Genomic DNA, 144179 nt, shown 5'->3' on the forward strand with positions numbered 1-144179 from the left:
GATGACTGTACTACGACTATAACAGTTGCATCCTTGGAGCTCTCCTCCGAGGTGTTCTTCTAGGAGTCAGGAGAGGGGGCTGCCTGGGATGGGCCGGCTCCGTTGGTTGGAGCACTTGCAGGAGAATGGACATGTGGTCAGTGTGAGGGATGATCAGTTAGTGAGACAATCACTACTCATGTTTGACAGGTCCCCCGCCGGGGGTGGAGCCTGGCGGTTCCTCACCCCTGCGGCATCCGCCAGCCTCCGCGTAGGGTGACTACCCTGTCTTCAGCCACCCCAGTCACCTCCAGGGCCCACTCCTCGAAGGAGGTGCAAATTCTCAAGTTGGGCACCCCACCGCCAGTCTGGGCCCTCTCCCACAGATTACGGGAAAGCTTTTCCTGAGGAGACACAGAAGACATCGTTAGCCACATACGTGGTTCACAGCTGTGGGGGGCGGGGGGCGCGGTGGTGAAAGGAGGGTTGGGGTAGATGGAGGATTGAAGTGGTGGGTAAAGGGAGGGCTGAAGGGGGAGGGAGATGGATGGAGTGTTAGGGTCGCCTGGGAGGATGCTCCCTTGAGGGTGGGGGTTGGGAGGGGGGCATATTGGTGTCTACTCACTCATGCTTCCCGGTATAGGTCATTGACCTCCTTCCAGCACTGGAGGTCAGGCCTCCTGGTCAAATTTCCTCTAGCTGACTGCTGCCGCCAACACGTCCCAGGCAGCACTTGTCACCTTGTGGCTCACTGTCCTGGACACCCGGGTGAACAGGACATCCTTCCTGGTCTCCACCGCGCCCAGGAGCCGAACTAAATCAGCATCTCTGAATCTTGGGGCCGGTTTCCTTGACGCCATTGTTGCAAGCTGGCTGGAGTCGGCTGAGCAAGTGCAGCCTAAGTGCTGCTCGACATTGTTACCGGGGGGCTGGTGAGAGCGGTTCCAGCGAATCAGCTGGTGAGCTGACATTTGGGGCGTGAAGCCCGTGTGAACTCGTTAACTGGACCAATTAACGTTGAATATCGTTGCCAGCTTCACTGGGCTGAACGCCGGGAAAGTCGTGGCAATTCCCGTTCACTAGAACACTTTGACATTTTTCAGGAGAATCGCGCTCTTTAAAATCTTCCTCAAGGCTACCCTTGCCAATTTGATTATTGAAATCAATATGTATGTTAAAATCACCCATAGTTACCATTGTGCCCTTCACATAAGCCCCCATTACTTCTTCCTTTATACTATGCCCCACTTTGGAAGTATTGCTCGGGGGCCTATAAATTACTCCCAGCAAAGAGATTTTTCCTTGTTTTCTATTTCCACCCAGATCAATTCAACATTCTGGCCCTTGATGCCAGATTAATAATTTCTTCATACAGCCTTGATGTCATCGATAACCAATAAAGCAACTCCACTTCCTGTTCCATCCTGCCTATCCTTTTGGAATACTGAGTAGCCTTGGACATTCAACTCCCAGTCCTAGTCCACCTGCAACCACGTTTCAGAAATCCCCACCAAATCATACCCATTTGTACAGTCAACTCATTGACCTTATTCTGAAGATTGCATGCTTTTAGGTAGAAGTTTTTAAAAATATGTTCTACTGATTTTTACCTGGAACCTTGCATTTGCTTCGTTCAGACAGCCTGAGTGTGTGATTATGGTGGTGTTGTAGTCTTTCTCAGGCTGGTGACCTCCGTGTGGACAGCCTGTGGTGTTCTGTCTGTGTCCTTGGTGAATGCAGGGCTTGCTCGTGGCCTCTGGAGAAGTCTGCATGATGACAGTTTAGGGGGCCTGTGTTGTCGGCCGGATAACTGGAAAGCTGCGGTATCTGTTGATGTTGGTTCGGATACCTGGAGGAGGTGAAGATGGTCGCGTACATAGACATAGACATAGACATAGAACAGTACAGCACAGAACAGGCCCTTCGGCCCTCGATGTTGTGCCGAGCCATGATCACCCTACTCAAACCCACGTATCCACCCTATGCCCGTAACCCAACAACACCCCCTTTAACCTTACTTTTTAGGGCACTACAGGCAATTTAGCATGGCCAATCCACCTAACCCGCACATCTTTGGACTGTGGGAGGAAACCGGAGCACCCGGAGGAAATCCACGCACACACGGGGAGGACGTGCAGACTCTGCACAGACAGTGACCCAGCCGGGAATCGAACCTGGGACCCTGGAGCTGTGAAGCATTTATGCTAACCACCATGCTACCGTGCTGCCCATATTGGGCACCATCTGAGACTACCACTTAACTGTTCGGTTGCAGGGAATGACTGTGTACGATTGTCAACTTGTCATAGCCACGTGCGGTCTGAATGATGACCATTTGACCAGGTTTTAGAGGGCGAATTTGTGGGCCTCTCGATCATAGTGTACTTTGCTCTCAATCTGCGCTGCGTGAGGACATCATTCACGTTGGATTCCAGTTTGTGCTGCCACAGAGCCTTAGCACCTTTATCAACGTGATGTCTATGTCTTTCTCACAATCGGCTTGCTCAGTGGGTAGGAAGGCTCCGGTGAGGACATTGGCCATATTCAGCTCCTTACCATGTTTGTAGACAATGCTGTGATTGTAACATTACAACTTTAACATCATGCGTTGCAACCATGCAGAGACAGTGTGAAGGGACTTTTTTAAGATAGTAATGAATGGCTGGTGATCAGTTTCAACAGTTGCAGGGCGATTAAATACAAAGTTATGAATGCTAATGGCTGTTTGTAATGTTAAATCTTTCTCCAGCAGCAGCTGCTTGCATTCTAGATCACTGAGAACCCTGCAGACAATTCGATCCCTCATTAGCTCATCAGTGAGGGTTATAAATGTACATTTCTTTGCAAAGATTTTCAAGTTGTTGTATAAGATTGTATGTTTCATCTGCTCTTTGGTTTAATTAAACCCATGCCTGTTGAGGATTATATTTTTCACCGGAAGATAAATATTCTCAAACTTTTTTAGAATTATATCAGGATCCTCTTTCTCCTTCCACATTTAGAAAACAAATGACTCAAATTTCCCGATAGCCTTGGGCCCACAGTTTAGTCAGGTGTCAGCTTGTATCTTTTTGACTTGTCGAATAATGCAGTGTAACATTCCAGGTGCGCGACCACATGGAAGCAATGACTGTTTTATTTACCTACTAAAATACACTCCAACGCCCCGAAGGGTCTCCCGCACTCGGCCCACACCTGGGCCAGGGTATTTATGTCCCAGAGAACCCTTGCTGAATGGTGTAGCTCCACCCCCTTATCTGGGGAGATCATACTCAGGTGAGGCCACAGGGACTCTGATGTTGCAGACCCCATGGCCTCCAGTCAGGTTATATTACCCATCCGCCCATCACTCCCCAAATCCGACACATCATATATCCCGGCGGCAGGAGGGGGAAGATCCTTCTCCCGCTTTTCTCGGGGCTGCCTCTAATGTCTGCTGCGCCATGCCCGGAGGGGTGTAATGAACTGGGGTGTGACATTTGCAGGCCAAGCGCCTGGGCGGTTCCACTGTGCCAGGCCCGGCAGCCCCCACTGGATCCGTTTCGACCACCGTTGGAAAAGTTTCCATGTCCAATTCGGGGTCAGACGAGTCGACCTCTCACATTTACAGATGTTGAGTCTCATCCGCCTCACTGGGTATCAAAAGTGTTTGCCCAGGATGAAGGGACACCACAGGATGAAGGGACACCACCGGTTGTAGGGGCTTTGATTTGCCCTCGGGAACTTGTAGGGCTTCGCTGCAGAAGTGGTCCACGTGCCAATTAAATTCTCTTCCCTGCACTTGTATGGAATACGAGACCGGCCCCGATCTCCTCACCACTGTCCCTGGAATCCACAATGCCCCATTGGCGGATTGCCAGATGAGGACCATGTCGCCCGTGGAAAATTCCCTGACAAGCCCGAGTCATTGTGCTTCAGAGTGTTCCCTGCTTGTGACGGAGCTTTCCCCCAATGTCTAGCAGGAAGAGGTTCAATTGAGTATGCAGCTGATGACCCATTAACTCGAGGGCGCCACCCCGGTTGTGGCATGTGGCGTGGTTCGTTAATAGAAGAGGAAATGGGCCAGGTGGGTCTCTGGGTAACAGGAGGTCTGTTTTCACATTCCCAGCTTTAAAGTCTGTACTACCTGTTCAGCGAATCCGTTAGAGGATAGTGGTAAGGTATGGTCTATACATGATGGAGTCCGTTTAGCGTCAGGAAATTGGCGAATTCCACACTTTGAAAGCTGTGCCGTTGTCTGACACTAACACCTCGGGAGGCTCGTGGGTATTGAAAGTTTGTCGGAGCTTCTCAGTAGTGGCTCATGATGTCATCGTGGACATGTGATGGACATCCCTCCACTTAGAATCTGTGTCCACGAAAAGTGAATATATGCCCCTTTGGAAAGGTCCCACGAACTCCACGTAGAGTCGGGACCACGATTGGCCCGGCCACACCCATGGGTGGAGTGGAGCTTCAGGGGAGAGCTTCTGGTGCTCCTGACACCATGTACATTTGTTTCGCCAAAGTTTCAATGTCCATGCCTATTCCGGGCCACTATACATAACCCTGGGCCAACATTTTCATCTTCGAGACCCCAGGTGATCCGCTGTTGGGGTCTTGTAGGATTGCCCTGTGGTCTCGTTCGGGCACAACCACTTGGGAGCCCCACACTGAGTTCAGCCACCTTTGTGGTCAATGCGCGCAGATCCTCCAGGAGAGCACGTTGTTGAGTCCTGTACAATGCTCTGTGGCAGACCCTGGCCAACATTGGGTCTGTCTGTGCCCATGTCTTCACCTGGACCACCGTAACCGGCAAGGAGTCCAAGCGTGCAAAGCTGCACTCACCACAACTGAGGTGGTGGGTGTCAGCCTGCTTGTGGACAATGGGAGTCAGCTGAAGGCATCCATGTACGGAATCTTCGGTCCTGGAAGATGTTCCAACACATATTCATACGCGGCTAGGAGCAGCACCCAGCGTTGTTTGCGGGTGGACGCCTTGGGAGTAATTGCCTTATCCTCCTTAAAAAAATCCCAAAATGGGCATTTGGTCTATATAAGCCATAAATGTATGTCCGTATGTGTACTGGCGGAATCGCTTCACCCCGAAAACCAACGCCAAATCTTCCTTTTCAATTTGCGTGTAATTCCACTCCAAGATGCATGAAGCAAACGTAATGGGCCATTCCGTTCCGTCATCTGTTTGGTGCAGCAGAGCAGCCCCAATGCCATAATATGAAGTGTCACACATGAACAAGGGGATGGGCTTTGATGGCTCAAAATGAATCAACAGACGCGAGGTGGAAAGCCGCTGCTTTACCTCATCAAACACCATCTGTTGCGGCGGGTCCCAAAAGCATCGCTGGCCCTTTTTTAGCCACAGACGCAGTGGGGCCAAAAGAGTCGCCAAATTGCGAATGCCATAATTGTTGATCAAGCCCAGGAAGGAGCGGAACTGCAGGGGAGAGAAGTGCTGCAGAAGGAGACTCTGGTGCTCCTGACACTGGGCATTGTTTTGCCAAAGTTTCAATGTCCATGGCGATCCATTGGGGTCTGCCGGATTGCTTGCACCTTTTCGTCCACCGGGTTCAAGCCATTCCGGTCCACCCTGTAACCCAAGTAGACAACTTCATTTGCGAGAAATACACACTTTTCCCGCCATAAGCGGGTCCTGACTAATTCGAACCAATGAAACACACCCTCCAGATTCTTCACATGGTCCCGGTCGGATGAACGAGTGATCAATACTTCATTGAGGTAAACCGTAATCCGGAGAATGTTCTCAATCACTCGCTAAAAAATGGCACGTGCGGAACAGAATCCGAAACGCAATCTGGTGGACTCATAAAGACGCCCGTGTGTATTGATGGTCACGTACGTCCACGAGCAGGGTCCAAAACTAACTGCAAATAAGCATGACTCATGTCGAGCTTGGTGAAAGTACACCCTCCACTGAGCCGAGCGTACAGGTCTTCAATCCTGGAAACGAGTAACAGTCCAAACGTAACGCCTGATTTATTGTCATCTTATAACTCTCACAGAGACAAACGGAGCCATCAAACCTCATGACTGGCACAACCAGTAGCTGGGCGTCGGGTCACAAAAATTGTGGCAGAGACCCCTCAGATGTTACCCAATCTGTCTTGAAAAACGCCCAGGAGACATTCAGGCAACGCGTTCGGCCCATCGGAGTACATGAGGCACACCTGCTGCCAATCCAGCCAGAGGCACTTCAGCCAATCCCTCCCCAGGAAGCTGGGGCCCAAACCTTTCACTACCACCATTGGCAGGTTTGCTGACTGTGCCCCGTACTCCATGAGGACTTCAGTGGCCCCCGCAATCTCCCTGTATACGTCACCAGCCTTGCGTTGGAATCCTGCAATACCAAGCTGCGGATACCCAAGCGGAATTGGTTGTACGTCCGGCAGCTGACTAAGCTCCAAACCATTGACCCGGTGCATCAACTGAATGGGGGTCACCCATGGCACCAAGATACAATAACAGTGGTGATGCCTCTCTACCTGGTCCTCCACAAAATTTGCTCGTCCCGGGGATGATCATCAGGGGTGTAACAATGGGTGGATGGATTCCCCGCTAGCACCTGTCCCATCGGTTTCTCCTGGCACTGGTGTGTCCATCCCGCAGGTCAGGTGTCTCCAGCTTGGGGGAGCATCAGTGTTTTTCAGCGGGAAAACACTGACACTGATCCAGGACTCAAGGAATGCATCCCCAATGGTGGGAGTCCCGAACTACGGCTCATCGGGGGGGTTGCTCCATGACCAGCTGGGAGCCCTAGGCTGAGGACGGCCATGCGACAAAGTTCCTGGATACCGTGCTCTGCACCTTCCCGGGTCCAAGCTATGTCTTCTGTAAATCAAGAGGCATTTCCCCCAGCAAGCATCCTCAGGTCGCCACATCCTGGATGCCACAGATCAACAGGTCTCTGAGCGACTCGGACAAGGTTGGACTGAACTCGCAAAACCAGCGAGTTTTTGTAAACGGGCCAAGAAGTTGGCCCTCTCCCTGGTGCTGGGTGGTCATGTGAAAACAAAACAACGGACCATCAGTGGCAGTTTTGGATTGAAATGGTTGCTTCCCAAGGAAACCAACTCTGCAAACTGGCAAGAATCTGGCGAATCCGGGTAAGTTATGCTGTAGGTGTCCTCTCTGCAGACGATGAAAAGGGTCACCGTTTGTCTTTCATCACCGATTATGGCGTTGAGTCACCCGTCTCAACCGCGAACACCTCCAATTTCCCGATTAGTAACATGCCTGCAGCCTGGAGGCCTCCTGTGGCCTTGTTGAGGTTAGCCAGGTCTGGAGGAAATAGCTTCTCCTGCAGCTCCACACTCATTCTTGTCGCCTGTGTAAGGTTCCAAGTGAGCGACCACACGGAAGCGATGACTGTTAGAAAAACTCAATATTTATTTGCTTACTAGAATACAACTCCTATTCCCTGATGATACTCCGGCATCCAGCCCACATTTGGGCTGGGGTACTCATGTCCCATGGGGTCCTTGGTTTATGAGTGTCGCTCAGCCCCCTCATCTGGGGAGATCGTACTCAGGTGAGGCCACAGGGACACTGATATTGCAGACCACGTGGCCTCTGGTCAGGTTATAACATGCAGCACCACAATAAATGTGCCACTCTGACTCAAACAATTCCCAACTGTCAACAAAGATGAGTGGGTCAATGCAGTGAAGTCTTTGTGTCATACTGTCAATCTCTGATACTATGTAAATGTGTCAGGCTCCCGAAACACTGACAACAAAGACTTGTAACAAATAATACTTCATTCACAAGTTGAGCAGCTTCCACTCTGCCTGCCCGCACACATGGGGAGAACTCCTGCACTCCTGACACGTCACCCTTTTTGTAACCATGTTATCTCTTGACCACTTGGTCAACACTTGCCTTTACCTAGCTGAAGCTAAGTACCCTGGAGGGGAAAACTGTCTCACATGATATTTTGACAGAAGGCCTTTCAGGACAGTTTCCAAAATCATCAATGTCTGCTGGATGCTCCACAGCTTTACTGTAAAAAATAAATGATGAATCATTAAGCGAACTTGGAGGCCAACCCAGAATCAAAGTGGCAGTGACAGTGACCAAGAGGATTATACAAATACTAATGCAGCCACAAAAGCTGGTGGGCGAGGCACTAATCTAAGAGACATTCAGTTAATAACCTGAACTGTTCTTTAATGGGACCATGCAGTTTAATGTGAACAGCACCAATAAAGCTTTTAAAAGCAGCTTTCAAAACAATATCTCCTCTAACTTCCAGATCCATGGGTTCGCGTCACAGTCCAGAGATTTGAGTATATACTTGATGCTTACACTTCAGAGCTGCAGGGACTGAGGCACTGCTGCACTGCCAGGAGTGCCTTCTCCAAAAAGAGATTTTAAACTAAGGTCCCTTCTGCGTTCCGAAATGAATGTAATCTAATAGAATCATGATTAATCTGATAGTAACCTGAAATTTGCATCCTGCCTACTCCTGATAACATATCACCCCTTGTTTACCAAGAATCTATCCACCACTGCCTTAAAATATACAAAGACCCTGCTTCCACCACCTCTTTCTTTTCAGAAAGAGAGTTCCGAAAACTCACGACCATATGGGAGAATTCTTTTTGCCTTATCTCCATTTTTAATGAGCGGCCCCTTATTTATTTATTTTTTTAAAAAAAATAAATTTAGATTACCCAATTATTTTTTCCAATTAAGGGGCAATTTAGCGTGGCCAATCCACCTACTCTGCAAATTTTTGGGTTGTGGGGGTGAAACCCACGCAGACACGGGGAGAATGTGCAAACTCCACACGGACAGTGACCCAGAGCAGGGATTGAACCTGGGACCTCAGCGCCGTGAGGCAGTTGTGCTAACCACTAGGCCACCGTGCTGCCCGGGCCCCTTATTTTTAAACATGACATCAAGTTCTACATTCTCCCACAAGAGGAAACTGTTTTGTTATGCGCTTGACGTAGCATAAGCTGCTTCCTCGATGTGCACTCTGACAAAGGAAGGTTCTTATTTAGAGATAGCTTGAACACATTTCTTGAACTGTTAACAATTTTCCTACTTGGATTCGACTCTCCTGTTAATCCTGCTGTAGCTACTCAGATTGACGAACCAGTCTGCTACAATCCACGTGGTGTGTGTGATGTGTTTCAAATCACCCCTGTGTACTCACTGAGAGTCTCCACTGGAAAGAGGAAGATCATGTGTGCTGTGTCCTTTTATATGGGTTGGTGTAATGCCCTCCTGTGGTAGTGTGACCTCTGTGTATATCGCGAATGTCCATTGGTCGTGTCCTACCTTACTGACCTATTGGTTGAATGTCTGTGTGCCATGTCTCTGGTGCTCCCTCTAGTGTCTAACTAGTCTACGTGTATTTACATTAACCCCTTGTGTATGTACAGTGATGCATATCACCACAGAAACAATCTCTCCACACCCACCCAGTGAAGACCCCTCAGGATCTTATATGCCTTAATCAAGTTGCTTCACACTCTTCTAAACTCCAGCGGTACAAGCTAAGCCTGTAAAAGCGTTCCTCGGAACATAACTCACTCATTCCAGGTATTAAGGCCATAAGACATAGGAGCAGAATTAGGCCACTCGGCCCATCGAGTCCACTCCGCCACTCAATCATGGCTGGTATTTTTTCATCTCTATTCTCCTGCCTTCTCCCCATAACCCCTGATCCCCTTATTAATCAAGAACCTATCTATCTATCTCTTAAAGACACTCAGTGTTTCGGCTTCCATAGCCTTCTGCGCCAAAGAGTTCCACAGATTCACCACCCTCTGGCTGAAGAAATTCCTCCTCATCTCTGTTTTAAAGGGTCATCCCTTTAGTCTGAGATTGTGTCCTCTGCTTCCAGTTTTTCCTACGTGGAAACATCCTCTCCACATCCACTCGATCCAGGCCTCACAGTATCCTGTAAGTTTCAATGAGATCCCCCCTCATCCAACGAGTGCAGACCCAGAGTCCTCAACCGTTTCTCATACGACAAGTTCTTAATTCCTGGGATCATTCTTGTGAACCTCCTCTGGACCCTTTCCAAGGCCAGCACAACCTTTCTTAGATACGGGTCCAAAATTGCTCATAATACTCCAAATGAGGTTGGACCCGAGCGTTATACAGCCTCAGAAGTACACGCCTGTTCTTGTATTCTAGCCCTCTTGACATGAATGCTAACATTGCATTTGCCTTCTTAACTGCCAACTGAACCTGTATGTTCATGACCTTAAGAGAATCGTGAACAAGAACTCCCAAGTCCCTTTGTGCTTCTGATTTCCTATGCATTTCCCCATTTAGAAAATAGTCTATGCCTAAATTCCTCCTTCCAAAGTGCATACCCTCACACTTTTCCACATTGAATTTCATTTCCCACTTCATTGCCCACTCTCCTAGCTTGTCCAAATCCTTCTGCAGCCCCGCTGCTTCCTCTATACTACCTGTCCCTCTACAGATCTTTGTATCATCTGCAAACTTAGCAACAGTGCCTTCAGTTCCTTCTTCCAGATTATTTATGTATACTGTAAAAAGTTGTGGTTGCAGCACAGCCCCCTGAGGCACACCACCAGTCACTGGCTGCCATTCTGAAAAAGACCCCTTCATCCCCACTCTCTGCCTTCTGCCAGTCAGCAAACCCTCTATCCATGCCAGGATATTATCCTTAACACATTGGGCTTTTAACTGATTTAACAGTCTCCTATGCGGCACCTTGTCAAAGGCCTTCTGGAAATCTCAATCAATCACGTCCACTGGTTCTCCTTTGTCTAACTTCCTTGTTACCTCCCCAAAGAACTTTGACAGATTTGTCAGACATGACCTCCCTTTAACAAAGCCGTGCTGACTCAGTCCTATTTTACCATGCACTTCCAAGTACTTTGCGATCTCATCTTTCATAACAGACTCTAAAATCTTACCAATGACCAAAGTCAGGCTAACCGGCCTATAATTTCTCGTCTTCTGCCTCCCTCCCTTCTTAAACATCGTTGTTACATTAGCCACTTTTCAATCCTCTGGGATCCTTCCTGCATCCAGTGATTCCTGAAAGATCACCACCAATGCCTCCACAATTTCCTCAGCTATCCCGTTTTGGACCCTGGGGTAGACCATCCGGTCCAGGTGATTTATCCACCTTCAGACCTTTCAATTTTCCCAGAACCTTCTCCTTAGTGATGGCCACTGCACTCACCTCTGACCCCTGATTCTCCTGGAGCTCTGGCATCCTACTGTTGTCTTCCACCGTAAAGACTGATGCAACGTAACAATTCAGTTCATCTGCCATTTCTTTGTTTCCTATTATTACTTCTCCAGCCACGTTTTCCAGTAGTCCAATTTCTATTTTTGCCTCTTTCTGACCTTTTATATATTGAAAGAAACTCTTACTATCTTCTTTTATATTACTAGCTAATTTGCACTCAGATTTCATCTTCTCTCCCCTTATTGCATTTTTAGTTGTCCTCTGCTCACTTTTAAATAATTCCTTTTAAATAATTCCCAATCCTCTGGCTTCCCACTAATCTTTGCCACTTTGTATGCTTTTCCTTTTGCTTTTATGCTGTCCTTGACTTCCCTCGTTAGCCATGGATGCCATGTCCTGCCCTTAGCATGTTTCCTCCTCCTTGGGATGAATGTCTGCTGTGCCTCCTGAATAACCCCCAAAAACTGAAAATTGCTTATTGTCACGAGTAGGCTTCAATTAAGTTACTGTGAAAAGCCCCTAGTCGCCACATTCCGCACCTGTTCGGGAAGGCTGTTATGGGAATCATAGAACATAGAACAGTACAGCACAGAACAGGCCCTTCGGCCCTCGATGTTGTGCCGAGCAATGATCACCCTACTTAAACCCACATACCCGTAACCCAACAATCCCCCCATTAACCTTACACTACGGGCAATTTAGCATGGCCAATCCACCTAACCCGCACATCTTTGGACTGTGGGAGGAAACCGGAGCACCCGGAGGAAACCCACGCACACACGGGGAGGACGTGCAGACTCCACACAGACAGTGACCCAGCCAGGAATCGAACCTGGGACCCTGGAGCTGTGAAGCATTGATGCTAACCACCATGCTACCGTGAGGCCCCTATCGAACCGTGCTGCTGGCCTGCCTTGGTCTGCTTTCAAAGCCAACGATTTAGCCCAGTGTGCTAAACAGCCCCTTAAACTCCTGCCATTGCTGTTCCATTGTCTTCCCTGCTAGTCTCCTTTTCCAATCAACTCTGGCCAGCTCCACTCTCATGTCTTTGTAGGTATATCCTTATTTAAATGTAACTTAAATGACTCTAGCTTCTCCCTTTCAAACTGCAGGGTAAATTCTATCATATTCTGGTCACTGCTCCCTCAGGGTTCCTTCACCTTAAGATCCCTAATCAAATCTGTATCATTACACATCACCAAATCCAGAATTGCCTGTTCCCTAGTGGGCTCTACCACAAGCTGCTCAAAGAAAACATCTCTTAAACATTCCACCAATTCCTTTTCTTTGGATCCACGACCAATCTGATTTTCCCAGTCATCTGGTAAAGCTTCTCTGAACTGCTTCCAATGAATTTACATCCTTTCTTCAAAAGGTGGCAAATACTGTACACATTATTCCAGATGTGGTCACATGTGTGCCCTTGTCTTCTTCTTCTTGGGCAATCCCTCAGCATTGCGGGTGACTTGCTTCCATTCTGGGGAGGTGGGCTCTGGGGTGGTTGAATCGTCCAATCCTGGATCCACAGACTCTGCCACAGGTTTATCTGGCGGTGTTTGATGAGGTGGGTGAGACACTCCGGATTCTACGCTCTCCTTCCACTGTTTATGCTTGTACTCTGCATGCTCCACCCTATGATGCTCAAGGTCATTGGCGCCCTTGTGGATGCTTTTTCTCCAGTTTGCGTTTTCTAAGGTAAGCGATTCCCACATTACGATGGGGATGTTGCATTTATTTAGGGAGGATTTCAAAGTGTCCTGGTAGCGCTTCCTCTGCCCTCCCAGTGATTGTTTGCCCTTACCATTGTATCACCTCCTGATCTACCTGACCACATCTCAGCCTCCCACTTGATCCCCTTCAGAAAACCTGAGGATTGCTGCCAGTGATACAGCATTCCAAAATCCAATGGAAATTTGCATGTGACCTGCCTGGTGATACCTCTGACATCTGCCTGTAACTAACCAGTCTCCAGGAATTAGTTGAGGGATTGTATCTTCACCTCGTTCAATCTGACCGTCTGGAACAAAACGATAGTCTAGAATATTACCTATAGATTTATTTCATTGCTTATTATGGGACCAGGCTGAATGAATGTTGTCTGACACCTTTTGTTACATTATAACAGTTGTTACACTTCACTTGGCCAGGGAACCATATACCATCCCGCTTGTCTTCAAACAGTGGCAGGATGTGTTTAGAATAAACACCGAGGGAGTGCATTTTGAGTGGAGAAAAAAAGAACTGCGGGTTGGTGAATTCAAAAGCAACTCATTGGTGGTGAAATGCATTGGAACTTCCTGAGGGCATGAAAAGTGATTTATAAATAGAAGCTATTTTCTTTCTTTACTATCAATGGCCAGCTTTTACATTGCTTCTCCTCTGCGGTGTCCCAAACAAGCAAAAACTAACTTTTTGGACAGATTTCCAATGTAGTACAATCGGTTCATTCACCTAATTGTGCCGTGAAAGATTTTTCTTTGGCCAATGTGCTCCCCTTTAATGCTGTTGTGATTTTGCCAAAGTGATTCATCCATGTAAAGTTCTGGCTTGCTTCTGGATTTCATTGGAAAACAACTGGAATTCAATTGACTCTACCTTTTTAGGCTATTCTGCGATTTAGCCTCTGGCCTGCTAAGTCAACCATTGCAAGAGCTGACTAGTCCAGCCTGTTTTCTGATTCTTCATTTTAAGATGAATGCAAGTGTCCAGCATTTATTGTCCAGCATTAGTTGCTCTTGAGGCAGTCATGGGTGGGCATTCTACTTGAATCACTGCAGTGGTGAAGGTGCTCCCACAGTGCTATTTGATGCGTTGTTCTCAGATTCTGATGCAGTGTTGATGAAGGGATAATGATATATATTCAAGTCAGGATGGTGTGGGACATAAACATAATAATGCTGCCAAGCACCTATTATCATTGTTCTAGGTGGTGAATTTAGGAGATGCTGCCAAAGATGTTTGATTACTTACTGCCGTGCATCTTGTGGAAGGTACCCATTAGAGCAATGGTTGATAGTCTAAGGATCTATAAATTGATGTATGAGGAGCTGATCAAGCAGTTGTTTTGTCCTGGATGCTACTAAGATTTGTTGTGCGCAACTATAGTCATCAAGGCAGGTGAACAGTATCCCATCATATTCATAACTTATGTCCTTTAGTCATGGAATGGCTTTGGATGTTCAGGAGGTAAGTAACTTTTCACAGGCTATGCATCTTATTTTTAAATTGCAAGTACCCAATTCATTTATTTTCCAAATTAAGGGGCAATTTAGCTTGGCCAATCCACCTACCCTGCACATTTTTGGGTGTGGGAGTGAGACCTATGCAGACACGGGGAGAATGTGCAAACTCCATATCGACAGTGACCCGAGGCCAGGATCGAACCCGGGTCCTCAGTGCCGTGGGGCAGCAGTGCTAACCACTGCGCCGCCATGCCGCCCTGGCTGTGCATCTTCTGATGTGTCCTATCATCATACCATTTATATGACAGTTTGCATTTCTGGTCAAAGGTGACATCAGAATGTTGATGCTGGAGATCACAATGATGATGAGACTAATGAGTTTCCATGGGGTTTGACGATACTCTCTCTTGAAAAAAATATGAAAATCGCTTATTGTCACGAGTAGGCTTCAATTAAGTTACTGTGAAAAGCCCCTAGTCACCACATTCCGGCACCTGTCCGGGGAGGCTGGTACGGGAATCGAACCATGCTGCTGGCCTGCTCGGTTTGCTTTAAAAGCCAGTAGTTTAACCCAGTGAGCTAAACCAGCCCTGGTTTATCTCCTTATAGGAGATGTTCAGTGCTTGGCACTCATAAGGTGCAAATGTTGCCAGCCAGTTATCAACCCCAGTCTGACTATTGTTCAGATGTTGCTGGACCTGGGAATGGACTGCTTCATTATCTGACGAATTATCAATAAAATCAATAAATGTACAATCGGTAAATTAACAGTGTAATTTCTGACGTTATGATGAGTGGAAGGTCATGAATTAAGGAGCTGAAGATAGCTGGGCTTAGAAAAATGCCCTGAAAAACTTTTGCAGTGATGCCCCGGGCCTGAGAGAACTCGCTCTCAACTGGTGATCCAGAGACCCAGGGTAATACCCGGGTTCAAATTCCGCCATGGAAGATGCTGGAAATTGAATCCAATAAATAACTGGATTGAAAAGTCTAACGGTGACCATATAACCATTGTCGATGTTGTAAAAAACCCAGCTGTTTCACTGATGTCCTTCAGGGAAGGAAATCTGCCATCTTCACCTGGTCTGGCCTACATGTGACTCCAGATCCACAGCAATGTGGTTGACTCATAACTGCCCTTTGAAATGGCCTAGCAACTACTCAGATGTATCAAACCATTACAATGTCAATAAAAAGGAAAGAAACTGGATGGCCCACTCGGCATCGGTCTCAGCACTGGAAGCGACAACGGCAAACAAGCACTGTTGACCCAGCTAACATGTGGGGGAGAGCTGTCTCACAGACTAGTCGAGCAACAGCCTGACATAGTCATACTGACAGAATCATACATTACAGATAACATTCCAGACACCACTATCACCATCCCTCGGTATGTTTTGCCCCACCAGAAGGACAGATCCAGCAGATCCAGGTGGCACAGTGGTATACGGTCGGGAGGGTGTGGCCTTGGGAGTCTTCAACATCGACTCTGGATCCCATGAAGTCTCATGGCCTCAGGTCAAATATGGGCAAGGAAACCTCCTGCTGATTATCACATACCGTGTGCCCTCAGCTAATGAATCAGTACTCCTCCATGTTGAACACCACTTGGAGGAAGCTTTGAGGGTTACAAAAATGCAGAATATGCTCTGGGTGGGGTACTTCAATGTCGATCACCAAGAGTCTCTTGTTGCATCACCACTAGCTGAGCTGGCCCAGTCCGAAAGGACATAACTGCTAGACTGGGACAGCAGCAGGTGGTGAGGGAACCAACAAAAGTGAAAAACGTACTTGACCACATCCTCACTAACTTTCCTGCCGCAGATGCACCTGTCCATGACAGTATTGGTAGGAATGACCACCACACAGTCCGTGTGGAGATGAAGTTCCGTCTTCACATTGAGGATACCCTTCATCATGTTGTGAGGCACTACTACCATGCTAAATGGAATAGGTTCAGAACAGATCTAGCAATTCAAGAGGTGCCGTGGGCTATCAGCAGCAGCAGAATTATATTTAACCACAATCTGCAAGTTCATGGCCTGGCATGTTCCCCACTCTACCATTACCACAGAGTCGGGGAACCAATCCTGGTTCAATAAAGAGTGCAGGAGAGCATGTCAGGAGCAACATCAGGCATACCGAAAAATTAGGTATCGACCTGGTGAAGCCACAACACAGGACTACTTGAGTGCCAAACAGCATAAGCAGCAAGTGAGAGACAAGAGCTATGTGATTCCATAACAAACACATCAGATCTAAGCTTAGTAGTCCTGCCACATCCAGTCATGAATGGTGGTGGACAACTCACTGAAGGAGGAGGCTCCTCAATGATGTAGGAGCCCAGCACATATGTGCCAAAGACAAGGCTGAGGCATTTGCAGTAATCTTTTACCAGAAGTGCTGAGTCGATGATCCATCTCGGTCTCCTCCAGAGGTCCCCAGCATCACAGACGTCAGTCTTCAGCCAATTCGGTTCACGTGATATCAAAAAATGGCTGAAGGCACCGGATACTGCAAAGGCTATGGGACCTGACAATATTCTGGCAATAATGCTGAAGCTTTTTGCTCCGGAACTTGCTGCACCCCTGACCAAGCTATTTCATGTACAGCTAAAACACTGGCATCTACTCGGCAATGTGGAAAATTGCCCAGGCGTACCTCTACACAAAAAGCAGGAAAAATCCAACCCAGCCAATTACCGCCTTGGCAGTCCACTCTCAATTATCAGGAAAGTGATGGAAGGGGTCATGAACAGTGCTTTCAAGCGGCACTTACTCGGCAATAACCTGCTCAATGACGCTCAGTTTGGATTCCACCAGGGCTCTCAGTTCCTGACTTCATTACAGCCTTGGTTCAAACATGGATGTAATGATATGTATATATGTAGATACCTAAAAGGTCAGCTATAACATCTAACTGTAACACTACCATTAGAGGGCACCACTAGCTCCCACTATAACCATCAGTTCCCAGAGGATCTTGGTCTCTTTCCACCCAGGAGTGACTAGACAGCAGTAGTGTATGAGAGATAGATTACAGCATAGTTAGCAAGTGTAGTTTTGAATCAATTAATACATTAATATTTAATTACTTGATTATTAGTGATAGTTCTGTAGAGTGTCAAACTCAATTATAATTAATCATTACTTAATAAATTAGTTTGCTTTAAGTTGAAGACTCGTGGTTTCTTCAGGATCACACCATCAGACTTTTCTGAATAAACTAGTAACGAAATATATTCCTAAACCAGTAATATAACAATGTACAAAAGAGCTGAACTCCAGAGGTGAGGGGAGAGTGACTGCCCTTGACATTAAGGCAGCATTTGACTGGAGTCAATGGGAATCAGCGTGAAAACTCTTCATTGGTTGGGGTCATGCCTGCCACAAAGGAAGATGGTTCTGGTGGTTGAACATCAGTCATCTCAGTCCTGGTACATCACTGCAGGAGTTCCTCAGGTTAGTGGCCTCAGCCCAACCATCTTCAGCTGCTTCATCAATGACCTTCCTTCCAACATAAGGTCAGATGTGGGGCTGTTTGCTGGAGCACAATGTTCAGCACCATTCGCGCCTCCTCAGTCCATGTGCAAATGCAGAAAGACTTGAACAATATTCAAGCTTGGGTTGACAAGTGGCAAGTTACATTCATGCCACACAAGTGCCAAGCAATGCCCCTCTCCAATAAGCGAGGATCTAACCATTGCCCCTTTACATTCAATGGCATTACCATCACTGAATCCCCCACTATCAACATCCTGGGGTTACCACTAATCACAAGCTGAACTAAAATAGCCATATCAATACTGTGGCTACCAGAGCAGGTCAAAGGCTAGGAATCCTATGGCGAGTAACTCACTTCCCGAATCCCCAAAGCCTGTCCACCATCTACAAGGCTCAAGTCAGGAGTGTGATGGAACACTTGCCACTTGCCTGGATGAGTGCAGCTCCAACAGCATTCAAGAAGCTCGACACCATCAGGACAAAGCAGCCAGTTTGATTCCACAAGTATTCATTCCCTCCAACACCAACGCACAGTAGCAGCAGTAGGTACCATCTCCAAGAGGCACTGCAGTAATTCACCAAGACTTCTTTAGCAGCACCTTTCAAACCCACAGCCATTACCATCTACCATTGCGGGGCTGGTTTAGCACACTGGGCTAAATAGCTGGCTTTTAAAGCAGACCAAGGCAGGCTAGTAGCATGGGTTCAATTCCTGTACCAGCCTCCCCGAACAGGCACCGGAATGTGGCGATGAGGGTCTTTTCACAGTAACTTCATTTGAAGCCTACTTATGACAATAAGCGATTTTAATTTCATTTCATCTAGGACAAGGGTAACAGATACCTGGGAACCCCACCACCTGGAGGTCACATACCATTCTGACTTGGAACTCCCTCCCTGACAGTAAGTGTACCAACATCACATGGACTGCAGCGATTCAGGAAGGCAGCTTACCACCACCTTCTTAAGAGCAATTAGGGATGGGCAATAAATGTTGGCCTAGCTAGTCAATCACACATCCCGTAAATAATGAATTTGATAAAATCACACTGACCTTCCTTTGTGCCAGGTATAAATCTACCTGGAGGAGTGATTCCCCTAATCTCCATTGATTTCTGTTTTACCAGGAATGTTTGGTGTTAATGTTGGTCAAATGCTGCCTTGATATCTGGGGTAACTATTCCCATCTGGGTGTAGGACTTACTGCAACAGAGAACAGATATTGGAAATACTCAGCAGGTTACACTGTCACTGTACAGAGAAACAGAGTTGACACTTCAGGTTGTGATGACCCTCTATCAGTAGAGAATTGGGAGGCTTCAATCATCAACAGTGGCTTGCTAGCACCGTTACTTAACTAAGCTGGTCAAATCCTGAAGGACATGTCTGCCAGATCTGGCATCCAGCAGGTAAGAGCACCAACAAAAGGGTAAGACCTACTTGCCCTCATCAATCTACCCATCACAGATGCATCTGCCCCTGAAAGTATTGATAATTGGAGGTAATTAACGTGATTGGATAATCACGGTGGTGATTGGTGGTGGCACAGTAGCATTATCATTGGGAATCAATATGGAAATGGTCGGGGAAGGAGGAGTACAACCTCGTGATCTTCCTCCTGGCAATGGCCAAACTTGCCATCAATAGGTCCAAGCAGTTAGCGACTAAGGGGCCGTTGAACCTGACTGTTTGGCCCTCTACCGTGGCTACATTCACGCCTGGGTGTCTCTAGACAGAGGGCACGCAGTGTCTACTGGCGAGTCCTTCCGAGCCCGGTGGACATTGCAGGGACTGGGGTGCCTTATCGACCCTTTCAATCATGTTTTGGTTTTAATGGTTTAAATTTCATTCGTGAGTTGCTTTTTGGTTCAGATATTATCCTTTTAAGGGGCTGCCCCTTTAATTTTTCCCTCAGTTTGTTTGACTTATTCTATTTAGTTTAATTGGTTTTACCCCAAAATAGGGTACTGTCACTGGAATAGTGATCCAAAGACTCAGAACAATGTTCTGGGGACAGTAAGAAGTTTTACAACACCAAGTTAAAGTCCAAGATGTTTGTTTCAAACACTAGCTTTCGGAGCACTGCTCCTTCCTCAGGTGAATCGGGGGGCAGAGAATTAAAAACCAGCGCCGCTTCCGGTTTTGGCGCCAAAACGGATTCTCCGCCCGTCTCAATTTCGGCGTTGGGGAGCATTGGGACCACTTCTGGGGGAGGTGGACCAATACAAACTGGGTGGGTTATACCTAGGAAGGACCAGGACTCCTAGGGTGAATGTTTGCTAGTGTGGTTGGGGAGGATTTAAACTAAAATGACAGGGGAGGGGGTAGGAACCTCAGCAGGATGCCAAGGGAAAGAGAAACGAGGACAGTAATAAAAGAACAGTAAAATGCAAAAAATGGCAGACAGGGAAATTGAAGGTGAGAGGCAAATAGGGCCACAGTACAAAGAAAAGCTTGGATGATTGAAAATGGCAAAAAGTATCTCAATGTATAAACCATTCAGAATAAGGCAGACAAACTGATGATGCAAATCGAGGTAAATGGATATGATCTCATAGCCGTTACGCAGAAATATTTACAAGGAGATCAAAACTGGGAACTTAACATTCATGGAAATTTACCTTTCGGAAGGACAAGAGGGAAGTAAAGGTGGTGGAGTAGCACTGTTAATAAGAAATGAAATTAGAACAGAAGGAGTGTTGGAAAAACTAATGGGGCTACAGACAAAGAAGTTCCCTGGCCTTGATGGAGTTGCTTATTTGAAAGGGAGAGTAAAAGGTTCCCGTACCAGCCTCCCCGGACAGGCGCCGGAATGTGGCGACTAGGGGCTTTTCACAGTAACTTAATTGAAGCCTACTCATGACAATAAGCGATTTTCATTTTCATAAAAGAACAGAGTATTATTTAAATGGAGAAAAACTTCAGAAAGCTGCAACAAAAAGGAACTTGTGCCCGAAACACAGAAAGCTAGCACACAGGTGCAGCAGGTAATCAGGAATGCTAATGAAATATTGGCCCTTATTTCAAAGGGGTTGGTGTATTAGAGTAGGGAAGTCTTGCTGCAGTTGTGCAAGACACTGGTGCGACCACATCTGGAGTACAGTGAACAGTTTCCATAGAATCACTAGAGCGCAGAGGTAGGCCATTCAGCCCATCGAGTCTGCACCGACCCACTTAAAGAGCACCCCACCTTGGCCCATGTCCCACCCTATCTCTGTAACCCAGTAACTTAACTTTTTGGACACTAAGGAGTAATTTAGCATGGCCAATCTACCTTTCCTGCTTATCTTTGGACTGTGGGAGGAAACTAGAGCACCCAAAGGTAACCCACACAGACACAGGGAGAACGTGCAGACTCCGCATAGACTGTCACTCGAGGCCGGATTTTGAACCCGGGTCCCTCGAGCTGTGAGGCAGCAGTGCTAACCACTGTGCTGCCGTTTTGGGCCCCTTATTTATCAAAGATAGAACATAGAACATAGAACAGTACAGCACAGAACAGGCCCTTCGGCCCTCAATGTTGTGCCGAGCAATGATCACCCTACTCAAACCCATGTATCCACCCTAGACCCGTAACCCAACAACCCCCCCCCCCCCCCTTAACCTTACTTTTATTTTAGGACACTACGGGCAATTTAGCATGGCCAATCCACCTAACCCGCATATCTTTGGACTGTGGGAGGAAACCGGAGCACCCGGAGGAAACCCACGCACACACGGGGAGGACGTGCAGACTCCACACAGACAGTGACCCAGCCGGGAACCGAACCTGGGATCCTGGAGCTGTGAAGCATTTATATAAGCAATTAAATAAGATATTATTTAATTGGAGGAGGTTCAGAGAAGGTACAGTAGGATGATCCCTGGTATTGAGAGATTGTCTTATGGGCAAAGATTAATCAGGTTGGGACTCTATTCATTGGAATTAAGAATGAGAGGTGATCTCATTGAAACATGTAGGATTCTTTAGGGGCTTGACAGGGTAAATACTGAGAGGATGTTTTCCCTCATGGGACAGTCTAGGACCAGAAGTCCAAGTCTCAGAATAAAGGAGTGCCAATTAAGACTAAGATGAGGAGTTGTCGCTTCCCTTAGAGGGTTGTGAGTCTTTGGAACTCCTTGCCACAGAGAGTTGTGGGGGCAGAGACCCTGTGTATGTTTAAGGCTGAGATTCTTGATAGATTCTTGATCAGTAAAGTGTGGCATGGTGGCACAGGGTACTGCTGCCTCACAACGCCATGGACCCGGGTTCAATTGTGGCCCTGGGTGACTGTCTGTCTGGAGTTTGTCCATTCTCCACATGTCTGTGTGGGTTTCCTCTGGGTGCTCCGGTTTCCTCTCAAAGATTTGCAGGCTAGGTGGGGATGAGGCAGGGGACTGGGCCTAGATGGATGCTCTATGGGAGGGTTGTTGCAAAGCTGATGGGCTGAATGGTATCCTTCTGCACTGTAGTCAAGGGTTATGGGGAAAAGGCAGAAAAGTGGGCATGAGGAATGTCGGATCAGTCATGACCCTATTGAGTGGCAGAGTACGGTTGAGGGGCCGAATGGCCAATTCATGTTACTATTTCTTATGGTCTGTTTTATTTCCTTATACCATGAGAACAGTGGGACAGAGAGTGAGGCCTCACCTCAGGAAACAGTGAGAGTAGTGGGACAGTGAGTGAGAGATCACCTCAGGAAATAGTGAGAGCAGCGGGAGAGTGAATGAGAGTTCACCTCACGAAATAGTGAGAGTAGCGGGACAGTGAGAGAGAGTCCACCTCAGGAAACTGTGAACAGCGGGACAGTGAGAGAGAGTCCACCTCAGGAAACAGTGTGAAGAGCCGGACAGAGGGTGAGAGTTCACCTCAGGAAATAGTGAGAACAGCAGGAGAGTGAGAGAGAGATCATCTCAGGAAACAGTGTGAACAGCTGGACAGAGAGTGAGAGTCCATCTCAGGAAAGAGTGAGAGGAGCGATGTGCTGAAGGGCCTCTTCTGCACTGTGATTGAACAGCAGGACTTGCTGGTGCAGCTAGTTTCCAGTCAGAAATGTCTTTCTAAAAGACATCGTAAAAAAGTAGTTAGGTGAGTGAATTTGACCATTTACCTTTCAAAACTCATAATTTATTAGTTATTGTAAGGTTTTATCAGTCGTAGCAACGTTGACTAACAGGAGCAAAATCTTTGGATTATTACTTGAGCCACAAGCAATTTGACATCGGGTAAATAGGATCAGAGAGTGAAATGTGTTCTTCAATATTGATTTGGGAGAAATGGGTTTTGATTTATGGGACATTGGCACCAGTACAGGGGAAAGTGGGAGCTGTACCATTGGAACAGTCTTCACCTGAACTGTGATGCGATCAGTGCTTTGGTGAGTCGAGTAACTCGGGCAGTCGAGAGGGCTTGAAACTAAAAGAGATAAGGGATCCAGGAAAATATGATAAATTAAAGACAGAGGACAAAGGAAGAGAGCAAGGTAGCAATAAGGGAAATGATTATCAGAGTGTGGCAGGAAAGGACTGAGCATACAAACTGAAGAGTGAGCCAGCAGATAAGGTAGCAAAAACAGTAAAACGATGAAACTAAAGGATCTGTATATAAGTGCACAAAGCGCTCGAAACAGAACTGATGAATTCACAACTCCAACAGAAGTATGTATGTATAACGTTAGAGCCATTAAAAAAACAAGGCACCAGAATGACAAAGGCTGGGACCTGAATATGCAAGAGTACATGATATGTCAAAAGGACAGGAACCTAATAAAAGGTGATTGTGCGATTCAGTGGACAAATGTTAAAGTCTGCTTTTGGGTGCATTTGACCGGGTGTTTCGTGTCGGCCATGTTGGTGAGATCACTATCTGTATTCAACAGCACTTACTGCAGAAAATGAGCCCCCACGGAAACTCACCATTCATGGCTCCCTCGCCATCTGATTACTCGACTAGTAACTCAGCTGCTCGCCGCTAACAAGGGGGTACTGCTTTTAAATGCTCCATCACCATTCACTCCCAGTCAACACATAAGCATGGTAGCGTGCACACCTGCTTTGGCGAAGCAGACCTGATCAGGCTTCTCGATGCCATGATGAGAGGCGGAGCACCCTGTTCCCCAAGGGGGTAGGAGAACCAGCAGGGTCAGCAATGCCACCTGGGAGGCATCTGCTGTCAGTACGGGCAGCATGACCAGGAGGACTGCTGTCCAAAGTAGAAAGAAGATGAAATATCTCCAAGAGTTGCAAGGATAAGTTGCCACCTCTCTCTCCTGGCATCATCTCTGCCTGAGATCCATCAAATTTCCATACCCCCTTCCCCCCTAATCCACTGGCTGACACCTCGCACCCTCACAACATCCAATCTTCAAGCTTGTTCTGCAGAACCCATTGGCACCCACCAGCAGAACCCCTTCATGTCTAGCTGTGGTGCCCACACATGCCACCTGCATATAGACTCAATGATCCATCAAGCATGCAGCTCACAATGCCCTCTCTTTGTTCCTTCAAGAGAAGATAGCCCATAATAAAAGGATAGGGCGAAGAAAGGAGATGTATCCCAGAGATTTGAGTCCTCACTCTCTATGAACAACGGCCCAGAAGATCGAAGGGTTGCCCAAGGAGAAAGCAGTGACTGGCAGTGAGGTTGGCCTGCACCAGATATGTGAGGATCCCTTTCACCCAGGTGATCTGTCTCAAGTTGTTGAGGTCCCACAAATTGTCATTCCCTCTTACTGACCACATGTCTATTGTCTTATAGCATCTCCATTTGATAAGGCCGGGCCATCTAGCGATGTGCCCTCCCTGCCAATCAAGAGACCAACTTGGAGGAGAGCTCCAAGGAGACTATCGAGGCATCACAGCTATCACCCCACCTTCCATCAGGTGGAGGTAGGAACATCGAAGGGAGACAGAAGTCAGAAGGCTGCTGGATCCCAGGACACAGATGGGTCCCAGCCTGATGTCGAGTTTCTGGACAAGGTTTTCCGTGAGCTGATGCAGATGATAAGACAGAGCCGAGAGATTCAGGAAGGGGTGTCAACCACATTCCAGAAAAAGCAAGGCCTATTGGAGGAATCCCAAAGTTTTTAGGTGCAGGTGGCACCGCAATGGAAAACCTGGAGCACGACGTCCGTACCTTGAGTGGTGGTGTCCAAGGCATGAGGCATGAATCAGTCTGTGACAACGATAGCCGAGGCCTCAACATCATGTCCCAGTCGATGAGATATGTTTCCCAGAAGCAGGTGGACATTGCCAAGTCACGACAGAGCATGGTCCAGTCACTGAGGAGCATCGCTGAGGACGTCAACATATGGTGCAGACAATGTGGAGCATCCAGGACTGGCAGACGCAAATAACTCAGAGGCTTCTGGAGCCCACTGCAGCTACCCCTCCATCCCATGGAGCCCCTCAGTACCCTGTGGGCACCCTAGAGGGAGTAGGAATTACTAGAAGCTACCCCGGGTCTTGCCACGGCAGTCTCCAGATCTTCTGAATTCCCCCTTCTGACACCAGCGCATCTCAAGGGGTGTGGGCAGAACAGAATGGCAAGGTGACGTCTTTGAAGCCAGTAAATCGGCCAGGGCCCTCCGGCTCCAGGAACCCCAGAGGATGTCTGTTAAGGGCATCAAAGGCTATAGGGCACAGAAAACAACAGGCTGCCTCCAACTCTGGTGTGAATCGTAGGGGCACATTTGACATAGCGCTAGACCACAAAAGTTCATGAAGATTGAAGAGCACTGAGTGGCCAATGGTCAGATCACTACCCGTAGCTAGGGAGAATGGAATTCTGTATTAAATTGTTCATCATTAAAAAATTTCATGAGGTGGCATGGTGGCGCAGTGGTTAAAATTGCTGCCTCACAGCGCTGAGGTCCCAGGTTCAAACCTGGCTCTGGGTCACTGTCTGTGCGGAGTTTGCACAAGCTCCCCATGTTTGCGTGGGTTTCGCCCCCACAACTCAAAGATGTACAGGATAGGTGGATTGGCCATGCTAAATTGCCCCTTAATTGGAAAAAATAAATTGGGTACTCTAAATTTAAAAATTTGTTTTTAAAAATTCACATCTGATACATGTGAAGCCTCTTTCACGTTAATCTTCACTGCAGTATAATTACCCGCTGACAGTTCCAAAATAGGCCCATCACCCTTGGGCCTTGGACCTGCCTGCAACCCCCCTCCCCCCCCTCCAAACTACCCCCCCTCCACCCCCCATGTCCTCTGCCCCATGGGCACAGTGATCCAAGATCAAGCCCCTGTTGCAGATCCCGTTTGGTGGATGGGTGTGGGACTGCTGTCAACAGAAAGACAGTAAGCAGACTTTGTCAAATCCTGAGCAGCTTCAGAGCTTTTCTCACGTCACTCTCCTGACTTGTATATTAACCCGCTGACAATGCCGACACAGGCACATCACCCTGAAGTTATGTTTCACAGACCCTTGAGAGGGGAACAAGATGGTTGGGGAGGGGGTGGTGTTATGGGGGGAGGGGGGGTTCAGTTGGGAGGGAAGGGAAATGGGGAGGGAGGAGGGGATTAATGGGGGGTGGGCAAAGGGGAGAAATGGAGGATTTGAGCTGACGGACACAGCCCCACCCAAGGAGAATCTGGATTTGATGAGGATCTCCCTGGTCCTCCTCCCATATCGGCCATTCACCACAGCCTGTCCTCCATCCTCCGGCTCAAACAGCAGGATGGCACAGTGGCTAGCACTGCTGCCTCAAGCGCCAGGAACCCGGGTTCAATCCTAACTTCTGGTGTCAGGCTGTGTGCAGTTTGCGTGAGTTTCCTCCAGGTGCTCCGGTTTCCTCCCACAGTCCAATAATTTTCAGGTAAGGTGGATTAGACATGCTAAATTGCCCCTTAGGGTGGGGTTGCAGGAATAGAGCCGGGATGAGGGTTAGGTAGGGTGGTCTTTGAAGGATCGGTACGGACTCGATGGGTTGAATGGCCTTCATCTGCACTGTACATAATCTCAGTCCTCCTCAGGCTCGTCCTCCAGCCCTTCCTAGTCTGCCTCTTCCCCTCCTCAGACGAGGCCACATGTCTTTCTGCCTCCTCCTCCTCCTCCAGGATGTCGCCCCGCTGCTGTACCAGACTGTGGAGGGCACAGCAGACCACCACAAAGCGGGAGACCTCTGTGGGGTGTACTGCAGTGCACTGCCAAAGCAGTCCGGATATCAGAACTTCATCTTGAGCAGCCCGTGCATCGATCAATGGTAGCACGGTGGCAACATGGGCTTCATTATTTGAGGTCTCTGCCTCAATCTCAGGCCTCCACACTCGCATCATCAGCCCTGTCCTCAGCAGGTACCTCTTACACCCCACCACCCAACTTGTCATCCTCAGGTGGTCCTCGAAGACGCCAGGAATCTCCGGGTGCCCCTGGATGTGCTGTCATGCACAATCTCCGAGTAGTGGGCAGATACGTGCATGATTCTGAGGTGGTGGTTGCACATAATCCAAACATTCAGCGAGTGGAACCACGTCATGTTAATATAGGAAACTCCCTGATGCACCAGTGCTTGCAGGGTGACAGACATGCCATTGATCGACTCCTGGACATGTGTATCTTGGATAATGATAACAAGTCCTGTACCCTGGGAACCTTGCTGGCCTTCCCTTCTGGCTCCCTCTTCAGCCTGATGGGTGATTGGGTCTTCAGGGTGTGCAACGGCCCCCTCCACATGTGGTGTTGCCTCCAGCCTCTGTTAGCTTTGCTGCCTTCTACAGCATTTGCCCACATCGGCAGCCACAAGCACAGTAAGGGCTGCCTCCACAGGATCTTCACCAGCAAACACTGCTTGACTGGAAGGAATTGGAGGAGACCGCCAATCAGTTAGGGCTTTGATCCCCAGACCTTCAAATCCCCCAAGCCTCCCCGATCCTTACCATAACTGTCCTGCCTTCTCTTAGAGTGCCATCCAGCAAGCCAGTTGTGCTCAAAAACTTTGCTCTATACAATCACCCCCAGCCACATCAGGAGTCCTTAGTCTGTAGACCACAGACCTCTGCCAGGAACATTAGACTGTGTTCAGCTGCCCCTCCGCCCATCCAGACACTTACCCTTTGGCCATGAGAGGATTCCCAGTGCTGAATGTTTATTGTTTGATTTTTGGCAGCTGCCTCTATGGTGCTGACATTCCTAGAGTTCAGGCATCAAAGGTTGCTGGACATGCAGTGCTCTAAACATCCTCTGAACGTGGAACTTGTGCCATCGAGGAGGACTTGAGAGTTCAGGAGCGTGAAGTGCTCTCACAGTTATCAAGGATAATTCCTCCTTTGAAATAGTCTGGAGCTGTGAAGCTAGAGACTGCTCAGAGTCAAAGTAAAATTGACTTTCAGGAGATAAGCTGCAGCAGGGCTCTGTCCTGGGTGAGTTTAGTAGGACAGGTAGGCTGCAGCTGTGGTTGCCCTGGTAATGTGTCTCCACAATATTTAATGGTGGCTTGAAGGCCTCACAGATGCAAAGTCCCTCAATCCCCTCGCCCAGGGGCGACCCCCAACCTGGAACACTCTATCACCCTGAACAAGCCTAACCACCCTGAAGGTCCCCCCAATCCCTCCATAAGCAGTAGGGCAGCAGCTCCGGTCCCCTTGAGCTGCATGCTGGTAAATGGAAATGGCTACTCACCTCCTGACTTCTCAATAGCCATTGTGCCAGCTTCACATTTTTGAAGAGTAGTACTAAACAATACCCACGTGCCTTCCCGCTGGGAGACGGAAAATACCCGGGAGGCCACTGCATTAGACTTCAATCTTGTTAATGTGATTGAAATTAATGCAAATTAGGTTTAATGTCGGTTTTGCCATTTTTGGGCGAGATCCAGAACTCACCATCAGGAGCAGGTTGGATGAATCGCAAAATGGTTTGCATCTGCCACGTATCTCGATTTTGCCCTCTCCCACTTTTCACCCAGTGCTCCCAGATCCATGCCGGGTGCAACACGAGCGCTGAATCCCGCCGTCATTAGATAGAAATTAGAGAGAAATTCTCTCCCGGGAATCTTGATCTTTAGTTCTAAATATCAAGAGGTAGAATCAGTTTGGGTAGAGATAAGAAATGGTAGAGGTAAGAAGTCACTCGTGGAAGACGTTTATAGGCCCCTTTATATTAACCTCACTGTACAATGGGTTGTAGAGGAATTTTGGTAATTTTAATCTACATATATATTGGACGATTAGATTAGTAAAGGTAGCTTGGAAGAGGAGTATTTTGGGACAGTTCTTTCAGAGCAGCACATTCTATAGCTAATCAGACAGCAGACTTTTCTAAAATCTGATTATGTGCAATGAGACAGGATGAATCAATGACCTCATGGTAAAGAAACCCCGAGGTAGCAGTGATCATAGCATGATTGATTTTCATATTCAGTTTGAGGGAGAAAAGAGTGGGTCTAAGACCAGTGTTTTAAACTTAAATAAGGGCAACTCTGAGGCTATGAAGATATGAAGGCTATGAGGTCTGGCAGCAACTGTGGAGAAGGATACATTTAACGTTTCAAGTTCCTACCTTTCATCAAAACAGGGAATGCATAAGACCACATGCATTAGAAGCAGGAGTAGGCCATTCGACCCATTGAACCTGCTCTGCCATTTGATCAGATCATGGCTGATCTGAATATGGCCTGAACTCCACTTTCCTGTCTGACCCCCTCGAACCCTTGACTCCATTGTTGATTAAAAATCTATCTAATTAAGCTTTGGATTTTTAATGACCTAACTTGCCCAGTTCTCGGAGGAAGAGAATCCCCCAGATGACCCTCTGATCAAAAAAAATAAATCCTCATCTCCACCTTAAATGGGAGGCTGTTAACTGTAAACTTTGCCCCCGAATTCTGGACTCCCTTCCAAAGGGAAACATCCTCTCAACATCCAGCCCAGTCTTCGCCATCTTCTATGTTTCCGGAGGGTCACCTCTCATTCTTGTAAACTCCAAAGGCCCAGTCTCAAGCTGAACTCACGGCAACATGGTGTAGCTGAGACAAACTCGGAGGGGCCTGGTGTGGAGTACAGTAAGGGCCTGGGTGCAAAGGGCTGCCTTTGTAAATTCTATGCAGAATCCATTCTCAGAGTTTTTCCAGCGCAGATCTATTTGAATGTACTTTATCCACAGCAGCTTCAGCAGCGTTCACTTTGCATGAGGAGGTGCCATTTGAGTTCCAGCAGCCTGAGCTGCCATTGGCTCCGGCCTCCCTGTTTGTTTACAGTTGCCATGGTTAACGCGGCGATTGCTCCTCTGTGCACGGAGGGGGTTTCCGAGCAACCGTCTGTTGTTCCAAGAGAAGGATATTTGTAAAGAGTGGCGGCGGCTGCTGCTGCTGGTTTCTGGAGATGGAGCAGGTGGTGTGCGACGAGTCTGTTGCAGGCAGGTTAACTGTTGGGAAAGATGGAGTCGGCCCCCAGAGGGAGGGAGAGGAGGCAGGGAGGGGGATTGCAGGCACCGCTGGCTGCTCTGAGGTAGCCAGGCCACCAGGCAGGGACCAGGACGGATGTCCAACGCTAAGTGAAGCGCAAGCTGCAAGAGAGATGCCCAGCCGGGAATGTAAGGAGGATGGCAATGTGCAGCTTCCAGAGGAAGCCGGGGACGGTGAAGCACAGGAAGACAATGCCAATCGCATTAAGAATAAGTGTCTAATCGGGAATTGGCTGGAACAGGTACTGATCCTTAAAGCAAATGACTTGGTGTGTAACTCCCCAAATCACTGTTTTTCAGTCACTATACACATCACAAAATTCAGCACCACTGGTACCATTAGCTATCATGCCTGAAGAGGGCATTGGCAACCATGGATTTCCATTAATTGGTCCATGATTATGCTTGGCAAAGTACCATTGTGGTTTGTCATTGCTCTCTGCAGTGTGGTGTTCAAGAAACTCTCCTGTTCTTAATGCCTGCCATCAGGTGCAGTGAAAGAATTTACAGGCTGATAGTCAACTTATTTGCCCACTTTCTAAATGCACTTTCCATGGCCATCAAGTTGTGGATTGGGTCTTGAACCTGGAGCTTTTGACCCAGAGGTAGGGATGCTACCCATTGCGCCACAAGGTCACCAACTCTGCAAAATCTCCAAACTTGTGGCAGGAATGGTTTCGGTGTCACACTTATGCACCTGGTACCATTCCCCCACCTTCTCCGCATAGCCCTGCCCTTTCTCCCATGTCAGGTAAGAGCCTAATTCTCTTTTGAATACTTCAGTGGATCCTGCTTCCACCACATTCTCAGACCCTAATCACTCTCTGCAGAACTTTTCCCCCTCAAGTCGCTTTTGCTTCTATTGCCAATTACTTTAAATCTGTGCCCTCTGGTTCACCATTCTTTCACATGTGGGAACAGTTTCTTCCTAACTACTCTGTCTAGACCCCTCATGATTTTGAATACCTCTATAAAATCCCCTCTCAATCTTCTTTTCTCCAAGGAAAACAGCCCCAAATTTTCCAATCTATCTTCATAACTGAACTTCCTCATCCCTGGGACCATTCCCATCAATCTTTTCTGCACTCGCTCCAGTGCCTTGCACAATCTTTCCTGAAGTGCAGTATCCAGAACTGGACACGGAACTCTAGCTGCGGCTGAATTAATGTTTTATACAAGTTCAACATAACCTTCTTGCTCTTATACACTATGTTCCTGTTAGTAAAGTTTAAGATAGTACATGCCTTATTAACCATACTCTCTACCTGCCCTGCCATCTTCAATGCTCTTTTAACATAAAAACCCATATCCCTCTGCTTATGCACACCCTTTGAGTTGTACCCGTAATTTTATATTGCTCGTCTTGCCAAAATTAATCCCTTCATATTTCTCCGTGATGTGGAGATGCCGGTGTTGGACTGGGATGGGCGCAGTAAGAAGTCTTACAATACCAGGTTAAAGTCCAACAGGTTTGTTTCAAATCACTAGCTTTCGGAGTGCAGCTCCTTCATCAGGTGAGTGAAGAGGTGGGTTCCACAACCAAATTGACAAAGTCAATGATGCAAGATGATACTTTGAATGCAAGTCATGCAGGTTATTAATTCTTTACAGGTCCAGATGGAGCGACTGGAGAAAGGGATAATCACAGGTTAAAGAGGTGTGAATTGTCTCAAGCCAGGACAGTTGATAGGATTTTGCAAGCCCAGGCCAGACGGTGCACCCCAACCATCTATATCAAAGTATCATCTTGCATCATTGACTTTATATATATATGTGTGTGGTTGTGGAAGCCACCTCTTTACTCACCTGATAAAGGAGCTGTGCTCCAAAAGTGAGTGATCCAAACATACCTGTTGGACTTTAACCTGGTGTTGTAAGACTGCTTACTGTGTTCATATTTCTCCGCATTGAACTTCACCTGCCATTTGTCTGCTCATTCTGCCAACTTGTGCATGTCCTTTTAAAGTTCTATATTATCCTCCTCACAGTTCACAATGCTTCAAAGTTTTGTGTCATTTTCAAATTTTAAAAATATCCCCTGTGCCGAGGTTTAGGTCCTTAAGATATTTCAGGAAGAGCAGTGACCCCCTTCCTCCAACCCAAAAAACATTCATTAACCACCACTCTCGATTTCCTGTCACTCAGCCAATTTTGCTTCCATGTTGCTACTGTCTCTTTTTTTCAATTACTTTGCTCACAAGTCTATTGTGAGGCACCATATCAAATGTCTTTTATAAGGCCATGTACATCACATTAACCCTCATTGACCCTCTGTTACGTCTTCAAAAAATGATGATTGACCTGCATTTGATGGGGTTAACTTTGCACATTTTTTGAACAAGGCTGTAACATTTGTAATTCTCCAGTTCTGTTTCCACATTACAATCAAAACTGAACTATTTATCCTTTTACATTCCCTTTGTCCTTATCGTGCAGGTGTTTTTGCCAGTCCTATTGTTCCTATGCAGTGCCACCTCTAGCTGCAGTCTTGCTGGTAGAAGGCTGCTAACTTTCACAAGGGGGATAAATTATGCAGTGGCACCTCAGTAGCTGCAATCTTGCTGGTAGAAGGCTGCTAACTTTCACAAGGGGGATAAATACAGGTGGCCTTGCAGGAAGACGGTGGATAAGCAATGGCAAACATTCAAAGATCGCATGGGTGAACTGCAACAATTGTTCATTCCTGCCTGGCACAAATATAAAATGGGAAAGGTGGACAAATGATGACTAACAAGGGAAGTTAGAGATAATATTAGATCCAAGGAAGAGGCGTACAAATTGGTCAGGAAAAATAGCAGAACAGAGGATTGGGAACCGTTTAGAATTCAGCAAAGGAGGACAATGGGATTGATTAAGATGGGAAAAATAGAGCAAGTGGAACATAAAAACTGACTGCAAAGATTTCTGTAGGTACATGAAGAGGAAAAGATTGGTGAAGACCCTTGCTGTCTGAAAAAGGTGGATTTATAATGGGGAACAAAGAAATGGATGGTCAACTAAATACATACTTTGGTTCTGTCTTCACAAAGGAGGACACAAATAACGTACCAGAAATGTTGGGGAACACAGGATTTAATGAGAGGGAGGAACTGAAGGAAATCAGTATTAGTAGGGAAATTGATGGGATTGATGGCCACAAAATCCCCATGCCCTGATAATCTACATCCTGAGTACCGAAGGAAATGGTGCTAGAAATAATGGATGATTTGGTAATCATCTTCCAGGATTCTTTAGACTCTGGAACAATTCCGACAGATTGTAGGGTAACTAATGTAACCCCACTATTTAAAAAGGGAAGTAGAGAGAAAATGGACTTATAGACAGCCTTACATCGGTAGTGGGGAAAATGCTAGAGTCCATTGAAAACATTTTAATAGCAGAGCACTTAGAAAACAGTGGCAGTACTAGACAGAGGAAGACAGAGTTCTTGCTATAGAGGGAGTGCAGCGAATGTTTACCAGACTGATTCATGGGAAATGGGACTGACATATGAGGAAGAGATTGAGTTGGTTGGAAATGTATTCACCGGAGTATAGAAGAATGTGGGCGGGAATCTCATAGAAACCTAAAATTTTTTAACAGGACCAGACAGGATAGATGCAGGAAAGATGTCCCCATGACGGGGAGCCCAGAACAGTCTAAGGATGTGGGGTAAACCATTTAGGACTGACATGAGGTGAAATTTCTTCACCCAGAGAGTGGTGAGCCTGTGGAATTCTCTACCGCAGAAAGCAGTTGAGGCTAAAACATGTATGTTTGAAGAAGGAGTTAGCTCTTGAGTCTAAAGGGATCAAAGGTTATGGGGGAAAGTGGGAACAGGTTACTGAGTTGGATGTTCAGCCATAAGCATAATGAATGGTGGAGCAGGCCCGAAGGGCGAAATGGCCTATTCCTGCTCCTATTTTCTATATTTCTATGACCTCAGCAGTGTTGGACCTTGTGGGCCCTGCTTTGGTCTGCACCAAATGATACAAGTGACTGTAGTCTGGACTGGCTGACAGACAAAGTAAGGAAATTGGTAGAATGACAGCACTGGAGCAGAAATATTGTCACCCTGAGAGAGCACAGTTGGTTCATGTTGAATGGTGTCATTGGCATTACAATCCTAGTAATCTGTTGAACTTCTGTAAAACCTGCAAGCGTCTTTAAACACATATATCTTTGGCTATGTTGATAGCAGTCTCAGCCTGCATGACAATAAGCGTGGCTCTCATGACCACTGTCTGAGCTTTCACTGCAGAACTGAGATGTCAACTGACTTCTGCCTGTGTTGCAATGGAAGCTGAGATATTGACCAGTAGATGTTGCATCATGGGTGCATCTGTAAGTGTTGGCCACCAACTCCATGCTGCAAACGATAGGTTGCAAGCCCTGCATGAAGCCCTATGCCAAGTTGGAATCAGACTCATCCATGCCCCTTCATATTGAGAACAGATTGTTTTGCTTGAATAACCATCCTGTACGCTGCCTATTGAAGTCCACATCTGAGTCTTCTGCAGCAGAGCTCATGAGCACCATGTGGTTCACCACATGCAGATACAACCCTCATTAAGCAGTGTTACCATCTGATCTGGTGCCATGAGTGTCAGATCAGGTAAATGCTTCTTCATCAGACATCAGATTAGCTGTCACCCTTCCTCATGAGGCTCCAATGGATCAACATGCAACACTTTAACAGTTCTTGGGTGTCTGAAAGAAGAAGGGGAGGGGCGAGGGAAGGCATGAGTAGAAAGCAAGAGGCAATACCCTCTCCAGCCTATGCTACATACAAGATCGCAAGATGACAGTGAGGTATATTTGAGAAGGACCAAAAGGCAGGAATATACCGCCATCACAAAAGTTCTCAGTGATGCCAGATGCAACAGCCTCTGTGACAATCATGCACTGCACTAGAGGTTAGGCATGCTCGGCCTCTATTGCTTTTGCTGCCCCCCCTCCCCCTCCTGTTATGGCCCCCTTGTCCTGGAAGAGACAAGGAAGAATGCCATTCACTATGTGACAAACTATTTGTGTGATGTGCCTGCCATTGCTGAATAGCTGATGATAAGTGCAAGCAAGGGTTGGTGGGGGGAGGGGAAGTGGTGGTGGTGAGGCTGCCCCCATTGGCAGGTGTATGAGGATGAGGTGGAAAATCTGAATGTTCTTTGAAGATGCACCACTAACCTTGACCACCCATGTGGGGTCATTGTGTTTCTTCTGGCACTAATGCCAGATCCTCACAGCCAGTATCTGGGAATTGCCCTCCCTGGCCACCTGCTCCTATTCCTTTTTTTGGTTGTTCATTGAGGAGCATCTGGCGCTCTTTGGAAACATTCCTTCTTTCTACTTCCTGTAGCACTGCCCCCAGCACCACTTCAGAGGACCTGGGAGCCCTCCTTCCTATTGCGCTATTTTCTGTCCTTTTGCTGCTTATAGATAGAATTTACAGTGCAGAAGGAAGCCATTCAGCCCATCGAGTCTGCACCGGCTCTTGGAAAGAGCACCCTACCCAGGGTCAACACCTCCACCCTATCCCCATAACCCAGTAACCCCACCCAACACTAAGGGCAATTTTGGACTCTAAGGGCAATTTATCATGGCCAATCCACCTAACCTGCACATCCTTGGACTGTGAGAGGAAACCGGAGCACCCGGACACACGGGGAGGATGTGCAGACTCCACACAGACAGTGATCCAAGCTGGAATCGAACCTTGGACCCTGGAGCTGTGAAGCGATTGTGCTATCCACAATGCTACCGTGCTGTCCACAAGTGTTTCACAAATAGTCTACAATAACCTCTGTACAATAAGTGAAGTTCCCCTCACACAAGTTATTGGGCCCTTCATTAAACATGATGCCAATCAGCAGCATGCGTTCAGAAGAATAGGGGGGATCTCAGAGAAACCTTTAAAATTCTAACAGGACGAGACAAGGTAGATGGAGGAAGGATGTTCCCAATGGTGGGTGTGTCCAGAACCAGGGATCACCTTCTGAGGATACGGGGTAGACCATTTAGGACAGAGATGAGGAGAAATGTCTTCATTCAGAGTGGTGAGCTTGTGAAATTCATTACACAGGAAGTAGTTGAGTCCAAAACATTGGTTGGTTCCAATAAGCAGTTAGATATAACACTTAGGGTGAAGGGGTTCAAAGGATATGGGGAAAGCCGGATTAGGCTATTGAGTTGGATGATCAGCCATGATCATAATGAATGGTGGATCAGGCTTGAAGGGCTGAATGGCCTCCTCCTGCTCCTATTGTTTTTCTATGTTTCTATGTCATGCTTGGCTGGATGCTGAAATCATTGAGATGAGAAGGCAGCACAATGTTTGTGTGTTGGCTACCTCAACAAGACAGAGCAGATGGTGATTGTGCAGTGAGGCTCCCAGCTCCAAAAATAGGCCTTGGCAAATATTTCCCCTATATATCTCATTTCTTTTCACCCAACCCTGCTAGAATGTCAAAAGCGCTAGTTTCTCTCCAGACTCTTGGCCAATAAGCATTGCCAGACTCTTTTACTCTGAAATGTCAGGAGGAGGAAACTGGACCAATGCACTCTTAAAAAAGCAACAGTGACTACACCTAAAAAAAAACATTTTGACAGCGACATGGTAGCACAGTGGTTAGTGATGTGTTAGGCAGGTTGGTTCGATGTGGACTGTGGAGTTGCGGAGGAGGCTGGATGTTTTCCATTTCGCTGGATGGCTGCTTGCTGGTCAATGCTGATTCACTCGAGGTAGGTCCGTCAAGACTCTGGTACCATGATGTGTTAGGCAGGTTGGTTTGATGTGGACTGCACTCGATGCAGGGAAGTTAGAAACAGACACCTAACACTGGAGTAGATCCAACACTGTTTTATTCAAATATAGAACTGCTATACGTATTCAGCTGTGGGTCGACACTATACTGATCTGACTGGTGACCTTGTAGTAGCCTGACCAGACTTACTAGCTACCGCATGGTGTTTGCACTTGCTAGCTCGTGGACTCTGACTGTCTCAGTAGCTGGGTCCCGAGAGATCGGGAAACCTAGTGCCCTCTGGCTTTATAGTGGTAGTGTCCTGTCTGGTGATTGGCTGTACTGTGCTGTATGCTTACTGGTCATCCTATGTGTCAATCACTGCCTGTCTGCATCTCATTATATACATGAGTGGATATTATGACAGTTAGCACTGTTGCTTCACCACGCCAGGGACCCAGGTTCGATTCCCGGCTTGTGTCACACTTCTTGCGGAATCTGCATGTTCTCCCTGTGTTTGTGTGGGTTTCCTCCGGGTGCTCTGGTTTCCTCCCACAAGTGCCGAAAGATGTGGGGCTGGATTCTCCGCCACGTTATATTTCTGTCCCGACACGCCGACGGGATACTCTGTTGCGCCGGCCGGTCAATGGGGTTGCCCCACACCACCGGGAAACCCTTAGGCACCGGCAAAACGGAGAATCAGACTGGCGGACAATCCCACCCGTGTTGTCGGTGGATTGGACATTCTGAATTCTTCCATTGTGTGCCGGAACGTGGCGACTGGGGGATTTTCACAGTTACTTCATTGCGGTGTTAATGTAAGCCTATTTGTGACACTAATAAAGATTATTATTATTATTATTCAAAGAATTCACATTTATACAGATCCTCCTTAGATCCTCAGGATGCCCCAAGGTTCTCTGCAGCCAATGGATTACCCTAGAACTGCAGCCATTGCCATAAAATAACTGCAGCATATATGTGAACAAAGAACAAAGAAAATTTACAGCACAGGAACAGGCCCTTCGGCCCTCCCAGCCTGCGCTGATTCAGATCCTTTATCTAAACCTGTTGCCTATTTTCCAAGGATCTACTTCCCTCTGTTCCCCGCCCGTTCATATATCTGTCCAGATGCATCTTAAATGATGCTATCGTGCCCGCCTCTACCACCTCCGCTGGCAAAGCGTTCCAGGCACGACCACCCTCTGCGTAAAAAACTTTCCACACACATCTCCCTTAAACTTTCCCCCTCTCACCTTCAAATCGTGACCCCTTGTAATTGACACCCCCACTCTTGGAAAAAGCTTGTTGCTATCCACCCTGTCCATACCTCTCATAATTTTGTAGGCCATATAAACACCAAAAGTACCACATGAGATTTAAAAACATATCTGTGGCAATCAAGTGGAATTCTCTGTAAATACCACGATTGTCTTCATTTAATACTTTCGTTACTTACCCGGTGAACGGAACACTTTACCTTCTTGACATTACATGCAGTTATTTTGCTTGTATTGAATGTTTTAAATCACCTTTAGTTCTGCACTTTGACAGGACTCGAGGCCTGCTCATTTCTCAGTCACAAATCACAGGTATTTAGCGTTGAAGCAAATTGATTAAGCACTGCATTGAACTGGTCCACCGTTGACATCCTGTTCATAATGGCAACATAAGGGGCGCGATTCTCCGATGCCGCGCCGCATCGGGAAAGCCGTCGTGAACTCGGTCAAGTTCAACGACGGCGCGAAACGCCCCAATCGGGACCTATTCAGCTCAGGGGCAGCAAGGCCGAGTCACCCCAGGAAACGAGTGCCAACGGGGAGACCCTGGTTGATACCGTTGCAGGCCTCCAGGACTGGCAGCGCCAGGTGTCGGTGGGGCGACGGGGCACCTCCCCGCTCGCACCTCCGTCCCACAGTGAGGCCCGGTCCGAACGTTCGCAGAGACGGAGTCCAGGGAGTGAGACGCTGGGTGTGATTCTCAGCAGTCCGCCTCCACTCCTGCTGTACCATCTGGGGATTCACTTAGACGTAGTGGTAGGGCCCGTAAGGCAATGAAGAGGGACACATAGTAAGTTGGCACGGGTGAAGGGTACAGTTGTAGGGGCTAGGGCATCTGTACTTAATATTTACCATTGAACTCACTGTTGCACCTAACTTGTAAGACTGTGTGATTTTTCCGTTGCCACGGGGATCGTGATGGTGACCGAGTGTCGCTGGGGTTGATGAGCGGTGAAACTTCGGTGCCGGGTGTGCAGTCCCCCCCCCCCCCCCCCCCTCCCCCCGCCTCCCACAGTCGGACACCGTAGTCCTCGGCACTCCGACGTCAGCTACCCCACGCGGGCACGTGATGGAGTGTCCCTGACGTACTCAGCGACCACCGAGATGGATGGTTCAGCTATTGCCATGAGTCAGACTTTGTCTAACGATTCTGAGCTCAGAGCTCATTGCAGAGCGGGCTGTCATCATTCAACATGGCACTGATCACACCCGCTGACACAGCCATCAATGTCGTGCCATAGCGTTGTGCCGCAGTGGTAAGGGTGATCTCAAAGTGGAGCAGTGTACGCGGAGCGGGGGTGCGGGGGGGGGGGGGGGCTGGGGCTGGTGGTGGGAGTTGTGTGCTGTCCGTCTGTACAACTGGCGATGCAGGTGGTAGTGATAGTGTTCAGCGATGCTGTCGCACGCGATGCGTGAATCTTGCAGCCACCAATGCGTCGCGTGCCCGCTGTCCTCGCCGGATCCGTCGTGCAGCCTCCTGGACATTACCAGCACCCGGTTTGTGTCTGTGTGCTGCGCCCGACGCACCACCAACCCCCTCCACTTCCTCCTCCTCCTCCTCCTCCACCTCCTCCTCCTCCTCCTCCTCCTCCTCCTCCGTGTTGGCACCACTGCCAGTGGCTTCTGCCTCCGACTCCTCCACCAGGGCATCTCCTCTCTGCATCGCGATGTTGTGCGGCGCACAGCAGACCACAATAATGCGAGCGACCCTGTCGGGCTGGTACTGCAGTGCCCCTCCGGAGTGGTCCAGGCACCTGAATCCCATTTTCAGAAGACCAAAGCAGCGCTCCACCACACCCCTGGTTGCTGCATGGGCCTCATAGTAAAGGGTCTCCGCATTGGTTTGAGGCCTCCGTATGGGCGTCATCAGCCAAAACCTCAGTGGATTACCCCTGACGCCCAGCAACCAGCCCCTCAGCCGGGGGGGCTGTCCCTCAAACATAGCAGGGATGAACGGCTGCGCAAGAATGTACGCATCATGCACACTCCCAGGGAACCTTGCGCACATGTGCATGATCTTCATGTGGGGGTCGCATACCACCTGGATGTTCATGGAGTATGTCCCCTTCCTGTTAGTGAACACTTCCCTGTTGCCTGCAGGCGGGTGCATGGGGACGTGAACACAATCGATTGCCCCCTGCACCATCGGTATCCCGGCCACGTTGGCAAATCCACGGGCTCGTGCTTCTTGATTTGCTCGGTCCTCGGGAAAGGTGATGTAGCGGTCAGCGATGGGAAACAGGGCGTCGGTCACATCCCGAATGCACCTGTAGACCGATGCCTCCCCCCCCCTTCCCACTACTCATTCTCTCCCCCCCCACTACTCATTCTCTCCCCCCCTCCCACTACTCCCTCTCTCCCCCCCTCCCACTACTCGCTCTGTCCCCCCTCCCACTACTCGCTCTCTCCCCCCCTCCCACTACTCCCTCTCTGCCTCCCTCCCACTACTCGCCCTCTCTCCCCTCCCACTACTCGCTCTCTCCCCCCTCCCACTACTCCCTCTCCCCCTCCATCCCACTACTCCCACTCTCCCCCCCCACTACTCGCTCTCTCCCCCCCTTCCCGCTACTCGCTCTCTCTCCCCTCCCACTACTCCCTCTCTCCCCCCTCCCACTACTCGCTCTCTCCCTCCCTCCCACTACTCCCTCTCCCCCCTCCCACTACTCCCTCTCTCCCCCCCCCACTACTCGCTCTCTCTCCCCTCCCACTACTCCCTCTCGCCCTCCCTCCCACTACTCGCTCTCTCTCCCCTCCCACTACTCCCTCTCTCCCTCCCTCCCACTAGTCGCTCTCTCTCCCCTCCCACTACTCCCTCTCTCCCCCCCACTACTCGCTCTCTCTCCCCTCCATCCCACTACTCCCTGTCTCCCCCCTCCCACTACTCGCTCTCTCCCTCCCTCCCACTACTCCCTCTCCCCCCTCCCACTACTCCCCTCTCTCCCCCCCACTACTCCCTCTCTCCCCCCCACTACTCCCTCTCTCTCCCCTCCCACTACTCCCTCTCTCCCTCCCTCCCACTACTCGCTCTCTCTCCCCTCCCACTACTCGCTCTCTCTCCCCTCCCACTACTCCCTCTCTCCCCCCTCCCACTACTCCCTCTCTCCCCTCCCACTACTCGCTCTCTCTCCCCTCCCACTATTCGCTCTCTCCCCCCCACTACTCCCTCTCTCCCCCTACTACTCCCTCTCTTCCCCCCCACTACTCGCTCTCTCCCCCCCTACTACTCGCTCTCTCCCCTCCCACTACTCCCTCTCTCCCCTCCACTACTCGCTCTCTCCCCCACTACTCGCTCTCTCCCCTCCTCCCACTACTCCCTCTCTTGCCCCCCTCCCACTACTCGCTCTCTCTCCCCCTCCCATACTCGCTCTCTCCCCCCCCTCCCACTAGTCACTCTCCCCCCCTCCCACTACTCGCTCTCTCTCCCCCCTCCACTACTCGCTCTCTCCCCTCCCACTACTCCCTCTCTCCCCCTCCACTACTCGCTCTCTCCCCCCTACTACTCGCTTTCTCCCCTCCTCCCACAACTCCCTCTCTTGCCCCCTCCCACTATTCCCTCTCCCCCCTCCCTCCCACTACTCGCTCTCTCCCCTCCCTCTACTCCCTCTCTCCCCCTCCACTACTCGCTCTCTCCCCCCCACTACTCGCTCTCTCCCCTCCTCCCACTACTCCCTCTCTTGCCCCCCTCCCACTACTCGCTCTCTCTCCCCCCTCCCATATTCGCTCTCTCCCCCCCTCCCACTAGTCGCTCTCTCCCCCCCTCCCACTATTCACTCTCCCCCCCCCTCCCACTACGCGCTCTCCTCCCCCCCCCCCCCCACCCCCCCACTGGCCGCTGCGTTCTTGGGAATGCCTTCCCCAGTTTCCGAAGACTCCGGGACGGTCCGCTCACCTCCTCACTGCTCGTCAGCCAGCACGACTGGCTGACGACTTTAAAAAGCAGGTGTGGACGGCGACGGCGTGACCACGCCGTCGGGACTTTGGCCCATCCGGGCCGGAGAATAGCGGGGGTTCCGGAGAATCGCCATTTTGGATGCATCGGGCGATTCTCCGGGTTTTGGCGCGCGGAACACGACGGAACAGATTTGGCCGTTTGGGAGAATAGCGAGAGCGCGTCGGACCGGTGTCGCGTGAAAAGCTATTCTCCCAACCGGCGTGACATCGGAGAATTGCGCCCAAGTTCTTTTTCAGAATTTGGAGCCAAGTTGGTGATGTACCATCGATTGTACGCGAGGCGAGTGATTTACCAAAGTCTGGCTTTAATTGACTAGAACACAGCTCTGCGATCGTCTACAGTGGAAAGGGACGATCGTCAGGCGTCTGAGCATTTATACCTTGTTAATAGAGGCGTGGTTAACTCAGCCTCTCGGCCAATCGGTCGAGAGGCACATGACCGACCAGGGCCAATGGTAAGCCGACGTTCTGGCCCAATGGCAGACGAGTATGCAGATCATATCACCACATTCACCCCTTACGGAGAAGGAAGGCGGGGGGGGTGTGTGAACGAGAGCCGGGGGGGGGGGGGGGGGGGGGGGAGAACTGGTGATATGAGTAGCCGTCGGGAGAATAATTTTCTCTCCGTACCCTTATCGAATTTGGGGGCTTCCCACTGGCCCAGACATAACGATATTTACAAAAAGAAAGTCGATGGGGCTGTAGAACTCTAGAAGGATTCGATCAGTCTTTTGGTGTTCCTTGACGTCCTGGCCGAGCGCCGCAGTGGAGGAGTTGTTGTCGGATCGGCTGATGGTCCTGCTGATGTCCTGGAGTCCGGGAGCGATAGACTTCGAGTAGTCTCCGTCACCTGAGCTGGCCGCGGAGACGCCATGGATGAGGGATGGGGAAGCTGAGTGGGGTGCTGGGGTGAAAAAGGGGAGGGGGGGGTCTGTGGTGGGGGGGGCCGCACGCCGGCGGGTGCCAGGTCCCGGAGGGAGACCGTGTCCTACCGACCGTCGGGGTACTCCACATACGCGTACTGCGGGTTAGCGTGGAGTAACTGGACATGCTCCACCAACGGGTCGGACTTGTGCACCCGCACATGCTTCCGGAGCAAGATGGGCCCGGGGTGACCAGCCACGTCGGGAGAGGGGATCCGGAGGACGACTTCCTGGGGAAAACAAGAAGACGCTCATGAGGTGTCTGATTAGTTGCAGTACAGAGGAGTGAGCGGATAGAGTGCAGGGCATCGGGGATCACCTCTTGCCATCGGGAAATAGGGAGATTTCTGGACCGGAGGGCCAGATGGTCTTCCAGATGGTACCATTCTCCCGCTCGACCTGTCCGTTACCCCGAGGGTTATAGCTGGTCGTCCTGCTAGAGGCGATGCCCCTGTCGAGCAGGAATTAACGCAGCTCGTCGCTCATAAATAAGGACCCCCGATCGCTGTGTATGTACGCGGGGTAGCCGAACAGTGAGAAGATGGAAAGTAGGGCCTTAATGACGGTCGATGTGGTCATGTCGGGACAGGGAATGGCGAAGGGGAAGCGGGAGTGTTCGTCGATAACCACCAGGAAGTAAATGTTGCGGTTGTTAGAGGGAAGGGGCCCCTTGAAGTCAATGCTAAGACGTTCGAAGGGGCGGGATGCTTTGATCAGGTGTGCGCGCTCGGGGCGGTAGAAGTGCGGTTTGCACTCGGCGCAGATGTGGCAGTCACGGGTTACTGACCTGACTTCCTCGATGGAGTAGGGCAGGTTGCGGGCCTTAATGAAATGGTGTAGGCGGGTCACCCCTGGATGGCAGAGGTCTGCGTGGAGGGAGCGGAGGCGGTCTGTCTGCGCGCTGGCGCGGGTACCGCGGGACAGGGCATCAGGAGGCTCATTGAGCTTCCCAGGACGATACAAGATATCATAGCTGTACGTGGACAACTCGATCCGCCACCGTAAAATCTTGACATTTTTGATCTTGCCCCTTTGTGCATTATCAAACATGAAGGCTACTGACCGTTGGTCTGTGAGGAGGGTAAACCTCCTGCCGGCCAAATAGTGCCTCCAATGTCGCACGGCTTCGACTATGGCCTGGGCTTCCTTTCCACAGAGGGGTGGCGGAGTTCGGAAGCCTGGAGAGTTCTGGAGAAGAAGGCCACGGGTCTGCCCGCTTGGTTCAGGGTGGCCACCAGAGCTACTTCTGATGCGTCGCTCTCGACCTGGAAGGGGAGGGCCTCGTCGATGGCGCGCATCGTGGCCTTTGCAATGTCCGCTTTGATGCGGCTAAAGGCCTGGCAGGCCTCCGTCGACGGTGGGAAGGTCGTGGTTAGCATGAGGGGACGGGCCCTGTCAGCGTAATTGGGAACCCATTGGGCGTAGTATGCGAAGAACCCCAGGCAGCGTTTGAGGGATTTGGGGTATTGGGGAGAGGGAGTTCCATAAGGGGGCACATGCGTTCGGGGTCGGGGCCTATCACTCCGTTACGCACTACGTAGCCGAGGATGGCTAGGCGGTCGGTGCTAAACACGCATTTATCCTTATTGTACGTGTGGTTAAGGAGTTTTGCGGTTTGGAGGAATTTCTGGAGGTTGGCGTCATGGTCCTGCTGGTCGTGGCCGCAGATGGTGACATTATCAAGATACGGGAAGGTAGCCTGTAATCCGTACTTGTCGACCATTCGGTCCATCTCCCGTTGGAAGACCGAGACCCCATTTGTGACACCAAACGGAACCCTAAGGAAGTGGTAGAGGCGCCCATCAGCCTCTAACGCGGTGTACAGTCGGTCACTCGCGCGGATGGGGAGCTGGTGGTAAGCGGACTTAAGGTCCACAGTGGAGAAGACCTTGTATGTCGCGATCTCATTTACCATGGTAGAAATACGGGGGAGAGGATACGCGTCCAGTTGCGTAAACCGATTGATGGTTTGGCTATAATCGATGACCATCCGGCTTTTCTCCCCCGTCCGGACCACCAGCACTTGGGCTCGCCAGGGGCTGTTGCTGGCCTCGATGACCCCTTCCGTCAGCAACCTCTGGACCTCGGACCTGATGAAGGATCGGTCCTGGGCGCTGTACTGTCTGCTCCGTGTGGCGACGGGTTTGCAATCGGGGGTGAGGTTAGCAAACAGGGAGGGAGGGTCCACTTTGAGGGACGCGAGGCTGCAGACAGTGAGAGGGGTATAGGGCCACCGAATTGAAAAGTCAAGCTCTGCAGGTTGCACTGGAAGTCCAGTCCTAGGTGTGCCGGTGCGCAAAGGTCAGGGAGGACAAGGAATTTATAATTTTTAAAATCCTTCCCTTGGACCGTGAGGTCCGCGATGCAGCACCCGGTGATGTGGACGGAGTGCGAACCTGAGGCTAAACCGATTTTGCGTGTTACGGGATGGACAGGGAGCGCGCAGCGTCTTACCATGTCAGGGTGAACGAAGCTTTCCGTGCTCCCGGAGTCCAGCAGGCAGTCAGTCTCGTGGCCGTTGAGGTGGATCAGCGTAGTCGTTTTGGCGAGCGTGCGTGGATGAGACTGGTCGAGTTGAACGGCCGCGAGCCGTGGAGAAAATCCGTCGTCGCCGTCCGAGTCGATGCTAGAGGGACCTTGCGTGGCAGACCTGGAAGTCGGTGGCCAGTATCCATATGTGAGGTGAACGGCCGCGAGCCGTGGAGAAAATCCGTCGTCGCCGTCCGAGTCGATGCTGGAGGGACCTTGCGTGGCAGACCTGGAAGTCGGTGGCCAGGATCCACATGTGAGGTCTGTTCCCCAAGATGGCGGCGCCCAGTATCCGCACGTGGGGTCGGGGCCCCAAGATGGCGGCGCCCAGGACCCGCAGGTGGGGTCGGCGCCCCAAGATGGCGACGCCCAGGAAGCCCTCGTGGCCGCTGGTGGCGGAGGTGGCGTTGCCGGCGCTGAGAGCTGATGAGGTGAGGCGCGCAGGCCGGCTCCAGGAGGTGAGTTCGGTGCATCAGCTGTGGGGACGCGCAGGCCGGCTCCAGGACGCCGGTTAGGTGCATCAGCTGTGGGGACGCGCAGGCCAGCTCCAGGACGCCGGTTAGGTGCATCAGCTGTGGGGACGCGCAGGCCGGCTCCAGGACGCCGGTTAGATGCATCAGCTGTGGGGACGCGCAGGCCGGCTCCAGGACGCCGGTTAGGTGCATCAGCTGTGGGACGCGCAGGCCGGCTCCAGGACGCCGGTTAGGTGCATCAGCTGTGGGGACGCGCAGGCCGGCTCCAGGACGCCGGTTAGGTGCATCAGCTGTGGGGACGCGCAGGCCGGGTGCGGGGGGCCGGGGGCGGGGGGCCGGGGGCGGGGGGAGCAGAGTCGCGCTGCGGGCAGGCAGGGACCGGGGGGGCCCGGAGAGGCGAGGTGGTCGGGCGCCGGGGCCCGGGAGCGGGGGGAGCAGAGTCGCGCTGCGGGCAGGCAGGGACCGGGAGGGCCCGGAGAGGCGAGCCCGTCGGGCGCCGGGGCCTGGGGGCGGGGGGGGAAACGTGCGGGGTGGGCAGGCCGGCAGAGGCCTGGAGGGGCCGGGGAGGTGCGCTTGTCGACCTGCGGGACGCGAGTCGGGAGCGGCTGGGGCGGCCCTGGGGAGAGAGAGAGGCACACAGGCCGTTCGCAGAGGCCTGGGGGCGGGGGGGAGAGTGCTGTGCAGCTTCCAGAAGCGCTGCAGCCAGCGTTTTGGCCTGGCAGACCGTGGAGTAGTGGCCCTTCTTCCCGCATCTCTTACAGAGAGCGAAGCGGGCTGGGCAGCGCGAGCGAGGGTGTTTAGCGTACCCGCAAAAGTAGCAGCGGGGCCCCGCGGATTTATCGGGGCGCCCCGCGGCACAAGCCTGAGGGAGGCCGGGAGCGGCGGGTGGCGAGTGGGAAGCGTGCCAGGAGGCGGCCTGGCTAGGGTCATAGGTGCGAGCGCTTAGATCCGCGACCTCCAGGGAGGCGGAGAGAGTCAGCGTCTCAGTTAAACTGAGTTCGTCTCTTTCCAACATCCGCTGGCGGATCACGGGAGACAGCATCCCAGCCACGTAAGCGTCTCTGATGAGTAGCTCCATGTGCTCTGTAGCGGACACCGCTACACAGACGCAACCTCTCCCCAGGGCATAGAGGGCCCGGGCGTATTGGTCTAGAGACTCACCGGGGACCTGCTTTCTGGTGGCCAGCAGATGTCGAGCGAATACCCTGTTGACCGGTTTGATGAATTGTCCTTTTAGCTCATCATAATCCGTTTCCTCTTTGATTATTGCATAAGCGTCAATACCCACGCTGGAGTGGAGGACGTGCAGCTTCTGTGCCCCGGTGGGGGGGGGGGGGGTTGTAGATGCTAGGAACCCTTCGAGGCAAGTCAGCCAGAGTTGGAAAAGTTCTGCAGAGTTCGGAGTTTGCGGGCTGATGCGGAGGCATTCGGGCTTGATGCGGAACTCCATCTTCAAAGTCGTAGTCAATTAAATTGATGTACCATCGATTGTACGCGAGGCGAGTGATTTACCAAAGTCTGGCTTTAATTGACTAGAACACAGCTCTGCGATCGTCTACAGTGGAAAGGGACGATCGTCAGGCGTCTGAGCATTTATACCTCGTTAATAGAGGCGTGGTTAACTCAGCCTCTCGGCCAATCGGTCAGAGGCACATGACCGACCAGGGCCAATGGTAAGCCGACGTTCTGGCCCAATGGCAGACGAGTATGCAGATCATATCACCACAGTTGGCTGAGCAGAGAAGTGGCAACTTTATCCTGCTGTTGACAGTGCTGTACCTGGGCTGTGCTGTACCTCATCTGGGTTGCTTGAAGCTGATGATAATTTTACAACTTCGTACCACTCAGCGCCGGCCCTAGGGTTGCTGGCGCCCCGGGCAAGCTGAACTTCGGCGCCCTTGGGGGGGGGGGGGGCCGAGGGGCGGGGGCGGGGGGGCGGAGCCGAGGGGCGGGGGGGGGCGAGGAGGGGGGGGCGAGGTGTGGGGGCGGGGCCGAGGGGGCGGGGCCGAGGGGCGGGGCCGAGGGGCGGGGGGGCGGGGCCGGGGCGGGGGCGGACCCGAGGGGGGGGGCGGACCCGAGGGGGGGGCAGGGGGGGCGGACCGAGGGGGGGGGGGGGGGCGGACCCGAGGGGAGGGCGGACCCAAGGGGGGGGCGGGGGGAGGGCGGACCCGAGGGGGGGGCGGGGGAGGGCGGACCCGAGGGGGGGGCGGGGGAGGGCGGACCCGAGGGGGGGCGGACCCGAGGGGGGGCGGGGGGGAGCGGACTGAGCGGGGGGGCGGACCGAGCGGGGCGGACCGGGGGGGGGGGCGGACCGAGCTGTGCGGACCGGGGGGGGGCGGACCGGGGGGGGGGCGGACCGAGCGGGGGTGCCTTGGGGGAGGGCGGCCACCGCGCATGCGCTGGTTGGCACCGGTCCAACTGCGCATGCGCGGGACCTGAGTCTCTGGCGCCCCCCGGCACATGGCGCCCCGGGCAACTGCCCGAGTTGCCGGTGCCTTGAGCCGGCCCTGGTACCACTGTCACGAAGTCTCATGGTTAGTGGTAATTCAGGTGATTGCAGCAATCAATTTTCCGGTCATAGACTTCCAATGGCCCAGATCTTCCAGTCAGCGGCAATGCTGGGCGCATTGCTACTGCCTGTGAAATTTTCTGTGTACTGACAGAACTGCTCATTTGTAGCCAGGACTTCTGATACAGGCTGATGCAGAAATGGGCCAGTGCAACCTCTTGAGAAAGGACAATGTGCATAGCAGATTTGGGCGGAGGAGAGGACACACCTTCCTTTTTACAATAATAGCTGCTGGATTCAGGTAAATTTTTAATGGTCTCTAGTGTTTTAATGAATGAGTGCCAGTGAGTGAGTGAGTGAGCGGATCAGTGTATGAATGAGTGAGCGGGTGGTTGAGTGAATGGATGGGTGAGTGAGTTGATCGGTGAGTGGGCAGTTGGGTTTGGTGGGTAGTCAGGTCAGGAGGGCAGTCAGGTGGGGAGGAGGGTAGTGGCAGGCAGTCAAGTTGAGTCGGGTTGGGTCGGAGAAGAAAGTGATTGGGATTGTCAGTTATGGTGCTCAGTTCCGTTACACTGGCTTTTCTTTGAATTAGACCAGCTATTAATAGCTCAATATTTCCTGGGTAAGTATCCAGTAAGTCCTGTGAATCTGGCCCAAGTCTCTGACCTCAAAGTCAGTGTTGGAGACATTGACAGAAGATCCCAGGCAATGCAACTCATTTTACTGGAAGTTTAAACCTCCTGAGCAATTTCAGCATATGTGTACATACCAGGACTTCTGTAGCATCCTAACATGCAACACAGGATTACCGCTCTGGACCGCGAGAGATTTAAGCCAATGGGCGGGATTCTCTGGCCGCGTCTGCCCGAAGACCAGGGAATCCCATCTGAGGGCAATGAAGTTCTCCATTCTACCCGGCTCGTCCGTGGCATTCTTGCAGCGGGCTGTACGGGAGAATCAGCCCAATGTTCTTATGTTCAATGGGTGGAATTTTCCCTGAGTTTGTTGGAGTGTCAGGCTCTGACCGAAAACCGTCTTGTATTTCTTCAGATGCACAGCCGAGTTTTCAGACCAAATCTTGAGCTCTGACAAAAAAAAATGAGGATGTGTGGTTTACGCCGACAGTCTGATGGGGCAATGCCTGATAGAGCCAACAAGGCCGGCTCCACAGAGATTGGGATGCCATGATTAAAGGGCGCCCCGATCAGAACTTACGTTAACCCCCCCCCCCCCCCCCACAAATGTATTGGGGGATCTTCCCCCCGCCACCACGCAATTATAGGGGGCTCTTCCCCGTCTCCACAACCACAGCATCAGAATTGCCGCCAGCCCCTCCTCAATGCAAGGTCACCCCTCTATGCCCGCTCCTCCCTCAATGCCAGGATCCGACCATCAATGCCAGGTTCTCCTGTTCACTGACTTCACAGAAGAATCTCAGAATAATACAGCGTAGAAGAGGCCCTTTGGCCCATCACGTCTGCACAGCCATAAGAAAAAACCCTGACCTGTATTCCAAATCCCATTTGCCAGCACTTGGTCCATAGCCTTGAATGTTATGACATGTCAAGTTCTCATCCGGGTCGTTTTTAAAGGATGTGAGGCAACTCGCCTCTGCCACTCTCCCAGGCAGTATGTTCCAGACCATCACCACCCTCTGGGTAAAAATGTTTTTCCTCAAAGCCCCTTAAACTTCCTACCCCTCACCTTGAACTTGTGTCCCCTCGTAACTTTGGAAGGAGTAATGTGACAAGGAAGTGTTAAATTAATGGCCTGACACTGGGAAGTTCTGAGGAACAAAGGGACCTTGGACCTTCAACTAAGGGGAACAGCTGTTCCCTATCCTCCCCTGTTATAATCATGTACACCTCGATCAGGTCGCCACTTTGTCTTCTCTGCTCTAGTGAAAACATCCTAAGCCTATCCAACCTCTTTTCATAACTTAAACATTCCATCCCAGGCAACATCATGATGAATCGCCTCTGCACCCCCTCCAGTACAATCACATCCATCCTATAATATGACGAGCATAATTGCATACAGTAGTCCAACTGTGGCATCACCAAAGTTGAATACAGCTCCAAGATGACCTCTCTGCTTTTGTAATCTATGCCTTGATTGATAAAGACAACTGTCCCATATGCCTTTTTCACCACCCTATTAACCTGCCTTCAGTGATCTATGGAGAAACTCTCCAAGGTTCCTATGTTCCTCAGAACTTCCCAGTGTCAGGCCATTCATTGAATACTTCCTTGTCACATTACTCCTTCCAAAGTGTACCACCTCACACGTCTCAGGGTTAAATTCCATCTGCCGCTTTTCTGTCCATTTGACCATCCCGTCTATATCTTCCTGTAACCTAAGGCACTCAACCTCACTGTTAACTACCCGGCCAATCTTTGTATCATCCGCAAACTTACTGCTCCTCCTCCTCCTCCTCCTCCTCCTCCTCTCCCCCCCACCCCCCTCCCCCCACATAGTCACCTTTGCCATTTATATAAATGACAAACAATAGCGGACCCAGCACTGATCCCTATGGTGCAGAAAAGGACACTGGCTTCCAGTCACTAAAACAGTCATCTGTCATCACCCTCTGTCTCCGACAGCTCAGCCAATTTCTCCCCCATTATTGTTAAGTCTGCCCTGAAAAGGCCTTGTCGTCCTCCTCCCCCAATTGGGCTCCCCAGATGGCCCATCCTGGTCCTGCCCCTGGGAACAGGTTGACACTTGCTGGCACTGCCAAGTTGACGCAGTTGGCATTGCCAAGTCAGCACAGCCAAGTTGGCACTGCCAGGCTGGTATTTCCAGGGGAACCTGTGTTATGTCACTGGCAAGGGCTGGGAATGATCAGGAAATGAGATTTCACCAGTGAGAAACTAATTTCCTGACTCTCGCGGTATTTTGTTCCCGCATCACCATTCTCACTGATGGCAAATGTGGGTGCAAAATAGCCCACAATTTGTGTGCAAAAGGCCTCTGCACAACAGAAAGCCAGAAAATGACTCCCTTGGTGCTTGGAGTGGAAAGTGTTCCATTCTTAGAAAATGTGATAAGTTAATAAAGAGAAAAAGATAACTGAAATAAAAACAGAAAATCAGGAAATACTCAGCAGCTGTGAAGAGAGAAACAGAGTCATGTTTCAGAACAATCATCTTTCACCAGAACAGATGCTGCCAGACCTGATGAGTATTTCCAACATTTTCTGCTTTTATTTCAGAATTCCAGCATTTACAGCCATTTGCCTTTGTAGAACGATAACTGACAGTTTTAGGATAATGGGGCTGTATTTTTCTCAATTAACCTCACATTTTTAATGGGAATTTGCTCATGTTTGAATCTCCTGAAACAACAGCACAGATTCCCTCTTTTGTACTTCACTGACCATCTGTGACTGTTAATGGAGGCTCAATTGCAAAGAAAATCGCAGGTCATTGTAAAGAAACAGCTCTTTTTGTGCCCAAATCTCCTTAGCAGTTCAGGTAATTATAATTGCACATAATTGTTGTGTCATTTTTGGGATATAATCAGGATCAGGTTGAAGCTTCCTTGAATCAACACCCATTATTTTGTGAGCCCATGTGAATTACCAAAAGAGAGTTTTGTGGTAATCAAGTGAAATTGTAAAACAGAATGGGAGTCTTTCAATAATGACTATAATAACTTCAAATTTAACATAATTAACCACTATTATTATCACTTAGAGCTTTATTTACTTAACCTCGTAGGAAGATGGCATTGTTTTACTTTCTCAGAACTGTCCAGATGTTTAGACCTTCCCTGAATGAATTAAGAAGCATCTATTTCTGCACGTTGAGAAACCTTCGGCATCACTGATTGCCATATGGGTGGAATTATGTATAATTCACCGTGAGTCCAGAAAGTTTAATCAACAGTGTCCAAATAACTAACATCTCAAACAATGCTATATTAAGGCACCATTATCCATGATACATTCTTATATCTCAGCCAGCTGGTTTGAATCACTTCATAAAACTAAGAGCAGACCATTTATTTCCAATTACTAATGAAAGTAATATCTGTCCATGGTATTGATTTGAAGTTAAAAACAATAGCCTAGCTATTAGGCCACATTGCTGAGGCCTCCGAATGTGTGCACAAACTCATGAATTGAAGTGCATTAACTGCTATATTAATAATAATCTTTATTAGTGTCACACGTAGTCTTACATTTGTTTTGTTATGCTCTTGACGTAGCATAAGCTGCTTCCTTGATGTGCACTCTGACAAAGGAAGGTTCAGACTTGGAGATAGCCTTAACACATTTATTGAACTGTTAACAATCCTCCTACTTGGATTCGACTCTCCTGTTAGTCCTGCTGTAGCTATTCAGACTGATGAACCAGTCTGCTACAATCCACATGGTGGGTGTGATGTGTTTCAAATCAACCCTATGTACTCACTGAGTGTCTCCACTGGAAAGAGGAAGTTCATGTGTGCTGTGTCCTTTTATATGGGTTGGTGTAATGCCCTCCTGTGGTAGTGTCACCTCTGTGTGTGTCTTGAATGCCCATTGGTCTTGTCCTATCTTACTGGCCTATTGGTTGAATGTCTGTCTGTCATGTCTCTGGTGCTCCCTCTAGTGTCTAGCTAGTCTACATGTATTTACATTAACCCCTTGTGTATTTACAGTGATGCATATCACCATAACATTAATACTGCAATGAAGTTACTGTGAAAATCCCCCAGTCGCCACATTCCGATGCCTGTTCGGGTACGCTGAGAGAGAATTCAGAATTTTTAATTCAGCTAACAAGCACATCTTTCGGGACTTGTGGGAGGAAACCGGAGCATCATGAGGAAACCCACGCAACACAGGGAGAATGTGCAGACTCTGCACAGACAGTGACCCAAGCCGGGAATCGAACCTGTGTCCTTGGCGCTGTGAATCAACAGTGCTAACCGCTATGCTTGGATAAGGACAAACAAGAAGTGCCCTTGCCATACACCTTAAGCAGATGTTATTATTTTTGCATATGAAAGTAAGCAGCCTAAGATCAACTTGTGGTCTCTGCTCCAACACTGTCTTACCCAGAGGCAGTTGAATCTTTGCAGAATGTACTTAGGGAAGGTAAAGTCACCGTAGTCCCAGATTTTATTGAATAAACTGGATTGTTCCATCTAGAGAGACGGAGGCTGAGGGGCGATCTCATAGAAGTTTATAAAATGATTAGGGTTATAGATAGGGTGAACAGTTGGAGACTTTTTCCCAGGACCTAAATGACAATTACAAGGGGGCACAAGTTCAAAGTGAGGGGGGAAAAGTTTCAGTGGCGTTGTGTGGGGGAAGTTTTTTTACACAGAGGGTGGTGGTGGCCTGGAATGCACTGCCAAGTGAGGTGGTTGAGGCAAATACGTTAGCGATCTTTAAGACTTATCTGGATAGGCACATGAACAGACTGGGTATAGAAGCATACAGACAGTTGGTCTAGATAGGGCATGTGATTGGCGCAGGCTTGGAGGATCAAAGGGCCTGTTCCTGTGCTGTATTGTTCTTTGTATGGCCATAGACTGCTTTCCCCTTTGAAGAGGAGAGCTGACTGGTAGCGATTTAACCTTCTGGTCACCAAACCTCAGGCAAGGGGCATGGTTGAGAAGTTAGGGCCTTCATGAAAACCTCAGCCAGTATGGAAATTGAACCCACGCTGCTGGCCTTGCTCTGCATCACAAACCAGCTGTCTAGCCAAGTGAGCTAAACCTTAGGGAAACGGTCCCACTGAATGCTGAACAACCAAGATGATAAATGATTTATATCAATGTGGAGCCATGAGAAGCTGAAATGCTCACCTCAACTCGACATTAAACAACATCTAAGAACTCTTTTTAGAAATTGAGTGCATGTGGATATCAGGTGAGAACAGAATTAGGGCATGTAGCCCTATTCATTCTATTAGTCAAATAGCATTTACTGTCTGAGTCTATGAAAAATATTCACTTGAATTTGATGAGGAGGAAATTTTTAAAATCCTGAATTTTGCCACAGGTTGTGGTAAGTATCAGTACTTTGTGTTGGTTTGAATTTGTAATCTCAAATTTAGCTTGTTCTAAGTGGCAAATACTGATCATTAACAAATTATGGAAAGATTGCAACGAATACCCTTGTAGTGTAATTTAATACCCGTTGACCTTTTCTTCACTTGTTTTAGAGAGTGTCATCTCCCTTTGATCAAGATGAAGAGAAGGCCACATCACATGCTTTAGCATTCAAGAATGGGCACAAAGGTCTTCTCAGCACTGATTACTTGTCGAACATGTCTGATATAACCACGTATAAAGATTCATACCCTACTCCCATGCCACCTCCACAACCGGAAAGAGGTAACCTTTAAATTAAAAAGGAAATGGACTTACCTGGATCGTAATTATGTACAAAATTTGGTTCAATTACTGTGCACGTGCATGGCATTCATGTGAATATAAATGGTGTCCAATGCATTTTTTTTTACATCTCAGTAAATCAAACCAAAAAACTTAATTCAATTTTCAATGATATCCAGTTGATTTCTGTCCTCTTAGTTGTTAATAAAGATAGTTCAGAAGGACTCAAGATTGTTTCCTGGTCTTTACTAAGTTACCCCAACTGCAGCCAATAAATCTGGGAGGCTGTTACAATTGGTTTCAGTAGTCCAGGACAAAGGAAGAGGGAAAAAGATGGTCAGGAACCCATTCCTGACTGAACAAAGAACATTACAGCACAGGAATAGGCCCTTCATCCCACCAAGCCTGTGCTGATTCAGATTCCTTATTTAGACCTACTACTCATTGCCCAAACGATCTGCATCCCTCCATTCCCGCCCATTCATGTGTCATTCATGGTACATCTTAAATGTTGTTATCATGCCTGCCTCCACCATCTCCACTGGCAATATGTTCCAGGCACCCACCACCTTCTGTGTGAAAAGGTTTCCTCGCTCATCTCCCCTAAACTTTCACCCTCTCAACTTGAACCTGTGCCCCCTTGTAATGGAGTCTTCCACCTTGCAAAACAGCTTCTGACTATTCACTATTCAGGAAAGGGGTTTCCTGATTGGGCCACTAATCAGGGAACTCATATTATAATTAGCCAATCTCAAAGGCCTGGCACAAGTCATTACACCCCTCCCCCTCAAAATCCGAGGAGCTCCCGTGATCCTCGTGACTAAACGGGTTTCCTGCTTAGTTTCTGCGCCGGGTCCGGGTCCTCCACTTCAGCCTCTGAGATAGGGGGGTATAACGGCTAGGCGCTCGTCTTTTCCGATGAGAGGGCCTGAGGGGCGGTTCGCCCCCTTCCTCCGGTAGCAAGGGGGCGAACGTCATCCATGGTGTCCATATCCAAGTCCGATGTCCTCGCCAGTGGTGCCGGAGGGGCGGGAATAGTTTGTCGGGGAGGACTCTGCACAGTTCACGGTATACTGGTCTGAGTCATTTCCGAGGGAGGAAACAAATCTGAGGCCCACACCTGTGTTCTCCCACACGTATCTCATACGACACAGGTCCTGTCCTGGCCTTGACCATTCTTGCTACCCATGTGGGGCAATGGCATAATTTCTGACCCATACATTTTCACCGTGTTGAACTGCCTTTCTCGGCGAGTGTTGTCATGGCCCCTGCATTGGGCCTCTTTGGTGTTGTTCTCTTCCACCTAAATTTGGGAATAGTAGACTCAGCCTGGCTCGGAGTCGTCTGCCTACGAGTAGCTCTGCCAGTGCTATTCCTGTTGTGGCGTGTGAGGTTGTCCTATAGTCGAATAGCCAGCGCGATAGTTTAGACTGATGCTGCTGACTTTTTTCATCGCAAATTTTAAGGTCTGGACGGCTCTCTCCGCCAACCCATTTGATGTCGGGTGGTATGATGCCGTCCTTATGTGCCGAATACTATTTGACTTCATGAATTTTGTGAACTCCCTGTCTGGTGAAAACCGATCCATTACCTGAAACTAACACCTCCGGGATACCATATGTTGCAAACGAGGTGCGAAGGTTTGCGATGATTGCTGTTGTGTTTGCCGAATTCACTTTGTAGACATCCAGCCATTTGGAATGGGCATCACAAAAAACTTTGAACCCCTAAACAGGCCTGCAAAGCCGACATGAAGTCGCGACCATGGCCCACCCAGCCATTCCCATGGGAACAGCAGGGCTGCCGGTGGCACCTTCTGCCCTTGTTGGCATTTTTGGCACCGACCTACCAATGTCTCTGTGTCTTTGTCCAGCAAGGCCACCTGACATAGCTCCTGGCCAGCATCTTCATTCTTGAGACTTCCAAGTGCCCATGATGTAGTTCAGCCAGAATGGCTCGACGACCTCGACTTGGAAATAATATTCGAGCTCCCTATAGCAGCATTCCATCTTCCACAGTGATCAGCTCTCGTCTGCTCCAGTTGGGGTGGAATTCCTACTGGACTGGTCTTTCCATCTCCCTCATTAGCACCATGGGCGGAATTCTCTGAACCCCCGCAGGGTCAGTGAATCACCCGGGGCCGGTGTAAATCCCGCCCCCGCTGTGGCTGGAATTCTCCGCCACCCGGGAATCGGCGGGAGCGGGAATCAAGCCCCGCCGATCAGCGTGCCCCCTGCGGCGATTCTCTGGCTCGCGATGGGCCGCAGTCCCACCGCTGACAGGCCAATCCCGCCGACGTGGTTTAAACCACCTCTGGTGCCGGCGGGATTGGAGGCGCGAGTGGGCCCCTGGGGGCGGGGGGGGGTGCGGGGCGATCGGACCCCGGGGGTGCCCCCACGGTGGCCTGGCCTGCGATTGGGGCCGTGGGGGCACTCTTTTTCTTCCGCCGCCGCCACGGCCTCCACCATGGCGGAGGCGGAAGAGACCCCCCATACTGCGCGTGCGCCGGTGGTGACGTCAGGGGCCGCTGACGCACCGGCGCATGCGGGACCGGCGAAGGCCTTTCGGCCAGCCCTGACGCCGGGCGGCGTAGCGCCAAAGGCCGTTGGCGCCAGTTTTGGCTCCAGTCGGCGTAGCGGAAACCACTCTGGCGCAGGCTAGCCCCTAAAGGTGCGGAGAATTCCGCACCTTTGGGGAGGCCCGACGCTGGACCCCCCGTCACGCCGGGTAGGGGAGAATCCCGGCCCATGTGTTTTAGTTTTGTTAAAACCGGATCACTTTATGTCCACAAACGAATGTTTTGTGCGGCCACTGGAAGGGTGTCCAGGAAATATAATGTCATCGCCGTTTCTTCTATTCTGGGTACCAATGGCAGGATGTCCAGTAGTGGCAGCCTTCTTAGTGCATCGGTGTTTGCCACCCGGGTTCCTGGCCGATGCTCCAGTTGGTACTGGTACACTGCCAGTGGTAGGGCCCAGCGTTGGATCCAGGCCAAAGCTATTGGTGGCACCACTTTGTCTTCTTTCAGCAAACCCAACAACCGCTTGTGGTCTGTAATTATAGTGAATTTCCACCCGTACAAGTACTGGTGAAATTTCTTCACCGCAAAGCTCACAGCCAGTCTTCATTTTCAATTTAAGCGTACTTTCTTTCTGCTGCTGCTAACGTCCTGGAAGCAAACACTAATAGGCCGTTCCCATTCGTTTTGCCCTCTGTGTGCCAGAACTGCCCCAACGCCATATGGAGACCCGCCGCAAGTAAGCACCAACTGTTTCCTGGACCTTAGTGTGCCAAGACGTTTTCTGAGGAGAGCTGTTGTTTTATCTCCTCGAAAGCCTATCTTGGCGGGCAGACCACTCCCAGGCTTGCCCCGGAAAGATCTTAACTCCTGGATTGTGGTGGGGGCCGGGGCATCACCCGACCCTCCAAAGGTTGTAGACCTGACTTGTCAACCTTGTACCCCAGATAAGTTACTTGAGGGGTAAAAAAACATATTTATCCCTCTTTGGACGCACGCCTGCTGCTGAAAACCTCTTAAGGACTTCCTCCAGGTTTCGCAGGTGTTCTGCCCTTGATTTTCCCATAAGAGATCGTCGTCTAGGTAAATGGCGACCTGTGGTAACCCTTGTAATATCGTCTCCATTGTCCTCTGGAATATCGCACAGGCTGACGATACTGCAAAGGGTAATCTTCTATACTGAAAAAGGCCCTTCAGGGTGTTTATCGTTGAGATTTTTTGCGACTCTTCATCTACCTTCAGCTGTAGATAAGCGTGGCTCATATCCAGCTTTGAGAATAAGAATCTTCCAGCCAGCTTTGCGTACAAATCCTCAATCCGGGAAATTGGGTATTTTTCTAGTTGTGAGTAGCTGTTGATTGTTTGAAATCGCCACAAAGGCGGACAGGCATTAGGATAGGCACCATGGATGCTGCCCCTTCTGCAAACTGGAACAATTTTATTATTCCTTCCTGCTCCAATCTTTTGATTTCCGTATCAACTTTCTGCCTTAATGCAAAGTGTACGGGTCGGGCCTTGTAGAATTTTGGGACTGCCCCTGGATCTACGTGTAATGTCCCCTTTGCTACCTTTATTGTTCCGAGCCCTTCTCGGAAAACCTCTGGGTATCTGCACAGGAGTTCATTCAGGCGACCATTTTCCAGCCGGAAAATGTTTTCCCATCCTGCTAGATCTCTTTTAGCCAGTTTTGGCCCAATAAGCTTGGCCCCACACCTTTCACTACCATTAAAGGTGCCTAACGAGGTGCTCTCCATAAGCCTCAGGTACATGTGTTGTGCCCAACATTCTGAGTGGTTCCCCTGTGTATGTCCTCAGTTTTGCCAAGGTCCTGGTTAGGGATAGGGGTTGGAGTCCTGTGCGAATTTTACTAAATACTGTTGATTAAACACTGTGCTGGTTTAGCACAGTGGGCTAAACAGCTGATGTGTAATGCAGAAGAATTCCAGCAGCGCGGATTCAATTCCCATACCGGCCTCTCCGAACAGGCGCCGGAATGTAGCGACTAGGGGCTTTTCACAGTAACTTAATTGAAGCCTACTTGTGACATTAAGTAATTATTATTATTATTATTTCCCTATCACTGATACAGCCGCTCCCGTGTTGACTTCCATTGATGTCCATTCAACCTTATGGATAATTTAATGGGTTTTGATTTAACCATCATTACACAATTTAGTTGTTCCTCGTCGGAGATAGGTGGGGTTTCTAGGGTGTGCATTCTCCTGTACCCCGGCCTACGTGACCTTCTCCAAGATGATGGTTTTGGGTTTTTATTTTTCCTTTCTGGCTCCGATCTCTGGCAACAACTACAATATTTGCCGGGCGAAAGGCTGCAGGCCATCTGTCTGATCCTAATTTTCCCTCGCTTGGGAAGGCTTCTGCGAGTGGGCCTGGTTAACTTAGTATTCGAGTCGTTCCTGAGGGTGGCTATGCAGTTGCCTATCCCCAGCAGTAGTCCCTTAACTCAGTTTCACTTGTATGGACATCTACCTCCATCGGAGTACCCTGTAACGCATGTGCTCAGCTCACTGCTTTTTCTAAGGGCAAAGCCAGCTGCAATGCTTGTTTGCAATCTAGCTTGGCCTCTGCTAGCAGATGTTTTTGTATTGCTAAATTATTTATTCCGCACACCAACCGGTGTCGGCGCATCTCATTTGGTATCAGGCCAAATTCACAAGCCTCGGCTAATCGCCTTAATGTTGTTATAAAGTTACAGACTGACTCCTCAGTGTCTCGGAATGCTGAGTAAAACCGGTACCTTCACAGGATCAGAGGTGGCTTAGGGTCATAGTACTCTTTCACTAAGTCCGTCAATTCCTGGAAAGTTTTTGTGTCCGGTGCGTCCGGAAAAGTGAGACGGCGCATAATGGCAAAGGCTTCCAGCCAACACATGGTCAGCAGAATGACCAGTTGGTTTTCATCCGGATTTATATCATTTGCTCTAAAGAAGTACTTCATCACTCTACATATTGGGCCCAGTCTTCATAGAATTTACAGTGCAGAAGGAGGCCATTGGACCCATCGAGTCTGCACTGGCCCTTGGAAAGAGCACCCCACTTAAGCCCACGCCTCCACCCTATCCCTGCAGCCCAGAAACCCCATCTAACCTTTTTTGGACCCTAAGGGCAATTTAGCATGGCCAATCCACCTAACCTGCACACCTTTGGACTGTGGGAGGAAACCGGAGCACCTGGAGGAAACCCACGCAGACACGGGGAGAACGTGCAGACCGTCCGCACAGACAGTGACCCAAGCCAGGAATCGAACCTGGGACCCTGGAGCTATGAAGAAACTGTGCTAACCACTGTGCTACCGTGCTGCCCATCTTCCACTGCAGGGTCAAAAGAAACCAACTTCCCAAATAAAGGCACTTTGCCTGTCAGTGGCTTCCCCTCAATATGTGGTGGCTGCTAATGAGCAGATTCCTTTGTTTCGTTCCGTTTGCCTCGTCGCCACTGTAATAAATTCACGGAGGCAGAAGTCCCTTCACCAGAATTCCTTTTATTTACAAAACCAACAGCCGAACAACCAGGTAAATTCAGCTTGCTGTCTACACTGGGAGTGCAGGGGATCTGACACTCCCTGTTATATACAGAGAAAAGGGTCCCCTGATTGGGCCACTAATCAGGGAACTCGTATTCTAATTGGCCAATCTCAAAGGCCTGGCCTAAGTCATTGCACATTTACTATCTAATTCACACCTGAATTTGATCTTCCAAAATGCATCACCAAGCAGTTGTACGGATTGAACGCCATCTGACATTTCTTTGCCCAACTCTCCAATCTATCCATATTCTGCTGTATTATCTGAGACTCCCCTTCATGATCTGCAACTCCACCTAGCTTAGTGTCATCTGCAAACTGTTCCATCCTTCGCGATCCGCGCCGGCCGACCTTCGTGACCCACACTGACCAACGTTCGCAACTTACTTTTTTGCTTGCATTAATGCAACAGGTGAGCCTGCTTGGTCCTCACAATCTCTATTGTTTTGTCATTCAGTGTTACATTTCTGCTGAGAGCTTCAGCGGAAGATTTAATTTCTCGCTGAATCCTTTGAAAGAAAATCAAAATCGCCATGATTAGTCTTCAAATGCTTTTGAAGTTTTCAGGGTTTAATCTTTCATTTGCCAGTACTTCCTTGCACTTAACGCACATGGGAATTGTGATTTGCATTTACACAATTACTAAACCATACTTGAAGAAATCATCTTTATACTGCTTTGTTCCCGATTCCAGCTTCTTCTTAATGGGTCGTTTTGTGCTGCCTGAGAAGTTCTCTGCAGCAGCTTCAGTTGCGAAATCCTGGTCTGTTTGTGTCTCTGGCCCTCTCTTCCTTATTACAGGCTGATCCAACTTCAGTTCCTCACACGCTCCTGTTCCTTGCTTGCGGCAGCTTCAAAATGGAGAAATCTCTCCTTCAGAATTTTGCGGCCAAAGCACGGATTGCGTGACTTCAGTGTACATGCTGGGCGCATGACCTGCTCTTTCCCATCACTGGTGCAAAGACTCTGCAGTTTTTAATAAGAAATGTGGTCCTGGCACAGCACGCTGATGCTTGGAGGAGGCGGTACTGGGATAGGGCGCTGACGTCAGGAGGTGGCATTCTGCCCTACTGGGCACCGGGCCTGGCACTGCCGGATCTGAGGGGCAAGCATGTGGATGTATTCTCTTTACATGGAGACAAACAGCCGACGCCGGAGTGAAACCCGGAGTGTTTCACTCTGGCGTCGGAGGCCGCTCCTCGCCCCCTATTCTCCCCCCCCCCCCCCCCCCACCGGAGGGCTAGGAACGGCGGCGCGTGAGTCTGGGGCGGCGGGCTCTGACGCTTGCGTCAAAGCGGCCGCCGAGAATGACGCGGCCGGCGGCACCTAAGTGACGTCAGCCGCGCATGCACAGGTTGGCCGGCACCGGTTTTCGACTTCCGGGCGGCGAGCGAGGAGGTCGCAGGGAGAGGGGCTCCCGCAAGCGCCAGATAAGGAGAACAACCCCCCCCCCCCCCCCCCCCCCCGACAGGCCGGACGGCGGAGGAGGAGCGCCGGCAGAGGAGCCGGAGCGCCGGCAGAGGAGCCGGAGCGGCAGCGGAGGAGCCGGAGCGGAGGAGCCGGAGCGGAGGAGCCGGAGCGGAGGAGCCGGAGCGGAGGAGCCGGAGCGGGAGCGGAGGAGCCGGAGCGGCAGCGGAGGAGCCGGAGCGGAGGAGCTGGAGCAGCAGCGGAGGAGCCGGAGCGGAGGAGCGGCAGCGGAGCGGCGACAGCGACGGCAGAGGAGAGGCAGCGACAGGGGGGCCCAACAGCAGCAGGTCCAACCCCTCTCCCTCCCCCCCCCCCCACGCGGGCCAGGGGCGGTGCGGCGGCGGCGGCCCCCCTTCTCTCCCCCCCCCCCCCCCACGCGGGCCAGGAGCGGTGCGGCGGCGGCGGCCCCTCTTCTCTTACCCCCCCCCCCACGCGGGCCAGGAGCGGTGCGGCGGCGGCGGCCCCTCTTCTCTCTCCCCCCCCCCTCCCAACCAGCAGCGGGGACCCCCCCCCCCCCTCCCAACCAGCAGCGGGCCCCCCCCCCTCCCAACCAGCAGCGGGGACACCCCCCCCCCCAGCCAGCAGCGGGGACACCCCCCCCCCCAGCCAGCAGCGGGGGACACCCCCCCCCCCAGCCAGCAGCGGGGACACCCCCCCCCCAGCCAGCAGCGGGGACACCCCCCCCCCCCAGCCAGCAGCGGGGACCCCCCCCCCCCCCCCCAGCCAGCAGCGGGGACACACCCCCCCCCAGCCAGCAGCGGGGACAACCCCCCCCCCAGCCAGCAGCGGGGACACCCCCCCCCCCCCCCAGCAGCGACCACCGGCTCACTCGCCCCTCCCCCCCCCCCAACTGCAGTGACCACCACGTGGCAAGGACAAAGAGACAAAGGGACTCTCTCTCTCTCTCTCCTGGTTGAGTGGGGAGAGAAGACAAAAAAGAGACTTGTATTTCTGTTCTTCCCAAAAGAAAACTGGTAAAGAGAAAAGGGGTAGGGGAAATAAATTAAAAAAAAAAAAAAATATATATATATATATATATATATACATATATAGATATATAATAATAAATAAAATAAAAATAGGGTGCGGAAAAGGGGGAAAAGAAGAACAAGGAGAGAAGAAAAGATGAAGGGGAAGGGGGAGAAAAAAGTGCCAGAAGGGAGCCAAGAGAAAGGGGGCACCGGAAGTAGACGGGGCAAAGGGCAAGCCAGCTCGGGCGAACGAGGTCAACACGCGAAGCGGCGGGAAGGATGTTTCGCCGCATCCAGAAGAGCTGGACGGGCGGGCAACCTCTCCCCTGGGGTTAGAGGGGGGCGTGAATTGGAAGGAAGCCTTTGCCGAGGTGGTGAGGGAGCAGCTGCAGGCAATCAAGGCAGAGTTAAAAGCAGACGCAGAGGCCGCAGCACAGGCAGCAGTGACCAGGGCCATGTCAGGGGTGCAGCAGGTTCTGACCAGATTGGAGAAGAAAGTGGATGCCCAAGGGAAGATACTGGAAGCCCAGGGGGCAACCATTAAAGAGCTGGAGAAGGCAGCGACTGACGCGAGCGACCGGGTCATATCCCTGGAGAGGGGAATGGTGAAACTGAGTGTAACACAGGGGAGCCTGAAGGGCAGGGTAGACGACCAGGAGATCAGCTCGAGAAGGCAAAATATTAAGATAGTGGGCCTGCCAGAGGGGATAGAGGGTAGAAATCCCACAACATTCGTGGCTGCGATGCTGGGCTCCTTAGTGGGGCGGGAAACTTTTCCCACCCCACCGGAAATGGACAGAGCTCATCGGTCACTGCGCCCGAAGCCCAAGGAAGGGGAAAAACCGAGAGCAGTTATAGCCAGACTGCACCGGTACCGGGATAGGGAGACAATCCTGCGCTGGGCCAAGGAGAATAGAGCCTGCAATTGGGACGGGCACGCCATCCGAATCTACGAGGATTTTGGAGCGGACATAGCTAAGAGACGGGCGGAGTTCAACAGAGCGAAAGCAGCTCTCTATAAGAACAAAGTACGTTTTGGTATGCTGTACCCAGCAAAACTCTGGGTCACATACCAACACAAGGAATATTTCTTTACAGCCCCTGCCGAGGCGAATAGATTCGTCGAGGAGCACGGGCTGGAAAAAACGCCATGGGAAGTAGGGACGAGGGGCCCATGGCAAGAAGATACGTCATGCCGACGGGGGGGTGGGGAGGGGCGAGGCAAAGCCAGCCCCCTCCCCCCTGGCAGGAACACCCAGAACGGAAAACAACCCAATGCCCAAGGGCCCGCTCCAGGTGGGAGGCCAGGCCCCGGCACGAGGGAACGGGAGTACTGGAGAGGGGAGAGGGGAAGCGAGACAGCAACCTCCGAGAGGGGAGCCACCGTGCTAGCAGGAAGCTAGCGAAGGGGGCGCGCAACAGAGCAGGGCCGCAGCGCACCCCCAACAGGGGGGAAGGCGCCAGGCAGGGGAGGGGGGGGGATCACCCATCAAAGGTGGGAGAGCAAATGGGGACAGGAATGGGGGAGAGAGGGGCAATGGAGGGGTATACAGGGGTATCCCCGAAAGGGATAGAGCGGGGGGGGGGGGGGGGGGGCACTCGGGGGGCGAGAGACCAGGGAGGGGAAATGCAGGGACGAAGGGACAAAAGAGGCCAGTAAGGGAATAGGGCCACAAAGTGCCACAGACAAGGGCTCGAAACAGGGAACTGCTGCAAGCACCCACCCAGTACGGTCTGTGGGTGAAGGGGCCCCCCGGAGTGCAGGGGACTACCCGCGTGGCGGACACACAGTGGACGGCCATGGCGGGTGTCCCTGGGACAAGGGGGAACCCCGGAGCGCAGGGACCCGACCGCATGGGGAGAGCAGTGATAGTGGACATCCTGGACGGCCCCCTAACAAAGGGAAACCCCAGAGGGCAGGGGCGCGTCCACCGGACAAATATGGTTAACCCCACAGGAGCAAGGGGGCAGAAGCCCCCCACCAGAATAGTCACCTGGAACGTAAGGGGACTTAACGGCCCAGTGAAGAGATCTAGAGTCCTCACCCACCTTAGAAACATGAGGGCCGACATAGTCTTCCTCCAAGAGACGCACTTGAGGGAGCAGGACCAACTGCGGGTAAGAAAGGGCTGGGTGGGACAAACCTATCATTCCTGTTATGGGGCAAGGGCCAGGGGGGGTGGCGATCCTGATTGGCAAGAGGACAATGTTTAGGGCGACAAAGACGGTTACGGACCCAGGGGGACGGTATGTCATGGTCAGCGGGGCCCTGGATGGGGCGCCGGTAGTTCTAGTTAACGTGTACGCGCCCAACTGGGACGACACGAGCTTCATCCAAAAGACCATGGCAGAAATCCCGGACATAGCGACGCACCGACTAATCATGGGGGGGGACTTCAACTGTGTACAGGACCCAACGACGGACAGATCAAACCCCAGAACGGGGAAAACCTCAAACATGGCAAGGGAACTCAGCCACTATATGGAGCAGATGGGAGCAGTAGACCCCTGGAGATTCGCCCACCCGGGGGAGAAAGAATTCTCTTTCTTCTCCCCAGTACACAACGTGTACACCAGAATTGACTTCTTTGTGGTGGGGAAAACGGTGCTTCCAGAGATAGACAAGGTGGAATACTCCGCAATTGTGATATCAGACCACGCTCCACACTACATGGATGTGCGGCTAGAGACGGGAAGGGCCCAGCGCCCCAAATGGAGGTTGGACGGTGCCTTACTAGCTGACAAGGCCTTCAGCGAAAGGATAGTGCAGGCCATAGCGGAGTACACTGAGATCAACCAAAACGGGGAGGTCTCACCCTCCACGTTCTGGGAAGCGCTTAAGGCCGTACTAAGAGGGGAAATCATAGCCTACAAAGCGCAAAGAGATAGGGAGGAAAGGGTGGCTAGGCAGAAGCTGGTCGACTCCATACTGGAGGTAGACCATAAATACTCCGAGGCCCCGACTGTAGAACTCCTGGCGGAGAGAAAAAAATTACAAAGGAACTTTGACCTGCTCTCCACCAGGAAAGCAGTACACCAACTCCGCCAGGCACGCGGGGCCCTATACGAACACGGAGACAAAGCCAGCCGCCTGTTGGCCCACCAGCTGAGAAAGCAGGCAGCCAGCAGAGAAATTGCGCAAATCAGAGATACCAGAGGCACGTTGGAAACAGAACCAGAGAGGATTAACAAAACCTTCAAGGCCTTCTACCAAGAGCTGTACACCTCAGAGCCCCCAACGGGGAAGGCTGGGATGAACCGGTTTCTTGACGGACTGAACATACCAGTTGTGGGAGAGGGCAGAAAACGGGATCTGGAAGCACCACTAGCACTGGGAGAGATCATGGAGAGCATTAGCTCCATGCAGGCGGGGAAGGCGCCGGGACCGGACGGATTCCCGGCGGACTTCTACAAAAAATTTGCGACAGCGCTGGCCCCGCACCTGCGGGAGATGTTCACAGACTCGCTAGCTAGGGGCACGTTGCCACCCACGTTAGCACAGGCCTCAATCTCGCTGATACCTAAGAAAGACAAAGACCCAACGGAATGTGGGTCATACAGACCCATATCTCTGCTGAATGCAGACGCCAAAATACTGGCCAAAATCCTAGCCAAAAGGCTAGAAGACTGTGTACCTGAGGTGGTCACAGAGGACCAGACGGGCTTTGTCAAAGGTAGACAGCTGACCGCGAACATCAGGCGCCTGCTGAACGTGATAATGACCCCCTCCGGGGAGAGAACACAAGAGGTGATCGTCTCCCTGGACGCAGAAAAGGCCTTCGACAGAGTCGAGTGGAAATACCTCATAGAGATACTGGAGCGGTTCGGGCTTGGAACAGGGTTCACCGCTTGGGTAAAGCTCCTGTACAACGCTCCCATGGCGAGTGTACCGACCAACAATACCAACTCCCAATACTTCCAGCTGCACAGGGGCACCAGACAAGGATGCCCACTGTCCCCGCTGCTGTTCGCACTAGCAATTGAACCGCTAGCAATCGCGCTCAGGGCAGCAAAAAATTGGAGGGGGATCCGAAGGGGAGGTAGAGAGCACAGAGTCCCACTCTATGCGGATGATCTGCTCCTCTATATCTCGGACCCACAAAGCAGCATGGACGGAACCATCGCGCTCCTGAAAGAGTTTGGAGCCTTCTCGGGCTACAAACTCAACATGAGCAAAAGTGAGATCTTCCCATTACACCCGCAAGGGGGGGGGGGGCAGCACTAAAGGGGCTGCTGTTCAAACAAGCCCAACATAAATTCCGCTACCTGGGGATCCAAATAGCCCATGACTGGAAAGGGATCCACAAATGGAACCTCACCAGCCTGACGGAGGAAGTTAAAAAGGACCTGCAAAGATGGAACACACTCCCGCTCTCCCTCGCGGGGAGAGTTCAGACGATCAAAATGAACGTACTGCCCAGGTTCCTCTTCCTGTTTAGATCCATTCCGATCTACATCCCCAAGGCCTTTTTCAAAGCGCTGGACAAACTCATCATGGCGTTCGTATGGGGGGGTAAAAATGCTAGGATCCCAAAGAAGGTCTTACAAAAAACAAAAACCAGGGGAGGGTTAGCCCTCCCGAATCTACAATTCTACCACTGGGCAGCAACAGCCGAGCGAGTAAGGGGATGGATCCAGGAGCCAGAAGCTGAGGGGGGTGCGTGCGGAGGAGGCCTCCTGCATGGGAACCTCCCTCCGGGCCCTCGCCACGGCAGCACTCCCATCCCCACCCAAAAAACACTCCAGCAGCCCAGTGGTGACAGCCACCCTCCAATCCTGGAACCAACTGCGGCAGCAACTTGGCCTGACCAAAATGTCGAACAGGGCTCCCATCTGCAACAACCATAGGTTCAAACCAGCACTGACCGACGCCACCTTCAAAAGGTGGAGGCAGGACGGGGGGACACTGACAGTCAGGGACCTATACACGGACGACAGGATCGCAACACTGGACGAACTGACAGAGAAATTTCAGCTAGCTGGGGGGAACGAGCTACGGTACCTGCAGCTCAAAAACTTCCTACGAAAGGAGACAAGGACGTACCCACAACCGCCACGACAGACACTACTGGAAGACCTACTGGACGCAAGTATCCTAGAGAAAGGGAATTGTAGTGACATGTATGACCGACTGGTAGATAGGGACGACACCGTACTGGACGCAACAAGGAGGAAATGGGAGGACGACCTGGGGATGGAGATAGGGTGGGGACTCTGGAGCGAAGCACTGCATAGGGTCAACTCCACCTCCACGTGCGCAAGGCTCAGCCTGACGCAGCTAAAAGTGGTACACAGAGCACACTTAACAAGAACCCGTATGAGTAGGTTCTTCCCGGAGGTGGAAGACAGATGTGAACGGTGCCAAAGAGGCCCGGCCAACCACGCCCACATGTTCTGGTCTTGCCCCAGACTCGTGGAGTACTGGACAGCCTTCTTCGAGGTTATGTCCAAAGTGGTGGGAGTGAGGGTGGAGCCATGCCCGATAGTGGCGGTCTTCGGGGTTTCAGAACAGCCAGATCTATTCCTGGGGAGGAGGGCGGACGCCCTTGCCTTTGCCTCCCTGATCGCCCGCCGTAGAATCCTGTTTGGCTGGCGGTCAGCAGCACCGCCCAGAGCTGCGGACTGGCTGTCCGACCTCTCGGAATCTCTCCAAATGGAGAAAATCAAATTTGCCATCCGAGGGTCGGACGACGGCTTCCACAGAACGTGGGAGCCATTCATGCAACTGTTCCGGGACCTATTTGTGGCCAATGTACAAGAGGAAGAATAGTCGGGGGAAGGTAGCGGGAGGGGGGGGGGCTACAGGTTCGTTACGGGGGTTCGATGGCTAGCTAAGGCCCAAAACCAAACTAAATAAACATGTTGAGGGGGGGGGGGGGGGGCGCAGTTACTACTACGAAGATGCTTACCTGTAAATATGTATGTTAATTTTTGCGTGTTTGTTTTTTTTTTCTCTCCTAACAATTTGTAATTTGTTCAATATAAAATATGAAAACTGAATAAAAACATTTATAAAAAAAAAAGGTTGGCCGGCGCCAACCCACGCATGCGCGGTTGCCGTCTTCCCCTCCGCTGCCCCGCACGACATGGCGGCTTGATCTTGTGGGGCGGCGGAGGGAAAAGAGTGAGTCTTTTAGAGACGCCGGCCCGACGATCGGTGGGCACCGATCGCGGGCCAGACATCTCATGAGCACGCCCGTGGTGCTCGATCCTCCCTCTGCTCCCCAAAGGCCCCACACTTTCCGGTCGCGCGCTGTTCACTCTGGCAGCGACCAGGTGTGGTTGGCGCTGCTGTGAACCAGTCGGGTTTGGCAGGCTGCTCGGCCCATCCGTGCCAGAGAATCGCCGGTCGCCGTGAAGTACTTGTGGGAGCCAGTGAACTGGTGCTGACTGCCAGCATTGTGACCCGCCATTCTCACCCCTCACACAAACTTCACTTGGCCGCTTTCCGTGTTCTTCACAGGCCCTGAGCACCAACAGTCCCACCACCGGAAGCACTGCTCCCACCTCCTCCTATTGGTCAGTGGAACAGTGAGGCACCGATATGACGTTAGGAAAGCTAATCACCCATTGGATAATCTGGGTGCCAATCGGATAAAGCAAGGCAAAATGCTCGGTGATGCACGATCAATAACTCCCGAAGCGAGATTGTAGGACAATTGAAGGCTTTATTGAACTAGATGTTTCCCTCAGCAGCGCAGGTACAGAATGCAGCAGCTAGGGAAACACAGACTCTTATACTCCGCCTTTCCGGAACCAGCAGGCAGGCTTCACCAATGATCTTACAGTATCAGGTACCTCCAACACAAATGATCTTACAGTATCAGGTACCTCCAACACCAATGATCTTACAGAATCAGGTACCTCCACCCTAGGTACAATAATACCCCTAATACCGACTACCACATTCGCCCCCTGTTAAAAAAAAAGTCCGGCAGGGGTGGTGGTCTTGTGTTGTACAGTGGTGGAAATTATGGCGGTACCCGTCGGTGGTACAGTGTTTTGCCTTTTTACATGTCACACATTATTTACAGATATTTATTTACAGATACATTTCATAATGAAGCTAGTAGTCGATCGGGGGCCCTGGCCGTCCTTTGTGATCGTCGCAGTCTCGGCGGTCTTGGCGCCGGCTCGGGCATCCGTGTCTCCAGGAACGTGGCGTCTTCAGCTTCATTAACCCTGGGTGGGACCAGTGGAAGGACAGATCCCCCTGGGAAGGGGGCAGCCGTGGGGTGTGCCAGTGGGAGGGTGGGTGGGGTTGATGAGGGGTGTGTGGGTGGGTCTCCAGTGGTCGCCAGGTCCCGGAGAGGGACCGTATCCTGCCGGCCATCGGGGTACGCCACATATGCGTACTGAGGGTTAGCATGAAGGAGGTGTACCCTCTCGACCAGCGGGTCCGACTTATGCGCCCGCACGTGTTTGCAGAGGAGAATGGGTCCAGGAGCTGCCAGCCAAATTGGGAGCGAGGTCCCAGAGAAGGACTTCCTAGAGAAGACAAGGAGACGTTCATGAGGTGTTTCGTTGGTCATGGTACACAGTAGTGATTGAATAGAGTGGAGTGCATCGGGGAGGACCTCCTTCCAGACCGTTCCATTCTCCCTCTCCACCTGCCCGTTTCCCCGGGGGTTGTAACTGGTCGTCCTGCTTGAGGCAATGCCCTTGCTGAGCAGGAATTGACGCAGCTCGTCGCTCATGAAGGAGGAACCCCTATCGCTGTTGACGTAGGCAGGAAACTGAACAGGGTAAAGATACTGTGGAGGGCTTTAATGACGGTGGCAGCGGTCATGTCGGGACAGGGGATGGCGAACGGGAACCGGGAGAACTCGTCAATCACGTTCAACAAGTACATATTGTGGTCGGTGGAGGGGAGGGGACCTTTGAAGTCCATGCTGAGGCGTTCAAAAGGGTGGGAAGCCTTCACCAGGTACGCTTTCTCTGGCCGGTAGAAGTGCGGCTTGCATTCCACGCAGATGTTCCTGGTGACGGGCCTGACCTCCTCGATGGAGTAGGGCAGGTTGCGGGTTTTGATAAAATGTAAGAAACGAGTGACCCCCGGGTAGCAGAGGTCATCGTGAAGGGTCCGGAGTCGGTCCACTTGTGCGTTGGCACATGTGCCGGGGGATAGGGCATCAGGAGGCTCGTTGAGCTTCCTGGGACAATACAAGATCTCGTAGTTATAGGTGGAGAGCTCAATCCTCCACCATAAGATCTTATCGTTCTTTATCTTGCCCCGCTGTGCACTATCGAACATGAAAGCTACCGACCGTTGGTCAGTGAGGAGCGTGAATCTCCTGCCGGCCAGGTAATGCCCTCAATGCCGCACAGCTTCTACTATGGCTTGGGCCTCCTTTTCAACGGAGGAATGACGGATTTCAGAGGCATGGAGGGTGCGTGAGAAGAAGGCCATGGGCCTGCCCGCCTGGTTGAGGGTGGCCGCCAGAGATACGTTGGATGCGTCACTCTCGACCTGGAAGGGAAGGGACTCATTGATTGTGTGCATCGTGGCCTTTGCGATGTCTGCCTTTATGCGACTGAAGGCCTGGCGAACCTCTGCCGACATGGGGAAAACCGTGGATTGGAATGGTAGGCGGGCCTTGTCCGCCTAATTGGGGACCCACTGGGTGTAGTATGAGAAAAACCCCAGGCAACGTTTCAGGGCCTTCGAGCAGTGGGGGAGGGGAAAGCCATGAGGGGGTGCATACGTTTGGGGTCGGGGCCTATGACTCCATCGTGCACTATGTAGCCAAGGATGGCTAGATGATCGGTGCTGAAAACGCATTTCTCCTTGTTATAGGTCAGGTTAAGGAGATTGGCGGTATGGAGGAATTTGCGGAGGTTGGTGCCGTGGTCCTGCTTGTCGTGGCCGCAGATGGTGACGTTGTTGAGGTATCGGAACGTGGCCCGCAAACCGTACCGGTCAACCATTCGGTCCATCTCCTGTTGGAAGACCGAGACCCTGTTTGTGACACCGAAGGGAACCCTTAGTAAGTGGTAGAGCCGCCCATCTGCTTTGAATGCGGTGTACTTACGGTCGTCCGGGCGAATGGGGAGCTGATGGTAGGCGGATTTGAGGTCCACCATGGAAAAGACCTTGTATTGTGCAATTTGATTGATCAAATCAGATATGCGGGGGAGAGGGTACGCGTCGAGCTGCGTATACCTGTTGATGGTCTGACTGTAATCGATGACCATCCTGTGCTTCTCCCCGGTCTTTACAACCAGTACTTGAGCTCTCCAGGGGCTGTTGCTAGCCTCGATAATACCTTCCTTCAGTAACCGCTGGACTTCCGACCTGATGAAGGTTCGGTCCTGGGCACTGTACTGTCTGCTCCTGATGGCGACGGGTTTGCAATTGAGGGTGAGGTTTGCAGACAGGGAAGGTGGGTCGACCTTGAGGGTCACGAGGCTGCAGACAGTGAGAGGGGGTACAGGGCCGCCGAATTTAAAGGTTAAGCTCTGGAGGTTACATTGGAAGTCCAATCCCAGGAGTATGGCAGCGCAGAGGTGAGGGAGGACGTAGAGTCGGAAATTCTTAAACTCTCTTCCCTGGACTGTGAGGTTAGCTATGCAGTACCCCTTGACCTCTACAGAGTGAGACCCGGAGGCCAGGGAGATTTTCTGGTTAACTGGGTGTATAGTGAGTGAGCAGCGCCTTACCGTATTGGGGTGCATAAAGCTCTCTGTGCTCCCGGAGTCGATCAGGCAGGATGTCTTGTGTCCATTGATAAGTACAGTCGTCGTAGCGGTCGAAAGAGTTTGGGGCCGAGACCAGTCCAGTGTCACCGAGGCGAGTCGTGGCAGAAGCTGATGGATCTCCTCGGGCGGTGTGCGGTCATCCGAATCGGGGTCTTGAGACTCCAGCCAAGATGGCGGCGCCCACGGGTCGCACATGGCTGGGAGTGGGCAAGATGGCGGCGCCCATGAATTGCACGTGGCCTCTTGGGGACAAGATGGCGGCGCCCGGGGTCCGCACGTGGCTCGTGTGATCGAAGATGGCGGCACCCACGGGCCGCACGTGACCTGCGAGGAGAGGAATGGCGGCGGCCCTGGTTCGCCTGCGGAGACAGCGGCGACCGCCCGGGTCTGGCATACCGGCACAAAATGCCCCTTCTTCCTACAACCCTTGCAAGTTGCGGATTGTTGCAGCGTTGCCGGGGGGTGCTTGGCTTACCCGCAAAAATAACATCGGGGGCCCCCTGGGGTTGCCTGGCAGCCGCGCGGCACAAGCTTGTGGGGGGTTGGGGGATACGTCGGAATTGGCTGCGGGTAGGGACCACGCTGCCCATGGGGATACCGCGCGGTCGGGGACATACGCTCGGGCGTTGCGGGAGGCTATGTCGAAGGAGCTTGCGAGTGCCCATGCCTCCTTGAGACCCAGCGTCTCCTTTTCCAACAGCCGCTGGTGGATCTGCGAGGACAGCATACCTTCAACTAAGGTGTCCCGGATTAAGAGTTTGGTGTGGTCGTTGGCTGAAACTTGCGGACAGTCACAGTTCCTACCTAGTACCAGCAGTGCGCGGTAGAATTCATCTAGCGATTCCCCCGGAATTAGTCATCTGGTAGCTAGAAGATGTCGGGCGTAAACCTGATTTACTGGGCGTATGTAGTGTCCTTTCAACAGGATCATTGCGGCCTCGAAACCGTCCATCTCCTCGATGAGCGTGTAGATTTCTGGGCTCACCCTTGGGTGGAGAACTGCAGTTTCTGGTCCTCCGTGGGTGTAGTTGTGGCCGTCCTGATGTATCCGTTGAAACACGCCAGCCAGTGTTTAAAGGTCGCCGCTGAGTTTGCCGCGTGGGGGCTAAGTACTCCGGCTTGATGCGGAGCTCCAATCTTCATATCTTGTTCATAAATTGATGCAGGATCAATAACTCCCAAAGCGAGATTGTAGGTCAATTGAAGGTTTATTGAACCAGATGTTTCCCCCAGCAGTGCAGGTACAGAATGCAGCAGCTAGGGAAACACAGACTCTTATACTCCGCCTTTCTGGGCGGAACCAGCAGGCAGGCTTCACCAATGATCTTACAGTATCAGGTACCTCCAACACCAATGATCTTACAGCATCAGGTACCTCCAACCTAGGTACAGTAATACCCCTAATGCCGACTACCACACTCAGCTGCTGGTAGATGCATTTTCAACCTAAAAGGAGGTTGCAGCTGTTGAGTGCTTCTCCAGCAATTGCTCTGCTAGGACCAATCGCTCCACGACCCTCTCGACACTCCCCTGTCATGACCATAGGTTTGAAAAACCCTGAATGTAGCCGTCATCCACAGCCTTTCTCTCATCAATTGTTGCTGGTGATCTCTGCTGGAACATATTAGTGCCATTCCAGGGCATACAAAGTGTCTTGATTTAAATATCTAAATTAGCTGTGTGCTCTTTCCCAGAAAACTAACAACAGCTTCAGTGATGGGAGGAATGTATATTCCCCTGCTTAGCCCATCGCAGTAACCTTCTCCAGAACGACAGCAATCCCACCAAGCTAAGCCTCTCCTCCGATGCTGATCTTTTGTGTAACCCTCGCACCCTTTCAAGATATCAGAATAACTCACCAAAAGGGAATACTGGCTTGTCAAATGAATCCTGGTGCCTGTGCAATAAGGAGGTCCATTATTTTGGTCTAAGATGTTTTCACTTGAAATATCTGACTACTGTTTGGAAGCAAAATTTTGAATGCTCCAAGCTTTGTACTCATCCATGTATAATAAGCTGATTTAAATGTTCTTTTGTAAAGTTAAAAATATATTTTATAAATGCATGCCATTAAATTAATTAGACAACTTCAAGTGAAAAAGAGAGTGCAGATGAATCACCTCATCATAATTATGCATTTGTAAAATTTCCCCGTTTATTGACTTCTTCTGGTATACTCATTGAATTATACCTTACAAGCAATGTTCCAGATACACCATCACCATCCCTGGGTATGTCTTGTCCCATGAATAGGACGGACACACTAAAAGTAGTGGCATAGTGGGAGGAAGTGAGTGGTTCTGGAAGTCAATAGAATTTTAACCGTGGATCCCATGAAGTCTTGTGGAACATATCAAACATGAGCAAGGTACCCTCCTGAAAGTACCATCAGTTGCCCTCTTTCAACTGATGAATCAGTTCTCCAACATTGATGATTGCACAATGTTCAGTCCCATTTATAACTCATCAGTTAATAAAACACTCCATGCCCGTTTTCAGCAGATCTAGGCAATATTCAGGCTTGAGCTGGTAAGAGGCAAATGTCACGCTATAAGTGACAGGTTATGACCATGTCCAGCAAGAGAGAATCTAATCATCTCTTCTTGACATTCATTGGTATTACCATTGCTGAATTCCCCACCATCAACCTCCTCAGAACGCAGACTCAATGGGCCAAAGTTTCCCTTCTGTGCTTTATGATTCAATGAGTTAGTATTGAGCAGGCACTTAGCTGAACCAGCTACAGAAATATATAAGGTGCGATTTTCTGGCCATGTTCCGCTGGAATCAGGACGGAACACGGACGGTAGATCCCGTGAGAGGCCTCACCCAAGATTCCCGAAGGTCTTTACACCTGACAAGATCTAACTAGATCTTGCGAGATGTCGCAATCCAGATCCTGCCCACAATGGGCGGGACCCAGATCCGCATAGTTAAGTGAGCTTAAAAGCCCACTTAACTATGTCTACGTCGGATCGGACGGCCACCCGGCATCTATCGGCTTGCCGAGGAGACCCCGGGCGGGCATTGTTTAACACTGGTCCCAAGAAACAAGGACCAGGCGGAATGGCATTTGGCGGGGTCTCCAGGTGACCAAAGGCCCTTGGGTGGTTGGCCTTTGGGAAGGGTGGCACCCTGGCATTGCTGGTGGCACTCAGGCACCTTGGCTCTGCCAATCTGGCACCCTTGTAGTGTCACTTGGGCACTTTGTCACTGCCAGCGTGGCAGGGGTGCAACCAGGGTGCCAGGCTAGCAGTCTCAAGGCTGGCATTTTGTCAATGCCAAGGATCGGACCCGGGGGTGCCCTGCCCATCTGAGGTGGAGTGATGACCCACTTATAGTTGAGTTGGGGCATTCGGAGGGGAGAGGGGGGGGATTACAGGGTCTTGTTTGGGGGGGGGGGGGGGGGACGGATCGGGGTGCCATAAGAAAATGGCATCCGATCTCTTCCTGCACTGAGGAGCACCGCTCGCCAGAGCTCCTCAATGCAGGAAATAATGCTAAGGGGGGGGGGGGGTTTGCGAGGGGGGTTGGGGGGGGTGGTGTGGGGCGGGGGGGGGGGGGGGGGGGGAGGGCAGTGTGCAATCCCCGCCGGGGGCCGAAATAGCAACAAAGTGCCGGTAGATATCAGTGCCATTCCCGGCGCTTCGCAAATCCCGCCCAGAACGGACTCTTTTTTAAAAATTGCGCCCATAGTTTTAAAATATTCTTCATGCAATATAGACATCAATGGTTTGGCCAGCATTTATTACCCTTCTTTTTATTGCCCTTGAGAAGGTGATAGTGGTCTGCCTTCTTGAACCGTTGCAGTCCACCAAGGTGAGATCAGCTTTTATCCGACCTAATCAGCAGACTCCGGCTCTCAAACCCTTGGCCTATTAAAATTCCACTTCAATAGAGGTGGTTTAAATGGTCAACTGTCTCCATGAACCATACATGCACGAACCCTGGTCCGATTGCAGTTTCACCTCCACTAGAATCTTGGAGGGAGGAGGTTGAATTTCTGGATTTGTCTGTCATTTTCACCATGATGAAGAGACCTTCCACTATGGTGAAAGTCTGGACCTTGATCTAAATATTTAAAATCTTGACGACAGGGAATAATTTGCTTGGAGCAACTTTGTCAATCTTGTTTATATTTCTAAATAATAAATTAAACTGCAGTACATATTCCAGCATCTATAGTTAATTACAAGATACATTGCATAAGCGGTGCGAAAATTAACTTGGCTGTTATATATGGTTGTGTTAGATGTGCAATCTCCATTTGTTTTTGTACAGGAATAAAGAAGCAACTTATTGAAAAGTACATGTATCACAAAATAAGGTAAGTTTGTGCAGGAGTAGGACTGGAGAACTCAATTTATTTAACATATTAAAATTTACTATGTTTCGAAATGTCGAGCAAAAATACCTTTTCTTTCGAGCTACAGTCCACCTTCAAACCAAATTTCACTTTGATGATTTTCTGTCCTGAATTGTTAATGTTTTGACCTTTACAAGCTTGTCTTCCAGGGACTTCATGGCTAAAAAGGTTAAAAATGATCAAAATTGGTCATTCTCTACATGCTAAAAAAACAGGTTCACTTGCTTTCTAAATGGCCAGTTTCAGACCATGCAATTTTGATTATGAAAATGAAAAATGAAAATCACTTATTGTCACGAGTAGGCTTCAATGAAGTTACTGTGAAAAGCCACTAGTCGCCATATTCCGGCGCCTGTTCGGGAATGCTGGTACGGGAATTGAACCGTGCTGCTGGCTTGCTCGGTCTGCTTTCAAAGCCAGTGATCTAGCCCAGTGTGCTAAACCAGCCGCTTATTTGGCAGCCCCTGATTATGGTAATTACAAAAAAGTTAAATGTAAGACAACTTGTTTTTCATGGAAGTCTATTGGAGGGGTGGTTACCATAAATGGTACATGCATTTTGAGCTGACCCATCCCAGAACTGCCTCCATGGACCTCACACTTTCCCAGACGTATTTGAATTCTCTTGGCTTGGTCACCTTCAGATCCTATCATCTTGTAGGCTGACAAGGATCCCAATATTTGCAACAAGTCGATTAATTCTTGCATTGTAGAACACTTAAATCACATCATGAACATGTCAGCACAATGTGTATGGGATAATTGGTCTGACCAAATGGGCTTCGAGGTTATCCTAGACATGAAATGCACCAGGCTGTTTGACTCTACCCAGTCTGATCTATTCAATCCCCCCTTCCCAGGAACACACATACATGTGCAGTATGCTGCTCTGATAATCATTCGGTTACTGAACTCGTTGGGCTAAATTTTCACTGAGTCAAGATAATGTAGGAGGTCTTTAAAAATGGTGGTGGTCTCAATTCTGGGATTCCTGATCCCATTCCCTGTCTGATTTTTGGGAGCATGGCGAAAGGGTAAAGGGTACGGGTTGGTTCCTGATAAAAATCCATACCTAGAACTCCTGATCTGGCTGGCTCCATTGCAGAGATAGGCATGACCTACTCCGCTGTAATTTTCATGGAGTCAGGCCAAGATTTAAAGACAGTAACAAGTCTTACAACACCAGGTTAAAGTCCAACAGGTTTGTTTCAAATTGCTAGCTTTCGGAGCACTGCCCTTTCCTTAGGTGACCTTTTTTCATGTGGGGACCTTTTTAAAAGGTGAGTTCCAAAGATCTTCAAGTACCCTATGCCAAGATGAGGAACCCTGCCCACTTCCCAAGGCTCCTCATGCCCATCGTGCCAAGCTATGGCATGTCTATGCCCATTGAGCCAAGCCTCATTGTGTATATTTGGCTGAGAGCCTAGATATCCATTACTCATGTTGAAACAGCTATGCCCCAAAGAAAAGATTGTTTGACTCATCGCTCTGACTCTGATCTCTGTGTTCAATCTCATAATGTTATTGACACAAGTTTAAGTGGTTTCAAGGGTCTGGTTTCTGTTATTGAGGCTCTAAAGGGTCTGGCTGATTGATGCTTTTACTGCCTTGTCGTGAAATGACGTGTTTAACACAGCGGGAATAATGAAAGTGCAAGAAAATTCAAGGGGTTGGATTTTCCGATCCCCGATGCCGAAATCTCGTTCGGTGACGGGGCGGAGATTCCCTGGTGATGCCGAAATCGGGGGGTGGCGCCGCTTTCGCGATGCTCCGCCCCCTGAAAAGCGGCGTCCGTACGTTGGCTGAGGCCACCCCACGATGCTCCATCCACGACCAGCCGAGTTTGCGACAGCGTATGACACCCATCACCCAACGAGAACTCAGCGTGGCGGCTGCAGACTCAGTCCAGCGCCACCACAATTGGGGGAGGGCCAATCAGTGGGCAGGGGTGGACATATTCGGGGCTGGGAGCACTGTGACGGGGTGGTCCGAGGCGCGCGAGCCGGCCACAGGGGGGGAAAGAATTTTGCTGGTCGGGTCTGCGGACGGCATTCGCCAGGAAGCACGCTGCGGCCGCTGCAGACTGCCATTGAGCACATGCTCGCCACAGACCCGGCAATTATCCAGGCCATATCGGCAGCTAGAGACGGGTACTCTACGCTGCCTCCCTGCTGGCCCCCAGCAAAACGGGGAATCGGTGGCCATTTTTGTGCCAGTTTTCCTGGCGTAAAACATCACCGTTCCCATGCCGGCGTGGGGACATAGTCTCCAAATCAGAGAATCCGCCCAATCATACTGATCATACTGCCCTCTGCAATGCTTCAGTACAATGGAAGGAAGATTACAGACATTTCAAATACATCAGTACAGAAAGTGCAATGATAATCAAGTTGTCTGCATAGATCGTGAGGCACTCTGATGTGCTTCAATACAATTGTGATTGATGTAATATTCACTTCACATATTCAATGTTTTTTTTCCTTTAAAATGTTCGAGTACATAGAATCCATAGAATCCCGACAGTGAAGAAGGAGGCCATTCGGCCCACCGAGTCTGTACTGACCCTTTCAAAGAGAACTCTACCTAAGTCTAAACTCGCATTCAATTCCTGAAACTCCACCCTGAGGGGTAATTTATCGTGGCCAATCCAACTAACCTTCGCATCTTTGGACTGTGGGAGGAAACTGGAGCACCTGGAGGAAACCCACGCTGACACGGGGAGAATGTGCAAACTCCACTCAGACGAGTTCAGATTCAAACTCGCATCCCTGGCCCTGTGAGACAGCAGTGCTAACCACTGTGCCACCGTGCCGCGGTATACCAATCACAGTATACCAATACAGACAAGTACATTATTTAATCAACCTGATTCATTTATTTTGAAAACTTTAATATAGAAACTGAAATTATATCAGTGGAAATAGGCCACGACACTTTTTGCTACCTGCTCTTTCTGCTTAACATGGCACTCAGAGCATTTGAGAAAATAAGAACATATGAGACTCTGAATAATACAATCAAGTGTGGGTCTATAGTTCAGTCCAGGTCGACTGATTGGCTGGCTGGCACATTGCTGATTTTATGGATGAAAGTTTAATAAGACTGTTTTGTTCTTGCTTCCTTTTTTTGTTGAAGTATCAGCATTCCATTTCTGGAAATAATTTTCTGGGTCATTATTGAAAATGATTAAAAATGTAAAACATTATCTTACTTTGGAATTCCAGCAATTTGTTTTATCCTGATTGGGTTTCTTTCAAGATATTGTTTACATTTTATTGTAATAGTTTATTCACTTATTGGCCTTGATATTGAAATCGAACCAAGCACCCAGAATATGATTGGATACGCAATACCAATTTCTGAAATTAGCCTTAAAAGTGAAACTTGTAAGGCTCCTTTGTGTTGGTTGAAATAACAGTGGTAGTTTATTTTTTTTTGTTACAGTGACACCATTTCTTTGGTGAGTAAAGTTGTTTTCAAAAAGCTAGCTTGGAAACATTAGCCATCATGCACATCTGCTTTTGTTAAATTCCTTCTGATGTATTGCTTCCTCTGACACAAATACCTGATGTGCTACACTTTAGCTGGCTTAATTGAATGACATTTCCTCAGCTTATTATGGAACTTGACTGTTAGACAGACCTCAATCCAGCCGTTTTGCTTCATCTGTCACCATGTGTAAACCATATGTGGCACGTGAGGCTTTTGGAGGCCCCTTGCTGCCTTGCTTCAATTCTTTGTGCTTTTCCATCCAATGGCGGTGGTAGACACACCCTTAATGGTTTACACAACATGAAGCGAACCGTTTGCTAACATCCTTTTCTTGTACCTTTTATTCTTCATGTTTTAGCAAGGAATTATTTGATGCACATGAAGCTGCCCTAGCTTTCCAGCCGATGGAACCGCTGTCCGTAACGGGACGTGACTTCAAAATGGAAGGTTTTAAATCTGTTCCACGTCCTCCTACTATGGTAAGCATTTTGAGTAGAAGACAGAGATTATTTAGCTTCATGCCTCAATACCTGTTACAAATAAACTGAGGAAAGTCCAGTCATCCAAATATGGAAAAGGCAGAACTGTCTGGCCATTTGACACAGCACTTCTCTAAAATGCATGTGTGCAACGAAGAGGGAGGGTTGTTAAAGGCAGTTGTCAAATAACATTTCACATAGAGTAGTCGGGAAGAAAGAAAATGAAATACAACAGTAACAGCTTATAAACAATAATAAACACCTTGCAGCAAATGCTGTACAACTTGTTTGAAATGATACATATTTCTGGAAGATTGGCTTCACTTTTTCAAGCCCATTCACACTTCATGATTCACTTCATGAACTATTGTTTATCTGTATTATAATCTGATACCTGACTGAGCAAACAACAGAAAAATCATGCATTTATATAAAATATTTCCTGGTCATTCTCAGACATTTGCCAAATTAAGATAATTTAAGTTGTTACGTTATGCATGAAACTGGAAAACTCACCATTGATTATGAGTGTAGCATTGCTTTCAACTATTTCATACAAGTGCAATTAAGCACTGTTTTATTCCGGAAGCTGATTTAGTCTTTCTATAAATTACTGCTGGATTTGTGGGTCTGAATCTTTTGAAATGGTGGGATTTGGCCCCCACCATCCGAAGAGTCCTGGAGAACACATTCCCGCTGACTCCGAGAGCACAGCTGCCATTTTGCTCCCTAGCTAGCATTGATTGGCATAAGGAGGGACTTCTGTTCCTAGTCGGGAGGAAGACCCATTTTAGACAGCTGCTGGCCAATCAGATTAGGCAGCAGCTCTCAGTTTCCCTAGCAATAATGTTGCAATGGCCGGAAGAGGCACTGCATGGAATTGCCAGAGCCGAGGCCTTGGGAAACAGCTGCCCAAGTAAGTGTCAGGTGTTCCAGAGTGAGATGATAGGGAATGTCTGGGGGGGTTGGTCCTGAGGGCGAACTGGGGTTTCGGTAACCAGATTGAGAGATCACCGGGCCTTGAGGGGAGAGTGCCTCAGTCAGAAAGGGCTACTGATAGAGGCACATCCCACCCAGCTACTTCCCGCTCGAGATCAGCCTTTCTTCATTTCTGAGCTCTCTCCCCCCCCCCCCCCCCCCCCCCCCCCCCGACTCCCCCAGAGCTGTCAGCCACCCGCCAACATGGCAGTTGAGCCTGAGGGGGGAAATGAAAATGAAATGAAAATCGCTTATTGTCACAAGTAGGCTTCAAATGAAGTTACTATGAAAAGCCCCTAGTCGCGACATTCCGCCGCCTGTTCGGGGAGGCTGGTACGGGAATTGAACCGTGCTGTTGGCCTGCCTTGGTCTGCTTTAAAAGCCAGCTTCCCTTCCGAGGCCTTGCCTACCCCAGCGTAAAATTACTGCGGATCAGGACAGGTGTGAATCCCGTCTGTTCAATTTCACATCCCGCCCCCCCAGGCCTCAGACCACCCCCCTGGTATGGGAGCTTAAAATTTTGGTCATCTTAGCCCTGCTGTCTCACAGCGTCAAGGTCCCAGGTTCGTTCCCAGCTCTGGGTCTCTGTCCGTGTGGAGTTTGCACATTCTCCCTGGGCGCGATTCTCCGCCCCCCACGCCGGGTGGGAGAATAACGGGAGGGCCTCCCGACATTTTTCACGCCCTCCCGCTATTCTCCCCCCCCCCCACCCCCCACCCCCCCCCCACGCACGACCCACACCACGATTCTCCGAGGCCGGTGGGCCGAGCGGCCGGCCCTTCATGCCCGTTTCACCATGGCAGCAAACACACCTGCTCGCTGCCGTCGTGAAACGGGCGCCATGCATCTAGAGGCCCGATTGGCATGGGAGCACCACGACTATGCTCGGGAGGGGACAGCGTCCAAAACAGACGCACTCATTCCTCTCCGACGCCCGGCAAGTTCAAGCTGCCACGTCTTGCCGGGCGGCTGAGGAGAAAGATGCCAACTGCGCATGCGCAAACGATGACGTCAGCCACGCATGCGCAGATTGGACGGCTCCAATCCGCGCATGTGCGGATAGCGTCATCACGCATATACATCAAACCCATGCATGCGCGGGCCGTTATGCCCCTCAGCCGCCCCGCGGACTGATCCAGCGGGGCGGCGGAGGAACAAAGAGTGCGCGGGGTTCGGACCCGCTACCCGCGATCGGTGCCCACCGATCGCTGGCCCATGCCACCCTTGGCGCGGCCGTGGTGTGGCCGTGCCAATTGGTGGCATGGTTCTCCAGAACGGCACTTTGCGGCCGTTTTCACAAACTGTGAGAGCAGGTGTGTTGGAGTTCGTGAAAACGGCCGTAAAGGCCTGGGAAATCGGCCCATCGGCTAGGGGAGAATCGCTGCTCGCCGTAAAAAACGGCGAGCAGCGATTCGTGTCGTGGGGCGGCCGTGGGGGGGGGAGAATAGCGGAAGGTCGGGAAAAATGTCGGGAAAGCCCTCCCACTATTCTCTGACCCGTCGTGGGGGGTGGAGAATCACGCCCATGGGGCGCCATTCTCCCAAAGGGAGACAAAGAGCCGACGCCGGAGTGAAAACCGGAGTGTTTCACTCCAGCGCGGAGGCCGCTCCTCGCCCCTATTCTCCCACCCCCAGGGGATTAGGAGCGAAGCCGCGTCAATTACGCGGCCGGCGGCGCTTAAATTACGTCACCTGCGCATACACAGGTTGGCCGGCGCCAACCCGCACATGCGCGGTTGCCGTCCTCCCTTCCACCACCCCGCAAGACATGGAGGAGTGATCCTGCGGGGCGGCGGAGGGAAAAGAGTGCGTCTTTCAGAGACGCCGGCCCGACGATTGGTGGGTACCGATCGTGGGCCAGACCCCTCCTGAGCACCCCCCTGGTGATCGATCCTTCCCCCCCCCACAAGCCCCACACGCAGCGGTCACACGCTGCTCACGCCGGCAGCGACCTGGTGTGGTTGGCGCCGGTGTGAACCGGTCGGATTAGGGAGGCCGCTCGGCCCATCCGGGCCAGAGAATCGCCGCTCGACCATTAGAAACGGCGAGCGGCGATTCTCCGAGTGGCCTGTCGTAAAACACGACACTCCGTTTTGTGGGGGTGGGGGTGGGGGGTGGGAGAATCGCATGCGGGTGCCAGGGCGGCATGGCGTGAATCGCCCGGCACTCCCGCGATTCTCCCACCCAGCGTGGGGGTCGGAGAATCGCGCCCATGATATATATCAAGAAAAAAGAACGGAACTTCAAATATTGGAAACGTGTCTCTGAAAGAATGGAAATCATAGCATTTTGACCAGTCCTGAGAGAGAGATTAAAGTTATAATTTTAGGTACAGCTCCAGACCATAATGAGGACTGATGCATCCCTCATCATTTTCTGCTTTTTTTTCATTATTTGTACTTTTTTGCAATGGTAGCCTACTGTTTAATGTGCATCTATGTTTCTGAATATCATATATGGATCGCTTAAAGGCAAATTAATAAAAGTTTATTAAATATTTTCTGTTACTTTAAACAAACATTTAAAAGGGCCTTTAATTCAAAGTTCATCCTACCATATACCTGTTTTGTGATATAATGTGTAAACTGTTACTTATAGATCCATAATTACAAAACTGAACAGCCTATTACGATCTGGTCTGACCATGCTACAGAAGTACATGTAAGTCTATTTTGTTTTGAGGGGTGGGAGGGATGGTACATGTAAATAGCTGCATTACCATTGTACTGAAAATGTGGTGGCTCAAGTCAATACCAGGTAGACGTCAGTAAGGAAGAACAAAATGTTTATGGCAGCTAACAAGGGTAATTTATATTACAGGCACAGAGTCTCCATGCAGATCTTCACACTCTGGCTCCCAGGTTCACTAACGCGCACCCGGGCCCTGCGCTTTCTCCACATTGCTCAGGATTTGCGCGCTCCCGCACCATAGGCCCTGAACCAGTCATATAGCCATGAGGACACGCCCCTTCAAAGGGCTACTCTGCCACCGAAAGGAATATAGACAATTGCATTTCGAGGTGTGCATAACGTTGCACAGAGAAAGTTAAACACAAAAATGTATTGTGCACCAAGTAATGTTTTGGATCTAAATTTAACTGAAACCATAAGGGCCAGTCATCCGAGGAGTGGCAATCACCGTTGGATTGCCACTCCACTCCTAATTTTTACCCTAAGATGAATGGAGCTCCACATTTCTGGCCTGTGCCTCCAAACAGGTATCTTCAGAGATGAGGAGTTTACCTGTTCTGGGAGGCCTTCTTTGTTTTGCAGATTGTGTGCCTTATAAATCCTGTATAATTGTGAGGGGAAGCCAAGCCATGCCACCTTTTTAAAGCACTAAACAGGGATTTTAAAGGCTCTGGAAGTATTGTACAGATTGTTACGCATGTAAGATATGTGGGTAAGGGGCTAGAGTGGCAGGTAGGTGGGTAAGGAGGTAGGGTGGGTCCGGAGGGTCAGGGGTAGTCAGGTAGTCGGAGTGGGGAAGGTTGGGGGCGGGGGTGGGGGGTGTCGGGGGGGGGGGGGGGTGGAGATGGTAGTTGGGTCGGAAGTGTGGTTGGGTGGCAGGGGGTGTGGTCAGGCTGGCGTAGCTGGAGGAATCAGTGGGGTAGTCAGGTTGGAGGGGTATTTGGGCCCAGACGGTAATTAGGTATAGGGAGCTTAGGGAGGTAGTTGGTCCAGTGGGGAGTTGGGGTTAGCGTGTGTGTGTGGGGCCGTGGGGGGGGGGGGGGGGGGGGGGGTGGTGGGGGTCAGTAGAATAGTTACCCAGGAGTTAGGGAGTTGGAACTGCTTTTAATCCTTCTGAATTCTTTTGGGTTACTATTCTGTTCAGTGAATCAGAATCATTTGAAGTCTATGACTCTAACACAAGGTTTCGGATGGTTTCACACGCGGAGGAATTTCCCATCAATGGTCTAAACTTGGCAGACAATTTCTGTGTAGTCAGTGTATCCAAGGGGTCTCCCAGCCCATCTTGGTGGGGGGGGGGGGGGGGTAGTTATATTTGGGATGAAATCATCTGGAGATCAGATGATCACATTATGTTTAATTGAAAATGTCCACTTGATAATTTTATTTTGTTAAAATTTAGTGTACCCAATTCATTTTTTCCAGTTACGGGGCAATTTTGCATGGCCAATTTACCTACAGTGCACATCTTTGGGTCGTGGGGCCGAAACACACGAGGAGAGTGTGCAAACTCCACACGGACAGTGACCGAGAGCCGGGATCGAACCTGGGACCTCGGCGCCGTGAGGCAACGGGGCTAACCCACTGTGTCACCATGCTGCCCCGTCCACTTGATAATTAAGGATAGGGTAGAACTGTGAGATTTAATGTTGACAATATCCTTTATATGGTCCAATAAATTAAAATAGGAAAAAGAAAATCTGAAAATCACGGGCAGCACGGTAGCATGGTGGTTAGCATAAATGCTTCACAGCTCCAGGGTCCCAGGTTCGATTCCCGGCTGGGTCACTGTCTGTGCGGAGTCTGCACGTCCTCCCCGTGTGTGCGTGGGTTTCCTCCGGGTGCTCCGGTTTCCTCCCACAGTCCAAAGATGTGCGGGTTAGGTGGATTGTAGTGTCCTAAAATGTAAGGTTAAGGGGGGGGGGGTTGTTGGGTTACGGGTATGGGGTGGATACGTGGGTTTGAGTAGGGTGATCATTGCTCGGCACAACATCGATGGCCGAAGGGCCTGTTCTGTGCTGTACTGTTCTGTGTTCTGTGAAAGTGGATCTGAGATAATAACTGGCAATTTATCATCTCTGAACACATTTTCAGAATGTTTACAAAAACTGAAAAATTAATTTCCATCTATAAGCAACCTTGCTAAAACTAGTCTTGTTGATTGGATTATGCAAACCCAGAGTGAATGCCTTATGTATCGAGAGACCAGTTAATTTGGAATTTCTGCTCACACTGGGCTCTCTGTTTTAATCTGAATCCCTGTGTGGTTGAATATATGTGTTCCATCTGAAAAGGAGCTGTGTAGTTAGAAACCTCACTGACAGCTGTAGATATACGAGGCTGGGGGTGTAGAGGAGGAGGCCAGCACTGACAGGTGCTTGACGCTGGTTTGAACAGTAATGGAAAAAAATGGCTAAGCTCAGAAGGTTGTTTCAACAATCATATCTTGGATTTAACTAACTGGTTCAATCCAACTATATTGAAGATTTATGGATGAGTGGCATCTTGCATACAGTTCTTTTGTTGTTTTAGAGTCACATACTGATGATTGAGGGCTAAGAAGCAATTTTGGTCAATTAAGAAATGTGAATGATAGGCTTTAAGTATAGATAAATAGATATTGAATGTTAGTTGACATGCTTTTATATTTTTGCAAGAAGCGTAAGAGCAAGCTATGAGATTCAGAGGGTGTAGTTCACTAATAAGGTTGAAAACATTTGCTAGTTTAAATCATGAAAATGTGGCTGTGACACATAGGGTACAGAGTGCAGAGCATTTTACAAAGGTAACTTTATCAAGCTTGGCAGATGAGTACAGGTAGTATTATTTCGAAGGCATAACATGACAACAATTGTAATATGAGAACTTAAGGAGAGGAGAAAACAGGAGTAATACAATTAGTTGTATTAAAGGCAAAAAAGTTGATCATCAAAAGTCCAATAAAAATGCTGTTTAGGTAATGGAGATTTCTAATATACTGGAGGTAAAATGTAAAGAACTGTAACAAGAAAAATAATGGTTGAAATTTCAAGTAATTCCATACAAACATTCACAACATGGGATGGATAATTAAAATAATATTCTTTATTATTGTCACAAGTAGGCTTACATTAACACTGCAATAAAGTTACTGTGAAAAGCCCCTAGTCGCCACATTGCTGCGCCTGTTTGGGTAAACAGAGGGAGATATCAGAACATCCAATTCACCTAACAAGCACATGTTTCAGGCCTTGTGGGAGGAAACGGAAGCGCCCGGAGGAAACCCACGTAGACACAGGGAGAACGTGCAGACTTTGCACAGTGACCCAAGTGAGAATCGAACCTGGGACCCTGGCGCTGTGAAGCAACAGTGCTAACCACTGTGCTACCAAGTCACCTATTTGCAGCTTTAGTATTTATCTATCCACCATAGCTGACTAGCCACTCAATAATGATAGTTCCCAGAACTCTTTGCATAGTTGTGTTGCATATAATAATGGGGAAATATTTTCCAACATCCACTATGTGTTAGAAAATTAATAAATCAGTTTAAGTAGAATGTGCTTACAATTATTTTTGCATATTGCACATCATCCTCTATGAAGACTATAGTCTAAGCTATGACAAATGTAGGTTTGAAACATGAAAAGAACATACTTCTAATATATAGAGTGTTAAAAAATGTTCGATTACAAAAGGAATTGGAAAACCAAACAGAAGACAAATAAGAATATATTAAGATCCCTTAAGCCTTCAAGGAGCTCCACTGCCACCTTCTCATGGGCAATTAGGAATGGGCAATAAATACTGGCCTAGCCAGTGATGCTCACATTCCATGAAGGAATGAAAACAAACAGGAACATGTGAAAGAAATATATCCCCTGGAGAAGAAGAAGAAAATTAGAACGACCAGTGGCTAAATGAAGAAGTCAAAACCAGAGTAAAGGCAATGATTGTTTTCTAAAAGGTGTAGATGCAACATTTGGAGTCACCGTCATTGGGGCAGCATGTTAGCATTGTGGATAGCACAATTGCTTCACAGCTCCCGGGTCCCAGGTTCGATTCCAGCTTGGGTCACTGTCTGTGCAGAGTCTACACATCCTCCCCGTGTGTGCGTGGGTTTCCTCCAGGTGCTCCGGTTTCCTCCCACAGTCCAAAGATGTGCAGGGTAGGTGGATTGGCCATGATAAATTGCCCTTAGTGTCCAAAATTGCCCTTAGTGTTGGGTGGGGTTACTGGGTTATGGGGATAGGGTGGAGGTGTTAACCTTGGGTTGGGTGCTCTTTTCAGGAGCCGGTGCAGACCCGATGGGCCGAATGGCCTCCTTCTGCACTGTAAATGGGGCTGGTGTAGCACAGGGATAAATCGCTGACTTTGAAAGCAGACCAAGGCAAGCTAGCAGCACGGTTCAATTCCCGTACCAGCCTCACTGAATAGACGACGGAATGTGGCGACTAGGGACTTTTCACAGTAACTTCATTTGAAGCTTACTTGTGACAATAAGCGATTTTCATTTTTCACTTCATTTCATTTAAATTCTATGATATGTCCACGATAAATATATGAGACAGGGCAGCATTGGAAAGAGTTTTATTAATACTGGAGAAAGTACTTGAGCATTTTAAAGGTGTGATTGTCTGGAAGGAATAAGCAACTTAGTTTTTGATGCATTGAGTCTCAATGTCTGAGGAGATAATGAAATGATCACATATTGACTATCCAGAAGATATTAATATAAATTTACCGATTCTTCACGACGAGTAGGGAGCCACAAGTTATATAGGTCAGAGAACTGCAGCAGTAGTGTTATAATTCTATCCATGCACTCTAATCCCTCTCCCTTGACTTGAAATATGACATGGAGGTTGAGGAGGGGGCAACACAGAGGAGGTCAGGCTGCTTGGGTGTCATGAAAAATATTAAGGTGGATAAGTCCCCAGGGCCTGATGGGATCTACCCCAGAATACTGAAGGAGGCAAGAGAGGAAATTGCTGAGGCCTTGACAGAAACCTTTGGATCCTTACTGTCTTCAGGTGATGTCCCGGAGGACTGGAGAATAGCCAATATTGTTCCTTTGTTTAAGAAGGGTAGCACGGATAATCCAGGGAACTACAGGTCAGTGAGTGGTAGGGAAATTACTGGAGAGAATGTTTTGAGACAGGATCTACTCCCATTTGGAAGCAAGTGGACGTATTAGCGAGGGGCAGCACAATATTGTGAGTGGGAGGTCATGTCTCACGAACTTGACAGAGTTTTTCGAGGAGGTCACAAAGATGATTGATGCAGGTAGGGCAGTGGATGTTGTCTATATGGACTTCAGTAAAGCCTTTGGCAGGGTCCCTCGTGGCAGACTGGTGCAGGGGGTGGAGTCACACGGGATCGGAGGTGGGCTGGCGGGATGAATACAGAACTGGCTGGGTCGTAGAGGGCGGAGGGTAGCAGTGGAAGGGTGCGTTTCTGATTGGAGAGCTGTGACTAGTGGTGCTCCGCAGGGATCAGTCCTGGGACTTTTGCCGCTCATAGTATATATGAAGGATTTGGAAGAAAATGTAGATGGTCTGATTAGTAAGTTTGCAGACGACACAATGGTTGGTGGAATTGCGAATAGCAGTGAGGACTGCTAGAGGTTACAGCAAGATTTGGATCATTTGGAGACTTGGGCGGAGAGATGGTGGATGGAGTTTGGTCTGGAGAGATGTGAGGCAATGCATTTTGGAAGGTCTAATGCTGGTGAGGAATATACAGTGAATGGCAGAACCCTCAAGAGCATTGACAGCCAGAGAGATCTATGTGTAGAGGTTCACAGGCCATTGAAGGGGACAGCGCAGGTGGAGAGGGTAGTCAAGGGGGCGTGCGGCGTGCTTGCCTTCATTGGCTGAGGCATTGAGTGTAGGAATTGGCGGGTCATGTTGCAGCTGTGTGGAGCCTTGGTTAGGCCACACTTGGAGTTTGGTGTTGCGGAAGTGTAGAAGATTTTAGTTTAGATGGGCAACATGGTCGGCGCAGGCCTGGAGGGCCGAAAGGCCTTTTCCTGTGCTGTACTTTTCTTTGGTCTTTTTGAGAAGGAATAGTTAGAAAAGGTCTCTCATGCAGGCAAATGTGTAGCCCTCAGGACAGGGCGGGAATGCACTACTAATGGCTGTGAAGGTGACCGTTGCTTAAAATCTTTTTGTGTTGGGGTCCGTCCAGGCTGCAACAGGCAAAATTTCCATATCTCCCAGTTTGTCGTTAGTGAAGGAGAAGGGGGGTGACTGAAGCTCCTTTTTACCAGGAGAGTGAGAAGTAGGCAGTGCATGTTTATGGTTTTGCCATTATAGCAGGCTTCCCCATGGTGCAGAGTGTCGTTGACTGTACACAAGTAGCTTTGCAGGCACCACATTTATGTGCACAGATGTACTACACCACAAAGAACTCTGCTCCCTTAATGTGTAGATGTGGCCAGCACAGCATGCAGACAAATGTTTGGAATGCTGGCAGAAGTTAGGATGGCACTATTCTACACAGTCTGTTCACTCTTCTATTAGCGATCTTGATGCCGCTACAAGGGGCAGGACCCAGAGTTGCAGAGTTAAGTGAGTTTAAAAGTTCACTTATCTCTGCCGACGCCAGATCGAACCTTTTTCCGGGACCTACCGGTCTTTCCAAGAAGAGCCCAGTCAGGCGCTGTTCAGCACTGGTCCCCATAAACAAGGACCAGGTGGAACAGCACTTGGAGGGGTCTCCCAGATGATCAGAGGACCCCGGCTGGTTGGTCTCTGACCAGAATGGCTTGCTGGCACAACTGATGCCACACGGGCCCAGGGGGGTACCATTTTTTAAATGGCGCACCAATCTCTCCCTGCACTGATGAACGATCCCCATTGAGGCCCGCCAAAAAAGCCAGAGTGCCGTTAGATAGCGGGGTCATACTCGGCGCTTGTCGCTCCAGAAACAACCCCTCTAATCCCGCCCAGAACAGACTCCATTTTTTTTAGTTAGATTGCACCCAAACCAGGTATACAGCAAACACTGATGGAGATATAGGAGGAGGAGAAGGGAGAAAGGGAGATGGTAACCAACTGTTTACCTTTCTGGCCGAGTTGCCCACGATCAACTCACCTGAATACAGTACCAGTGAACAGAACCCCAAGTCCCCATTCACCAAAACTCCCACACATCTTCCTCTGTCACTGACCATCACAGTGTCTTCAACCACAAAACTGAAATGAAATCCAACACAAAAAACACCATTCCAAACCAGTTTTATCATGTAAACCAACTGATATTCCATCCTAACATCAACTAATAATTCTTGTGCATTCCCTTGTGTCTGTCCTCTGGGTACATTTGCCTGTCCTAGTTCTTTCATACTCGCCATGTTTGCTCACTTTGGTTGCTCATCACCACCTACTCAAGGGCAATTAGGGATGAGCAATAAATAAAATAATAATAATCTTTATTGTCACAAGTAAGCTTATTTAACACTGCAATGAAGTTACCGTGAAAAGCCACAAGCGCCACACTCCGGTGCCTGTTCAAGTACACAAAGGGAGAATTCAGAATGTCCAAATTACTTAACTGCACGTCTTTCGGGTCTTATGGGAGGAAACCGGAGCTCCCGGAGGAAACCCACGCAGACACGGGGAAAACGTGCAGACTCCGCACAGACAGTGACCCAGGCCAGGAATCGAAACTGAACCCTGGCACTGTGAAGCCACAATGCTGGCCTAACCAGTGACGCCCACATCCTGTGAACAAATTTTAAATATGCAGTGCTGACCCAGTGGCTGCAGCATGGCTGGTGGAAAGTTATTGAGCTTCTATTGAAGCGAGACTGTAAATAGCCGTGCAGAATCCTTCAAGCAGCTCTGGTTCCATGGGCCCGGTTTCAGACTGCACCATGTTGGTCTGGGTTATATCAGCTTGGGTTGACTGACTGAAACACTGACTGACTGAAAGAAGAAGGGCACTGGGAACTGGCATTGGTGGGAGAAGCACTGCTGTTTTCCTGAAGGTGGACAACAGGTTTTGTTCACCATGGAACCATTGCCATTATCCTGGGGTGGCGCCTCAGAAATCCGAGTCATCTGTTGGAAAACAGATTTCTGGAATGCTGCGAGAATCTGCAAGCTCCTTTGAGCACTGCCATCTGCAGTGATGGTGGCAACAGTCTGAGCCGGCAAGGCAGGAAACTGAACTTACATGGCAGAAAGTAAAGATTGCAAGACTCCAGTCTGATCATCGACTGCAGCATTCCACTTTGGGTGACCTCTGCTTATGCTGCAATGGAAGCTGAGACATCAACCATCAGACGTTACATCATGGGTGGGTCTGTAGGTATTCTTAGAGTTGGTCACCATTTCCATAATCGGAAAGACAGATTTCAAGCTCTGCTCCAATCCTGTGCCAAGTTGGTGCTAGATTCCTCCTTGCTCCTTCACAGTGACAGCATTGTTTCTGGCAGCTCTGCCAAAGCACCATGAATTTCATTGTGCGTGCACATCAACCCTTTCCATATCCTGCCTCATCAAAGTCCTCATCAGTCCTCTGTAGCAGAACGCATGTGTGAGCTCACCTTTAAGGGAGCTTATACCTGCCTTTCCCCTTCCCTGGCTGCAACACCTGCTTCTGGTGATTAAACCACAAGCATAATTTGCCTCCATGCTACCCTCTAAAACATTTGCAGAGCCGGAGCTAGTGACTAAGTGTGAGAGTGAGTGATCATGCTTAACCATAATCGCCTTTTTGATCCTCTTCACCCCACATTCCCGCACAACATTCCTCCTGTGAGCAGGTAGCCAGGTGGGTACCGAAATCAAGAAAAGATTCAAGGGAAGGGTTGGGTAAGGGGAATGGGGAAAGCCATGAACTGTATTCTTAGACTATCCACAGTTTGTAAATCAGAAGACAGTGAGGGATTAGGATTAAGTGAGATGTATGAAGGAGGATTGGGTGAAATATAAACCACTTTGTCCTGCAAGAGAGAGGAAAGTATGTCACTGGTCAATATGTTCATACTGCCTTCACAGGACGAATGATTCTTACCTGCAGCCACCATCAGGGGGCGACGGTGCGTTGGCCCCGGGCATCCATCGCCCCCCTCCTCTGCACGCCGCTGCCCCTACCCCAACCCCCCCCTCACCACCCCTACCCCCTTCACCACCCCTACCCCCCTCCAACGCCGCACCCCCCCACCCCCCACTAACGCTGCACCCCCCCCCCCACTAACGGAGGAAGGAAGGGGGGGAGGAAGGAAGGGGGGGGGACGGAGGAAGGAAGGGGGGGAGGAGGAGAGAGGGGGGGGTGTGGGTACCAGCATTGAGGGGGGGGGACCCGGCGTTGAGGGGGGGGACCCGGCGTTGAGGGGGGGGGACCCGGCGTTGAGGGGGGGGACCCGGCGTTGAGGGGGGGGGGGACCCGGCGTTGAGGGGGGGGGGACCCGGCGTTGAAGGGGGGGGACCCAGCGTTGAGGGGGGGGGACCCGGCGTTGAGGGGGGGGGGTTGCGGCGTTGCGAGAGATGGGGGGGCGGCGTTGGAGGGGGGTAGGGGTGGCGGGGAGGGGGTAGGGGTGGTGGGGAGGGGGGTAGGGGTGGTGGGGAGGGAGGTAGGGGTGGTGAGGGGGGGGTGGTTGGGGTAGGGGGCAGCGGCGTACAGAGGGGGGGGCGACAGTGCGTTGGCCCCGGGCATCCGTCGCCCCCCCTCTCTGCACGCCGCTGCCCCCAAACCCCCCCCCCGATGCCGCAACCACCCCCCGATGCTGCAACCCCCCTCGATGCCGCAACCCCCCCCGATGCCGCAACCCACCCCCCGATGCCGCAACCCCCCCCGATGCCGCAACCCCCCCCGATGCCGCAACCCCCCCCCCATGCCGCAACCCCCCCCCCCCCCGATGCCGCAACCCCCCCCCCATGCCGCAACCCCCCCCCGATGCCGCAACCCCCCCCCAAACGCCGGGTCAGTCTCTCTCCTCCTCCTCCTCCAAAAAACGCCGGGTCTCACCACTTCCGCAGCTGGTGAAACTGACGCGTATCGCGTCAGTCAGCTGCTGGCCCCTCCGGGAACGGAGAATAGCGGCCTAAAAGAAGGCCCCGACGCCGGAGTCATGTACACCGGATTTTCTCGCCGGAAATCGGCGTTACGACGGTCTGCAGAGAATTTCGCCCCATGTCTTGAGCTCAGATCTTTTGTCCATTTTGGATCTAGGCTGTAATGAGGTCAGGAGCTGATTAGCATTGGCAGAAACCAAACTGAATGTCAGTGAGAAGTTATTGCTGAGTAAACGTCACTTGATAGCACTGTTGATGCCCCTTCCATTACTTTACTGATGATTGAAAGTAGCCTGATTGGCGGTAATTGGCCAGTTTGGGTTTGTCCTGCTTTTTGTGCACCGAACTTTGCAATTTCCCACATCGCCGGGTAAATGTCAGTGTTGTAGCTGTACGGGAGCAGCTTGGTCAGGGCTTCGGCTAGTTTTGGAGCACAAGTCTATTATTGACGGAATATTGTCAGGGCCCATAGCCTTTGCAGTATACAGTACCTTCAGTCATTTCTTGATATCACATGGAGTGAATTGTATTGGCTGAAGATTGGCATGTGTGATGCTGGGGACTTCAAGAAGAACCCAAAATGGAACATCCACTCAGCATTTCTGGCTGAAAATGGTTGCGAATGCTTCAGCTTTGTCCTTTGCACCGATGTGCTGGGCTCCCCCATCACGAAGGTAGATACATTTGTGGAGCCTCCTCCTCCAGTGAGTTGCTTACTTGCCCACCGCTATTCACGACTAGGTGTGACAGAATGTGTTTGCAACTGGTTAAATGGCTTTTATAATCTCAGCCATCCTATGTAACATTAATTCTCTCTGTAGCGGCATGGTAGCACAGTGGTTAGCACTGTTGCTTCACAGCACGAGGTTCCGAAGTTTGATTCCCGACTTGGGTCACTGTCTGTGTGGAGTCTGCACGTTCTTCCCGTGTCTGCGTGGGTTTCCTCCGAGTGCTCCGGTTTCCTCCCACAAGTCCCCGAAGACGTGCTATTAGGCGCATTGTACATTCTGAATTCTCCCTGAATTCTCCCTGAACAGGCGCTGGAATGTGGCGACTTGGAGCTTTTTACAGTAACTTCATTGCAGTGTTAATGTAAGCCTACTTGTGACAATAAAGATTATTATTATTATCGATTTGTGTGTGCATTTTGACTGCTGCTCCAAGACCCATTTTTAATTTCTCCCTTATCTTCAACAATTTCATTCTCAGCACTTTTGGTCCTTTGAATTCATTGCTTTCCCTAAACCTCGCCCTTGACCTAAACCTTTCTGACTCTTATTCGTCACCATCTATTTGTCATTACCATAAGAAACAGAAGCAGAAGTGGGTCATTTGGTCCCTCAAGCCACCTCCACCAATCAGTAAGATTATGGCTGATCTTTTTTTTAAAATTTCCAATTTAGAGGCAATTTTAATGTAGCCAATCCACCTACCCTGCATATCTTTGGGTTATGGGGGGGGGGGGGGGGGGGGGGGGGGGGGGAGACCCGCGCAGACATAGGGAGAATGTGCAAATTCCACACGGAAAGGTCATGGCTGATCTGGGGCGAAATACTCCGACCCCCAGCAGGGTCGGAGAATCGCCTGGGGCCGCCGAAAATCCCGCCCCCGCCGTGGCAGAGATTCTCCGCCACCCGGGAATTGGCGGGGGCGGGAATCACGCCACTCGGATCAGCGAGGCCCCTGTGGCGATTCTCCGGCCCGGATGGGCCGAAGTCCCGCTGCTGGGAGGCCTCTCCCGCCGCCGAGGTTTGAACCACCGGGCCCCCAGGGTCCTGGGGGGGGCGCAGGACGATCGGACCCCTGGGGGTGCCCCCTTGGTGGCCAGGCCCGCGATCGGGGCCCCCCCCGCTCAGACTCCGGGCCAGTGCCCTGGGTGCACTCTTTCTCTTCCGCCGCCGCCACGGCCTCCGCCATGGCGGAAGCGGAAGAGAAACCCACATCGCGCATGCGCCGGTGGTGACGTCAGCGGCAGCGAAAGCCTTTTGGCCAGCCCCGCTGCCAGGCGGCGGGCCTGAAATGCCGCTGGCGCCGGTTTTTTGCGCCAGTCTTCTGGTGCCAACCGCTCTGGCGCGGGGCTAGCCCCCAAAGGTGTGGAGAATTCCCCACCTTTGGGGAGGCCCGACCCCGGAGTGGTTGGCGCCACTCCCCTACGCCGGGACCCCCCGTCACGCCGGGTAGGGGAGAATCCCGCCCCTGATTTCAGCCTTAACTCCACTTCCCTGCCTACCTTCATAACGCTTGACCCTCGAAGATCAAAAAACTGTCAAAATTAACTTTATAAATATTCAGATTTATATCCCACAGTATTGATCACTAACTACAGCTCAAAATTATTTGCATTCGGTTCCATGTATTTTTAGGTTGCACCAAAGTTGAGGTGCCCTTTTAGATTGTTGTTGCCCAGTCATGCCAAAGCAACTTGTCAAATTGGGTAATATTTTGCAATACCCATTTCACACATAATGACTCCCCATGTAATTGAGATTTTTAGGCCCAAAAGCATGCGGCCTATTCCACAACCAATGTGCCTATTGCTCCCCAGTATTCTGGCTAATGCGTAGTACCCCCCCGAACAGGCGCCGGAATGTGGCGACTAGGACCTTTTCACAGTAACTTCATTTGAAGCCTACTTGTGACAATAAGCGTTTTTTAATTTTTTTCATTTGGAGCCTGCACAAATTTGTGCACAGGACTGTCTAGCATAACTTCATCTACAATTAATGCCTCAAATTGACTTTTTTCCTCCAGTAGTATATTTCTCCCCTTCCCCACATAAGGGCCTTTTAAAATCCCCTTTCCTATGCATGGTACTCTCTGAGCACCTCTAGATCAATGCACTGGAGCAAATGTGCTGACATCACAGTATGAGGGCATTATCATCCCCACACTGCTTGACACCCCATTCAAATACAACGATGACTTAATATCTGTGTTTAACAATGTAATAAATCTGCCAAAGCCAAGTACCTGAAATCCCGTAGGATTAAGCTATCCTCAACACTAAATTCTTCTCGCTCAGTGAGATATGGATTCATGTCATCAGAGAGTTGTCCTCAAATACTGTTGCTCATGTGTTTTAGTTTTGATAACATTGTTTCCTTTTGTGTCCAAACCTTGATTTGCTTCACCAACACCGCTCGAGTTTCTAAGAAATTCAAGGTTATTGTGACCTCTTTTAACAAAGGAAAAGGTGCCAGGCTTGTGGGCAGTGGGAGACAATGCATGGCATTAGCATTGGCTATTCGCGATCCTGGGTGCTACTCTTAGAACTATTCATAGGCTGCCAATAACAAGGCCCAATGCTGCATCTGGGCAGAGGCAAAAGGAGGGATTGCCCTATCTTCTTTAAAAAGGCCCAATAAAGGCTTGTGGCCTGTCACTATCTCATTGACATGCTGGTGATTCTTTTTACACCAAATATGACCACCAAGCCTTCCTTCTCAATCCGTGAGTAGCATCACGCTGCATCCAAAAGAGTCCAGGATGTGCTGGAAATAGGTCTTTCTGTGCCGTCTTTCCAACTATTTGGGAGTAACATAGCGACTCCATAAAGAGAGACATCGCTTGTCATTATGAACTCCTCGGGGTTATAATGAGCCAATAAATTTTACCAATAGTGGCTGCCATATTATTCTTTCAAAGGCCTCTAATGGCACCTCATAAGGCCATTTCTAGTGTTCCTTCAATAGCAGATGAAATGGCGACAGTAAGGAGGCCAAGTTCAGGATGAACTTCCCATAATAATTGTCTCAGGAAAGATTTCAATTCTTTGGCATTTTGTGGAACAGGTACTTCCCTAATGGCTTTAACTTTGTCTTTCTTGGGTGTAGGCCTTTTTTTGTCTCCCTGATAGCCTTGGTAGGTTATGTCACTCACCTGGAAAACATACTATTCTCTTTTAAGATCTACCTTGCTTTTGAAAATTGAAAATTAGGTTTGCTAGGTGCTCCTGCTCTGTAGTCCCTGTAATCAGAACATCACCCAGGTACACTGCCACCTTGGGTACTCCTGAGCATATTCTTCATGACACTCTGGTGTATGGCATATGCCAATGAGACCACGCAGGGTAGGTAAGTATAATCATGTGGACCTTCATGAATGGTAATTGTGATGTATTTAGGGAAGATTTTGGCTAGTTCGAGCTGGAGGTAGGTGTGGTTCATGTATGGTTTTGTGAAAGTCTGGCCAGCTGTGAGTTTGGAGTATAAGTCCTCTATTCATGGCATGGGTACCTGACCAATTTTGAGACACGGCTGACTGCAAGTTGATAATCCCCACACAGGCGGACTCATTTATCGGGTTTGAAGATAGGAACAACGGGTGCAGCCCATTCCACAATTTGTATGGGCTTAATTATCCCTAACCCTCCAGAAGCCCAAGCTCAGTCTCTACTTTCTCTAACAGTGCTGGCCTTGGCTTCTTGCCTGGGTAATACGTGTATTGCTGAGTATGGCAGCATTGTTTTCTACAGTAGTCCATTAGCCGGCACTTGTATTTCTCCAGAGTGGTTTCTCTGGTATACTTGGAGATATTATATGATTTCCTCGACTGCCAGGGAGGCCATGTGGAGTTTTGTATAGGCAATGGGTGGCTCCCACAGGCGCCTTCATTTAAACTATGGACTTCCCTGTGCGAGGCTCCTCTCCTAACCTGAAGATGCCATTGTTAGGTGTTCCTTGTAGTACTTCAGTCCCTTTCTCCATATTCTCCAGAGGCAAGCCTATCTCAATGGCTTTTATTCAGGTCTAGATTGCACTCCACCAGGAGCTTCAGTATTTATTCCACACCAATCTAGCACGTAGCATCTCAATCAGGGATAGGCCAAATTTGCAGTCTTCCACCAGTTTTCACAATCTATTGAGGAATTCAGTGATAGGTTCTCCCAGGGTCTTCCTGGCCATCTTAAAATGGCCTCTTTGGAGAATGATTGATGGCTTTGGGTCACAGTGGTTTCACACTAGCTGTACGAGCTGTCAAAAGCTTTCGAGTCAGGGACTCTGGGTGGTTCGGCTTTTTATTATGCTGAAATGGCGGCACTGTAGCACAGTGGTTAGCACCGTTGCTTCACAGTTCCAGGGTCCCAGGTTCGATTCCAGGCTTGGCTCACTGTCTGTGCGGAGTCTGCACGTTCTCCCCGTGTGTGTGTGGGTTTCCTCCGGGTGCTCCGGTTTCCTCCCACAGTCCAAAGGTGTGCAGGTTTTGTGGATCGGCCATGCTAAATTGCTCCTTAGCGACCAAAACGGTTAGTTGGGGTTACTGGGTTACGGGGATGGAGTGGAGGTGTGGGCTTGGGTAGGGTGCTCCTTACAAGAGTCAGTGGATACCCAATGGGCCGAATGACCTCCTTCTGCACTGTAAACTCTATGATTCTATGATCCTATGTACAGTGGGGTCCTCAAGCTGCCAGGAAGGTTATTTTCTGCTCCTCATCTCCAACAATGTTATTAGCCTGAAATAAATAATGCCTGTGTTATGGGACAGGTTTACAGAGCCCCAAAGTGTATCAAGGAGTTCACCTGACCCACAACTTTGAATAGATTGTGGTTATGGGGAGCATACGGCCCTACTCTGCAGGTGTGATGCAACAGAAATCTACAGTACTTTTAAATTAGAACACTGTTTATTTATGAAACCAGTTAACACTTTATAAAACCCACAGTAAACATCTTAACAACTATCAACACCAATAAATCCCCCAAAGAATACAGTACTCTCTAAGTAACTCTTAATCTTTCCTTGCAACATCCATAAGACTAAAAAAAACCTCTTTACAGAAAGATATCAGGTTTAACTTCACTACTGAGAACAGTTACCACTTTGAAATCACCAAATGAACATTCATAAGCTTACAGAGAGTCATACACATCTTGCTGTGATTGCAGCTTTTCCAAATCTAAAACAAAACTAAACAACCCTGTAGCAAACAGCCTAAAGCGAATGTAAAAGCATACAGACAGCCCAGTTCCACCCATACTCTGACATCAATGATGAAAACCCATTTCTTAAACGTACATCCACCACAGATATTTTTATAAACACCCATTTCTTAAAGATACTCTCACATGACACCTGTGCTCTGCATATTGGGCCCAGTCTTCTCCATTAAAACCCTGCAGCTGCCATTTACTGAAAAAAGGAATTTTTCATTGTTTAACGGAGAGCTGTTTCTTTCACTCTGAAGACTTCTCAGGAATCTCGGTTTTGCTCCTCATCGCCGATGTAATAACTCCGCCAATGCTGGGCATCATACAAACTCCAGTTTATTTGGACAACAAAGAAGATCCACAGCCGCGTTTACAATGCTTGCATCCCAGCCTGGGCATCTTCGGGAATGCCGGTCGGGGTCTGGGCTGTGCGTTTTAAACTCCTATTTGCTGAGCCTCCACACGCACAAAATGGGAACTCATATTCCATGAAACTCACTGGGAAATCTATCAACGACCCCTCATGGCCTTCGTGGTGATGATAACAAACAACATGCAAAAAGTTGTCGGATGTATTAGAATGGGTATCCCTAACAAAATAATCCGATATCACTAAGGCTAGGATTTTCTGTCCCTGCCGTGATAGAACCCCGCCACAGAATATTTGGTACTCCGCCAAAAGTCCATCAACTATCGGTGGGAAAGGGCAGCACGGTGCCCTAGTGGTTAGCACAACCGCCTCACGGCGCTGAGGTCCCAGGTTCGATCCCGGCTCTGGGTCACTGTCCGTGTGGAGTTTGCACGTTCTCCCATATCTGCGTGGGTTTCGCCCCCACAACCCAAAAATGTGCAGAGTAGGTGGATTGGCCACGCTAAATTGCCCCTTAATTGGAAAAAATAATTGGCTAATCTAAATTTATAAAAAAAAACTATCGGTGGGATCAAATGATTCTGGCAGTGGACAGAGCTGGAAAATCTCTGCATTAGTGTAAGACAATTAGTAAATATAGCAGGGGGTGGATTCTCCGTTTCAGGGACTATGTCCAACGCGTCGTGAAAAGGCTACAGATTCACAGCCTTGGAGGGGGCTAGAAGGCAGCTGTCATGGAGCTCACAGCTCCAGCTGCTGATATGGCCCCACGCACTTCCGGGTCAGAGTCTGCGCATGCGCATGGCGGTGGGCTCCAGCGGTCGCGGCGTGCTCCATGGCGGACCTGGAGCGCGGAAATAGTGCCCCCGATCGGCCGCACACCTGACCCGGACTGCCCACTCAAAAATACCCCAGTACCAAATGAGGCCCCCCCCGCCATCCGATCGGCCTGACCGTGGACTGAGTCCACAGCCACCTCGTGAGTATCCCGAACAGCAGGACCATGAGTGGTCCACGCCGTTGGGAATTCGGCCAGTAGGGGGCGGAGTATAGCGGGGCGGGCATCAGGCAATGGCCTGTGGTGGCGGATAATCGGTGTGGCAATCTTCCCGAGTATACTGCTTTCCGGCGGGTGGAGAAATCACTGAACCAGCCCTGGTCCCGATTTCATGCGGGAAACTGGATTCTCCACCCGAGTTCGGCGCCGGGTGTGGAAAATCCAGTCTCAGATCCTTAAAACTTCTTGAAGTTTTGATGATTAATATAGCCTTTGCTAATGATGGTGTCCACAGCTGGTATTTACTGACATCACCAAAAGGGAACTTTTGTTGTTGAAAATATTTGTTCTAAACTTAACCCACAAATTGTTTTCCCTCTCTCTTTCAAAACAGGGCGTCACTACAATAAAGACTGGGGATACTCCATTTAGAAAGAATACGTCATTTTCTAAACCAATAATGGAAACATTCGACAGCTAATAACCTACAGCCTGGAAAATAGCCTGGCTCTCATGAAATGAATCACTTACAGTAATTCGATTAAATATATATATACTAGAAATATTGCTACTTATTTTCTTCCCCGTACCACTTTTATCTGGAACATTCTGAAACAAATAAAAATCTGTTAAAAGATTATGAATAATATTTTTCAATGTGTCTAGTGGTACTGCAGAAGAAATGAACAGTGTGTACCAGAACTCGATTCCCACCTGGCTAGTTGGCAGACATTATGGAGTAAAAGTCCCAATGTACCTGCTGCATTCATGCAGTATACATTGCCGTCTGCAATTTTCTGTCTATTAAAATTAATGGGCAGAAAATGCAGTATGACTAGTCCGTGATTTTCTGACGATTAATTTTAATGGATACTTGTTTGTTTCATACCTTCACACACACTTTTCTCCTCCTTAGGGGAATAGAGGAGAAGTGTTGGAAGATTTAATAGGCTGGTTATCCCCCAGTTTGAAATATGTGGTCAACAAAATCTGCAGCAGGATTTGAACCAGGAACTTCTGACTCAGAGGCGTGGTGCTACCTACAGAGTTACAAGACCTCCGTATGAATACCAAATTGCAGGCTATGCACCACCAGTGTATATATGTGGCATAGTGAACCATTAACCTCTACTTCAATGATTTTTAACATTATGTTTGTGTCCTTCATGAAAAAAAGGACTGTTCTCCATGGATGGCTCTGCCACTGTAGCTTTGCATCCCACAACTGAATGCCATTTTTCAGAGCCAATCAATTTTAGTCATGCTGGTACACATCCACATCAATATCAGAGGAGCTGGGCCAGCCACGAAATGGAGTGGTATGGAAAACCAAGCTGGTCAACTATTCAGTGAGCAGAGCAGGCAGATCCACCAGGAGAATGAAATATATAAAACATATTGGACCCTTTTTAGGAAGGACTTTACTCAGGTGCCAAAATGTCTTCTGAATAATCCAGGGTGGAAAACTCTTGCAAATCCCACTTCTGCTGGTAAAATCTACTTGCAGGCGCACATTATCTTAGACTGATGGAGACAACGGCATGGTAGCACAATGGTTAGCACTGCTGCCTCACAGCTCCAGGGACCCGGGTTCAATTCCCTCTTTGGGTGACTGTGTGGAGTTTGCACTTCCTCCCCGTTTCTGTGTGGGTTTCCTCTAGGTGCTCCAGTTTCCTCGCGCACTGTCCAAAGATGTGCAGGTTAGGTGGATTGGCTACGCTAAATTGCCCCTTAGTGTCCAAAGGCTAAGTGGGGTTACTGTGTTACGGGGTGGAGGCATGGGGCTTAAGTAGCATGCTCTTTCCAAGGGCCGGTGTAGACTAGATGGGCTGAATGGCCTCCTTCTGCGCTGTAAATTCTATGATTCTATGAGCTCTGCCCTGTGAAGCCAACCCCTCGGCACAACTCCATTTACAACAAGGACTGTTGCAGGTTGATTTTGAATTTCAAATCACCAACAATGCGCTATTGTTAAACAAATGTAATTTTGTTTGCATGTGCCGAATGATAGTATGATTTTGCACAACAGAACTATTTTCTACTGAATTACTTCAGTGGGAAACAGCAACCGGAAATTCCCGTCCCTGAGGTCAACGGACCTTTCGACGGGCCATCAAATTGTCCATCCCTTCCGCAACAATTCCCATGGCGTGGTGATGGTGGGGGGGAGGGGGGGGGACCGGAAAATTTATCTAGGTAGTACTCACTGTTCATTTTCTATTAGGGGTGACACTGGCAAGATAGCATTTATTGTCCATCCTTAGTTTAGCTGGAGACATTAGAATAGGACTGCTCAGGTCGCCATCACCCATGTAGGTCAGACTTTGGAAATGTGGCAGGTAGGCTCCTTTCCTGAATGAGATTGCATAGGATTTGTAGCACAGAAACAGGCCAGTCAGTTTAACATAAACCTTTAACCATCTCATTTCATCTATCAGTACATAATGCTCTGTTCCTTTCTCCCGCACGTGTTTTTTTCACTTTCTGTTAAATGCATCTATTCGAGTTGCCTCAACTACTTGTGGTAACAAGTTCTACATTCCCACCACTGTCTAAGTGAAGAATTTCCTCTTAAATATTATATTGGATTTTTGATAACTAGCTTGTTTTTATGGCCCCTTGCTTTGGTCTCCCCACAAGTGGAAGTATTTTCTATTTGACTGCCATATCGCTTTCAGAATTTTAAAACATTGAGCTTGTTGGGTTTATTCCAACAATCTTGTAGCTTTCATAGTCACTTAATCCCTGATGTCAGTTGACAAATTGCCAGATTTAACAAATGTAGTTTCTCAATCTGGAGCCATTTGAACTCTGAGCATCCAGCAAACTAGGCCACTGACATTACCATTATGTTCCTGTGCCTCTTACTCATCAACATTTCAAATATTATTATTACCTATTGTTCCAAATTGTTCTTCTTTTTAATTGACTTATAGCTACACTAAACATTCACCAGGTTTATTTGCAGCTATCAGCAGAATTCCAGATGTGCACAGCAGTAGAACTGAAATAACTTCTCAGGACATGCATTTAAGCAAATTTGACTGAAAGAAACAAGTTCGGTTCTCTCTGTGAGTCATACAAATAATTGAACTGCCAAGCACCCAGAGAGATAATTGCCTTTCAACCATTTTGTATTTAACAATCTACATTGAACTGTAAGTTGTTCAGCCACATGCAAATGAAGCTTTACAGATTTATTTTTAAATTAAAGTTTTCTTTTCATTTTATTGATTATTTCAATATGTATTGTGTTTGCTTATATAATAAATGTTGCAAATAATTTACAAAAATATTTTTGAGGTTTTTTTAAATGCTTCTTGTATACAAAGGAAATAAAATGGACATCTTGCAGACTGCAAAATGTTTTGCCATTTTAATAGCAGTTGACCAGTTGAATTATTCCATCACTTCAAATATTTAAACAAATAGCTGTGTTATTGTATTATTTGATTATTTTTTGAGTGAAGGTAAGGAAGAGAAGTCTTGTCCTTAGAATACATCAGTCAGCCAGACCACAATCTGTGGCACGAGTTGCAATATATCCTTTGACGCAAAATCATTTTTGAACTTAATTTAAGCAGTGAAAAATGTAATGACTGACAAAACAACTAAGCGTATTCAGTATTTCTGTGATTTTAGTTTGCAAAGGCTGCATTGCAGTAATTGGGCATCTGGTAACTCTGTAATACACTTTTTGAGCAATGTGTTTGTTTTTTCCATCTGGCATGTCAAAATGTGAACTTTATTTTCGAGTATATACATGATTACAATAATAATATTAGAATGATTACACCCTAAAATTTGTAAGCTAAGTTAATTCATTCATACATTTTGCATATCTGTTAACACTTTCATGGTATGAAGCTAACCAGATGGCATACCTTGGGAAGAAGAATGTTGAAAGGATTGTCAGTCATAATTGCAAATAAAATAATAATCAGATTTCATTCACTCATATCTGTGCATGTCTAGGGCTGATTGCTGCAGATTCTTCAACGTCCCAACTCCATGATTATTTCTGGAGTGAACGGCTGCACCCGCAGGATGTCTGCTGTGATCTTCTGATATGTAGCCAATTAGTGTCAGGGCTGTGAAGAGTCTGGCAAAAAGATGGGGAGGAGGGAGGTAGCACAGGCAAGCTTGAAGCACAATTCTCAAGGGAACCCTGCAGCTTTCATACCAACTGCACACAGATCACTGATTTGAGGGGATGCAGTGGACACAGCGTGAATGTGAGAAAGGGCGACTCTACATTTTAGTGACACCTCCCAAGAGGCGTTCCTGTAGATGCTGTGGAAAAAGGTGGGAAGTGGCATGTTTTTATAATGATATAAAGGCACCAATCACTCACAAGAGATTGTTTGTTCATTTATTAAAACCAGGCACAAAATAACATTTTTACAAAGGTAGAATGTTTGAAGACAACAGTAGCTGAGCTGTGTTCTGCTCACAACAAAAAATGAAACTGAGACTGGATCACATGACAGACTTTCATTCCAGTAATGTCATATTACAACCGGAAGTACTATTCCCAGTGGACAGAAGGAGGAGGTCAGCTGACATCACAATAAACAATTGGCTGGAGGTAGCAAAATAAGTGAGCAGTCATAGGATCGTGTCATGCACATGGGTTCGGTACTAGAAATGGTTCAATGATCTAGCAAAGTCTGCCGTGCATGGTAGTAAGGTGGTAGGCTGGTCATTATAGTATAGTGTCACTATCGTATCGTGGTCATGATATGTGTAGTAAAATGAACATCCCATGCACAGTGACAACACAGGCCACAATGTGCATCAAAACAAAGAGTGGTGCCACATATGGTCACTATGACCAATCCTTAGTGCTCAATGCAGTGCCAGGCATGGATGAACACATGAACAGGCCTCCGAGTGCTGCAATGATGATTTTGATGATGAGCAGGAGCATGATGCAGGAGAATTGTGTTGCACTCTTTCTTCGTGTCATTTCAGGAATAGAGTGCTCATAAAAAGCAATGGAGAAGAGATAGAGAGATGGTGGAGCGTCTTCTCACTATGACAGAGCTGATAGAAGAGGTTCCAGGAGGACAGGTTGGATTAGTCCCATACTTGCTGCTATCCACTTTTACCATGCATTGCCCTGACAGAAAGGATGCACCTGGGTCTCAAGCCTCGTCAATCCCCCTGTACCCAGCGACACTGCACTTATCTTTTCTCCGCTGGGAGGCAGTGAAAACCATTTGAACTTTCTTCCAATGGTCCAGAGGCACTGATGACAGTTCAATATAGCTGACTTCTACTTGCAAACCCGAGGCCCCCTCTTGGTGTTACTAACTTCAAGCTGTCAGTGATCTGACAGCCTATAACCTCTGTGTGCTGCTCATTTAATTTACATTACATTACATCACACCACAATTCATTGGCATTTATATCATCACTGTTTACCTGCACAATTATCACAATCGGCCTCCTTGTCATTGCCACCTTGGAGGTTTCTTACCACTGGTAAATGTGGATCCAATGCGACATCTTCCAGCTTCTGCTCAAGCACATCCTGTCATCCTGCCTCATAGCTCACAGTGTGTAAATATGGGAATTGCATGATGTGATGAGACATCGGGCACAAGTGCAGTGGAGCCAGTGCAGGGGGAAAGAATTAGTCAAGTGCCAGCACACCAGCAGTCGAGGTCGCTCACTAAAACTCAGATAAGGACTTGGGTGGGCCTGACTGCAGAAGAAGGTTGAAATAAAAACCGAAGAGATACACATAAAGTCAAGCAGCATCTGCTGAGAGAGAACAATGTTAACAGTTAAGGCCAATGAGCTTTCATCGGAATGTTAATTCTGTTTCTCCCTCCATAGTTGACTTGCAGATTATTTTCAGCATTTTCTGTTCCATTTCGGAATACAGCATCTGTAGTATTTCGCTTTTGCACACAGGAACAAACCCAAACTTGGTGCAGCAGAAAGACTGATAAAAAAGCTTGTGTTCAACGTCAAGGAGCATGAATGAGTCCAGCACCAACCTGTCATCGCACTTTGTGCAGGACTTAGAGTCCATCCTTGCCAACGCACAGTGATGTCCACCTCCATCAAAAGATCTGTTGAGCTAGTCATTATACAGTGCCTGATAGGCAATAGAGGTAATTTTTAACCCGCGTTAGCAAAATATGGTGAGAATTGGAAATATGATTATTTTGGAAAATTAGGTGCCCAATCCACCTACCCTGTACATTTTGGGTTGTGGGTGAGTGATTTATAACAGCTGTATAAAAACCAGAACCTTGTGACCTCACCTCCAAAGGGGATATCGGATGTGAGTGCTCAGGTCGCCATCACCCTCCAGGGTGCCAATGGCAGAGGGGGCAACTGAGAGAAGGTGGGGGACTCAGATAAATGCAACCCGGACTAGGGGGGATGTGGTGTTCAATTTCAGCATAATGGGCGGTGGGATCGCTGGAGTCCCAAGCGGTCCTTCTTTGCGGTGAACATCTGGGTTTAAAAGGGTCTGGCGGCTGGTGTCCCGTGAGATGCCAGGCTCCATGGGCAGAATGAGTGACACTGTCAAAGGTTGGTTCCTAGCCTCGAGGGCTGAATACCCTCACAAGAGGGGAGGACGAGTGCTGTCAGAATGAACCCCCATGTTCAGGCTGCACCATGAAGCCAGAGGGCATGAATTTTCTGAACGTTCAAGGCCACTGTTGGATGCCAGGTCACAGGCATTAGTTTATGGGTGGCTAGCTTTTCAAGTTGGAAGGCTTGTTTAATACGCAGCCCATGAGAGCTGAGGGAATGAGGGTGCCATATGAAGATGAAGCTGAATGTAAGTTTAAGACTTCACATGCATCAGGTGTGCCATGCCTGCCACAAAGGAAGTCAATTGTAACAATTTAGTCAGCATTGCAATGCATGAGTGTGTCACTGATTCCCCAGTTAGTTTAGAATGCAGGTCCATTGAATGCCCTCACTCCTCACCCTTGAGGGAGGCATGTGACCCACTATGGCTATCAAGCGTTGAAGTGTTTCATTCAGATGGAATTGAGAGGGCCAACTGTGGAGGAGTGGCTATTGTGTTACAGCAGAGGGAGTGAGGCTGGATAGATGTCCCAGATCGCGAAAGGACTGAGGGTCAGGGCATTGTCAAGACTCCTCATCGCTCACTTTGATGTTCTCCTTTCACTTTTTTTATTTGAGATATTCATGGAGCCAGTTGAGCTGGCAATTCTTTTGATTGCTATCGAGCAGCAGCAGTGACATTGATGTGCTGCTGCACGTGGCCAGGACAAGCACCCTGCAGAGCAGTACGAAGGGCCTGCTGATCATCCGGGAGTAGGGCCACAGATGACGGGGCCTTGGAGGAGACACTATTGACCACTGTGAAACTTCCATTGTCGAACTTCCTACCTCCAGATGTCACAGGCCCAGTCCAGAGGAGACTGTGTCCAGGGGGAAGGTGGATCACATGTACCAGGTGACACGTGAGTTGGCACCACATGGTCTGGGAGGTAACCCATTGACTGTAGTCACTGCCATTCTGAACTTCTATGCCAGCAGCTCCTTTCGGCTCCATGAGTGACTTGTACAGCACTTCGCAGTCTGCCACAAATAAGTGCATGAGGGAGATCACAGATCACAGATGGTAGAGAGCCCACATGGACATCAACTTGGACCTAGGCCAGATAACTAGAGCGTCAGGCACATGGGAATCACATGCAGAGCAGGCATGCCTTAGGTTCAGGGTGTCATTGACTGCACCCATAAGCATGGGGCGCCGTTTGTGAACTGCAAGGGATTCCACTTCCTCAATATCCAGATCGTCTGTGACCATGTGGTGTGCATTATGCAAGTGTGTGCACATTTCCTAGGGAGCATCCATGACAGCTACATCTTTGGACGCTCGCAGACCCCAGTTATTTTTGAAGGATCGGGAGGGATGGCTTCCCAATAACAAACAGTACCCATTCAGTAGGTGGCTGATGATGTCAGTGCAGAGGTTACAAAAGCCCTTTGATACTCGCTACAATGAGGCTCATGCATTAAAGCGTGTGCTGGTTGAGCAGATGATTAGACTGCCAAGATGGGGTTCAATTTGGGGGGGGGGGGGGGGGGGGGGGGGGGGGGGGGAATACAGCCCCCAGAGGGTGTTTCACGTCTTATCTCTGCCATTGACACATGTGGATTCCCATCAGTGCCTGCACCATGCAGTTGAAGCCCTGCACCATGGAGCTCATGCCCTTAGCCATGGGCACATTAAGAAGTCTTACAACACCAGGTTAAAGTCCAACAGGTTTATATTGAATTATTAGCTTTCGGAGCATAGCTCCTTCATCAGGTAAGTGATGAAGGAGCTATGCTCCGAACGCTAGTGATTCCAAACAAACCTGTTGGACTTTAACCTGGTGTTGTGAGACTTCTTACTGTAGCCACCCCAGTCCAACACCAGCAACTCCACATCTTAGCCATGCGTCAAGATCTCCACTGTGGATGCAACCCTCGCAGCCTTGGCCGCATTGAGTCAGAATGACAGCACCATCTGCTCAGACAGAAGGCGACGAGACTGCTCCAGTCAACCTTGCAGTCTAAGGAACAATGCTGTCACCCATTCCTAGTGCCTGGGACTCTGCGTTTGAAGCTCCAGCAGCTCTGAAACGACTTTCTGGGGGCACACCATTGGTTTGGGGCTCAGCAGAGTCCTCAGTTTGGCATCCCGCCAAGTTCTGGGTCCCTGGGATGTTCCTTCCTCTACCTGCTGTGGATTTTCAGCTGTGAGGTGTTCACCAGCTAGTGACCCAGAAGCTTGTCTCCGTAGTTAATCCCACCAAGGTGTGAATATCTGCACTGGTGCAGGGTCCGAGTGACAGCTGTGATGCCTCCTCGATGGCTGTCTCCAAGATGTCTCCTTCAGAGCTGCTCTGGTATGTGGTCCCCAGAAGGCATGAGGATGGTCCGGGCTGGTTGACTGATTGACCTACAAGGGAAGTGAGATGGCATTCGTGCATTTCAGGGACAGACTGATGGGAGAAAGTTAACTCACTTGAGGCTTGCACCGTGGCAGGATGTGTTGAGGGTTTTTACTTTTGTATCTTGTCCCCCATCTCACTCTCTGCACATGTGCGGTCCTGCTCCTCGCCAGCCAGCTCATTGGCTCTCTGCTCAAAGGGCATTAGGGTTCTCAGCTCGGGCATGATGCCGGTAGGCTGTGCCCACTCATGCTGGTTGTGCTCGGGTTTGTCCTGCAGTGAGACAGATGGGCAGAGTGTAGACAGAGTCTTGCTGGGTCAGATAGTGATGAAGTCTGGTATGTGTGGGAGGTGAGTGGGAGCGGGGATATGAGGAGCAGAACAGCTGCTGGGAAACCATGTGGAGTTGTGGGGGGGGGGGGGGGGGGCAGCAGGACAAGTGTTGGGAGCCCATGAGGGAGATCACCGAGGAGGTGTGATGGGTGTGTTAAGAGGTACAGTGGGAGACCCTGACTGAATGATGAAGGTCTTTCATCTTTTTTTGGCAATGTAGCCCCATTCTCTTATGGAGCGAGCTGACACTCACTATTGCAGCCAAAGCCTCCCAGGTGGGGTTGGTGACCTTGTTTACTGGCCGAACGTGGTTAGATGTCACACCTCTGCTCGACACCATCTAGATGTTTGCTGAGGGCTCCCTCTGTGAAACATGGTTCTGCCGCAACTGGATTCAGGACACGTGCTGGGGAAGCGTTTAAAAGTAGCGCCCCACTGACTACAGAGATCAGGGGCAGGATTCTCTGTTGCCCTAAGCCAATGTCATAATCGGCAATCGTGCGGAGAATCCCCTCCAATGCCTAAATCGGGGCGGCGAGTTCCTGATCATCCGTGTGGTCTGAGAATTCGGAAACCCGGCGTGGCGGCCAGAAACTGTGTCCAGCGCTGCCACAATCGGCCGGGAGCCGTGCTGCTGGCCAGGGGGGCAGTATTTGACAGGTCGGGTCCACGCACGGCCGGTGCCATGTTGTACAGCGGGTTCGCTGCAGGTCGTCGTCGTGCACATGCGCGGCCATGGACCTGGCCATTCTCCAGGCATGGGAGCCGGGAGTTTTACCCTGTGTGGCTCCTAACCCCTCACCGGTCCCAGGATCGGTGAGGGATCAGCGCCGATTTTGATGTCGTAAAATGCCACAGTTCCGACGCCGGTGTCGGCACACAGCCACAAAACCAGAGAATCCAGCCCTAGGTTTTCCCAAGATGAGCGAATCAGAGGTAAACCGCCACAAGAGCGATGTTAAAAAAAAAACAGTTTTGTTAAAGAAGCTGAATATACGGTGACCTTTCCTCCCGCCGGCGCCGACGACATTCTCCCTGGTTTTCTCACTGGAACAGACACTGAAGAAATATCGGAAAAATTCTGCCTGATGTCTCTGTTCACATTCGAGTACAAGCAGAGTCCCACCCAACATTTGAATGCAGACTGTCGACATGCAATCTTAGCTAGCTGCCCTAGAAGCTGCGGTTTTCAGAAAATTTACAGAGGAAGTTCATTTTTCTAAAGCACAACAAATACCGTTTTTATGTAATATATTGCCTCTGCCACTGTCTGTGTGGAGTTTGCACATTCTCACTGTGTTTACATTGCTATCACCCCCACAACCCAAAAATGTGCAGGCTAGGTGAATTGGCCATGCTAAATTGCCCCGAATTGGAAGAAAAAAAAAATAGGTACTCTAAATTTATATTAAGAAATATATTTTATTGTCTGTGCATATCAGACTGAAACAATGTGAGCTTGGAAAAAAAAAATTTCTGGAGCTTACTTGCCTTCAAAAAAATACTGGGTGTAATCCAATGCAAGGATTAAAATTTTGAGTTGTCAACAATTTACAAAACTTAAGACGTCACGATAAATGTGCTTATTAAATATTTGTGTCTTTGGCTGGATTTGCTTATAGTTGCATCATTGAATAACGTAGCTTGACATCAGTGGATAGCTGTCATGAAGTATGTATATTATTAAAATACCAGCTCTGCTTGCACTTTAGCTTCTGTATAAAGTGACACATTGAGAAGTATAATATTTTATCATCAACATTTTATAGTCACCACAAATGGTTTTCTGACTGAGTAAAAACTGATTTGTACTGTGCATATGGCACAGATCAGGTTGCTGTACTCCGTGATGCTAGCGGCAGAACTTTACCTTTTATTCTACCTTTACAATACTTCAGAGGGCCCAGGTTATTCAGTAAACTTTAAAGAAAAATTACTGAGCTCTGTCGGTTGAATTGAAATTTTAATGGTTAAAGTGAGGCACATTGCTACTGTTGTATTGCCACAGCCTCCATTTTACAGTTCCATATAGTTACATTTGCATTTTCAAATAACAACCTTTATACATTTTGTGCAAGCAGTTTCAGCAATAAAAATGGCAAATGCTTTCTGTTTATGGGGTTTTTCAGCTGGTAAAATTGCACGTTTTGTGTACCGCTAATTCTTTATAAAGTGAGGAAAGTGGAGAACATAAGTGGAGTATGCAGAATGGAGAAGGTCTTGCTATAATTTTTCAGTAAGAAGTCTTACAACACCAGGTTAAAGTCCAACAGGTTTGTTTCAAACACGAGCTTTCGGAGCACGGCTCCTTCTTCAGGTGAATGGAAAGGCTTGTTCCAGAAATGTTTATATAGACACAGTCAGAGATGCCCCGGAATGCGAGCACCTGCAGGCAATCAAATCATCAAAGATGCAGAGAGAGAGGTAACTCCAGGTTAAAGAGGTGTGAATTGTCCCAAGCCAGTTCAGTCGGTTGGCCTCTGCAAGTCCAGGCTTGTTGGTGGGGGCCGAATGTAATGCGACATGAATCCCAGATCCCGGTTGAGTCCGCATTCATGCGTGCGGAACTTAGCTATAAGTTTTTGCTCAGCAATTTTGCGTTGTCGCGTCTCCTGAAGGCCTCCTTGTAGAATGCTGACCCGGAGATCAGAGGCTGAATGTCCTTGACTGCTGAAGTGTTCCCCAACTGGAAGGGAACAGTCCTGCCTGTTGATAGTCGCACGATGCCCGTTTATTCGTTGTCGCAGTGTCTGCATGGTCTCGCCAATGTACCACGCTTCGGGACATCCTTTCCTGCAGCGTATGAGGTAGACTACATTGGTCGAGTCGCACGAGTATGCGCCGCGTACCTGGTGGGTGGTGTTTCCACGTGTAATGGTGGTGTCCATGTCGATGATCTGGCATGTCTTGCAGAGATTACCCTGGCAGGGTTTTGTGGTGTTGTGGTTGCTGTTCTGAAGGCTGGGTAATTTGCTGCAAACAATGGTTTGTTTGAGGTTGCGCGGTTGTTTGAAGGCCAGTAGTGGGGGTGTGGGGATGACCTTGGCAAGATGTCCATCCTCGCTGATGATGTGTTGGAGGCTGCGAAGAAGATGTCGTAGTTTCTCCGCCCCAGGAAAGTACTGGACGACGAAGGGTACTCTGTCAGTGGTGTCCCGTGTTTGTCTTCTGAGGAGGTCGGTGCGGTTTTTTGCTGTGGCGCGGTGGAACTGCCGATCAATGAGTCGAGCGCCATATCCCGTTCGTACGAGGGCATCTTTCAGCATCTGTAGGTGTCTGTTGCGCTCCTCCTTGTCTGAGCAGATCCTGTGTATACGGAGGGCTTGTCCATAGGGGATGGCTTCTTTAATGTGTTTCGGGTGAAAGCTGGAGAAGTGGAGCATCGTGAGATTATCTGTCGGCTTGCGGTAAAGCGAGGTGCTGAGGTGACCGTCCTTGATGGAGACGAGTGTGTCCAAGAATGGAACTGAATTTGGAGAATAGTCCATGGTGAGTTTGATGGTGGGATGGAACTTATTGATGTCATCGTGTAGTCGTTTCAGTGATGTCTCGCCGTGGGTCCAAAGGAAAAAAATGTCATCGATGTATCTGGTGTATAGCATCGGTTGAAAGTCCTGTGTGGTGAGGAAGTCCTGTTCAAACTTGTGCATGAAGATGTTGGCATATTGAGGTGCAAATTTGGTCCCCATGGCTGTTCCGTGCGTCTGGATAAAGAATTTGTTGTCGAAGGTGAAGACGTTGTGGTCTAGAATGAAACGGATGAGTTGCAGAATTGCGTCTGGAGATTGGCAGTTGTCGGTGTTGAGGACTGAGGCTGTTGCAGCAATGCCGTCGTCATGGGGGATGCTGGTGTAGAGTGCCGAGACATCCATTGTGACGAGGAATGTTCCTGGTTCAACTGGTCCATGGGTGCTGAGTTTCTGTAGGAAGTCCGTCGTGTCGCGACAGAAGCTGGGTGTACCTTGTACGATGGGTTTCAAGATGCCCTCGATGTGGCCAGAGAGGTTCTCACACAGGGTCCCATTGCCTGAAACGATAGGCCGGCCTGGTGTGTTGGCCTTGTGTATTTTCGGGAGGCAGTAGAGATCTCCAATGCGGGGATTACGTGGGATGAGAGCACGTAGGGTGTTCTGAAGGTCTGGATCTAAGGTCTTGATCAGTCTGCTGAGTTGGCGGATGTGTTCCTTGGTTGGATCTGCGGGTAACTGCCTGTAGTGTTCCTGGTTGTCGAGTTGTCGGTATACTTCTTTGCAGTAGTCTGTTCTGTTCAGTATGACGGTGGCCCCTCCTTTGTCTGCTGGTTTGATGACGATGTTGCGGTTGGTCTTGAGAGTGCGGATGGCGTTGCGTTGTGCTTGGGTGACGTTTGAGGCTGCCTTGTGATTGCGAGTGATGAATCTGGCATTGACACGACTTCTGACGGCTTGAGCATACATGTCGAGTCTAGGGCAGCGGCCTTCCGGAGGGGTCCAATTTGACTCTTTCCTTTTCGGTTGCTGCACTGCAGATCTCGCGGTCTGCTGTTCCGGTTCATTGGTCGTGTCCCTGGGTTCGCTGTCGGCCTCTTGGGGTCTGTGGAAGAATTCCCGGAGCCTCATTCGCCTGATGAATTCCTCCGTATCTGCCGCGAGACTGATGGGGTCCATTTTGGTGGTGGTGCAGAAATTGAGCCCTCTGCTGAGGACTTCGATTTCGTCTGGTTGAAGGGTGTAGTCTGACAAGTTGACAATGGATTTCCCTGTATTGTTTTCGACTGTTGTACCGGGAGAAGCTTGATTGCTGCTGGTGGTGATGCCAAGTTTCTCAAGCTTCCTGTTCTTGGTGTGCATGTAGGTGGCATAGTATTGCTGTCTCATCTGTTTGGCGGTGTTCCGCAGCTGGTCTGCTGTGTCCTGAGCGCAAGTTGAGAATATGGCCTCTCTCTTGGTTTCCAGGCTGCGTCGACTGCTGTAGAGTTGGTGTACGAGGTGTTTGAGGAGTGTGACAGAGGTGCGGTGGCAGAGTCTTTCAGCGTAGTCTGTGTTGTAAGTCGACTTGAGTGGGTTTTTGATCTGTAGTCCTTTCGGGATCTTGTCTGCTTTTTTGCATCTTTGTAGAAACTGAATGTCAGTGTCTATATGCGCGATCTTCCTGGAGATCCTCTCCACTTTGAGCCGGCAGTTTGCGGTGTCAATGGTAGCCATGATGTGGAGATGCCGGCGTTGGACTGGGGTGAGCACAGTAAGAAGTCTTACAACACCAGGTTAAAGTCCAACAGGTTTGTTTCAAACACGAGCTTTCGGAGCACGGCTCCTTCTTCAGGTGAATGGAAAGGCTTGTTCCAGAAATGTTTATATAGACACAGTCAGAGATGCCCCGGAATGCGAGCACCTGCAGGCAATCAAATCATCAAAGATGCAGAGAGAGAGGTAACTCCAGGTTAAAGAGGTGTGAATTGTCCCAAGCCAGTTCAGTCGGTAGGCCTCTGCAAGTCCAGGCTTGTTGGTGGGGGCCGAATGTAATGCGACATGAATCCCAGATCCCGGTTGAGTCCGCATTCATGCGTGCGGAACTTAGCTATAAGTCTTTGCTCAGCAATTTTGCGTTGTCGCGTCTCCTGAAGGCCTCCTTGTAGAATGCTGACCCGGAGATCAGAGGCTGAATGTCCTTGACTGCTGAAGTGTTCCCCAACTGGAAGGGAACAGTCCTGCCTGTTGATAGTCGCACGATGCCCGTTTATTCGTTGTTGCAGTGTCTGCATGGTCTCGCCAATGTTACCCAGCCTTCAGAACAGCAACCACAACACCACAAAACCCTGCCAGGGTAATCTCTGCAAGACATGCCAGATCATCGACATGGACACCACCATTACACGTGGAAACACCACCCACCAGGTACGCGGCGCATACTCGTGCGACTCGACCAATGTAGTCTACCTCATACGCTGCAGGAAAGGATGTCCCGAAGCGTGGTACATTGGCGAGACCATGCAGACACTGCGACAACGAATAAACGGGCATCGTGCGACTATCAACAGGCAGGACTGTTCCCTTCCAGTTGGGGAACACTTCAGCAGTCAAGGACATTCAGCCTCTGATCTCCGGGTCAGCATTCTACAAGGAGGCCTTCAGGAGACGCGACAACGCAAAATTGCTGAGCAAAAACTTATAGCTAAGTTCCGCACGCATGAATGCGGACTCAACCGGGATCTGGGATTCATGTCGCATTACATTCGGCCCCCACCAACAAGCCTGGACTTGCAGAGGCCTACCGACTGAACTGGCTTGGGACAATTCACACCTCTTTAACCTGGAGTTACCTCTCTCTCTGCATCTTTGATGATTTGATTGCCTGCAGGTGCTCGCATTCCGGGGCATCTCTGACTGTGTCTATATAAACATTTCTGGAACAAGCCTTTCCATTCACCTGAAGAAGGAGCCGTGCTCCGAAAGCTCGTGTTTGAAACAAACCTGTTGGACTTTAACCTGGTGTTGTAAGACTTCTTACTGCGCTCACCCCAGTCCAACGCCGGCATCTCCACATTATAATTTTTCAGCCACTGCTCATGGTTTTCTTTAAGGACACAGGTAAATGATAACACTGTAAATATATTGAGTTTCATCTTTACAAATAAACTTTCAAAATTCATTTGATGCTGGTATCTAAGCTCACTTCTGTGGTGATATGCATCACTGTAGATACACAAGGGGTTAATGTAAATACATGTAGACTAGTTAGACACTAAAGGGAGCACCAGAGACATGACACACAGACACTCAACCAAAAGGTCAGTAAGATAGGACACGATCAATGGGCATTCACGATACACACAGAGGTGACACTACCACAGGGGGACATTACACCAACCCATATAAAAAGGACACAGTACACATGATCTTCCTCTTTCCAGTGGAGACACTCAATGAGTAGAGACACAGGGTTGATTCAATATCACACCCACCACGTGGATTGTAGCAGACTGGTTTGTCAGTCTGAGTAGCTATAGAAGGATTAACAGTAGTGGCGAACCTGAGTAGGAGAATTGTAAATAGTTCAATAAACGTGTTGAAGTTATCTCCACGTCTGAACATTCCTTTGTCAGAGTGCACATCAAGGAAGCCGCTTATGCTACGCCAAGAGCAGAACAAGACATGGTACCAAATGAGTGACCTGTTAAATCCATATAGTTACAACTCAGCAAACAGTGACAACCAGCAACAATAGCCAGACGAGACGATGTTCGGGATTCCGGTTCCGCAGCAGCTCAGGTACCAAGGGAATCTCAGTGAAAACTGGCGTTGGTTCAGGCAGAGATTCAAGATCTACCTGGTAGCGTCCGACCTAGATGGCATGGCGGATGCAGAGAAAATAAAGCTTCTACTTACCATCGCGGGTCCAGAAGCAGCTGAAATCTTCCAGACCTTCAAATAATCAAAGGGGCAAAACAAGAGCGATTTTCAGGCAGTCCTGAAAAAATTCCAAGAATTCTGCGAGGAGAATACAAAAAAAACGGTTAAAGAAGCACCAAAACTCACCACGAGGTAGGCTTGCAGAAGAAAACTGCAGTTTTGAATTGCAGCCACCTTGGTAAAGGTGCTGCACATGCGCAGTGGAGAAAAAGGCCCCAAGTAAAGGAACAGCAATCTGAGCATGCCCAATCGCTTCCTACGACCTACGTCACACGCGTCATGACGTCAGAGACCCCAGACCACGGCCACTTAAAGGGGAAATGTCCCAAAACACGAAAAAAATCTCTTAATGCAGTAAAACAAGGTTCTTTCACCTGGAATGACAGTAATATGTGTGAAATTCAACCTGTAGCTGAAAACAACCTCCGCAGAACCCTGCAACAAGCAGTTAGCACCACCCAAAGAGATGATTCAGTCCTTGAAAACTACGACACCGACCTTTATTTCTTCTATGGATATAGCGAGCCCACTTCCAGCTCCGACATAAACAGTGATGATATGGTCCTAGAAGACTACGACTCAGACGAACCTGTCACCTTGGGAGGCTACCCCAGTACCAAATCCGAACCACAACTAGACGTGTTGTACTTTCAAGACTCCGATGACGAATTCTTCGAATTTGTGGATCTTCAGCCCAGCACATATGACATCCCGACTCGTGAGTGCAGGATGAAGCTGCGGCCTGACGCCAAGAGACAGAGAGCGGTACAAGCCCGCAGAGAGCGGCCTGCTGCCACACAGAGAGTGGTCCACGCACCACAAAGGGTCCCAGCCTCTACACAGGAAGCAATGAAAGACTCAACAGCGAGACATCTGCATGTCTCCACACAAGAAGTGACTCGAGTGACACAAGCCTCCACAGCAAGCTCGTGGACAGCCTCCACGATAGAAACAACGCAAGACTCCAGAGCGCAGTCCTTGCCTGAACATGACCATGAGGGTCTAGCAACCTCCTCTGAGCAACCAGCAGCAGACAATGCAAGTCTGCCATGCTCAAGTGAACAACAGCAAGACTATGACAGTCTGCCATGCTCAAGTGCACAGCAAGAAGACTATGACAGTCCAGTCCACCCACATTGTTTGAGCCACCAGAAGAAGACTCTGACAGTCTACCCAGCTCAAGTGAACAACAAGACTACTGAGGCTCTACCCACTGTATGTGAGACAAGTGACGACAGCATCCAACTTCCCATACAAGATGAGCAATGTGACAGACCTCAGCTAGTGTGTACAGAGACACTCAACGATCACAGTGAGACCACTGGTGACTCCGGTGACACCACTTTACTTCAAACGTCATTCGCTCGAGCCTCTCCACAAGCAAATGCATTCCTTAATGTTCTGACTCCTGGGTGTGGAGCATCAAGAAATCTCAGCCGACTCCAGTGAACCTGCTATGACTCCGGATGGGGAGCATCGACAAACAACAACTGACTCAGGTGAAACAGACCAGACTCCAGATGGGGTCAGCCAAACGCCAAAGCTGATTCAAGTAAGCCGGACATGACTCCAGACAGGGAGCGCCGCAACCTCAGTGACGGCACGCTCAAGGTGACAGCAGATGCCACAACGCACACTGACACGAGTAACTGTGTGAGGGACTCGTATTATCCACAGCGCGTGGTCCTTGAGTGCAGCAAACACAGCAACAAAGCCAACCAACACAACAACACAACCTATGCAAACCATATCAAAGACAACTACACGACGCGTACCAAAGACATCGTCGACAGCAAGCACAACAAACCCTACACCAATGGAACTACGACTGGTACGACGTGGTACAACTCTGCCCATGAGAGACACTGTTACTGCTCAGCTCAGTACAATGACATACCATGGCAGGACGATGCATCTTCCCAATTCACATGTGCTGCACTACCAACAGGCAACCTGGCTTTCAGGACAGATGCCATCCAACATCGCTATCTCAAGCATCGGAAGAAAAAAAGACTCCAAATCAGCAAACAAAGTGATTTGACCACTTCTTGGTTCCTGATGCACAGGGACACAGATGGCGTTCACAAGGACATGCCACCGTCAAAGTCATCAACTCACCAACCCAACAAGAAAGACATTCGACCAGGATACTCGATGGGTTTTGAACTCATACATAGGAGTTGGACTTATTGTTTGATGACTGTTCTCATAACTTGTACAGAGCACCGCTTATCTACCTGTTTTTTCTTCAATTTTCTTTAAGTGTACAGAAAATATGTAACACAAAAAAAGGGGGGGATGTGGTGATATGCATCACTGTAGATACACATGGGGTTAATATAAATACATGTAGACTAGCTAGACACTAGAGGGAGCACCAGAGACATAACACACAGACACTCAATCAATAGGTTAGTAAGATAGGACACGACCAATGGGCATTCACGATATACACAGAGGTGACACTACCACAGAGGGTCATTACACCAACCCATATATAAAGGACACAACACACATGATCTTCCTCTTTCCAGTGGAGACACTCAGTGAGTAGAGACACAGGGTTGATTCAATATCACACCCATCACATGGATTGTAGCAGACTGGTTTGTCAGGCTGAGCAGCCAGAGAAGGATTAAAAGTAGGGGCGAACCCGAGTAGGAGAATTGTAAATAGTTCAATATATGTGTTGAAGTTATCTCCACATCTGAACCTTCCTTTGTCAGAGTGAACATAAAGGAAGCCACTTATGCTACGCCAAGAGCAAAACATGACAACTTCCTGACTGATTCCTCTGGCCCAGTACTTGGACACAGCACTAGCTGAGCATAAAAGACACCAGGTCAAAACTCTGCAATGGTATCTGCTGACCAATTGGTTGTATTAGATTAATTGTTTTTTTGAATAGATTGAACGTACCTTGGTAATTTTCCACAATGCCAGATACGTGCAAGTGGAACTGCTTGGCAAGAGAGTTGGTTCGTTCAGTTCGAGTCCAGATCAAAGGGGGGACCTCCTGGATGCACCTGTCAACTGTAGCTTGAGAAATGCCGCACAGGTCCCCACTCAAGCCCTGGAATGAGTCAAGTGCATAAATGTTGAGGGATGTGGGGACCTTCAAGGCCGCCGGAAGCGGGTGTCCTCCTCGTCCACGGGGTGCCATGTCCACGAAGACATGGCATAGGTGCTGGACTGTCGCTTTGTTGAGATGGAGTCTCCTGCAGCACATGCTGTCCATCATCTCATTGAAAGAATAACAATGCCTGTACACCTTGGACCATTGCTGGCCTCCCTCTGGGCTTCTCCTCAGTCTGATGGGCAGCCGGATTTTCAGGGTGTGTGGCGACTCCCTGCACATGGGATGCCTCTTCCAGCCTGCGTCTTCAGTGCAGCCTGCCTCCGGCATCTACCCTACCTCCAGCAACGCAAGGATCAACACCAGCAAATAATATTTCTCCCGAGAGGAATTGGAGAAGGAGGCCAACAATCCGTTCGGGCTTCCAACCCAGGATCCTCAAATCCCACAATGCTACCCCCTCCCCACCCTTACCATGACTGTCCTGTCTTCTGTCAGAGTGCCATCCAGCCAGCCTGTTGTGCTGGCAAACCTTGTTCTGCGCACTCACCTCCATCCACATCGGGACCTCTACCAGGAACATTAGGGAGACCTTGTTCAGGTGCCCTCCCCTGATCCACACATTTATCATTTGGCTGCTAGAAGATCCCCAGTGCAGAAGGCCTGGTCTTTAGTGTTTGATTTTTGGCAGCTGCCTCTATGATGCTGACGCTCCTAGAGTTCTGGAACAGTGTTCAGGCGTCTTAAATTTCTTTGAGATACAATAGACTAATCATCCTCTGGGGCATGGTATGTGTACTCTGGAGTAGGCCAGTGAGAGTTGAGAATATTTTGTTTATTAAACGGTCAACAGTAACAAAGATTTGGAAATCAACTGCGGAACATTCCACATATTACACTAACCACTAAACAACAAAGAAATGTCACTGTTCAATATTGGTACCAATACTAAACTGTATCAGCTCATTTTCACAAAAAAACAAACACACAGTTTCACCCCTCACAGGTTCCTCAACAGAAACGTAGGGTAAGATTGAGAATGTGTTATCATGTCCAGAACTTTGTCATAGAAATGATCTGTCCATCAATGTGTGACTTGTTCCATGTATCAGTGCCATTCTCCATCTGGGAGCCACAGCTGTGCTGGCCCTCCCGCATGGCCCAAATTTCACAGCTAGGGTCTGTCCTGGAAGTGTTTGGTGGGACAGACAAGCTGTAGCTTGCCCCTGTTATTGGTCTCCGCAACATTTAAAGATAGCTTGAAGGCCTTACAGACGCAAAGTCACTCACAACCCCCCCCCCCCCCCCCGCCATCAGCCCAGGGGCGATCCCGGACCTGGAATGCTTAAGCTCACCAATCAAGCACCCCCCCCCCCCCCCCCCCCCCCACACCCCTGCCCCGAGTTCCTGAGCAGCAGCTCCAGGGCCTTTGAGCTGCATGCCGGGAAATGGAAATGGCTAGTCCCTTCCTCATCTCCTGTCAGCAGCCATTGTGCCAGCTTCATATTTTTAAAAAGGATTACTAAACGACACCCTCATGATCTGTCGCTGGCGAGTCGGATAATTCCCAGGAGGCTGCTGCAGTCGTCTTCAAGCTCGCTAATTAAATTGAAATGAATGCAAATAAGTGTTAATGATATTCTCGCCAACTCTGGGCGGGATCCGGAACTCAACATCTGGAGTCGGCCGGGTGAATTGCAAACAGGTTCACGCACGGTGCAAATCTGGATTTTGGCCTTTCCTGCTATTACCCAGTGAGCCCAGATCGGTGCCAGGCGCAACCCGGTGGTTGAATTGCGTCTTACAAGTTAACACTACACTAATTTAGGGCATGAGGTTTGTTTTCTTTACACAAGAGGAATGAGTGCCCCCGATTAAGTTTTAATCACCAGGAAAAATTCATTTCTGAGGGTGGTCCATGAGGACCCTATGACCCCTCCATGGGACCATAGCCTCTCTCCTTCTGTCCACCTGCACCATTAATGCCACCAGCAACAGCTCCATCATGCAGAGTCCCTCTTTTGGCCCTGGTATTCATTTTACAAGGATTTTCATTGCACCAACCTTTTTGTCCAATTGTTGTGCAATTTTTGTGCCCTTCGAGATGCAGTCTGCCTTTAAAAGAAAAGGAACTGCCTGTAGCACATTGTTTTCCAGACCTCCTGCTGTGTGCAGAGCTCACCAATCATGTTGAGAAGAGAGCAGTGCTGGGGCCACAGGAACTAGCTCCACAATCATTCAGTTAATAGATGAGTTTTGTGTTCGACCCAGCTCAATATGACTGGACATTGGCATGCTGCAAATTGTAGCTCCCATGCCCAAGGATCAGTGCACATGAATTGTGCACCCACAGAGCTCACAGTATAAACCAGGAAGTATGAAGTAGATTTAATTCATTGTAAAATCATGTCGAGAAGGTGACATAAAGAGATAAAAATGAGTTAGGAGTAAGAGAGGGAGAAAGAGAGGAAACAAAGCAAAAAAAACCTAACTTATTTTAAATTTCCAGCACAATTAATTTACGAAGGAATGCAATTCACAATGTGTAAAATTATATTTTCAGTGCCAGGGAAGTTGTTTGGCTGCGATTATGATTCACCATGCTGTTAAAAATTCTCTTACGCATGACTGCATCAGTGCTAATTTTTCTGGCGTATTTAGTGGGTAACAAATGGATTAGTATGGCAATTCCATGCTCTTACATTGACTTCAATGCTGAGCCAACGGTGAGGTACTAATGTAGAGCAGCCTGTGAATGAACAGGGTAACTCAGACTGCAAACTATGGATTTTGCTGTTTAACTGCATGTCTGCTGCCCCTGGAAATTGCTGTCCAATTTATTCCATAATACCTGTGAGCGCTGATAGCCTTGACTGTTATCCTCAATGTAAATTATGGGCCATGCGGCGTTCTAAAACATTATTAATAACAGGTTTGCTGCCAATCATTGAAAAAAAAGCAGCACAGTATCATGAAGTAAAAATGATTTCCAAGATTCGATTTGTAAAACAAAAAAGCGTCATTCTTAATTAGATTCAGACCATCAGTTACTTTTGCAACAGATGGTTGTATTTATGTTTGCTGCACCTACATAAAACTACCCAAATCAACGAGCTGACCTGTGGATAACCTCTAGCTCACAGCTATTTCTGGGAGTCTTGATTCCTTTTTGCATTCCACTGCTTCTTAACATTTTGGTGTGTAACGTACTTATTAAAGAGCTAGTTACTGCAGTTCCACCATCACATCAACCTATCAATCTGTCTATTTGCATTCTTCTCTTGTTCTAGAAATATCTTCCTTCACTTTCTTTCCTACAACATTGCTTCATTTTCTATCATACTTATTTGTACTCTGGTGAACTGACTGTACGATTTCTGTTGCTGAGTGCATTTTTTTTGAATATTTTATGCCAGAGGTTATCTCACACCATGATGTTTCTTAATCTTTTTCCTTCATGTCTTTATTTAGCGTTGTCTTTCAAACCTCATCACCATGGCAACGACAGCTATTTGATTTTTAGTGTAATAAACAGTGCCTTTTGTATAACAAGTAGAGCTGAATCAGAAGGGTATAGAATCATAGAATCCCTATACTGCAGAAGGAGGCCATTTGGCCCATTGAGTTTTCACCGACACTCAGAGAGAAAGCACTGTAACCTCGGCCCACCAGTCTGCCCTGTCCCTGCAATCACCCAACCTTTGAACATACCTGGGTATGTTCAATATTGACTCTGGACCCCATGGAATCACAGGGCCTCGTGACAAGCTAAGAAACATGGGCAAGGAAACTTCCCACTGATCACGATGTAACACCTCCCAATCACTGCGCCCTTCCCCCTCCCCTACCCCTCAGCTCCCAGCTGATGAATCAGTTGAACAGCTCTTGAAAGGTGGCAAGGCCTCAAAATTCACTTCGGGTGGAGGATTTCAATACCCATCTTCAAGAGTGACTGAGTGCAACCACTACTGACCAGGTTGGCGGAGTCCTGATAGATACATCTGTTGGGCAATAAAACAACTAACTAGAGAAAGAAGTTCTACAAAAATACCATCCTCAATGAAAAATAAGACTGAAGCATTTGCAACCACCTTTATGTTATTCTCTAAGTCTGAATAAAGATTGTAGACTTCCAGCTAACACAAAAACTTTATTTTGTGGGTTTGTTCTGCTTCCAGAGCTTAACTAGATATAATACAGTCAAGGGTATGACCAGTGAAGCTCAGGTAAACTGCCTATGCTGAGCTGTCTCTGACTGCTGCTGCTCACTAGCCCTGTGCTTCTGAAAGAGGCAGATCCTCCCTTGGGCTGGACCCTTTATACCCGTCTCTGATGCTGCCCTCTAGTGATGCTGTGGCTGTTGCATCTGTCTGTAGTCCCTGGTGTATGTGCAGATGTATGGACAGATGTACAGATCACTACACCCCCACCTTTTATTTGACATGTTTTCTAGACTGGCCTCAAGAAAACTGTACATAACAAGTGGTGAGAATATGCAAATCTGCACACTGTGAAAATGATAAAAGTAATACAGAAACAATTAACTGTGTTGTGAGTCTATCGTGAGAAATGTCCATATTTGTCTTGTGCGTGTGTTGAATTGTCGTTACAAATCTAGCCGGTCAGGTGCCTTACGGCTTCGGCTGGAGCGTCGTAATGATGGTAGTAGGGATGATGGTTTGATGTCATCAAGAGTACTGTCTGGCGTTGTGTGGCGAGGAACATCCTGTGGACAAATGGACTCGGTCAAGTCCAGTGTGGGAAATACTGGCGTTGTAGGTTGAATCTCTAATAGATCCCAGTGGTTACAGCCAAAAAGTACTCCCGCAGACGATTTGACAATGTAGGACCGCGTTGCCTCCTCCCTGATCACCGTGGCTGACTCAGACCATCCGCCTTCTGGATCCCTGATTCTGATGATGTCACCTATTGTCAGTGGCTTGAGTGGGATCGCATGTTGATCATAGTATAGTTTTTGTTTGGAGCATAGTGCCCGCATGTCGTCGTGAACCGGTGCATTGCCGGGGTCTCGGAATTGCTTTGCCGGTAGGGTTGTCCGGATGTCTCTGCCGAAGAGCATTTGCACTGGCGACAGTCCTGAGCTCAATGGGGTTGCTCGGTACTATAACAGAGCTAGGTTGATGTCGGAACGTGACTCGGCTGCCTTGCTGATGAGTCGTTTAATGATGTGGACACCTTTTACCCCTGTTCCATTTGATTGTGGGTAGCGATTCTGTGTCGCACCGTTGTCTGATTTCAACTTTTTCCTGTGTTTGTTGTATTGATTCTGTATGTCATCATTCATGAAAGCTGTTTTGCTTGTTTGTTCTGGAGCAAATGTGAATTTGTGAGATTGTTTATCATGCCATGTCATGTTTGTAGTCTTGTCAATGTTTCGCAGTGTGCTGTGGCATCGTCCTTCACGGACTTGCACCATGTTGTACAGGTCGTTGTTTCATTGTTGTTGTTTTTGTGGTTTCTGTCTTGGTTGTTTTCGTTGCCGTTCTTGTTGTTGTCGTTCTTGTTGTTCTTTTTGTCACGCTTGTTGATTCTGTTTTTGTTGTTTTCGCTTTTATTTTTGTTCTTTTTCTTGTCGTGCATGTTGTTTCTGGGATGCTTCTTGTTGCACTCAATGAGTGTGCCATGCGGATGATTTGAGTCATTGTCACAGTTATTGGTGTCAGTGTCCTTTGTGGTATCTGCTACATTGAGCGTTTCTTCTTGAGAATTATGCGAATGATCTGATGTTGCATCGATGTTGGTGACATCAGTCATTTGTGGTGGATTCGATTCCTCTTCTTTGCTTCCTTGGTACTCCTCTTCTAGAGTCATTTCAGGTTCACTTGAATCATCACTGATTTCTTGGTGCTCCTCTTTTGGAGTCATTTCAGGTTCATTTGAATCATCATTGATCTCTTTGTGCTCCTTTTCTGGAGTCAAAATCTTCACAATTTCATTTTGTTGTGGGTCGTGGTGCTCCTTTTCTGGAGTCAAAATCTTCAGGATTCCTATTGACGTGGTCTCTCTGGACTCTTGGTGCTCCTCTTCTGGAGTCAAAATCTTCAGGATTTCAATTGACATGGTCTCTCTGGACTCATGGATGTCTGTCCTCTGATTATTGAGTGCTTCTGTGCAGACGAGCTGAGATATGTCAGTCTCGCTGTGATCCTGCACATCCTGTAAGGGAATTTTGATTTATTCATCACTTGTCTCACATACAATGGGTAGAGATTCCGTGTCTTCTTCTGGTGGGTCAAATAAGCTTGATAGATCTTCATGTTCTTGTACATGCATGGCATTCGCTATGGAGTGTTTGCTTGCTTCCATTTTTGAGTCTGTCACTGAGCTGTCTGTGGAGGCTTGCGTCGCTCTCGCTGTGGAGGCTTGCATCACTCTCTTTGTGGAGGCTTGTGTCTCTCTCTTTGTGGAGTCCTTTATCGCTCTCTTTGTGGAATCCTTCATCGCTCTCTTTGTGGAGTTTGTCATCGCTCTCTCTGTGGAGTCCTTCATCGCGCTCTCTATGGAGTTTGTCATTGCTCTCTCTGTGGAGTCTGTCATCGTTCCCTTTGTGGAGTCATGCAGTGTTCTCGCTGTAGAGTCGATCTGTGCTCTCTCAACTGAGTCGTTCTCTGCTCTCTGTGTGGTGTCATCTTCGTCTTGGGTATTGCTGTCATCCAATGTATCGACGATCTGCCATGGCACCATGGTATTGGATACATCTACCATGTGAAGAGTCGTATTGAGCTTTTCAACCATGTTGCTAATGCTGTGGTCAGGATCTCCAAATAACTCAGCCATGTCTGAGCAGTATTGTGTGTATTGTTCGATAGACAAATCATCACTTTTTGTTTCGGAGTTGTGATCGTTCTTTTCATGTTCAATGAACAAATCATCTTCTTGTGTGGAGGCTGGGACCCTTCGTGGTGCGTGGACCACTCTCTGTTTCTTGGTGTCAGGCTGCAGCATAATCCTGCACTAACAAGTCGGGAGGTCATATATGCTGGGCTGAAAATTCCCCAATCCAAAGAACTCATCGCGGGGTCTTCATGGTACAACACCTCTAGTTGCGGTTTGGATTTGGGACTGGGGTAGCCATCTCCCAAGATGAAATCCTCGTCTGAGTCACAGTCTACAAGGACCATATCATCTTCTAGGGCGGTGCTAACTGCTTGTTCCCTGGTGTTGAGAAAGTTATTTTCAACTGCTGGTGTAAGTCCAGGCATTGTTCTGTCTTTTGAGGCAAGAAAATTGGGTTTTGCAGCTTTACGTTTCTTTTTGTTCATTTTCGTGCATTTCCCTTTTAAGTGGGTGTGGTCCAGGTCCTCTGACGTCATAACGCTCGTGACATCATGTGTAGGACTCAATTGCCCACGCGCACTCCAAGTTTCCTGTACTGTACGCTCTTTTCGCAGCTGTGCATGTGCGACTTCTTTCTCAAGGTGGCTGCCATTCAGAACCTCCATCTTCCTCCGATTCAACCCTGCCTCTGCGTCATGGTGAGTGTTCACGCCATTTTTACCGATTTTGTTTTCTAAATGCTGATTCTGTGTTTGTAGAGACTCCAAGTATTGATTTTGTTTTGTTCATAAGCAAGGCATCTTTGTATAGCGATTTCTAGAGTTAGATACTTATTTTGTGAAAGTTCTACCCTCAAATTGTTATCAGATAGTCCAGAAATTAATTGATGCAGTATCACAGTGTCTCTGAAATCAGCATAATCACAGCCTTGTGGTATTAACTTGAGATTTTTAATAAAATCAGAGATGGGCCCTCTGTTTCTCTGACTAGAGTCAAATCTTTCCAGCATCTCACCAGACTGACTGTTACCATGTTCATCAATTTCTTTGAGTATAACTTCTACTTTGGTGTTGTCCTCACCTTCTGAGTAATTAAAGCAATTCTAGATTTCTCTAGCTTCATGCCTCCTGTTGAGAGTAGTAGGGCTATTTTCTTTGTGTCAGAGGCAGTGCTTAAATCACTAGCTGTGATAAATATTTGGAACAGCTGTTCAAACACTTTCCAGTTATAACTTAAATTACCAGTTGTTTCCAGCTGCCATGGAGTTCCAACAAGTTCCATCAAATCAGTTAGTCGTGGAGGATCCATTTGCTGCGAAGTCTTCCACAGTCGAATATCCGGTTTAAGTTTTTCTTCTCTTGCTGGTGTCTAGCTAGCTTTCTGAAATCACTCCCGGTACCATATGTTGTTCTCTAAGTCTGAATAAAGATTGTAGACTTTCAGTTAACACAAATACTTTATTCAGTGGGTTCGTTCTGTTTCCAGAGCTTAACTAGATATAATACAGTCAAGAGGTATGACCAGTGAAGCTCAGGTAAACTGCCTATGCTAAGCTGTCTCTGTCTGCTGCTGCTTCCTAGCCTTGTGCTTCTGAAAGAGGCAGATCCTCTCTTGCGCTGGACTCTTTATACCCGTCTCTGATGCTGCCCTCTAGTGATGCTGTGGCTGTTACATCTGTCTGTAGTCCCTAGTCTATGTGCAGATGTATGTACAGATGTACAGATCACTATAACCTTTAGCTGGAAGTACTGACTGAATGATCCATCTTGCCCTCCTCTTTTGGTCCCCAACAGCTGCCTATCATCAATTAATTTGATTATCTCCTCATGATATCAAGAAGCGATTGAAGGCACTGGATACTGCAATGGCTATGGGCTTTGCCAATATTGTGACTATTGTACTAAAGACTTGTGCTCCAGAAATAGCCGAACCCCCTTGACAAGTTGTCCCAGGAGAGCTACAATGCTGGTATCTATCTGGCAATTGGGTATGTTCTGTCAGCAAAAGACAGGACAATTCCAGTAATCTGTCTGATTACTGCCCCATCAGCCTTCTGCCAATCTCTGCAATGTGATGGAAGACATCATCAACAGTGTCATCATGAGGTGCTTTCACAGGAATAACCTGCCCACTGATGTTCAGGTTGTGTTCTGCTAGGTCCACTCAGCTCCTGACCTCCTGAGGGGCATTACCATCACTGAAGCCCCACATTATCAACATCCTGGAGGTTACCATTAACCAGAAAAAACTGGACTAGCAATATAAATACTGTGGCTACAAGAGCAGATCAGAAGCTGGGAATATTGTGGTGATTAACCTCCTAACCCCCCAAACCTATCCATTATCTCCAAGGTACAAGTCAGGAGTGTGATACAGTTGCCTTCGACTTGCTTTGATGAGTGCAGCTCCAACAATATTCACTCCCTCTGCCATGTGGCAGCAGTGTGTACTGTCCACAGAATGTAATGCAAAAACTCACTGAGCATTTTTCAGCTGCGCCTTCTAATCCAAACCTGTGAATTCTGTCACCTAGAAGGAAAAGGCCAACAGTCGCATGGGAACAACCACCTGCAAGTTCTCTCCATGTCACAAGCATTCTGTCTTCAAAATATATCACTATTCCTTCATTGTCACTGGGTCAAATTCCCACACTCCCCAGCAGCACAGTGGGAGTATATTCGCAACATGGATTACTGCAGTTCAAAAAGGTGGCTCAACCCTACTTTCTCAAGGGCCATTAGTGATGAGAAATAAGTGCTGGCATTTCCAGCGATGGCCAAATCCCCTGAATCAATAAAAAAAGAGATGCAGGAACTCTGTTGATTTGGTTGGAGGGCTGTGCAGAGCTTTGCTATCTAGTTGGTTAATATTTAATTTATGAAAACCAGCAGGAGCCTAAATTTGCTCTTAAAGTTAAGAAGCTTAAAAAGTAATTGTGTAAAGTCTCCAAGAGTTTAATGAACCACTCAAGTACTTTGAAACTGTGGTTTGGACCTGGATTGTGGTTATACTGCACTTAGTAGGAACCACAAGGGCTGTTAAATTGTGTACTCCAAGATTTCTCCCACTAATAAATATTCCTAATTTATTAATAAAAAAAACCATTGACAGGTCACTTTCATATCGACTTCTGGATGTTGCTGTTGTTTCACAACTGTTTCGTTTCCTACATAACGTTCAGTGCACTTCTAAAGTGATTAATTATATTAATCAATTTTAAGGCACTGTCTTTTTGTCTTATCAGCAAATGAAGAACTGAAAAAAATCCTGGTAATATTAGCAGAATAGCTCTTATTAAAGATCAGAAGGAAGAATCACTTGAATCTGCAATGTACACAATTGTACACTGTCCCTGTGATGCTATTACTAACAAGGTTAATTGCAAATCAAAGCCATTCAATCAAAAGTCATTTTTTATGTTCTGATGTTTGATTAATCATGCAATTTTTGGCACGATTTTGGGACTCACATTTCCATCAATTGTAAATCTCGGGACAACAATAAAAATCGAGTTGAAGTTGAACCTGCTTTCTTTAAAAGGATGTTGATTCACTGGTAAGGGTCCTGAGTAAATCGGCATCGGTGACTTGAAGATTCAGGGCATTATAGGTTATACATGGAAATGTATTCACCTGTAATGTTTTAATTGAGGAATGAAATGTTAAGGGGATATGGCACATGTTTTCTTAATAGTAAGCAGTGCCGAAGATGAAAATGCAGGTGAAATATTACCTTTATTATGGATTCAAAACTAGAGGATATATAAATTTACCAAGCCTCAAACATGTAAAATATTTGTTTTTTAAAAAATATTTTTGTTCTCCTTTTTCACATTTTCTCCCAAATTTGCACCCTCCAACAATAAACAATAATCAATAACGAATGTAATGTCAATCCCCATATCAATAATAACGATCCAATCCTCCACCAACCCCCAAACATCAGCCCGCATGTTCACATAAACAAATGACAAAAAGGAATCAGGAATCACCCATAGTCACCATTAACACACACAATCCCCCTCTCCCCCAACCCTCCCAAACACCCCCCCCCCAAAAAACTAATGTTCGATGTTATCCAGTTCTTGAAAGTGCATAATGAATAATGCCGATGAATTGTAGAACCCCTCCATCCTTCCCCTCAGTCCAAACGTAACCTTCTCAAGAGTCAAGAATTCCAACAGGTACCCACCCTCTCCACCGGGCACAGGGTGGAGAGGTTGCTCTCCATCCAATCAGAATCCGCCTTTGGGCGATCAACGAGGCGAAGGCTACAACATCTGCGTCCACACCCATTTCCAACCCCGGCTGGTCCAACTCCCTGAATACAGCCCCAGTGCAACATGGCGGAGTCTTACAGGGGCCCGGCACGGAGGAACATAGCCCCCCCCCCCCCCCCCCCCGCCCCGGAATGAGGGTGCCTGTCGATCGGTAGCCACCGATCGCGGGCCTGGCCACCATAGAGGCCCCCCTCGGAGTCGGATTCCCCCGCCCCCCCCCACTAGAACGGCCCCCGCAGCCAGAACGCCGAGGTCCCGCCGGGTGGGACCACATGGCGCCGCGTCAATAGCGCACACGCGGCTGCCGGCGATTCCCCGGTCGCTGGCATGGGAGCCGATCTTGGGTAATTCTCCGCCCCCTGTCAAGCGGTATTTTGATGTGGAGGGTGGGAGAATCCCGCCCTCAGCACCTGGTCAGGTGTAACCACTGTCCTGCCATGCCGCCCATTCCATTACACCAAGTATTCCACTACACTTTTGACTTGTGCCTTGTAGATGTTGGACAGGCTTTGGGGGGATCAGCAGGTGAGTTACTCGCCATAGGATTCCTAGCCTTTGACCTGCCCTGGTAGCCACAATGTTAATGTGACCAGTTCAGTTTGAGATCAATGGTAACCCCCAGGATATTGATTGTGGGGAATTCAGCGATGGTAATGCCATTGAATGTCTAGGGGCGATGGTTAGATCCTCTCTTATTGGAGATGGTCGTTGCCTGGCACTTGTGTGGTACAAGTGCACCTTGCCTGTTGTCAGTCCAAGCCTGGATAGTGTCCAGGTTTGTGCTGCATTTGGACACGGACTGCTTTATTATCCAAAGACTCATGAATGCTGCTGAACATTGTGCAATCATCCACAAACATTTCAACTTCAGACTTTATGATGGAAGGAAGGTCATTTTGTCTGTTTGTGGGGACCATTGCTGAACGGCACTCACCCTAAGTCTCTGTGGCGAAGGCGGTGAATCCCAAAGCCTTGATTTAATATGCAGACTGGCTACAAATTGATCATGCCCATTATGGGCGGGAATCACACCGCAACGTCGGAAGGGATTGTGTTGAATGTCACAAGACATTGCGAGCCGGAAAGATACTGTGAGTGGGCTCTCCCAGCTTTCAACAGCCACGTGTGCCGCGGCGAACTGCTTTTTGGGCGCAGCGTTGCTGTTCAATCGTGTCCAGAATGTTGGATCAGGCAGGAAAACCTATGTGAAGCTTATTGGCTTCACAGACATCTTTTCCCTCCTGATTTAAGGGCACTCTGTGCAATTCCGAGTGCTGGCGAGGATCACACAGCCAGCTGGAGGGGTGAGGCTGCAACAAGGCAGTATTGTGGGACTGGGGTATGTTTTTAAAGGGTACCCAAAACTCAAAGTTAAATTTAAGGCCCCACCACCCCTCGCCCCTGTCACCGATATCGGGAAGCCCCCAGCAGACATCACCGCGCACCCCACCTCGCCCAACGAAGGTCGGAACAGCCCCAGGTATTGGGGCATCCCTCCCCGTAACATGCTAGCTTTGGGGTGGCCCAACCACCTTCTCTGGCATCAGGCACTCCTCCCACACAGGAACCCATCCCACGGCCAGCATCGAGGCACCCAACCCCTTCACCCAACCTCTCCCCACCCGGAGTTGGGAGACGCCTCCCTTCCCAGCCCCACCGAGGATCAGGGCACCACCTCCCTCACCGGCACCAGGTACCTCCCATCGTAATACAGACCCACACCCACCCCAAAGCCAGCATCACACCCATCCTCCTCACATAGGGGAATCCCCACAATAGGGGATTCGAAGACGAAGGTCGGCCCTTCGCACTGACACCCTGGCACTGCAAGGGCACTCTCCGGCCATGTCCCACACCGCCTGAGGGCAATACCTCACTGTGTGCCACCTGCGTAGTCATCACATCCAGATTTCGATTTTGAAAATCAGGCATGATTGGCACCGGTGTGACTTCACGCTGTGTAGGTGGGGAGATATATTGAGGGCGGAAGTAGCAGTGTCAAGCCCACTAATAACATTTACATTCGTAATTAAAATGTGCTAATATCATGAGCGTGAACCTGATTACATCATCGGCAGGGGGAGGAGAAGATCGCGTTTGCTGATCTCGCTAGCACAAATTCTCTCGCGAGATTTAGTGCACAGGGCTAGCACTGCTGCTAAATCGCAGCCTCGACTTGTCATCAACATATGACATGTGCAAGGAGGCCACTCGGAACACCTGCAGAAGTTTTTTTTACCAAAGTGGCAGCACCCACAACACTGATTGGATGTGAAAATTTACCTCTCAACATTGGTTATATTTGTTCTCACATTCTATCCCAAAGTTCCTTTTGTGGTGATTAAGACCTAGAAGAAATAGGGGTAAGCAAGTGGGGCTAGATTTTCGGATAGTTTCATATGAATACTTTGCTCATAAGCATGTTCAGCACTAGGCCTATAAACAAATAAGTTATGTAAAGAAGAGAACAAAATGAACAATGGTCAAACTTTCAAATAAAGGCATCAGCTGGGAAGGATGCACAAAGAAATGACACCAGTGAGGATTGCGCAGTCATAAAATAATCGGCCACCTCCATAATTTAGTCCATTTAAAAATAAATCGGTGAAAACTCAGACAGGCCCTGGGTTAGGGGTGTTTTCCCGAGTACATTTTAACAGTGCACTGGCTGATTTATACTTAGAAGACACAGGGAATGGCATTCTCTGTGGAAGTCAATTTCTTGCTACTGTGAAAACAGATGCAAAGGGTTGTGACGCTTGATTTATCCACACCAATACTTCTGATACAAGCAGCATGTGAATTTTGTGTTAATTTGCATGGATACTGTGTGCAGCCAGTGCTGAAAGGGCTTCAGAAGTGAGCTGTCAGGGGTCACCGTAAGGTTAAAAGAACAAAGAACAAAGAAAATTACAGCACAGGAACAGGCCCTTCGGCCCTCCAAGCCTGCGCCGATCCAGATCCTTTATCTAAACCTGTCTACTATTTTCCAAGGCCTACATCCCTCTGTTCCCTGCCCGTTCATAAAAGAACAAAGAAAACCTTGGTAAAGAACCTTGTTTTCCAGAAAAATGCCAGAAATAGAAATTATTTGGAGCTGCAAGATGAAAATGCAACATTTTAACGCCAAATACTTGGCAAATTGTCAAGTGTATTGGGTAGAATGCATAATTTGCATACACAAAATGCCTATAAAAATTTACATATTAAAAGAAAGAAATAAAAATCAATAAATAACTCTGAATTATCACATATGCTGATGTTATTTTTTAGTATAATTTTGTCAATAAAGGCATCTTTAAAGCAAACAACCTTTAAGTTAAGATGATCATTGATTTCAGAAAGCAAAGTACTGTTCACAACCCTGTCTGCATCAACGGGGTCGAGGTGGAGATGGTTGACAGCTTCAAATTCCTAGATGCGCACATCACCAAAAATCTGTCCTGGTCCACCCAAGTCGGCGCGGCCACAAAGAAAGCACAACAGCGCCTATACTTCCTCAGGAAACTAAGGAAATTCGTCATGTCCACACTGACTCGTGCCAACCAAATAGGTGCATCTGTCTGGCTCTGGCTGCATCACAGCCTCGCAACTGCTCGGCCCAAGACTGCAAGAAACTTCAGAGTTGTGAACACTGTCCAGTCCATCACTCAAACCTGCCTCCCATCTATTGACTCTGTCTGCACCTCCCGCTGCCTTGGGAAAGCGGCAGCATAATCAAAAACCCCTCTCACCCCGGTTTACTCACTTTTCCAATTTCTTCCATCGGGCAGGAGATACAGAAATCTGAGAACACGCACGAACAGATTCAAAAACAGCTTCCTCCCCGCTGTTACCAGACTCCTAAATGACCCTCTTATGGACTGACCTGATTAACACAATACACTCCTGTATGCTTCACCCGATGCCTGTATCTTGGTATTTACATTGTATACCTCATGTTGCCCTATTACTTTTTTTTCATGTACTAAATAATCTATTTGATCTGCAAGCAGAAAAATACTTTTCACTGTACCTCAGAACATGTGACAATAAACAAATCCAAATAATCCAAATAGAATGAAGACAATTTTTTTCAGCCATTGGTTCTCATTATTACAAATAGCTCCTAATAGCACATTCAGAATAGTTTATCTTCGCAGCTGCATGAGAAATAATAATGGTCACAGCCATAAAACCTCATTCTAGAACCAATTATCCAGAATGATGGTGCAGCTAAACCACTTGAACAGATTTATTTAGAGTACCATGACATTTTTTGCCTAAATAATCAGCTGATACCACAAAATGCAGCATAGTGATTATTATTTTATCCCCATAATAAAAAAGATTTTACTTTTCTTGACTTAATTTTAGTTGTATCATTTTTCATGTTAATGCGATCCTACTGGAAAAGATTGGGAGAGGGAAATGAAATGTTAAAGAGCCACTTGTGGCTCTGGAACCACAGACTGCAGACCTCTAGGCGATAGCAACCAGCTCTTTAAGTAGGGCGAGAGAGTGCTCTCCCCATCTTCAATGATGGGGGTGTCCAGCACATCAGCACAAAAGAAGCACTTGCAACCATCTTTAGACAGAAGTCGAGTTGTTGATTCATCTCGGCCTCCTCCAATGGTGCCCAGCCTCACAGTTGTCAACTGTCAGCCAATTTGATTCGCTTTTCCACTTCTTCAATTCAGAAATGGCCAAAGACACTGGATACAGCAAAGGCTGTTGGACCAGTGCTGAAGACTTGTACTCCAGAACTACCTCTGTACATAGCCAAAGTGTTTTAGTACAACACTAACAGCGAGCCCAAAACATGGAAAATTCCTCGGGCCTGCCATGTCCACAAAAAAGCAGGAACTATCCAATCTCACCAATTATTGTCCAATCATTCTACTCTCGATCATCAGCAAAATGAAAGGTGTCGACAATAGTGATAGCAAGTGGCACTTACACAAAAATAACCTTCTTTCTGATGCCTAGTTTGGGGCCTGTTTAGCTCAGTTGGCTGGACAGCAGGTTTGTGATACAGAACAAGGCCAGCAGCACAGGTTCAATTCCTGTACCGGTTATGGTTATTCATGAAGGTCCACCTTCTCAACCTTGCCCCTCACAGGGGAAAGCAGCCGATGGTCATTTGGGACTACATCAACTTTACTTCTTACTAGTTTGCGTTCCACCAAAGCCATTAAGATCGAGACCTCAGTACAGCCTTGTCCAAACTGGGAGAAAAGAGTGGAGGTGAGGATGACCACCCTTGATATCAAGGTGCCAAATGACTGAGTGTGGCGTCAAGCAGCCCTAGCAAAATTGATGTTAATTATAATCAGGAGGAAAACTGTCCACAAAATCACAGAATCACAAAATTGTTATGAAGCAGAAGGAGGTCATTTGGCCCATCGTGTCTGCACCAGCTCTCCAAATGAGTTATACAACTTAGTGCCATTCCACAGCCTTTTCCCCATACACATTGTTTCTAAACAAATTATCATCTGATGCCCTCCTGAATGCCTCGATTAAAACTGCCTCCACCACAATTCCAGGCAGTGCATTCTAGACAAACCACTCATGCAAAGGTTTTTCTCACATCACATCTGCTTCTTTTGCAAATCATTTTAAATCTGTGCTCTTTCATTCTTGATCTTTTTACAAGTAGGAACAGTTTCTCTCTATCTACTCTAGCCAGCCCGCCCATGATTCTGAATGGGCGGAATTCTCCGCTCCTGCGAAAAGTCGGGGAGGCCGTCGTGAACTCGGCTGAGTTTCACGACGGCCGCGGAGGCCGCTCCTCTCACCTTATTCACCCCCACCCGGGGGGCTAAGAGCGGCGCTCCGTAACTCTCGGCCGCCGGGCCTTGACGCTGGCGCGCCGAGAGTGACACGACGGCGGCGCCTAAGTGACGTCAGCTGCGCATGCGCAGGTTGGCCGGCTCCAACCCGCGCATGCACGGCTGACGTCACAACGGCTGACGGCTCAAACCCGCGCATGCGCGGTTGCCGTCTTCCCCTCCACTGCCCCGCAAGATGTGGCAGGTTGATCTTGCGGGGCGGCGGAGGGGAAAGAGTGCGTCCCTTTGAGACGCCGGCCCGACGGTCGGTGGGCACCGATCGCGGGCCAGTCCCCTCCCGAGCACGGCCGTGCTGCTCACTCCCCTCTCCGCCCCCCACAAGCTTCAATCCAGCTTTTGGCGCCATGTTCAGGACGGCAGCGACCAGGTGTGGTTGCCGCCGTCGTGAACCGGTCGCGAATGGCAGGCCGCTCGGCCCATCCGGGTCGGAGAATCAGCAGTCGCCGTGAAAAATGGTGAGCGGAGATTCTTCCGAGAGGGGGGTGGGAGAATCGCGGGGGGGGGGGGGTGCCACGGGAGCGTGTCGTTAGTCGCCCGGCCCTCCCGCGATTCTCCCACCCAGCGTGGGGAGCGGAGAATCGCTCCCAATATCTCTGTCAAATCTCCTCTTAGCCTTCTTCTCAACAAGAAGAACAGTCCCAACTTCTCCAATCTATCCTGATAACTAAAGCTTCTCATCCCTGGAACAATTATTGTAAACCTCTTCTGCACTCTCTCCAATGCATTCAACCTTCATATAGTGCGGCACCCAGAACTGTACACAATACTCCAGCTGAGGCTGAACAAGTGGCTTGTATACCCTCCTTTCTCTTGTTCTCTATGCCCCTATTAATAAAGCCCAGAATACCAGCTGTATTAACTGCTCCCTTCACCTGTCCTGCCACCTTCAATGATCGACACACATATATACGCAGGTCCGTCTCCTGCACCGCTTAAGAATTTTATCCCCTATTGTCTCTATGTTTTTCCTACCTCACATGTCTTTGCATTGAACTACCATGTGACTACTAATTCTGTCCCGAGTAATTGTTTTGAGAAGCTTGCCCACCATTAATGTTAAGCTGACCGGCCTGTATTGTGTGCAACTTTGGTGTCCTTATATGAGGAAGGATGTTCTTGTTATGGAGGAAGTGCAGCGAAGGTTGACCAGACTGACTCCTGGGATGGCGGGACTGTCATATGAGGAGAGACTAAATAGGTTAGGACAAAATTCATTGGAGTTTGGAAGAGTGAGAGGGGATCTCAAAGAAATTTACAAAACACGAACAGGATTAGACAGGGTAGATTCAGAAAGTATGTTTATCCCTTTTATTCCCTTCCCAGTGAAGCAGTTGAGGCTCCTTCATTGAATGTTTTCAAGATAAAGATAGACAGTTTTTTGAAGAATAAAGGAATAAAGGGTTATGGTGTTAGGGAGGGAAAGTAGAACTGAGTCCACAAAAGATCAGCCATGATCTCATAGAATGGCGGAGCATGCTCGAACGGCCAGATAGCCATCTCCTGCTCCTAGTTCTTATATTCTTATGTTATGTTGGCTGCCAGTCTTTTCTTACAATTCCACTTCTCCTCTCTAATGTGCTTTTTCACCTCCCATCTCTACCTTCTGTATTTGTCTTGATTCTCAACTGTATTTTCTACCTGATGCACTTTTTCTTCCTTATCTTAATTTCTTTCTCCTTTTTCATCCAGGGAGCTCTGGATTTGTTTGCCCTACCTTTCCCTTTTAAGGGAATATACTATGTCTGTATCCAGATTTTCTTTTCTTTGTTTTTGAAGGTAGTCCATTGTTCAGCTACACTTTTTCCCACCAACATTTCATTCCAGTCCAAAGGGCCCAGCTCCATTCTTGTCTCATTGAAGCACGGGACCCAGTAGGAAGAGATGTGATAGTGAGAGGGGTGCTGGAGGGAATGCTGTTGGTGCTAGTCAGTGTATATGCGCCGAATTGGGATGATGTGGGGTTTGTGAAGGGTTTACTGGGGATAATTCCAGACTTGGATATGCACCAGTTGATTATGTGTGAATATTTTAATTGTGTGATGGAACCGAGGGTAGGCAGGTCGAACCCCAATTCGATGGCAAGGCTTATGGAACCTATAGGAATGGCTGATCCATGGAGGTTTAAGAACCCGGGGAGAGGGAGTACTTCTTCTCACACGTGTATAAGGTGCAGTCTAGAATTGATTTCTCTGTGGTGAGTTGAGCGGAGCTGATGGGGGCAGTGGGGGGGAAGTATGCGGGAATCGTAATTTCGGACCACGCACCGTATTGGATGGAAATGAGGTTTAGCTCGGGGAAAGTACAGAGGCCGGGATGGAGACTGGATTCGGGTTTTTTGACAGAAAAGGGTTTTGTGAGTAGGTGAGGTCGGCGATTAGTGATTATGTGGAGCTGAATCAGGATGGGCGGCAGGTATCGGCAGCCATGCTCTGCGAGGTGTTGAAGGGGGTGGTCTGAGGGGAGATAATCTCATTCAAGGCGCACAGGGATAGGAAGAGGAGGGAGGAACACAGACAGTTGCTGGACAGGATAGTCGCGGTGAACAGGAGACACTTGGGGGCTCCTACTAAAGAATTGTTGGCGGAGAGGAAGAGGTTGCAGGAGCAGTTTGATAGGTTGATGATGGGAAGGGCAGTGGGGCAGCTACCGAGGGGGAGGAAGGTACAGTATGAATATGGGGAGAAGGCGAGTCGTATGCTGGCCCACAAGTGAGGAGGCAGGCTGTGCCCTGGGAAATTCTAAGGGTGTGAACAGAGACGGGGAACATAGAACATACAGTGCAGAAGGAGGCCATTCAACCCATCGAGTCTGCACCAACTCACTTAAGCCCTCACTTCCACCCTATCCCCCCGAACCGAATAACCCCTCCTAACCTTTCTTTGGACACTAAGGGCAATTTAGCATGGCCAATCCATCTAACCTGCACATCTTTGGACTGGGGCTAGTCAAAACCCTTGAGGAGCATAAAGAAAGTAGAAAGGTACTTAAGCGGGAAATTAGGAGGACTAGGGGGGGTCATGAAAAGTGCTTGGCAAGTAGGATTAAGGTGAATCTCAAAGCTTTTTATTGTTTTGTAAACAGCAAGAGGTTGGCCAGAGAAAGGACTGGACCACTTAAGAACAGTGGGAGGAATCTATGTGTTCAGCTAGAGGAAATGGGCGAGGTACTAAATGAATACTTTGCATCAAGTGTTCACCAAAGAAAAGGACTTTGTGGAAGATGATTCTTGGGTAGGGTGTGTGGACAGTCTGGGTCATGTTGACGTCGGAAAGGAGGAGGTTTTGGGTCTTTTATTTTTTTGAAAGTATTTCTTTATTCTCCTCCTTTTCGCATGTTCTCCCAAATTTACACCCACCAACAATAAACAACAATCAGTAATAAACAATAATCAGTAACAAATATGTCAATCCCCACATCAACAACACCGATCCCATCCTCCCACCAAACCCAAAACATTTGTCCACATGTTCACATAAACAACTGACAAAAAGGAATCAGGAATCACCCATGGCCCCCATTAACACCCATCGCCACCCCTCCCCCCCAACCCTCCCACACACCTCCCCCAACTAATGTTCGATGTTATCCAGTTTTTGAAAGTGCACAATGAAGAATGCCCATGAATTGTAGAACACCTCCATCCTTCCCCTCAGTTCAAACTTAACCTTCACAAGAGTCAAGAATTCCAACAGGTCCCCCCCCCCCCCCCCCCCCCCCGCCACGCCAGGGAACAGGGTGGAGAGGCTGCTCTCCAACCCATCAGGATCCGCCTTCGGGTGATCAATGAGGCGAAGGCTATGATATCTGCCTCCGCACCCGTTTCCAACCCTGGCTGGTCCGACACCCCGAATATGGCCTCCCGGGGGCCCGGGTCCAGTTTCACATGCACCACTTTAGAGATTACCCTATTATCCTCTGGCTTTGGACGGGACCAAAACATATGAACGTGATTAGCACCCCCCCCCCCACCCCCCACCCCCCCCGCAACGTTCACACACATCTTCTACTCCTTCAAAGAATCGGCTCACCCTCGCCCTCTTGAGGTGTGCCCTGTATACCACCTTCAGCTATATCAGCCCCAACCTCGCACACGAGATGGAGGCATTCACTCTTCAGAGCATCTCACACCAGGACCCCTCCTCCATGTCGTCTCCCAACTCTTCCTGCCACTTTGCTTTGATCCCTTCCAGTGGTGCCTTCTCCTCCTCCAAAATAGCTCCGTAGACCGCTGACACCACCCCCTTCTCCAGTCCTCCTGCCATCAGCACCTCCTCCAGCAATGTGGAGGCCGGTTCCTCCGGGAAGTTCTGTATCACCTTTCTGGCAAAATCCTGAACCTGCATGTATCTAAACATTTCCCCCTGCTCCAGCCCATACTTCGTTTCCAGCTTCTTCAATCCTGCAGACCGACCCCTGAGAAACAAATCTTTCAGTGTCTTAATACCCTTCTCCTCCCATTTCCAAAAATTTCCATCCTATCTCCCTGGCTCAAATCTGTGGTTCCCCCGGATCGGCATTTCCCTTGACCCTGCCCCCAACCCGAAGTGTTGGCGAAACTGCCTCCAAATTCTCAATGAATCTATTATTACCGGACTCCCTGAGTATTTCCCCGGGGCGATCGGGAGCGGCGCTGTTGCTAGTGCTTTCAGTCCCGACCCCCTGCACAAACTCTCCTCCATTCTGACCCACTGGGAATCAACCCCTCTGACCCAGCCCCGCACCTTCTCCACATTCGCTGCCCAGTAGTAATACACCAGGTTCAGAAGACCAAAACCCCCTGCCTGCCTTCCCCTCTTTAGTAGCACCTTTCTCACTCTGGCCACCTTCCCTCCCCATAAGAACAACGTAATTCTTCCCTCAATATCTCTGAAAAAAGCCTTTGGCAGGAAAATCGGCAGGCATTGAAAAATAAACAGAAATCGTGGCAACACGTTCATTTTAATCGCCTGCACCCGACCCGCCAGTGACAGAGGGAGACCATCCTCGCTTGTGAGATCAGCTTTCACTCTCCCCACCAAACTAGAAATGTTGTACCTGTGGAGCCGCCCACTCCCGG

At 49.2% G+C, this 144179-nt stretch overlaps 1 protein-coding gene across 1 annotated transcript; it reads left to right on the top strand.

Annotated features, from left to right (window-relative positions):
* Nucleotides 1–30088: 30088 nt before the first annotated feature.
* On the top strand, nt 30089–103111 carry spag8 (sperm associated antigen 8). The gene is made up of 6 exons (XM_038790767.1): nt 30089–30497; nt 54801–54972; nt 77452–77497; nt 81387–81507; nt 85083–85145; nt 102868–103111. Exons 1-6 carry the CDS (start codon nt 30174–30176, stop codon nt 102952–102954), a joined length of 813 nt encoding a protein of 270 aa, XP_038646695.1. The 5' UTR covers nt 30089–30173; the 3' UTR covers nt 102955–103111.
* The last annotated feature ends 41068 nt before the right edge of the window (nt 103112–144179 follow it).

Source organism: Scyliorhinus canicula, chromosome 3 (assembly GCF_902713615.1).
Source record: "Scyliorhinus canicula chromosome 3, sScyCan1.1, whole genome shotgun sequence".
Lineage (NCBI taxonomy): Eukaryota > Metazoa > Chordata > Chondrichthyes > Carcharhiniformes > Scyliorhinidae > Scyliorhinus > Scyliorhinus canicula.

What these genes read in the sequence shown, in the direction of transcription:
- spag8 (XM_038790767.1), top strand. Translation starts at nt 30,174, where the DNA reads ATGGAGCAGGTGGTGTGCGACGAGTCTGTTGCAGGCAGGTTAACTGTT. An exon ending in TTCCACGTCCTCCTACTATG is followed by an intron (nt 81,508 to 85,082) that starts GTAAGCATTTTG and finishes TGTTACTTATAG; the next exon opens with ATCCATAATTACAAAACTGA. An exon ending in ACCATGCTACAGAAGTACAT is followed by an intron (nt 85,146 to 102,867) that starts GTAAGTCTATTT and finishes CTTTCAAAACAG; the next exon opens with GGCGTCACTACAATAAAGAC.